This window comes from Ptiloglossa arizonensis, chromosome 4, assembly GCF_051014685.1.
Source record: "Ptiloglossa arizonensis isolate GNS036 chromosome 4, iyPtiAriz1_principal, whole genome shotgun sequence".
Lineage (NCBI taxonomy): Eukaryota > Metazoa > Arthropoda > Insecta > Hymenoptera > Colletidae > Ptiloglossa > Ptiloglossa arizonensis.
The window spans coordinates 9,815,679-9,959,857 of record NC_135051.1 but is presented as its reverse complement, the minus strand read 5'-3'; the positions used below and the strand labels follow the sequence as shown (position 1 = coordinate 9,959,857).

At 45.9% G+C, this 144,179-nt stretch overlaps 4 protein-coding genes and 1 long non-coding RNA gene across 21 annotated transcripts; 1 reads left to right on the top strand and 4 right to left on the bottom strand.

Moving 5' to 3' along the window:
• The first annotated feature begins 65,531 nt into the window (after positions 1 to 65,531).
• On the top strand, positions 65,532 to 71,598 carry LOC143145136 (retinol-binding protein pinta). 3 transcript variants are annotated; one of them, XM_076308189.1, is made up of 6 exons: positions 65,532 to 65,546; positions 65,679 to 65,940; positions 66,033 to 66,192; positions 66,525 to 66,630; positions 66,746 to 67,115; positions 71,227 to 71,598. In XM_076308189.1, the coding sequence occupies exons 2-6, from the start codon at positions 65,787 to 65,789 to the stop codon at positions 71,316 to 71,318; spliced, it is 882 nt and encodes a 293-aa protein (XP_076164304.1). In that variant the 5' UTR covers positions 65,532 to 65,546; positions 65,679 to 65,786; the 3' UTR covers positions 71,319 to 71,598. The 3 variants fall into 3 exon arrangements, with proteins under 3 accessions (XP_076164304.1, XP_076164303.1, XP_076164305.1); XM_076308188.1 differs by lacking the exon at positions 65,532 to 65,546 and having other exon boundaries at positions 65,579 to 65,940; XM_076308190.1 differs by lacking the exons at positions 65,532 to 65,546; positions 71,227 to 71,598 and adding an exon at positions 67,352 to 68,453 and having other exon boundaries at positions 65,581 to 65,940.
• On the bottom strand, positions 67,588 to 102,761 carry Snu (ABC-type transporter snustorr). Of its 2 annotated transcripts, none has more exons than XM_076308186.1 (15): positions 102,626 to 102,761; positions 98,393 to 98,637; positions 76,306 to 76,569; positions 74,850 to 75,164; positions 74,462 to 74,569; positions 72,702 to 72,795; positions 71,292 to 71,459; positions 70,928 to 71,065; positions 70,642 to 70,790; positions 70,363 to 70,570; positions 70,112 to 70,289; positions 69,834 to 70,020; positions 69,491 to 69,756; positions 69,272 to 69,358; positions 67,588 to 69,142 (listed from the first exon to the last, which is right to left on the bottom strand). In XM_076308186.1, exons 2-15 carry the CDS (start codon positions 98,467 to 98,469, stop codon positions 68,928 to 68,930), a joined length of 2,454 nt encoding a protein of 817 aa, XP_076164301.1. In that variant the 5' UTR covers positions 98,470 to 98,637; positions 102,626 to 102,761; the 3' UTR covers positions 67,588 to 68,927. The 2 variants fall into 2 exon arrangements, with proteins under 2 accessions (XP_076164301.1, XP_076164302.1); XM_076308187.1 differs by having other exon boundaries at positions 70,928 to 71,062.
• LOC143145781 (uncharacterized) lies at positions 91,779 to 94,072 on the bottom strand. Its single transcript, XR_012991767.1, has 2 exons — positions 93,613 to 94,072; positions 91,779 to 91,803 (listed from the first exon to the last, which is right to left on the bottom strand). It is a non-coding gene; the product is annotated as an uncharacterized LOC143145781 (long non-coding RNA).
• A 2,231-nt stretch (positions 102,762 to 104,992) lies between the features above and the next one.
• Positions 104,993 to 106,512, bottom strand: LOC143146045 (copper homeostasis protein cutC homolog). Its single transcript, XM_076310030.1, has 2 exons — positions 106,125 to 106,512; positions 104,993 to 106,002 (listed from the first exon to the last, which is right to left on the bottom strand). The coding sequence occupies exon 2, from the start codon at positions 106,000 to 106,002 to the stop codon at positions 105,286 to 105,288; it is 717 nt and encodes a 238-aa protein (XP_076166145.1). The 5' UTR covers positions 106,125 to 106,512; the 3' UTR covers positions 104,993 to 105,285.
• A 653-nt stretch (positions 106,513 to 107,165) lies between these two features.
• LOC143146044 (uncharacterized) lies at positions 107,166 to 137,945 on the bottom strand. Of its 14 annotated transcripts, none has more exons than XM_076310016.1 (20): positions 136,827 to 137,945; positions 128,863 to 129,057; positions 127,848 to 127,958; positions 126,519 to 126,608; positions 126,211 to 126,297; positions 125,356 to 125,454; positions 123,790 to 123,858; positions 122,796 to 122,891; positions 121,604 to 121,841; positions 120,622 to 120,693; positions 119,617 to 119,779; positions 118,706 to 118,815; positions 117,915 to 118,090; positions 117,239 to 117,455; positions 116,229 to 116,350; positions 115,936 to 116,112; positions 112,557 to 112,874; positions 112,044 to 112,301; positions 107,510 to 107,643; positions 107,166 to 107,354 (listed from the first exon to the last, which is right to left on the bottom strand). In XM_076310016.1, exons 1-20 carry the CDS (start codon positions 137,943 to 137,945, stop codon positions 107,171 to 107,173), a joined length of 4,035 nt encoding a protein of 1,344 aa, XP_076166131.1. In that variant the 3' UTR covers positions 107,166 to 107,170. The 14 variants fall into 14 exon arrangements, 13 of the variants coding, with proteins under 13 accessions (XP_076166131.1, XP_076166132.1, XP_076166138.1 ...); XM_076310017.1 differs by having other exon boundaries at positions 121,604 to 121,838; XR_012991830.1 differs by lacking the exons at positions 107,166 to 107,354; positions 107,510 to 107,643 and adding exons at positions 107,758 to 109,006; positions 110,697 to 110,842.
• Between the last annotated feature and the right edge of the window lie 6,234 nt (positions 137,946 to 144,179).

Below are 144,179 nucleotides of genomic sequence, written 5' to 3'. Positions count from 1 at the left end.
TTCTCCGAGTTTGAATGGATCGAGAAATTCGAAACGAAGCGAGGAGAATTTGGAAAGGTGTATCGTTTTCCGAAAAGAAATGGACAAAGTGGGGGAAGTGTCGATGCAATCGTAAAAGGTCGTTCCCACAGGAAAAGCATCGAAGACAAACCATCTATCCGCTAGCCGCGCCATAGCAGATTTTCCTTTCAGCGCTGTTTTTACGCGGCCGCTTTCGTAACAGTGAATATTTATAACCCGTGTACGACGTCGTTAATCGCTTCCTGATAAGTAAACCGAAACGTTATGCGGCCGGTTAACGTACCAGTTAGGGCGTTAAAAATAATTTACGATATTACGTCGCCGACCGCTACGGTACTATCGGTGGGCCTCTAATTACCCATCACCGACCCCCGGATTAATTCACGATCTTGCAAAATTCTTGCGCAGCGCGTTACATTGCATCGACACGGTCAATGTCATTAAACGGTCGAGTGCTTACAAATTGGGCTCAATTGTTGCATTTACATTTTCAACCGCAGGGAACGTATACACCGAGACGTTTAGGTGTAATTCGTCCTTGGCTCTCTTTGGATATACTTTGTAATTAAAGAGAACTCGTTTTTCGCTCTTTTCGGATCCTTTATAATTCGGTGCAAGTTGGAAATTCGGAACGCGGGAACTTGGAAAATTGAGTTCTTTTTCGATTTTCCGATATTTTAAGAGTACTTGGACGTTACGGACAAAAATAGAATGAAAGAGAGATTCGAAATTGGTGGCTCGACTCCCCCCTTCATTTCAGCGTCCACTTCCGCGAAAATGAAAACATCAGGCGCGTCCAATTTGTCCAGCCGATGGAGCGATACTCGGCGCACGTTACGCGGTGCGTAAACGCGGTAATTAGGCTGTTCTCAAGCACGGACTCGGCCGTAAACGGCATAGGCAATTTATCCGCGTACCTTTCTCCTTGTTCTCCCGTACGGTAGGCATCCGAGTACCTACGCTATCTCGATTCCTACGCTATTAGTTTCTACACGCTCGCCGTGGCTACTTTATAACCTGGATCGCGCCGGACAATCGGTCTGCCTTGGTCCAAATTTTTCACTGACAAATCAGGAAGCATTATTTTTCAACGCTACGTCCAGATTAGAAGCCTCGTGCAACTCGAGACGCCGAGCGTAACCAGAGGATCCGTCCGCTCGAGTCTCTAGCTCCGTGGTTAAGTATTTTTCAGATCCATTTTCTCGAAAACGAAGAAATTCTGGTTTCATCGGAGTCGTCTCTGTCCGAATAAGCGTCCGATCGAACGAATACGTAACACACGGTTGCTAATATTTCTCATAGGTTCGCTCGGCCAAATATAGGTGTTTCTCGAGACGGTCGAAGCGTTGTTTTACCCCGATGGTCCTCGGATGATTTGCAGCTCGCGATGTACCGTTCGTTGCCACTTAGGCCGCGTCGCGAAGGAGATGATCGCGAGCCGCCGCAAACGGCTGAATCCGCTCCTGCTGGCGATGATATCATTCGAGTGTCGAAATGGTAAGAGAGGACTCTCGCGTTACATCCCAGACATCGTAGAAAATTTCCTCCGCGTTTCTGTTCCGTTACCTCGGCTACACTAAAACGTCGAACGCTCGTGGACAATTTTCCTCTTTAAGAAATTCCTCCTCCGTGTTCTGGCACCGTAGCTTACAACATCGTTACAGATCGGATCATAGATCGGAGCACGCGCATAGAATCATCGACGATGCATCGACTTCTCGTCTCGCGATTTACGAGTAGGTCTCTCGTTGTATTTCCAGAGATCCAACGATCTTGGGCCTACGATCGAAAGAAATCGACCTTAACGGTTCGAGGTTAAGGTAGACTCGTGCGTACTCGATCGTTTGAAAATCCACCTTTTTACAAAACCATCGACTGCTAAGGCTCGCATTATGAAAGGAACTCGAGGTAGGAAGGTGTCGAGGTACTCGACTGGAATCGGTAGTGTCGGTTCGAGTTGAGAACCACTGTGAACGTGGCGAGGCACGCGACAAGGCAGAGCGCGTGTCCCACGCGCGCTCGCTTCGAGGAGCTCTCCTCAAATCAAATCACGTAACTCGCCACGATGTATATCTCTCCTCTCTCGCGGTGAAATCGTCGAATCGTTGAATCACGGACCGAGGAACGGAGGACGGTGTGTCTCGTGTCGAGTGCGATTGGCGAGTCGCAAAAATCCGCCATTAAAATCCGCGACCGAGCAGCTCCTCCCATCGAAGGAGCACTCGAGACAAGGCAGTTTCGAGAGATCGCCGGAGATCTTGGACCGATCGCTACCGCGGCCGTGCCCGCTCTTTTTTTGCCCCCCTCGATCGTCGCTAACTCGATTTTTCGACAATTCGAGCGGCGCGTGTTGCGCCACGAAAACATTCCATTGAAAATCGGTCTTAAAGTTACTACAAAAAATGAAAAGCTCCGATTTCGTACGAAAATCATCGATTTTCGCTCGCAGTTCGAGGGAATCTTCCAGAAACGTTTGAAAAATAAAACTATTACCTTGGCAGTTTCACCGTTCCAGAGCAGCGAACATTTTTCCCTGTACTCGCGATACGGAGTTAGGTCGGTTCGTAGCAGCGAGGGGACGATCGGAGACCGCGCGGAACACTTTCTAATTCGGTCCATTGTAGCGTCGACCGGGATTAATTACGTTTAAACGCGGGGGCCCCCCAATTTCTGGCTATCGGTAGATAAATTTCTATCGGTTGGGTCGGGGCGCCCCGTAATACCGAGGCCGTAGCCGGCGCCTCTAGCGAGGCTGGAACAGAGGGGAGGGGAGCCTTAATTCGCCGTACATTTCCCCTTATTTGGGCTTCCGTGCTCGATCCCGGTGCCGGGAGGGAGACCGGTGACTTGGGAGGGACCGAGACGGACCGAGAGGGACCGAGAGGGACCGAGAGGGACCGAGAGGGTCCGAGAGGGTCGGGCCTACGAGTTATATCGCGGGACGCTTGCTGAGTGACGAATGCGTATACCCGTCTTATTCACCTCCTACCGTATTCGGCGACAGGCTTGCGGATCGCTCAGGATTAAGCCTGTAATTCTAATCGCCGACGCTCCTCTCCATGGGAACCGTCTGTTTTCTCAATTACGCTACGGGACGGGACTCGTCTCGACTGGTCTTTGGAACCGCGGCTCTCTTCGCTTCGGAATCTCGACCTAGTTTTCCATCGAGTTTTCGCGGTTAGGATTCCGGCTCGGTTCCTTCGAACTTTGAAGTTGTTCCGTATACACGAATCCTCGTCCACTTTCCCCGATGAGAAAGATTTTAAACGACTCGTACTCGTCGACACCCGAGCTCGGATCCTCCTATTGTTCCTTTCCCCTTCCGCGCGTCCGGTTCCCCGTTGCCCTCCGCTCTCCGTTCTCTCCTCTCTCCTCTCTCCTCTCTCCTCTCTCCTCTCTCCTCTCTCCTCTCGCAGCAAATTTCCTCGCGCGCTCGCCACGGACTTACATCACATCACGCGACACATTGCGTCTCGTTACGCGGCATTTCCTTCGCGCGAATTCCTCCGGTCTCGGTAGTTTGCCCTTCCGGCGTCGCCCGGGCCCTCCTCGTACCGAAAGGGGCCACGGACCAGCTAACGATCGCCCGTTACCGAGGCTTTCAAACGTCGTTCTCGCGTCCTCGCGAGATCTCCGCGCGTGCCCCCGCGAGTAAACCCGGTCCCCGACGTCGAACCGAGTCCGATAATAACTCGATCTAACGCGGCCGCGCGTTACTCCCCTATTATGTTTTATGCAGATTCGTGCGCCGGTTTAACAGTTGCACCGTGCGACCTTAGAAAGGCGAGATCGGTTTATTGTTCGGTGTGGTGGTGCGCGCGCTCGTTCCTCGCACGTTATACAACGAAACGGAGTACTGGTCAGCGTTATGGTACGGCACGGCCTACGGGTACCACAATGAACACCCCGAGTCGTTCGGAGCGTTTCGCGATCGACAACAAAGCGGTGCAACATTCTCGCGTTAAGATTGATTTGTGAGCGCTCGCGGACCGGGATCTCCTATTCACGTATCAAGCATATTGTGACGGATATCGCCTGGAGAAAATTGCTCAATTCAGAGCGCCGCCGCTACCGCCAGCGATGTTCCCTGCGCACCGAGCGGATCGCGCTCGGCAGTGATGTAGCTACCGTAGGAAACGCCTCGGACACGTGGCTATTCACCATTTTCAATTCCTCGCTGTACTCCTCTCGAGTCGCTCGCTCCGACGCTCTAAATCTCGAGACGAGAGGAGACTTTTGCTCGTTCGGACCATTACCATCGTTCGGATACTCCTCTCCGGCTCTTTTCGAGCCAACCGTGTCCCCCGAACGCTTCGACACCGAGTCGGTGCTCAAATTTTTACAGCCGAGGACTTTTCTTCGGTTTTATTTACTTACTTCGAGCATCGACTATTTACCACTCGGGGAACAGATCTTGTTCTTCGAATGGGAAACTCTCATCCGAGATCGTTATCGACACCCTCCGGGGTCCCTTTGGCCGAAACGTGCCCAGAAAGTGGCTGTCCATCATTTTGAACTCTCGTTCGGACTTTTTTACGAATCTCGACGAATGACCGTTTTTATTTGCTTTCAATCACTCGCTCGTACCGACTTTTACTCGGATCTTGGTATTTATTGTATCCGAGATGGCGATCTCTCAAAGTCCCTCTAGCCAAAACATGACTCGCCATTTTGAATTCTCCACCGGGCTGCTCTCGAGTTACTCCGCTCTTCGCAGATCTTGATAACGAGTCTTTTTTTTCAAACGTGCGTTAACGTCTCGTCAACTCCTCGGTTATTAGCGACCGGTTAAGCCCATCTTCGCTCCTTCGATGAATTTAAGCGGGTCGTGAATCTCATAATTTTCGACTTTATCTTCTCCGGCGTAGGCCCTGTTTACCCCAAGTACCAACCTTTCGCGATAATTGTCAGCAACTCCGAGAGGAACGTGCCATTCTTTAAATCCAAGATGGTTATCGACACTCTCAAAGTCCCTTTAGCCGAAACGTGCTCGGAAACGTGGAACTTATTAAACGTGCTCCACATACATAATTTCCAGAGACCGAGGGACGCGGAGGGGGCGGTAGGGGGGTCGTTAGTAAAAACGCAATCTTCCGACGGCCGTCAAAACGTACATCTCACTTTCCCACACGATCGTTCGTAGAGCCGCAGTTTCGTGAAACAAGATCCGGAGTGTAAATCACGTCCGATCGTCTCCCCCTCGCGAGATCGCTTTCCCGTATGCTCGAAACTCGAGGAGGATTACGATTTCGATCGGTACGACGAGGACGAGGACGACCACGACGACGAGCACGACGACGATCACGACGACGCCGGCGTTGATCGTCTTGTCCTCCGAAAAAAGAGTGCTTGTTGTGGCCTGACGCGATAAGGAACCGAGGGAGACAGGGAGGGAGGGGTCAAGGTGGAGGAGGATATAATGGCCAGAACGAAATCGTATTAGGGCACGAGGGAACGTTCCACTCGGGTTTTTATCGAGCCGGATACACCTCGTTTCTGTCTGTTGGTTGCACCGATACACGGCCACGCGTGCGCGATGCCTCGCCGGAAAATTAGGCAGGCTCGATTTTTGGTGCGGCCACCCTGCGCGTCGGGGTGATTTACAGGCGCCTGGGTAAACTCGGAGGACCGTGGGGCAGGTTGCTCGAGAGGGACAATGTTTCACGAATCGATACTTTATTTGCTTTTTCTCGAAAAACTTGGAAAACTTGGGGAGAATTGTATCGGATTTATAGGGTGTCCCAGAAACATGTACCACGGGACTTTTTTTTCACTCGGTCGACCATCGTTTAGGACGATGAAGCTTTTCCGCGAAAAGAATAGAAACTTTCGAGAGAGAAAAATGTTGACACTCGTGCGATTGCGAGTGTCGCAAATTAAACTTTGATTACCCATACCTCTGAAATTCCCACGTATCTGTATCCAATGTTCTACTTACCCGAAGAGAGACCCACGCCCTACCGGTCTACCAGTCCTCGTTAAAATCGGAGGAGGACGGTTCGGGCCCTTGTGAATATTTCTTCTCCGAGAGTACAAACACGACGCTAAGTTATTACGTAAGAGACGAGCAAAGATCGACTCGACTCTACGCGTTGATAACGCACAGATGTCTCGAACGATTAAATCGTCCATAGAAGGGGAGTTTTTAAAAACGAATCCCAACTCGAGACGAGTCGCTCGTTTCGAAGCCTCGCGTTAAAAACGATCTCTGCTACGTTCGTTAAACTTTTTCCACGCCGCGTGGAATATCGATTAAAACTGCAATCGAGCATCGAGACGCGTTCGTTCCGTGGGCTTCCGAGAAAAATTTCGAAGCCGCAACGTTGGCAACGCAAGGTCGGCTTAATCGCGCGAGATCGAACAAGTAGTTTATCGTACGCGTTCATCTCTGGAGGCACCGTGACTTTGGTAATAACCCAGATACGGCTTACCAGCGCCATTTTCTAGCCCGTCGGCATTGTCGATTCAATATCCGCGTTCCAAGACGAACAACGTTCGAGATTATTCGGTACACCGTCCAAGAAATATTCGCGTAGCGTTTGCACGGTGGAAACGGGAAAACGATCCACCGTTGGACGAAAAAAATGGACGAGTTTGCGCTCGCGATTCCAGACGGAGAGACGACATCGCCGATAAAGGAAGTCCGAGGGCCATTAGCGGGCCACGATTAAACGGAACATGTAATGGTGTAATACGCACTACATTAACTCGTGGCGGTATTCCGCAAGAGGTGGTTCAGTCGGATTCCACTGTGGTCGGTCAACGTGGTTGAAGCGCCTCAATGAACCGAGAGTGAATTAAAACGTTCACTTGGTGTATGTACGATTGACCATGGAATTCGTCACCTCGAACGATCACCGTTTCGTAACGTCGTTCAGGGACATCTCGGTGTGCGTATTTTCGAACTCGCGCGACCAACCAGGTAAAAATACGTCGATTCGACGACCAGTGGGAATACAAGTGAAAATAAATGAAAAAGAAGAAGAAAGGGTACTTTTGGTTTTCGAAAGGCCGAGGTGACGCGCGAGACAAATTGGCAAATACGTTACTCGTTTTCCAACGATAGACGCGTTAAAAAGAGATCCGGGTAAAAAGTGCCACGGTGGTACTCCTCTGGGAATATTTCGAATAATTTATAAGCGTTGCTCGGTTACACGCGCGAATGGAATTTGTCGTCGCGAATGATTTCAATCCGAGTAGCGGCAGCGACGTTTCACGAAAGAGAGAAACGAAACGGTACCAATTAGACCGAGTGTATCGAGCATCGGCTCGGTACATCTTCGATTCGAGCGGTGTCCGTGGAAATCTCGCGTATCTCCGATGTCACCGACGCGATGCTAGAAATCGCGGTGAAATGATCGATCGATTTCAACTCCGCGAGCATGTTCCCCTGCGATCAGGAAGCCAGCCCTCCTTTCCACCGTGTGGCTACGAAACCCGCGTTCCCCTGCGGACACGCGTACTCGCAACCGTGGCTCCTCCAACATCTTGTCACCGATGCGTCGACGTCGAGTCGAGTCGAGTCGAGCCGAGCCGAACCGAGCCGAGTCACGCCACGCGCAATACATCATTCCGAAGAAATAAAATTCGGCACGCTTAGTTCTCTAAGCCCCATACGTTACGGCTTCGTTGTTCCGCCATTGATCCTCGCGTCGTTGCCGGGGCTCGAGAACGAGTCGAATAACGACGACCATTAATTTTCTCGACGTTATGTAGCGAGCATCCTCGTACGGTCAGCCTCGCGAATAGCGAGCGCGAGCGCGAGCGCGAGTGCCAGCACCGTACTGTCTCGAATTTTCGACTTTCTCGTCTCGGTGGACGATTAGAAGGGACGAGCGAGCGATTTCGTCGCGAGGTTTTCGTCGCGTGCGCCGCTCCGTTGGGGTTTCTTCCCCGAATGTAGAAACAATGCAAGATCGAGAAAGAAACCAGAGCCAAGATCGCGTTTGCGTCCTCGATCGACGAAAACCGAGGCTCTGGCGTCGCCGGGATCGAGAGGTTCGGATCGATGAAAAAATATTTAACCGGACTCGAGAGGAGGGGAATTCGAGAGGAAAACCGTCGCGGAGTCGTAAATCGCGGTTACACCCGGCGATCGCCCCGTAGCGCGAGGCAACGTTGAATTAAAAGCACCGCTCGTAAACAGGAAACGTCGATTCGAGCCGTCACCACGGAAAAGTATAATTACGACACGGAAGGGAATCGGCCGATAAAGCGATCCAACCTCAAGACATCGATCCGGCCACGGTTAATAGGCCTGCACGGTATCTAATTTCATAGCGTCCGGCGCGCGGAGCCGAGCGCGTGCTGCGAACCATCCACGTGCATGGGGTCGCTTAACGGTCCGAAACACGTAATCTCGACACGAATTTTCGACTTTCTTGCTCCGGTCCCGCGAGACGGTGGAAACGCTGCTTCTCTTTACGAGCCGCGTCGGAGAATCCTCTTCTCGCGTTGGCTCGCGTCGATCCACGCAAGAAAAGGGGGGGAGAGACAAAGAGGGTCAAGACGGCGTCCAACGGAGAGGAGAGACGATCTTAAGCAGCGTACTCGCGTCTAATGGTCGAACGTGTACGTATGTCTGGTCGTGTACGCACGTACAAGGGACACGGGTCGACCGCCAACGAGCGAAAGAGACGCGAGGATGCCTACCGCGATACTTTCGACAGAGAGGAACGGATACCCGGCTAAATGTTGGTCCGAGCGCGTGGGACGCTGGTTGCAGTTAGGCTCGTGCCTACTCCCTCTCCGGCGAGTTGCTCTCTCCTCGTTCCTCCCGCGGTTTCTTCTCCTTTCTCTCCCTTCCCACTGCCAACCGAGTCGTTCTGACTTTGAATACCGGTCGGTTCTGTCGCGCGGCTGTGTGTTGCGGTCGTCGAGTTAACCGCGCCACTCACACCATCGCGGACCTCTCTCTCTCTCTTTCTCTCTCTCTTTGTCGCGCGCGAGCGAACGAGCGAACGAGCGAACGAGCGCGCGCGCGCGAGTGGAGGCATACCGGCACACGGATAGAGGGGGAGAGAGAGCACGCGCGTACCCAGCCACCACGACAGGCCCCGAGGAGACTTCTTTTTCCTATGCGTGAGCGCGTATGGTATGCCGTATGTAGATAGATTCGGATGGTGCGTGGACCAGTCCCGGCGTGCGCGAGCTGTACGGGCGGACAATGCCGAAGAGAGGTTCGTGCCACACCTCTTTTCTTCCTTCTTTTCCATCGTCGGACCCTCGCCGCGCCCTTGCAGTAGATCTCTCCCTCGCCGTCTTCCTTTTCCATCTCTTCCTACTCGTTCCTCTTCTCGTGGCTCTTTCGCTCGGTGTATCGGTTCCTTCTCTTCTTCCTCCTGGTGCTCATTTCCCTTCCCTTCCCTTCCCTTCCCTTCGGCCGGTATTCGACGAGGTATCGGTACACCGCGCCTTCTCGCTCGTATTTCGTCGCGTCTTTACGCGGTGTTGGTTGGATTTACTTTGCGCATATTGGGCCCTCTCGCGGGCGCGTGGCCCCTTTTTGCGAATACGGGGGGCCGAGTTTCGTTTCGGCGATAAGTCCGAGGAGCTCTCGGATGGATCGCCGGGAATAAATAGGGTAGGGACCGGTCGATCGAAATTGGAGATCCCCTTTTCGGGGCACGGGTGACGCGTCGCGATGGGGCCCCCTCGTATCCCGCGTTGGGTATACGTTGTTGCGCGATAAGTAACGACCAAGTACTAATTGGAACCAGGGGGTCCGCTCGGGCAACGCCGATTAACCCTAGGTGGGCCCCTCGAGGGGGCCGGTCCCCGAGTTGCGTGCGACTCCTTGTTCGCAAACTTGTTCGGTGGCTTGGTTTTTCTCGGTCCGTAGACCTAACCCCTTTTCGTCGAAAGTTCCCTTTTCGTCGATAGTTTCCCCTCTCCGCCGAACTCCGACGAACCGCGGAATCCTCCGTATTTACATCCACCGTAGCGTTCCCCGTGCCTAGATCTCGAACGTCTCGGTAATCAATAACGACCGGCTCGGCGCAGGGACACCTCGACGAGCTGGATACGCGAAAATAAAAAGCGCGTAGCCGTGGAACGGGACGGGGGAGCCGTGATTAACACCGTGGTCGATCCACGGAACGGTCCCGACGAAGATCGATGAGGATCGGAAAGGTGGTCGGGCAGTGTATCACGGTAGCCGGCTCGTTATTCGAATTCTTGGGATTCCCGGTCGTCGTCTGGCGCGGCAGGCACGCAAAGTCGCTCTCGGTTCATCCTCGTCTCGACTCGCCGAACCGGATGGCACGATCACGGGGTCCAGGACCGCGTAATTAATTGATATAATAATCGTGACGGCCAGTCTTAATTTCATCGGGACTGCGCGCGTCCGTGCTTCACCACCGACGGCGTTCGTCCTGCGCTTCGGGATCTCTCCGCTCTCTTTCATCTTTCTTTCTCTCCCCCCACGGTGGCTCCTACCCTCCTGTCTCTGAGGCCCACCGTTTTCCTTTCGACGACCACGACGACGATCACGACCGCGACCACGACCACGACCGCGACCATGACCGCGACCACGACCACGACCACGACCACGACGAATCATCGACGTCCCCCGGCACGGTCTCACCAATAACTTCTCCTCAAGGTTGCCATCGTTGGACTACCATAATCCGCCTCGTAGATTATTATCGGGCGAGAGAAGAAACTTGCGACATACACCGGCGCGTCTCGCGCTTCGTTTCTCTCTCCGTCTCTCTCTCTCTCCGAGTTTCCGTTCCCTCTTCCGTGCTACCTTTTCTCTCCCTCTCTCGTTCTCTTCGGTACGATCCGAGGCACGGAATAATAAACTCTCCGACGGGGATCATTAAGAAGCGTCGGCTGGCTTATAGGTAACGTCGCGTATCCGCGTTTGATTCGCGTTTGCCGTGGAGAACGTATCGTTCCTTATCTTAATTGACCCGATTAGCATATTGTTGGGGACGGGAGAGGCTCGTTTTAGACGCTCGTTGCACGCAATTCTGTGTGCCCCTTTACCGGAGGCATCGCGTGCGTGGAAGCCGAAAGGGGGCTCCCGACGCTACTGGAATTTCGTTCCCGGAGTTCTCCCCGGTTAGCCCCCCTATCGGCGAGTCTGCGTTCGAGAGGGGGACTCGAGGCGGCTTTCGGACCTATTTCCCAACAACTTTTCCTTTTCCCGAGGCTTCGGGAAGGAGCCACGAGTCCCATTCTCGTACGCGTGAACCAAAATAAAGAAATTGGTGCGTACGAATTCAGCCGGGCTGGCGATTTCCAAATATCAATGGACCGTTCGTGTTCGAACTCGAGTCCATGGTTACCGCGGGTACCAACAGTCCTCTTTCTCCGAACGTTGAATGTCTCTGTCGTGCCACGGAGGCCCGGAGACTTTCACCGCGGCGCTCGGTTGTTCATTCATAAATTGATTATTAAAGGCTCAGCCGGGGCCGTTCCACCGCGAAAGATACGTAGCACGTACACGGTGGCACGAGCTACGCGATCCCTCTCGCTTTTTCGCCACAAGACGAAGAGAGGGGGAGGAGAGAGAGAGAGAGAGGGAGAGAGGGGTAATCGAGTTCTCTTCGCGGTCTTTTATACGCGCTTCCGCGACCGCTGGCCGCGGCTATTAATTTGTCGGCGGTAAAGTCCGCTTACCCGCCTCGAGGAAGCGGGACGGTTTTTGCATACTTACGGTTTTTCATCGCGAGACTCGCTCCCGTGTTTCTCAGCTTTTTCATCGGGGATCATTATCGCGATTATCGTTATCAACGCGGCGAGAAGCTGTTGGCGAGAATCCGTTCCGAGGAATAGAACTCACCCGAGGCTAAATTCACGCGTGTTCTCCTAGAGTTACACGCAACGCGGATTTACGGAACGCGTCGAGTTTTACGGGCGCCACGTTTCTGGTTAGAACGTTTCTTAAGATGTTGCGCCGCGTCTTAATTAAAGAATATATCCGGCTATTAGGCCCGTCCATTGAGAAACGTAGGCAAGATATCTACGGAGGATCGATCGTTCCCCCGTACGGGTTGACAATTCGTGCACGAGCACCGCCGTCGATGATAATTCCTCCGCTCGGCTCGACTCGGCTCGGTTTCACCCGTGAGCCGGTTTCTCGCGGAAAAACGCGAGCGTTTCCTTCCGAAGATCTCGGGAGGATTTCCGTCTAGAGGTATCGGGGAACCGTTGCACCACCGTTTACTCTAACCAGCCTGTTTTTCTCAACGTTTAGCCTCGGTAAGTATCGAAGATGCAAAGGTAGATTGTTCAGGATTGGTATCGACAGGACCCCCGACGTATCGAGAACGCGAACTCGTTGCCCGTATCCTCCTAGGTAACGATATATTTAGGCTCGAACGAAACGAAGGTTTCTCGTAGCCGATCCTCGAAAATGTTTACCATTCCGAATTCCTGGTGGTTCCCGGCAACGCTACGAGCGGAACGGAACGCACCGCGGCTCGTAAACTAACGGGGCGAAAAAGAAGCGCGTAAAACGGTGTCCGTCCGGTCCTGTCCGCGATCATACCGCTGCGGTATCGATATCCCCGTTCTTCCCGCGGGATTTACGATCCCTGGTGTTAGGGACGACGTCCTCGCGGATCCTCGAGAGTGTTTCGCGTACGCATCCCCGCGCGAGACACGCATACTGGCGTGGACGAGCTCCGATCGAACAGAGAGGACGCGGAGAGACGTGGAATCGGTGAGAGGCACGGCGGAACGAGAGGGCGAAAACGGAGAGTAAAAAAAAATCAACGGAAAGAGCCGCCACGGTGGGGAGGGGGGGGGGGGAGATAGGGGAGAGACAGGAGAGAGACCGGGAGACCCGACGGAGGAGAGACACACGGAGAACCGCGACACGGCCGAAGCCAATGGGCTGTAGATCGAGGGAAAAGGAAGAGGGCCAAGATGAAGCGGGAACAAGGAGGAAGGCGAGACGCGGAAAGAAGGAAAAAAAGGACGCACACGCGCTCCCGCGGATACACACGTGTCCTGGATCATGGATGCAAATATGGCATAGTATCCTGGGCCGTGCGTGGCTCGCGCCTGGATATATACCTACCTAGACAGTTAATACGGGTAGGTAAGTCAAGCGAGGTGGGTTGGAGCCGCACCCTGTTCCTCGAGCATCCACCGTGGTGGCTTCGAGCGCGTGTACGTGCACGCGCACGCGAGCACGCGAGCACGCGAGCGCGCGAACGCGCGGCCGTTCGTGTTCACGTTCCAGCGGTAAAGGACCCTCGTACGTGCACACCGTGCGAGCCTCTTCTCGGTGCAATACACTCGCTGCAGCAGAGTACTCGTTGCAACGCCTTGCACGGAAACCTACGAACCTGTATACGCACGCGCACACGCACGCGCGCGCTACCTGGCCGACGCTCTCGCATACTCTCCCGCACACCTTCGCTCGCACTCGCGCGAGGACCACGAGGACCGAGATGTGAGGTGAACGCCCCCCACAATATCTCAAATCTGCGCTCGAGTGTGCCGCTTGTCTCGCGAGTGTGGCCACACACGCGCGCGAGAGCCGCGCACACGTTCCCGGACAGAGAGGAGTGTGTTACCTGAAGTCTGGCTGGAGGCTCGAGCGAAACGTCCGTGTACCTTTACGTATGTATATACGTTACCGCGTGTGCGTCTGCGTGCGCGAGCGCGAGTATTCTCTCTCTCTGCTCACCGGTGTCTTATAGGTGGTAGAACGGGCCTGTCCAGTTTTCCCATGGGAACAATACCCCACGGGATATATAATAACAATGGTCACGGGCGTGGGAGACGGGTCGATCTTTATTTACCCGGTCGTTTTTCTTTTTTTATATTTTTTCCTGCGGCACGCCCCCCCCCCCCCCCTCCTCCCGTACGGTCCCCGTGTCTTTTCTCCTTCTCGTAGAACCGCGTGCAGTCGAAAGTCCAACAACGGTTCGTGTCCACTGGTTTCTCTCTCTCTCCCTCTTGGTCTGTGCTTGTGTTTCTTTGGTTTCTTTCTCTCTCTGTTTCTACGGGGGGTAAGGGGATCCCCAACCCTCGCGATTCGCGCCGAAATTACGACTCCTCGGGGCCCGCCGCTTCCCCGGATTCCTTCGTTCGTTCCTTTTCCTCCTTCCTCCACATCCCCCCTCCCTCCCTCCCGCCCCCAGTTCGTTGGTTCGTTTTTCTGCCGATTCAGTCGTAAACGGTGATATTCTCGAGGTCCCCGGCACGGACCACGGTGCACTTATTTACGATTGCCGCGATTCGATCGATAAACCAGTCGATGTAAATTGCCCGGAGAAGTTTAATCGGCTGCCAATGTAAATCCATCGGGGAACGATCGCGGCGGAGACGGCCGGAGATGGTGGTCACCGTCGCGGTTTTATCCGGGCGTCGATGGTTCCCTTCTGGAACCGCGTAGCTCGAAATTCGACTCCCCGGGGAACTCGGATCCGGTGCTCTTGGTGTTCGAATTTAATCGAGGTACTCGAAACTCGGCTCGGGGGGACCATTTCTGTTCGTTTTCTTTCGCGTTCGAGGACTCCCGGTGATGGAACTATCGCAACTGTAACAGCATTTTCTGCTTTTATGCGTTTTCAACGACCACGATCGATGGAATCGCGTCAACGCGACGCGATGGTATTTTCGGTAGGTTATCTGTCGCGATATTATGTATTTATGGAAGCAAGAGAATTTATACGGCTACTCGAACGATACATGAGTATTACTGCAAAGTTTTAAATTTATATTTTCGATGGAAATCGCGTAATTTTCAACGTTCCAACGGCCCCCCAATTCGTAGGAAAAATTCCTCGGGATTCCCCTGGTTTCGCGGCAATACGAGTATCGCTGTTGCAAAGAGCTACGAATTACGCGCAACCGTGACGTAACACTGATTGCAGTCCTGGGGACGAGTATCGTTTAAAGCAATCAAACCTGTACCACTTTACAGAAATCATTTTCTTGGAACTCCGTGCGACGGTCTGCATCTTACGTGCCACTTTTACAGTGACTTTGTCAACCGTTATTATTTACTTTGACTCTCGAGGTTCGAGAATCGAAGAAATATAGACAATTTGGAGTAGCAACACCTAGATAGGGAACAGAGGCCTAGAGCTACCATTCTACGTGCTACGTTTTAGCAACGCCTCTTATACCTAGAAATGGAACATCTACGTTCTATAGTCGTCGATCTGTAGTCAATATTGTTCACGGAGACAGAGATAGAAGCGAAGAAGGAACGAGATACCTCGATGGGCGCGTAAACACACAAACATCGATTAAACGGAACAACCTGCAAAGTCCAGCGTTCCCTTCGCGATCTTAGGTGGCCGTCGGTACTCCGGTATTATCGTCATTAAGCGTCATCGAGCAGGCACGGTTATTAAATTATATCATATCATTATTCAATATTACCGTGATCTTCTCGGTGAAGCCGATTTCGCACGGTCGCTCTTCGACGCCCCGAAAAAATTCACGTCGTGGCTTTCGTTTTTCTTTTTTCCATTTTTTCCCTTTTTTCCCGTATTAGACGCTCGGGCCCCGAAGAAAAGACGAAAAAATGAAACCGGTGGTGAGCTAGAGGGGCAAAGGAGTGACGGAGGAGGAGGGGAGGAGGCGGAGAAGGTGGCTTTAACGCCCGAATTCTCCTCTCGAAGGACGAACGAATCCTCGTTCCTCGAGTACTTCGTGGTGGGTGGTGCGTATACCAGCCGGAGGAGTTGTTCTCGAGTGGCTCCTATGTACCGTTGGAATCGGTCGTCGAAGAATTTCCCGCTTCGCGCAGCCTTTTACTACGGAGAAAAATCTTTGGATCAATGGAGTCACAGACGTGATCTCTCGTAGCTCAAAGAGCGGTAGCGATGGATACCGGAGAGTAGCTATCAAGTAAAGTTCCAAGTGTCGAACTCTCCCTGTCCAGGGTCTCTCGTACTCTAGACCGGTCTAGTTACTCCCGGTCGATTCCCCCTGGTAGTGGCTACCGGTGGTCGGATATTTCCAGCCCCTGATCGGGGTTAAGGGCACGGAGTTCCCGTTGATAGTTGTCCAGTGCTCCGGGAGCACGAAAGAACCATCACCGAGGCGGGAATAAACTCGTCGACTTAATTTCCATCTTAATTCCAGCGCGTTATCCGTTGCCCGATCGTTACGAGGAAAAGGAGAAGCCGATAAGACTAGCCGGCCGTGATCGGTTAATTCGCTACTCGGAGGGGGCCCCGACGAAGACGAGGAAACTCGCCGCGAATGGATTCGCGAGGGGTGGCTCGTCATCGTGCCCCCTCCCCTCTTCTTCCTCCTCCCTGGATGCCTTGACCTGCCTCCGAGCGAAGCCCACGAGTCCAAACAGATACGAACCGATCGGCGTGCAACGCGTGGACGGACAAGCCGTCATTGCTATTTTTAAGTCGCCGACCTTTCTATTCCTTCGTAGACGCAACGCAACCTGGTACCCTTCGTAGGACTCGCGAGCCGCTTTTGGACTCGTGGCCATTCGGTCTCACGGTGACTCGATTTTCGAGAAAAAATTATTCCACGAACTACGAGGAAACGATAAGATAGAAGAGGAGCAACGGATATCTACGCGGTTACGGGAAGAGATACCGTGTCGAAATATATCGACACGTTATTGTACAATTATCGTTCGAAGGTAACCTCGAAGATTCTACAACTTATCGAACATTGCGCGAGACGTTACCGTGGAATGAAAAAGAGGAGGAAGTGGCCGGTGTCTTCGGTGGTTTCCTGCGATTGCAACAGGTATCGTCGAGCCGAGTATCAAGGGATCAGGAACGCGGGGACCGCGAAGGGGTGAAATTAGGGATCGCGGGAAGATCAGAAAGCGCTCGGTGGAGAGGCAGCCTTTCGCGATATTTGCCCGAACGCGAGAACCGACTTCTTCATTTGCGCAGAGAAGAAGAGACATCCGCCGGTCTGTGTTTTGTCCCTGATACTTCTCCTGGCGAAGTGGTTGTTGCGGAGGCGCGTGGGCGACCGGAAACTCTCCCTCCTACATTCGCTTGCCCTACCTCTTCGAAGGGACTTTCAGAGGAACAGCCGTCGAATGAAAGAGGAGGAGGAGAAGGAGGAAGCGACGGTGGCGGCGGCGGTGGCGGTGGCGGCGACGGTGGCGGTGGCGGTGGCGGTGGCGGTGGCGGTGGCTGTGGCGACGGTGGCGAAGGTGGCGGCGATGGCGAAAGGAGGCATCGGAGTACCAAGAGCAAGAGAGGAAAATAGAAACCGAGGAAAAGGATAGAGGATAGATGTATGTATGCGTGTATGTTGCCGCGACACGCCAAGCGGAAAGAAATCCTAAAAAGTGTGGAGAACCTTCGAAAGTTTATTATTTCTTTTATCGATGGACTCGACTTTCTCGCGATATTAATTATCTCATCCGCTCAATGTATTCTTGCAACACGGTTAATTCGTGTTGCATCGACACCGTGTTAACGTATTTTTGCGACGCAAACGGTGCTCCTTTGAGATCGTGTTATAAGAGGAGGGTAGAGTCTACGTGTAAACGGTACGCGTAGATTTCCAATTAGCTATCTCCGGACGTCACGGCCGACCACGGTGGTTACCACCGGTATCGGATTCGTGGTCTTCGAACTCCACATAATGGCTGTAAAACTTCCTTTGACATCCATATACGGCGATTCGAAGTTGTCCAGCGTTCCGTCTCGAAGAATCTCGCGCCGAGGCGGGATCGAAGCGTGATTTTTATCGCCCTCGGTACCCTGTTTCCTCTATTGACTAATTATCCGAACCTCGATGCTCGAAGGAGTATGTTTCTAAACGGAGAGAACGAATCGAACCGTTTTCAGGTTCGATTCCCTTAACCTTCGATTCCCGCGTCACAAAAATAGCCTCGTTACCTAATCGAACGGTTTCGTCCTCCTCCTCGAGCACCGTTTTCGTCGCAAAAAGCGCATGAACGCGTTCGCGTCGACCCCGTGACGATGCAATCGGACGATTTGTTTACAAAAAACTGAACCACCGGGGCACGTGGTTTTAATTACGTCCCATCGAACGTCAGCGGTCCCGAGCCATTTTCTCGAGGCGGTCGAAAGCTGAAATGAAGTTAATTGACAGGTAAATTTATCACCAGGCGGGATCGATCGACCCTTTGGGGCCCTAGACCACTTTCACTCGAAATTTATTCCGATCTTAACTAATGGCGCTACGAACGTAATCGTTTTTTACCGTATCGACAATGCAACGAAAATGAGTACGAAACGTATCATTAATCGTGCGTCCCGTCGCGCAACAACGGCGAAAAACGTTCGATCACAATGACTCGAATCAACCCCTAGCGAGCTGCTCTCTCGATACGTCGGCTCGTTCGATACCGGGACGTAATAATTAGTCGTTGCGTAACGTCGAATTGGAAAGCTCGCGAACGATACCGGAGAAGCTAATTATCATTTATCATAACGTCGGAGGGAGTGGGAGGATTCTGTCTTCTCGAAGATGTAACACACTGGAATTTCACCCCTAACTATCGACGACCTAAATGCGCGGTATACTAATCGTAGGATCGTTCGGGCGAGATGGCTAGAAATGTGACGTTAATAACACCGATTCGGCGCTAAAGTGTAGAAATATACATACGCGTAAGTAGTTAATTGTACGGTCGATTATCTTTATTTAAACGGGTGTCTGGTACAAGAAGGTGTGTTACAAATTTCACCCTTCTTCCAGATTGTTCTTGTCGGTTCATCAACATACCCAGTGTCGCGTACATTATTTTCGATCTATCGTGCCACTTTTGGATTTATTCATTTTCCAGGATTACATAAAATATCGCTCTTGCAAATTAAAATCGTCAGCAGTCGATAGGGGATGGTTATCGCAGCTATATTTACACTACCCCCACGCGTACAAATTAATTTCCCGCCCACGTTTCTCGCACACATCCCCGATCATTTTTTAAAAATAATCTGCTACGCATCCCTTGTATAATACGAAAGTAGAATACTTTCTCTGGAATAAATCCTCGAAAGAATCCTTTCCTTCCTGGCTCCAGCCTATCGACGAACTATCCCCTCGGGGGTAAAATAATCTTCAACGCACTCCCCTCTTGATGCAAATATATATACACATATAGGTATATGATAAAAAAAAAAAGAAAACACAAATCGATCGATAAAATACTTTCGAATAGATTTTGGAAAAAGTCCTATCTCGCGAGGGTAGATCCCCCCGGCGCGTTCGGATATTTTCTTTCGTTCCCTGGAACACTTTGGAAAACACGATGCTCCAATTACGGACACCGGAACCAATTAACGCGATTTTCGTAGTATCTTAGACGCGCGGAGGAGAAGGAGGAGGAGGTTGCGTGTACGTCAAAGTACACCATCGTGTTCCATCGAAGGAAATCGAAATACCAAGGAATTGTTCTCCATCTTGAACTCTATCCAGCCGTGCCCCACCCCGCTTCAGCCCCTCCACCCGGTGGTAGGGTGTTGCGCCAGGTTTACCACTCCGCGAGCGTTATTCCGGACACCTGAATCGAGAGGATTTTCACAACACCGCCGCTGCCTGACGCGAGAGAGCTCCGGCTAGGTTGTCGCGTGGGCGACCGGAAACCGTACCTTCCTACCGTCTTTGGTCGTCACTCGACGACTCCGTAGCCAAAGGTGGGAGGGGTACGGAGGGGTACGGAGGGTTACGGAACGGAACGGAACGGAGAGGGGGTGGGACGGCGACAGGGGGGCAAACGGGGAGGAGAGAAAAGGCAGACCGACCGGCCGAGAACTGGCGCAGCGTTCTCCTTCGACGTTCTCCAGCCAGTACCCGCGGCCGAGGGCGGATCTGTCTCCTCGTCGCGTACTGCTACGAGCTTTTGCAAGGACAGGGGGATCCCTAGTTGCCCAGGAGGGCCCGCGAATCCCCGGAATCGAAGCTAAAAGAGACGAAGGAAACAAACGAAAGAAAAACATACGCAAACGAAATAAAAACGATTTACGAAATATTTGCCAGAAGATTTTCGTTAGAACAGCTCGCCGACAACGAAGGTACGGATCACACTACGACCCCCCGGGGCCAACGTAACCTTTGACACAGTTTCTCCTTCTAATGAGAAAAAGAATCGAATTGGTTCGTAAAGTACTTTCGAAGAAATTCTCGAGAGAGTCCTCCGACCCCCTCGAAAGTGGGAGAAGGGGGATGAGCTGGGAATAAACTTTAACGTACCCTCCTTCTAATAAAAAAAAAAGAATCAATTGAAATCAATTTACCAAGTACTTCTTTTCGAGAAAATTCTCGGAAAAGTCCCTTTCTTCTGTAGTGGCCTTTGTACCCCCTCGAGCTCCCGTCAGGGGTATCGCGAAACAATCCTCAACGATTGTAAGTATACCTCCCTTTAGAAAAAACAACTATCGTTTCGACGGATAAAGGTGATAGGGATTAAAGAAACATTTGTCGACGAGTCGACGGTTCAGTCGCTGTAAATGTACCGAAAAATTGGCGGCTGTACGCCCATTGGTTCGCGCGTGAAAGTTGTCGGGAGCTCTCGCCGCGAGTAAACAAGCGAGTTCACCGTGTTGAGGCGTTAGTTGTCAAATGTGATTTGGATAGTCCGGAGTCTCGACGAACGAGGTACCTCGGTTATCGATCAAATTCGTTCCCGTGCGTAACGATGAAAAGTTTCTTACACACTTGAAACAAAATTCTCTACTCGATAATCGGAATATTCTTCTTCGACTACCTTGCCTTACCAGATACAAAAAAAAAAGAAGAAACCACGCGTCAAGTAAGCTTCTTCGAGAAGTTACCCGGAAGTGAGTATCAGGAGTTCATCGTTGACTCGAGGCAAAATTCTCTACCTGTACCTTGCGTATCGATAATTCACGTTGTTTATACTCTTTTGCAACTACCGGAGAATAGTACTCGATGATCCAAAATTCACGAGAGATCTAGTCGTTCCGAGTGAAACCTTTCCAGTGGGTAGACAATTCTCTCTTCGTAATTTCTGATCTTTCGATCGATTCGGTGATACGCAAAAGCTTTTGGCAGTGTGGGCCGTTGCTTCATCGGGTTTTCAAAAAACGAGGAACTACGCGACGAGTAAGCTTCTCCGAGGGGTTGCTCGTGAGCCAGTATCAGGAGTTTATGAACCACATGGGGCAAAATTCTCTAGTTTTGCTTCGTGTATCGATAGCTGGCTGTCAAACGCTGTTTGTACTTTCTCTGTTGCCTTGTCTCGCTAGTTTCTTGAAAGAAACAAGAGATCAAAGGATTCGATTCTCTACTCCTGATTCGTCTATTGATAATTCTGGTTGCCCAACATTTACTGCGTCGAGTCGATCTGTCGATACGAAATATTTTCTCTAATCGTGACACCTTAGCTCGCCATTTTCTCTTAAAAAATACCCAAAAGAATCTTACAACGAGTAAGTCTCTCGAAGGGATTGCCCAGAAGTCGCGAAAAGCGTCAAGGACGTTGGGTACAGGCTATCGAAACGCATTCGAGAGATAGATAGACAGATGGATAGATAAAGAGATAGAGATAGAGAGATAGAGAGATAGATAGATAGAGATAGAGAGAGAGAGAGAAAATGCTATCTAGGCTCTTCGGATGATAGAAAGGCGATGACCTCGATCCTACGCCTGCCGCGTATAAAACGCCGTTCCCGTCTTGCACCTCGTTCCGCCTGTTTCTGCTTGCCTGTTCTGACTGGCCTGCCCACGCCTGCCCTTCTGTCAATTATATTTACTATTTCATTCATACGGCCGCCGCTTGGTCCACGAGCCGTGCCCATTCACGAGAACGGTCGCGCATGCCAGATCGCTCGCGCCCGATGGCTATCCGATAGGGCAAGCGCCTCCATATATGATTCGGATGGAAGTGCAACCGGGGGGCAAAAATGTAATTTGCCGTAATCTAGGATTATACACGGTTGCGTAACACCGACGCTCGGATATAGCGCGATACGAAGCGTGCACAGTGTCCCACGATGTATAGCTAATCGTCGTCCCCCACCCTTGGTACCCATTGGAAACAAAAACCTCGTTACACCCCAGTTATGGCGCCATTTCGCTTCAATGAGGAGCAAAGTTCGGGAAAGCGGAGGCGAAAGGTTTGGGCCGTTCAAGGCCACCAGCCCCACTCCTCCTGCACGATAGATTATGCTTAAAACTCTCTCGAACGTTTCGTCGATCTTACAAAGAGAGATTTCCAGCGAATTTTTAGGATAACCTTAACGGACACGGATCTAACCTTCGGAAGAAGAGCTCCCTTCAGAATTTTCTATCCGGACCTAACTTTGATCGGAGAGTGGGGGATAATTCTAATTCGGACCTAACCCAGAGCTCTCTCCAAAGAGTCAAGATACAATCCTAAGTTTGATCTAACTTTGATCGGAGAGCTCTCTCCAGAATTTAGCGAATAATCGAAGAAACGAGGATCGTATCGAATCACCCTGTCTGTATTTACCGTGTTGCGTAAGATCGAAGCGTTCGAAGATTCGTACCGAAAAGATCAGGATTCGCCCATTGATCACCGCGACTTCTCGTTCCGCCACGCATGCGCGTATACTCTCTAACCGCGAATACGTTTTGCGTTTTACGGAATCGTTGCTCAACGGAATTTTTTCGAAATACGTTTGCTCGAACCTGTATGCGTTTCGTTCTTTGCTTTCTCACCCAGCTCTTCTCTCGATACACACACGTTGAGCGTGAGAATTTTTTCCGCTTCCAAAGGGTTCGGCTCACTAATCGGGCGCTAATTCGTTTCATACGGTGTGGAAACAAACGGGAGGATCTCACTAATTCGAGCCGGTCGGCCGTAAAATGACGAACCGGCCACGGAAACTGTCCAGCCTCGCGTTTCGTTTAATAGGGAACACCAGCCTCTTCGATTCCTAATAATCTATATTCTTTTTATTCGCATGCCTCTCAGATCTACCGTTTTAAGGACACTGTCCTCGAATATGCGAGCGAAATTCCAAGTATCGACCAAATATCCAAGTACAAGGTTTTCCGTGCAGCGTGCTTCTAGTGACTAATTTTTCTCGGAAACTACTCATCCGATTGATTCGAAACTCAATGATTCGAACCGACATGTTCGAAATAATATCCTCTATCGTACTATGGAAATATATCTTTTTTAGTACAATCTTTTCTTTTAAAGAAACTTCAAAAATCGTAGGGTCTTGTTCGTATCGTTTACTCGTTACCTTTAAAAGTTTGCCGTTCCTAAACGAATCAATATTTTTTTAAATTCTTTCGCACAACGATAGCAACGTCAGTTTAGTTTTCAAAAATTTATGTTTGATTCGTGTCTGTCTATCAATACCAGAAAAATCCACCCCAGAGTGTAGCGTTGCACGAGAACGCTTATAGTTTCTATGTACGTAAATACTTTCTAATGAAATTCGGCAAACGTATTGTTCAAAGTATGTATTCTTCGATGTATCGACGAAAAATTGATGTTCTACGTTCGATATTGATGGAATTAATTCTCGAACATCGATGTTCTTTTCGACCCCAAAGGTGACGTTCTTCCTTAATAGGGAACACGATCGCAATGGTATTTAAATCGCAAATTGCACACGCGATCGATGAAAATTCATGCGAACCGATTTACCGTTACGGGTTAACGATTCGTTTTTCACGATCCAGCGGAGCATTAATTGCTGTCGATAGATTAGATTACACCTACTCGGATTCGAGCGCGAACGATCACCCTAGTTACGTCTGGTTATTTCTTTCTCTTTTTTTTTTTCGATAATAAACATCGTGTCGAACCAACGATATCGATCGAACTTTGCATCGAGATCAAGGATCGAACGACGGAAGATCGATATTTGAATCGTGCGCAAGATCGATGCGCGTCGAATACGAACGAATCGAGTTAATCCAAAGAGGCCAAAACACTTTTCGTATCCCGTCGGAAGAGACGAGGTCAACGAAGTTATTTTCCAATAGATGAATCACTCGACGAAAGCGCATGCATACGCAAACACGTGCACGATAACCCGAACAATTAAATTTCTACGTTGATTCCCGTATTCCTATCGAAGGGCCGAAGGTATCGCTTCACGTCCACGCCCACGCTCAATTTCTTTTCGACTATTCGCGCGGCTACGACTCCCTGATTCCGAAGCCGTTTCAGAAACTAACGATGTTTTCTGGTGTCGTATGCGTGCAAGACTCGCTAACGATCGTTAACGCTGTTGCTCGTGTTGTCGACGTTATCGCTTCGTAACTATCCCGGTAGATTCTCTCGCGTTTAAAGTACTTTTGGTTTCGCAATTCGAATACTTTTCTACGCTTCCATAAATATTACAATTCTTTCTCGTTATTTCACTGCTTTGTTATTGTATATTAAACAAAGTAGGGGATAGTATCGCTCTGCACCAGCTCGAAAGTATCTAACGAAAGCAAAATGCAATTTCTCTTTCTTAGTGAATACCGCTTTACGGACCAAGAGATGCTGTAGCCATCTAGTGGATGCACGCATGGACCAAAGTTGCCGCTGAACGTGTGCAATACGCTACACTTGCACGTCGCGACTCGAGGAAGGAGGTTGCGTACTTCCAGGGGCTGGTTCCTCTCGAGGCAATCAAGGAAAAGAAGGAATCACGAATGCAAGTAGTTATCTTCGGTACATAAAGCTTAAAGGTTTGAAATTCTCTGCGGGTTACAATAATTATAAACGATATCACCCGTACTGCATATCATTACCTTTAATAAAGTGCTTATATTAATATTGTAAACATCGAGATATTATAATTGGACACAGAAAACATTCTTTCCAGAGTTCCAGGGGATCTTTACCATTTCTGTGTCATATCCGAGGTTACCGGTCCAAACAGGAATACGACTTCAGCTCTCGAAACGTTTGAAATTATAAGCTCTAAGAATCGAACTTATCATGGTAAGGTAACGTTCCGATAAAAGTTGAGTTTTATTAAAATTACACGATGGCACCCATTGTAAAATATTATTTTCTCCCGAAACAAAACTCCGCTTGAAATTCTCGCTGAATATCAATTCGCGGAAATTCTTGGAAATGAAGTCATTGCCACGAAACCGCGGAATTAAGATATCTCCTTGAATATCGTGTTCTCCTGGTACCAAGCTCTGAAATCGACGAAAAATTTGAGCAAAAGTTAGAAATTCATTAAAAATTGCCGCACAATTTTATTCGCGGAAATTCTTGGAATCTGACGTCATTTTCAAGAATCCGTGGAATAAGAATACCTCCTCGCATATCATGTTCTCCTGAAGTTCAAGTGGAACTCGGTGACTTACAGTAGTAGGTCAGGCATTCAGTTCGTAGCAGTTGACAGGATAAGACGTGTCGAGGGATGCGCGACTATGGAAGTAAGTGAGCATTAGTTTTCTAATAATTAATAGTGTCTAATCGTTCCTAATACTCTCGTTACATCTCATCGGTGTTTCGTCTAATATTAGTAAACTTTTCATTGTAAATTTAACCAACACGAGTGAAACAATTAAATCGTCTTTGTGCTTTTTCCCTCGTTCGAAGTCCAAGTGGAATTCGGTGACTTACAGTAGTAGGTCAGGCATTCAGTTCGTAGCAGTTGACAGGATAAGACGTGTCGAGGGACACGCGAGTAGGAAAGTAAGTGAGCATTAGTTTTCCTACATTTAATAGTGTCTAATCGTTCCTAATACTTTCGTTACTTGCTATGGGTGTTTCGCCTAACATTAATACACTTTTAGTTATAAATTTATTAACGCGAGTGGAATAATTAAATGGTTTTAGTGATTATTCTTCTTTCGAAATTGAAACGGAATTCAGTGATTTACAGTAGAAGGTCGCCATTTAATACGTGACAGCCGACAGGATAAGACGTGTCGAGGGACGCGCGAGTACGAAAGTAAGTGAGAATTAGTTTTCCAACATTTAATGGTGTCTAATCGTTCCTAATACTCTCGTTACATCCGATCGGTGTTTTGTCTAATATTCGTACACTTTTAATTATAAATTTAATTCATGCGAGTGAAACAATTGATTCGTTTTCGTGCGTTTTCTCTTCATTACAGAGAGCGTATTTATATATATCAATTCGTATCTACCAATTAAATTGTAATATTCGGTAAGATATTTCTCTTTTACTTATTGCTTAATTATATTACGATAGTGTTTATTTCAATAAATAAACTCTTGGATTTTAAATTTACAAATTGTTTACCCGACGTATTCTCGATCCCCACGATTGAAGGCTCAACGATACCGCGAATCCCTCGTTCCTCGAAACGTTAATTTTGGCGAAAATACAGACCGTCTCTACTCGAGGTCACACAACAATCCAATGACTTACAGAGGTAGTTCGTCATTCAGTCCGTAACAGTCGACAGCTAAAGACGTATCGAGAGACCTGCGAGTATAGAAGTAAGTGGACACTTCTCGCTAACATTTAATCGTGTCTAAGTGTTCCTAATACTTTCGTTACATCCTATCGGTGTTTCGTCTAATATTCATGCACTTTTAATTATAAATTCAATCAATACGAGTGAAACAATTAAATCGTTCTTGTGCTTTTTCTAATCATTATAAAGTGCGAATCTATATAAATCAAATCGTATCTCGAATTAAATTGTAATTTTCGGTAAAATATTTCACTCATTGCTTAATTATGATACAACAATATTTATTTTGATAAATGTGTTTTACATGTATAGTTTCTTTTGTTGCAGATTACCAATTGTAGCGATGGTGTCCTACTACCGATGGACGCTGTGATATTTAAGGATCAGCTAGAGTGGAATTCATGGATTATTGGTAAAATTTGTCAAGTAGTAAGAATAACAGATTATATTCCTTTTTATTCATTGATATTTGATATCAATTGTCTGTCACTTGAGTGTCGTTTATCGCGAGCATATGTGATTTGCAAAAATCAAATAAAAATAGATTAATTCGAATCTAATATCGATAGTTGTATCTATTTGATAATTGGAATAACTCGTATATTACTGGATTTCGGTCGTGGTTTAATATTTTTCTTTTGTGCGTAATGTAATCGATGTTCCATAAAATTATCTCTACGGACCCATTGCAATTGCGTTTGCGTACGCGTTTCGGATGCGAGTTTTTCCACGCGTGGTCGCGTATCAACGTGTCTTTCGAACACGAGTACCAACCGATCGATTTTGATCTTTGCAACGAGTTTTCCAATATTTATGAAAATCGCGATATATATTTCTCGACGAGAATGAATATGTTCGCAACTCTAATAACGAAAACCCTCTATTGAATTATTAAAAATTGAACGCGTACATTGTAATAATTACAATTATTAACGTACATATATCATTAAGTACAAGCAGTATTTTCTTTACAAACACTCGGTAAACAATCCCTCCCTCCCTTCCTCGCATCTTTTCTTTCAGCAATTTTGTCGGCCGCGCGCAATGCGGCCAGTAGAGTCAGTATTTGTTTAAACGCGTAGATTTGTAAAGTTTTTCGGAGCAAAGTGGCTCCGGGTAGAGTCTCGTACAGACTTTAGGTACACGCGATGTAGACTCAGTGTTTCTCGCGTATCGTAAATTCTCTCGAGAGCACCGTGGCTCTCTTTGCTCTTTCAATCCCGTAAATAGAATCACTTTTGTTCGCCGGCTTTGATACTCGGTCGCGTTGCATATTTAGTTTATTTATTTTTTTTGTTTTTCTGTAATATCTAAAATTAATCGTCACCGGTATTAGAGTCAGTGCATCATTGACTCAGGAGGGGTCTCGTGCAGTCCTCCACGAGCAACCAACGTAAGTATCTATCACCACTGTTTTTAAATGCATACATATCAGCCCTTGTAGTTTATTATATCTGTTTTCTGATTTCTTTAGTTCCAGGGTCCAGAGACTTCTACGATGACATCTGGCTGGGACATCGGGCGGGGCTCCATCAGCGAACAACGTAAGTATCTATCTGTCGGTACTAAAAATGAAACTATTTTGAAACTTTAGAAACAGATCGTCACGTTTTGTGATTTTTTTTGTTACAGCCTCTCCACCTTGGGTCTTCTACGATGACATCCGGTTCTTGCCGAGGTATTCACCTGTTCTTATTCTACGATCGGTGAGTCGCATGCAATTTTTTATTCCTCCGGTCCCCAATCATGTCGTAGGACGAAAGGTCCGAATCGACACGGGTGACCGGTTGTATTTATATTTCTCGATTTTTGCGAGTACAGTGACCGCGAGTATATTAACCATATACTCGCGAGTAATGATATTTCTTGTTTTACTTGTACGTATATCTTAGTTCAGGTAATAGGGCCTTCTTGTATACCGCGTTTTTTATACCGCGATATAATTATTTAGCGAAGAAGTCGGATACCCTCCGACTTCGCAATTCTAACGCTTAGTATTACGCGAAAACGGTATTATCGAATATTTCGTTTAGTTTCTATATTGTTCGAGTCTCGCGTTGAAATACGATTCGAGTATTATCGTTTATTCGTAACTTTCATGTTACACTTCGTATACAAGAAGGCATTTCGCGATGGTTAGATTTCCGAGTCAAAGTAACAGATTTCTACATAATTTTCCAACTTTGACAAAATTTACTTCGACGACGAAATCGACCAAGGGTTATTCAAAATTTTCAATAATTAAATAATTTCTATTAGATTTTCTTGATCAATTTTTTCTTACGAATAATTCTCTTACAAGTAACTTCTTTTTCAAGTAGATTTTTTCATTTTTTTCTTGATTTTTCACAAATAAAAAGTCGAGTCATTTGAACAGAACGAAAGAATACTATCTCGTTAGATACTACATACATTAACCACACTAGATCAGGATTTTCAGCATAATTATTCCGTGTCCGTTGCCTGAACTCGTTCAAGTGCCCAAGTGCTACTTGCTCGAGCGAAGGCAACGGGCACGATGACTTCTTAGTCCGTAAGATTAATAATAATATATACGAGTGTCTGACAATGCGCTGGCGTATCGTGCACGACGTAATTTCCACATATGTATGTGTGGTTAGGCTGTGGAATTGCGTCGGTTCGCGAAAATATATCACAGAGACTACGAATCGAAGAATACTCTGTATTCTTGTAATACGACTACGTCGTATTATCAATAACGAGTAACTATCTATATTAACTTAACTTTTGCTATTACATTCACGTGACGATTGCTCTCCTTAAAGAACCACGCGATAAATTCTCATACTCGTTACGATTACATGTACGCAATGGTCGCCAGCCATTGTCAGACAATTTCAGGAACTTGGTATGTACCGTTAGAGTGTGTATTTGATAAGCTCGGGTGTCGGAGGCGTCCCGGGGACGCCTCCCTAGGTTAGGCTAATCGCACCCGGGCGTTACGAATGAGAACCGTGGAGTGATTGTGTTTGAGAGAATGAATTTTGCCATTTTTTAAATATAGGGCCAGGTAGGTCAGGTAACTTACCTTCTGGTATGTGTGCTATGAACGGTCAGGTAGGGCCAGGGCAGGTCGTCACATTCTCAATTCGGGTAGGCGCGTTTTCGCGTGACGTACCTGCACCTGTAGGACAATTCGAAGAATTGATAGCGAAGCTGGTGCAAACGAGGAATATCGTTTGCATCTAGCGTAGCTTTCTATTCTTCGGATTTCTCTGCTTTAATGGTTCGCGGACGCGGTCGCGTCGAATTAGGGCCTCGAAACGAACGAACGCTCGAAATTCCTGTTCACGCGTGCATTGCACGACCAACGATCTCCAGAATCGTTTGCACGGTCGCACGCGTGTTGTACGCGGTTTTCGCGAAACCGTAGGGTTTCAGATCGGGCAATGCCGCCCGAAGAAAGAAGAGGCTGTAAGTCGAAGAGGCCCTAGACAAATTGTCTCAAGAGTGGGCTGCAACGAATGGCTATCCATCTTCGGGTATATCTATCCGAGGATGGAAAGTCATTACTATTAATATTTTGTCACTGTACTCGCACGTAGTTGTGTAGTAGTTAGTTTCTTTGGCACGTGTACACTAGCGCGTACCACACGTGCCGTGGCACCTCGTCCCCCAATTATATTGGGCAATTCGCGGTTTGAGTTAGCGTTGCGAACAAGAAACCATCACGGTTTGAATTACCGTTGCGAATGAGAAAGAATCGCGTTCGCGATTAGATATACGGACGAGAAATCGTCACAATTTGAATTAGAGTTGCGAACGAGGAATGATCGCGATTTTAGTTAGCGTTGCGAATGAGAAACTATCGCTCTTCGAATTAGTGTCGCGAACAAATACCAATCGCGATTGAAATTAGCTGTACAAGTTATAATTATAGTTTGAATTAGCGTTGCGAACGAATATCGAGCGCGCTTGCTCTCCATTTTGCAAGATCTGAATGCAGATTGCATTTACTTCTAGAGCAGCGTTGCGTTCAATGAGTACTTACAAAGTACCGATCGCGATTCCTTTTAGTGTTGCGAACGACGAATATCGAACGCGGTTGCATTTCTATTTACAATTAGCGTTGCGATATCGATTGATCGCGTTGCATTGAATAAACAACGCGACGCGTCTTTTTTCAATTAGTGTTGCGACTCGCGTAACGCCCAAATATTGCCACTGGAATCACTGTTGGAATCACGAAACAGCTGAATCAGCTGTCCAACAGGTGATTCCTCGCAGTTAGGAATGACTGCACACGACTATTAAAGTTAGAGTTACGTATAATTTAACACACATAGGTGCACGGTATTCAATTAGCGTTGCGAATTATAAAGCGCCCTAACGTGGTTGCTTTCGGGAGTCTTTTCATTTTGCATTTTACTATATATATATTAGTGTTGCGATAACGAAGCACCTCGCGCGATTTTTATTGAGAATTTTTTTCATATTTTGATCAGTTAACTTCACGAATATGAAAGCAACCTATTTGGTTACTATCGGGAGTATCTTTTCTTCTTTTTCATTATTATATATTTAATAATGTAGTGTTGCGAAAAAAGAACGGTCCACTCACGGGTTTCTTTGCATATTTGAGAAGTGGACCATATTGCAAAGAAATTGCAATTGTCGCGTTGCAAGTCGAGCGTTTGTAACTGAAAATACTGCTGAAACGTAGAATCGTATCTGAAATGTAATTTTTACGAGTTATACATATTTATTACACATTTGACGTATTTGTATAATAATTCTGGTACGGTGCCAGTAAAACGATGATGATGATAAATTTAATAAATTATTGTAGCTTCTTCAATAGAGGGTATTCGATATTAGATTTGCTACGGGATATATTATTTTTGCAAGCGCAGTTGATTTACAGAAAAATTGGTATAATATAGTAGTGTATTTATTTTATAAATATTCGAAGTTCTTTGCATCGATCAAAGTTGACTCGCGATCGTTGCGTAATTTAATCCAAAATTAAAAGACTCGCATTGAAAAAGTACGCAAGCTGCAATTCGATAGTTTGTATTGATAATAAATTTTCAAGTAGAGTCTATACTATCGCGTCGTTATCGTTTACTTCTGGATGCAAAAATAATTTAGTTTGAATCCAGTAAAATATGATTATTCCAATGTCAATGACGTTAAAAATATTTTTAAATCGATACATTCTCGTTAAATAATAAATAAAATACAATTGAACGAATGAAAAAAGAATGTGTACATTGTTCGATCGTAAATAGTACGCGCAATGAAATTTGTAATAATTTTCCTTTATGTAATATTCGTGTTGTGCATCTCGTAAATTCAATTTTTATGTTACGAAGAAAAAATTACAGTTTTACTATTCCGGTGTCAGTGTTATCATGTTTGATATGAAATACCTACTTTGACTGTGCATAATTTTTTCTTCTGTCTACTAACAAATTTTATTTTCAGCTATTTTCTTTTTTTTATTTCTATGTCAACTAATCCATGAAATAAGTTTTGTTTTAGGGTATCTGTGTGTGCCTATTTTGAATTGGGACTATAGTTAAGCGCAAAGAAAAATGACAAATGCAAAGGAATCAAAAATGGCCAGAGGAAAAAATGGTAAAACTTATGACATTGTGTCTAATATCTTTCAATTTATGTTTCAGGACAATCTTCGTGGCACCGATCACCAAAACAAAAAGGAAACATATAATGCTTCCTTGTATTTTTCTAGATATTTCTGTTAGGTAGGATGTGAATGAAATTAGACGTCTGGTTAGGTAGGCTCTTAGGTATGACATTCTATTTAATGTCCACAGTTTATATTTCAGACGAATCTTCGTGACACCGATCATCGAAAAAAGAAGGAAACATTTAATGTTTTCTCGTACTTTTCTAGATATTTATATTAGGTAGGATACGAATGAAATTAGATGTTTAGTTAGGTAGGCTCCACTGGCAATTTAACATTAGCTTTTACATAGGGAGGATATTACTATTAAGTGCAATTACTAGTTCAGGTAGGAATAATTAGAATTTAATTAGGTAGGTTTGTGCTCCATTTTGCTTCGACATGTGCTCCATTTTGCATCGACTTGTGTTCCATTTTGCATAGACTTTTGTCATAGCCTTTTCAAGGCAGATTCTTCTGAAAATTCTAATGGTCGTTGGTTTTTCGAGCAACAATCTAAACACGATCGTTGCTTTGTTGAGTCGTATATTAGGAAAGTTGTAAATTAAATTCTGTGTAAATGAAGAGTGGATTGGTAGGGTTAGGGTAGGTCTCTATACACAGCAACCTCCACGTGGTGAGACCTGGGTAATCTATGTTATTTCGTATGTAATTACTAATTGCATCGCCGGTAGTAGGGTAATGCAATTATTAACTATCTACAAAAGAATATGAGCGAATAGCTGTGGTCTTCCTTGTAGACTTTACCAGAAACCCAGATTGATTCTAGTGTACATCAATATATCCACGCTAGACAATGTTTCATTCCGCCTGTTATTATTCCTTTGAAATAAGCGCAACGGCATTGAAGTCACCACTTGAATAGCGTGTTGCCAAATTCTAAAAGTTGCAAGTATTCAAGGTGGCGGTCAGTTCATAAAAAATTTAGGTGGTACATTGTTGGTCACAGGATCCGATAGGGCAATCATTTGCGCCTCGAAAGAGCCTGAAAACTTTAAAATGGGCAGCTTTCTTACGCAATTAGTGCTATTTTATGAAACCCCTGCATTTTCAGCCCTTCTTTTTCTGTTCAATTTCTATTTCTTTTTTTTTTTATTTTCTTTGCTACTATACACTTGTATTTACTTACTGATTTTAATTTGTACACGTTTTTCCTTGTTTATGCTTTGCGTAAATGTATTTAACCATTAAATAATTTTATGTCTGCTATGAATGTTTCTCTTACTCTTTAGCCAGGTGAACGAAGAACGAAGAACGAAGAACGAAGAACGAAGAGCGAAGAACGAAGAGAATTCCGACATTTAGTTTTAAGATTAGACTAAGTTAGTGTTAAGGCCACCATGTACGAATCTCTGTACTCTGCCAAGCAATTATGAAATTAGTAGCTTCTTCTTGCTCGCTTCCTCGTTTCTCAGCCCGGTCACCACTGCTTGTTGCATAAGCAAGTGACCGGCCGTGTAGGTGGTCCGAACGGTCTATCGCCGTCTCTTCCGGTGTGTCCGCTTCCAGAGAGGGCATGTTGCGAACACAGGAGCAGGCACTTTTGCCGGTCCCTGTGGAAGTCTCCAGGATAAGACCCTCCCTGTGTGAATCCCTCGTGAGTCAGGTCCTCGCTTAGCGGCTGGCTCCAGAGTTGGGAGCAACGGGGTACACCTCTAGGGGAGTGGATGGCGTCGATCGTTTCCTCTTGAATCGGGCCCACCGAGGGGATTCGAGAGAGACCTAGTAGGACCAACTATACGTTTCGCGTCGCGTCTTTCCCAATTTTGCCTCGTTTTATTCGGCAATGTAATTGCTTGGCAGAACTAAACGAGGGAGATCGATGGAATTACGATTCCATCTATCTCTCTCCGGGTCTCCGCTCGCAGCAACCTCCGCGTGGTGAGATCTGGTAATCGGTATTACTCGCGACGGACAATTATTGTTCGTCGCGGTTAGTACCGGGCTAATTGGCTGCGAATTTAGAATAATAATTGTTACGGTATAAGAACAAGTAGAGTACTTTAAAGAACAACATTTTTCTAATGAGTATAAAAGTGCGAATATGTTAATCGATCGAAGGAATGCGATTGTATCTCCGATGAATTAATGTATTGAAATAAAATCAATTCGATTGACGACGGAAATTTTATTTTTGTCCATTATTTGTTTCCATTTCCTTAACCGGATCCTATAACGCTGCTAAAACTACTTAAAACTATACGTCCTCGACTATCATGTTCTCCTGATACAAAAACCCAAAATCAGCGAAAAATCTAGCAAAAGTTCCGAAATTCGTTCGAAAATCGCGCAAAATTTCAATTCGCGGAGGTTCTTGAAATTTGACGTCATTTCTGATACCAAGAGTCTCACAATCGAACATTTTATAAAATTTATGCCCGAATTTCAGACTTTGGTACGGGGAGAACATTGTCGCCGAGGAGGTATTCATTTCGATTCTTCAAGTATTAATCAAATGTTAAATTGATATATCTAATATTCCTTTCCATGTTTTAAAACTTTAAGAAACATCTTTTTACTTCGAAGCTCGATCAAAATTAATCGCTTTAGGCAAATCAATCATTTTTAATGCATAAATAAAGTGCATATTGTAACATAAATGTTCGGAACATGCGTAAATGTTAATAACAGTCGCGTAGAGGAACAAAGAATCACTAAAATCATTCGTCTTTACAGATTTCAGAATAACATGATATTTATTTATCATGATAAATGACAACTGTCATAGGACCAGACTTTAAACCATTATTAATAATGACCTGGTATAAATAATGGTTTAAAATATCATTTCGTTGAAGTATTCTTCGTTCGCCATAGAATTTTTCATTGTTTCCAATGAGTTCCAACCAACACTGTCAAGGCTACATATATCGATTGATGATTTTTCGACCTAGAAAAGTGATTAATTGAATTTCGACGCTTTTAGGTAAAAAATACTACTTCTACGCGTATTCTGTAAATTATAAGAATTGAACAAATGTAAACTTAATGTATCTAATAAACAATTGTAACTGTCCATGCTTTAAAACTTTCCGAAACACGTTTTACTTTAAATCTCGATCGAAATCAATTTCTATAAGTTACTTAATCATTTGTAATGAATAAATAAGATGCACATTGTTCGATTAATATTAGGAACATGCATGAATGTTAGTAACAATCGCGGAAATGAACAACCATTCACCGAAATCGTTCGCATTCGCAGATTTCGCAATATCTTGATGTTTATTTACCATACGTATTAACAACCGTCGTAGGATCGTAGATTAAACCATTATTAACAATATCCTAGTATAAATAATGGCTTAAAATATCATTTCATTGAAATATTCTTTGTTCGCAAAGGAATTTTTCGTTGAGGTCCAACTGACATACTCAAGGCTATGATTTTTCTATCTAGAAAAGCGATGGATTGAATTTCACCGCTTTTAAGAAAAAAACGCAACTTTTACGCGTATTGTACAAATTATAAAAATTAAACAACGTTAAAGTAATGTATTTAATAAACAATTGTTACTTTCCATGCTTTGAAACATTAAGAAACACGTTTATACTTCGTAGCCCGATCAAAACTAATTCCTGTAAGCGAATCGATCATTTTTAATGCATAAATAAGATGCACATTCTTCGATTAATATTGGGAACATGCATAAATGTTAGTAACAATCGCGGAAATGAACAAACATTCACCGAAACCGTTCGCCTTCGCAGATTTCGTAATTTATTAATGTTTATTTATTATATTTATTAACAAACGTCGTGGGACCGTAGATTAAACAATTATTAACAATGTTCTATTATAAATAATGGCTTGAAAGTCATTACTTTCTGGAAATATTTGTTAGATGGTGCAAAGACAATCGAAGTAACCGTGCGATAAAATAAATGAATATTCCTCTACATATCGAAATTATAGTTTGTGTGTATGCAAATATATTCTGAACGTGCAATTACAAATTCCTGTAACGTGGTAACTGCATGGTTTGCCATCTATTGTAGAACGGGTTAAACTATACTTAAAAGGTGAAAACACCTGGCGGAGAAACGCTCAAGTTTGTCGAAGAATTATTCTGACCTGCAACAATAGATGGCTCCGCAAGCATTATCTACCGACATTACAGATAATTATCTGCTTTCCAATAATATTCCCTACCGTGCGATAAAATAAATAAATATTTCTTTACATTTCGAAATTATAATTTCTATGTATGAAAATATATTCTGAATGCGCGATTCCAAATATTTGTGACGTGATAATTACATTGGTTACCATCTATGGTAGAACGGGTTTAACTACATTTAAGATGTGAAAACACCTAGCGGAGAAACGCTCAAGTTTGTCGAAGAATTGTTCTGACCTTCATAAATAGATGGCGCCATAAGCATAATGGTAACGCAAGAAACTTGAACGTTTCTTCGCTAAAGGATATCAAACCTTAAGTGTAGTTTAACCCGTTCTACAATAGATGGTAACCCATGTAATTATCACGTTACAAATGTTTGGAATCGCGCATTCAGAATATATTTTCATACATACAAAGTATAATTTCGAAATGTAAAGAAAAATTAATTATTTTATCGCACGGTGGGGAATATTATTCGAAAGCAGATACTTTTCTGTAATGTCGGTAAATAATGTTTGAGGAGCCATCTATTGTTGAAGGTCAGAATAATTCTTCGACAAACTTCAGCGTTTCTCCGCCAGGTGTTTTCACCCCTTAAGTGTAGTTTAACCCGTTGTACAATAGATGGCAATCCATGTAATAACCACGTTACAGGAATTTGTAATTGAACGTTCAGAATATATTTGCATACATACAAACTATAATTTGGATATGTAGAGAATTATTCATTTATTTTATCGCACGGTGACTTCGATTGTCTTTGCAACATCTAACGAATTTTTCAACAAATTGAGAGATTTTTAGCCATTATTTATATCGGAACATTGTTAATAATTGTTTTATCTACGGTCCAAAGACGGTTCTTAAAAATTATGATAAATAAAAGTCAAGATATTGCAAAATCTGCGAAGGCAAACGGTTTCGGTGAATGTTCGTTCATTACTGCGATTGTTATTAACATTTACGCATGTTCCCAATATTAATCGAACAATGTGCATTCTATTTATAAATTACAAACGAATAAGTAACTTATAGAAATTGATTTTAATCGAGATTCGAAGTAAAAACGTTTTTCGTAAAGTTTTAAAGCATAAAAGGTAATAATTGGCTATTTGGTACATTAATTTAATATTTGTTTAGTTATTGTAATTTACACAATATGCGTGGAAGTTGTTCTTTTTCCTGAAAAGTAGACGAAACATAACTAATCACTTTTCTTCGTTCGCGATGGAAAGTTTTAATTGTGGGGCAACCGACATTGTCAAAGCTACACATATTGATTATCGATTCACAAGTGTTCATAACGATGATTTTTCTATGTAGAAAAGTGATTAATTGAATTTCGGTACTTTTAAGTAAAAAATACAACTTCTACAAGAATTATGTAAATTATAAGAATTAAAAAAATATTAAATGAATGTAACAAATAGACAATTATTACACTCCCTGCTTTAAAACTTTACGAAACAAGTTTTTACTTCGAATCTCGATCAAAATCCATTTCTTTAACTTACTTAATCCATTGTAATGCATAATGAGATGCACATTGTTCGATTAATATTTTGGAACAAGCATAAATGTTAATAACAATCGCGTGGATGAACAAAGAATCACAGAAATCGTTCATCTTTCCATATTTCGCAATATCTTGATGTTTATTTATCATGATTATTAAGAACTGTCGTAGGACCATAGTTTAAACAATTATTAACAATGTCCTACTACAAATAATGGCATAAATTATCATTTCGTTGATATATTCTTTGTTCGGGAAGGAATTTTTCTTCGAGATCCAACTGACATTATCAAGGTTACACGTATCGATTATCGATTTAGAAATATTCTTCACGACGATTTTTCTATCTAGAAACGTGATTTATTGAATTTCCACTCTTTTAAGTAAAAAGAACAACTTCTACGCGCATTGTGTAAATTATAATAATTCGACAAATGTTAAACTAATGTATCTAATAGACGAGTAATACTTTCCATAATTTAAAGCCTTAAGAAACATGTTTTTACTTCGAAAATCGATCAAAATTAATTTCTGAAAGCTAAATAATAATTCATAATGCATAAACGAGGTGCACATTGTAACATTAATATTCGGCACATGCTTAAATGTTAATAACAATCGCGTGGATGAACAAAGGATCACAAAAATCGTTCATCTTCCCATATTTCGCAATATCTCGATGTTTATTTATCATATTTATTATCAACCGTCGTAGGACCGTAGATTAAACAATTATTAACAATGTCCTAGTATAAATAATGGCTTAAAATATCATTTCGTTGAAATATTCTTTGTTCGCGAAGGAATTGTTCTTATTGAGATCAAACCGACATTGTCAAGGCTGGAAATGTTTATCGATTCACAAACGTCCATCACGATGATTTTTCTATCTAGAAAAGCGATTAATTGAATTTCGACGCTTTTACATCAAGAATACAGCTTCCACGCGTAATCCGAAAATTATAAGAACGAAACAAATGTTAAATTAATGTATCTAATAAACAATTGTTACTTTCCATGCTTTAAAACTTTCCGAAACACGTTTTACTATAAATCTCGATCAAAATCAATTTCTGTAAGTTAATTAATCATTTTTAATGCATGAATAAGATGCATATTGTTCAATTAATATTGAGAACATGAATAAATGTTAGTAACAATCGCGGAAATGTACAAACATTCACCGAAACCGTTCGCTTTCGAAGATTTCGCAATATCTCGATGTTTATTTATCAAATTTTTATCAACCGTCGTAGGACTGCAGATTAAACAATTATTAACAATGTCCTAGTATAAATAATGGCTTAAAATATCATTTCGTTGAAATATTCTTTGTTTGCGAAGGAATTTTTCGCTGAGATCCAACTGACATTTTCAAAGCTACAGGTATCGATTATCGATTCACAAGTCTTCATCGCGATAATTTTTCTATCTAAAAAAGCGATTATTGGAATTTCGGCACTTTTATGTAAAAAACACAACTTCTACGTGTATTGTGTAAATTATAAGAATTGAATAAATGTTAAATTAATGTACGAAATAAACAATTATTACTTTTCATGCTTTAAAACTTTACGATATACTTTTTGCTTCGAATCTCGATCAAGATCAATTTCTATAAGTTAGTTAATCATTTGTAATGAATAAATAAGATGCAAATTATTCAATTGATATTGGGAACATGCATAAATGTTAGTAACAATCGCGGAAATGAACAAACATTCACCGAAACCGTTCGCCTTCGAAGATTTCGATTAGATCGAACAAAGACAATGGAAGAAACGGTAAGTCACCTTGGAGAGGGTATATAAGGAGCCCCCGGTTGTTTAAAATTTCATTGTTCCTGGAGCCTCCGAGGTGGACGGATCTCTTCGTTTTAGGTTTATGGAAGGGGGATCCCCCACCTTGGTAACCGGTACTGGCCGCCGGGAGGCGGTGGTCAGTACTGGCGACCACTCTCTCAATCCTTTCTTTTTTTTTTTTTAATTGTTTCTTTGTCTAATTCATTTCATTTGTACTCTGATTTTAATTTCTACTTGTTTTGACATGTTTATTTTTTTCCACTAACCAAATTCATTTCTATTTTCTATTATGCCATGACTTTAGGTTTCTCTTAGGTTTCTCTTAGATACATTCTCTTAGATGTATCGGAAAACGAAGAACGAAGAACGAAGAGGATTGATGTATTGCATCCTCCGCAGGACTGTTAATTCTAAGTATAGACTAAGTTAGTTTTAAGGCCACCATGTACCAATATCTGTGATCTGCCGAGCAATTATCCAATCTTTAGCTTATTTTTGCTCGCTTGCTCGTATCTCAGTCCGGCCACCTCTGCTTGTTGCATAAGCAAGTGACCGGCCGTGGAGGTGGACCGAACGCTCGATCGCCGTCTCTTCTGGTGCGTCCGCTTTGAGAGAGAATATGCTGTGAACACAGGGGCAGGTGTTCGCACCGGTCCCTGCGGAAGCCCCAGTGCCACAAGACCCTCTCTTCGTCATCCTTCGCGAGACAGGTCCACGCTCTGCGTGGCTCCTGGCTGCGGAGTTGGGAGAAACGGGGCACTCCAAGGAGTGGACGGCGTCGCGCATTTCCTTGAGAATCGGGCCCACTGAGGGGAAACGGGACCGAGTTAGTAGGACCAACTCCACGGTTCGCGTCGCGTATTCCCCAATTTTGCCTCAATTTTCCATAATGTAATTGCTCGGCAGAATTAAACGAGGAGATCAAAGGAACATTGATTCCTTCTATCTCTGCAGTTAGAATAAGTTAGTTTTATGGCTGTGATCTGCCAAGCAATTATCCAATCTTTAGCTTAATTTTGCTCGGTTCCTCGTTCCTCGATCCGGTCACCACTGCTTCTTGTACAAGCAAGTGGCCGGCCGTGTAAGTAGTCCGAACGGTCTATCGCCGTCTCTTCCGGTGTGTCCGCTTCCAGAGGGGACATGTTGCGAGCACAGGAGCAGGCATTTTTGCCGGTCCCTGCGAAAGCCTCCAAAATAAGACCCTCTCGTCGTAAAGATGGAGAAACGGGGCACTCCTCTAGGGGAGTGGTAGGCGTCGCTCGTTTTCTCGGGAATCGGAACCACCGAGGGGCAACGGGATAGACCTAGTAGGACCAACTGCACGGTTCGTGTCGCGTCTTTCCCAATTTTGCCTAATTTTTCCAAAATGTAATTGCTTGGCAGAACTAAACGAGGAGATCGAAGGAACATTGATTCCTTCCATCTCTTTGGTTTAGTATCTTCGTTTGTATCGCGTGTCGAGGGAGATCGATGGAACTTTGATTCCATCTATCTCTCTCCGGGTCTCCGCTCGCAGCAACCTCCACGTGGTGAGACCTGGTAATCGGTATTACTCGCTGCGAGTAATATCGAGCTAATTGGCTGCGAATTTAGAATGGTTATTTAAGATAAGAAGAAGTTGAATACCTTGAAAAGTAACATTTTTATAGTGCGTATGAATGCTTGAGTATGTTAATTAAACGAAAGAATGAGATTGTATCACCGATGTATTGATATCTTTCAATAAAGTTATTTTTAGTAACAACAAAAGCTTCTTTTTGGTCATTATTTGCCTTCGATTCCTTAATCGGATCCTATCAACTTGCTAAATTACCAAAGTACAAAATCGTCGAAAATTTTGGCCAAAGTTAAGAAATTTATTCGAAAATCACGCAAAATCTCAATTCGCAAAAACTTTTGGAATTTGACGTCATTTCCAAAAATCACCGGAATAAGAATACCTTCTCGAGTATCATGTCCTCCCGTTACAAAAGCCAAAAATTGACGAAAAATTTTAGCAGAAGTTTAGAAATTCGTTCCAAAATCCCGCAAAATCTCAATTCGCGGAAATTCTTGGAATTTTACGACATTTCCAAAAAACCCCGAATAAGAATACAGTCTCGAGTATCATGTTCTCCTGTTAGCAAAGCCCAAAATCGACGACAGATCTAGCAAAATTTCGGAAATTCATTTGAAAATCCCGTAGAATCTCAATTTGCAGAAATTCTTAGAATTTGACGTCATTTCTAGGAATCCGCGAAATCGTGGTACTTCCTCGCATATCGTATACTCCTGACAACAAGAGTCCCAACATTGAACATTTTCTACAATTTATGTCTGAATTTCATCCTTTGGTATGAGGAGAACACTGCCGCCGAGGAAGTATGCATTTCGATTTTTCAAGTACTAATCAAATGTTACATCGATATATCTAATAGACAATTATTACTTTCCATATTTTAAAACTTTAAGAAACATCTCTTTACTTTGAAGTTCGATCAAAATCAATTGCTATAGGCGAATCAATCATTTTTAATGCATAAATACGACGCACATTGTTCGATTAATATTGGGAGTACATATAAATGTTACTAACAATCGCGGAAATGGATAAACATTCACCGAAACCGTTCGCCTTCGCAAATTTAGCAATATCTTGACGTTTATTTATCATAATTATTAACAAGCGTCGTGGGACCTTAGATTAAACAATTATTACCATTGTTTTAGTATAAATAATGGCTTGAAAGTAATCACTTTCTGGAAATATTTGTTAGATCGAACAAAGACAATCGAAGTAACCGTGCGATAAAATAAATGAATATTTCTCTACATATCGAAATATAGTTTGTATGTAGTGACACACATATGTCACACGGCAATGAAATGGGTTGCCATCTACTAGAGAATAGGTAAACTACACTTAAGGTGTGAAAACACCTGGCGGAGAAACGCTCAAGTTTGTCGAGGAATTGTTCCGAATTTTATCAATAGATAGCGCAACGAGCATAAATTTACCGACATTAAAGATAAGTAATTCCATTTGTATGATATTCCCTACCGTGCGGTAAAATAAATAAATATTTCTCTACGTATAGAAATTATTGTTTGTATGCATGCAAATATGTTCTGAACGCGCAATTCCAAACATTTTATAAGATGATAATTACATGGGTTGCCATCTATTGGACAAATTGCTAAACTACATTTAAGGTGTGAAAACACCTGGCGGAGAAACGCTCAAGTTTGTCAAAGAATTGTTCAAATTTCCACTAATAGATAGCGCCACGAGCACAAATTTACCGACATTAAAGATAAGTAATTCCTTTTGTATGATATTCCCTACCGTGCGATAAAATAAATAAATATTTCTCTACATATCGAATTATTGTTTGTATGCATGCAAATATATTCGGAACGCGCAATTCCAAACATTTGTAACGTGGTAATTATATGGGTTGCCGTCCCTTGGAGAACATACTTGTTAATTTTCGCGATTGTTACTAACATTTATGCATGTTCCCAATATTAATCGAACAATTTGTATCTTATTTATGCATTATAAATGATTATACTTATAGAAATTAATTTTCATCGAGATTCAAAGTAAGAACTCCTTTAGTAAAGTTTCAAAGCATGAAAAGTAATAATTATCTATTTAGTGCAATAGTTTAACATTTATTTAATTCTCATAATTTACACAATGCGCGTAGAAGTTGTATTTTTTACTGAAACGTGCTGAATTTCGATTAATCGCTTTTCTATATAGAAAAATCATCGTGATAAACACTTGTGAGTCGATAATCGATATGTGTAGCCTTGATTTCGAGGTATCAAAGATTTTTTTAAATGTATAAAGGAAGGCTAGAATGCAGAGAAATTTCATTACGCTGATTTCGTTTAACTTTAAATTTATTCGAAAGATGATACATACGAATCTTTGTACAGAAATATTTATTTATTTTATTGCACCGTAGGGAATACCATACAAATGGAATTACTTATCTGTAATGTCGGTAAATTATGCTCGTGGCGCTCTCTATTGGTGGAAATAAGAACAATTCCTCAACAAACTTGAGCGTTTCTCCGCCAGGTGTTTTCACACCTTAAGTGTAGTTTACCTATTCTCCAGTAGATGGCAACTCACTTCATCGCCGTGTGACATATGTGTGTCACTTAGCGTTCGGAATATAAATGCATAAATACAAACTATTTTTCCGATATGTAGAGAAATATTCATTTATTTTATCGCACGGTTACTTCGATTGTCTTTGTTCGATCTAACAAATATTTCCAGAAAGTAATAACTTTCAAGCCATTATTAATAAAGGAACATTGTTAATAATTGTTTAATCTACGGTCCCACGACGTTTGTTAATAAATATGATAAATAAACATTAATAAATTACGAAATCTGCGAAGGCGAACGGTTTCGGTGAATGTTTGTCCATTTCCGCGATTGTTACTAACATTTACGCTGATTCCCAATATTAATCGAACAATGTGCATTCTATTTATAAATTTCAAACGAATAAGTAACTTATAGAAATTGATTTTAATCGAGATTCGAAGTAAAAACGTTTTTCGTAAAGTTTTAAAGCATAAAAGGTAATAATTGGCTATTTGGTACATTAATTTAATATTTGTTTAGTTATTGTAATTTACACAATATGCGTAGAAGTTGTTCTTTTTCCTGAAAAGTAGACGAAACATAACTAATCACTTTTCTTCGTTCGCGATGGAAAGTTTTAATTGTGGGGCAACCGACATTGTCAAAGCTACACATATTGATTATCGATTCACAAGTGTTCATAACGATGATTTTTCTATGTAGAAAAGTGAGTAATTGAATTTCGGTACTTTTAAGTAAAAAATACAACTTCTACAAGAATTATGTAAATTATAAGAATTAAAAAAATATTAAATGAATGTAACAAATAGACAATTATTACACTCCCTGCTTTAAAACTTTACGAAACAAGTTTTTACTTCGAATCTCGATCAAAATCCATTTCTTTAAGTTACTTAATCCATTGTAATGCATAATGAGATGCACATTGTTCGATTAATATTTTGGAACAAGCATAAATATTAATAACAATCGCGTGGATGAACAAAGAATCACAGAAATCGTTCATCTTTCCATATTTCGCAATATCTTGATGTTTATTTATCATGATTATTAACAACTGTCGTAGGACCATAGTTTAAACAATTATTAACAATGTCCTACTACAAGTAATGGCTTAAATTATCATTTCGTTGATATATTCTTTGTTCGGGAAGGAATTTTTCTTCGAGATCCAACTGACATTATCAAGGTTACACGTATCGATTATCGATTTAGAAATATTCTTCACGACGATTTTTCTATCTAGAAACGTGATTTATTGAATTTCCACTCTTTTAAGTAAAAAGAACAACTTCTACGCGTATTGTGTAAATTATAATAATTCGACAAATGTTAAACTAATGTATCTAATAGACGAGTAATACTTTCCATAATTTAAAGCCTTAAGAAACATGTTTTTACTTCGAAAATCGATCAAAATTAATTTCTGAAAGCTAAATAATAATTCATAATGCATAAACGAGGTGCACATTGTAACATTAATATTCGGCACATGCTTAAATGTTAATAACAATCGCGTGGATGAACAAAGGATCACAAAAATCGTTCATCTTCCCATATTTCGCAATATCTCGATGTTTATTTATCATATTTATTATCAACCGTCGTAGGACCGTAGATTAAACAATTATTAACAATGTCCTAGTATAAATAATGGCTTAAAATATCATTTCGTTGAAATATTCTTTGTTCGCGAAGGAATTGTTCTTATTGAGATCAAACCGACATTGTCAAGGCTGGAAATGTTTATCGATTCACAAACGTCCATCACGATGATTTTTCTATCTAGAAAAGCGATTAATTGAATTTCGACGCTTTTACATCAAGAATACAGCTTCCACGCGTAATCCGAAAATTATAAGAACGAAACAAATGTTAAATTAATGTATCTAATAAACAATTGTTACTTTCCATGCTTTAAAACTTTCCGAAACACGTTTTACTATAAATCTCGATCAAAATCAATTTCTGTAAGTTAATTAATCATTTTTAATGCATGAATAAGATGCACATTGTTCAATTAATATTGAGAACATGAATAAATGTTAGTAACAATCGCGGAAATGTACAAACATTCACCGAAACCGTTCGCTTTCGAAGATTTCGCAATATCTCGATGTTTATTTATCAAATTTTTATCAACCGTCGTAGGACTGTAGATTAAACAATTATTAACAATGTCCTAGTATAAATAATGGCTTAAAATATCATTTCGTTGAAATATTCTTTGTTTGCGAAGGAATTTTTCGCAGAGATCCAACTGACATTTTCAAAGCTACAGGTATCGATTATCGATTCACAAGTCTTCATCGCGATAATTTTTCCATCTAAAAAAGCGATTATTGGAATTTCGACACTTTTATGTAAAAAACACAACTTCTACGTGTATTGTGTAAATTATAAGAATTAAACAAATGTTAACTTAATGCATTTAATGAACAATTGTTACTTTCCATGCTTAAAAACTTTACGAAACACGTTTTAACATCGAGTCTCGATCAAAATCAATTTCTATAAGACTCTTAATTAATTGCAATACATAAATAAGATGCACATTGTTCGATCGATATTGGGAACATGTATAAATGTTAGTAACAATCGCGGAAATGAACAAACATTCACCGAAACCGTTCGCCTTCGAAGATTTCGGTTAGATCGAACAAAGACAATGGAAGAAACGGTAAGTCACCTTGGGGAGGGTATATAAGGAGCCCCCGGTTGTTTAAAATTTCATTGTTCCTGGAGCCTCCGAGGTGGACGGATCTCTTCGTTTTAGGTTTATGGAAGGGGGACCCCCCACCCTGGTAACCGGTACTGGCCGCCGGTAGGCGGTGGTCAGTACTGGCGACCATTCTCTCAATCCTTTCTTTGGTTTTTAATTGTTTCTTTCTCTAATTTATTTTATTTGTTCTCTGATTTTACTTTGTACTTGTTGTTCCATGTTTATTTTTTTGTCATTCTTGCCTTTATTTCCTTTGTTACTGAATGGCTGTATTTAATCACTAACCAACTTCATTTCTATTTTCTATCATTTTTCTATCATGCCTTGACTTTAGGTTTCTCTTAGGTAGGCACACCGGAGAACGAAGAACGAAGAACGAAGAACGAAGAACGAAGAACGAAGAACGAAGAACGAAGAACGAAGAACGAAGAACGAAGAACGAAGAACGAAGAACGAAGAGGACACTATCGTTGCAACCGCCGTGGGATCTTTTGTTAAGCTTGGAATAAGTTAATTTTAAGGCCACCGTGTACAAATATCTGTTATCTGTCAAGCAATTATCCAATCTTTAGCTTATTTTTGCTCGCTTCCTCGTTCCTCAGCCCGGTCATCACTGCTTGTTGCATAAGCAAGTGACCGGCCGTGTAGGTGGTCCGAACGGTCGATCGCCGTCTCTTCTGGTGCGTCCGCTTCCAGAGAGAACATGCTGCGAACACAGGGGCAGGTGTTCGCATCGGTCCCTGTGGAAGCCCTGTGCCATAAGACCCTCTCTTCGTCATCCTTCGTAAGTTAGGTCCACGCTTTGCGTGGTTCCTGACGCGGAGTTGGGAGAAACGGGGCACTCTATATGAGTGGACGGCGTCGTGCATTTCCTCTTTAATCGGGCCCACTGAGGGGAAACGGGACCGATCTAGTAGGACCAACTGCACGGTTCGTGTCGCGTCTTTTCCAATTTTGCCTAATTTTTCCATAATGTAATTGCTTGGCAGAACTAAACGAGGAGATCGAAGGAACATTGATTCCTTCCATCTCTTTGGTTTAGTATCTTCGTTTGTATCGCGTGTCGAGGGAGATCGATGGAACTTTGATTCCATCTATCTCTCTCCGGGTCTCCGCTCGCAGCAACCTCCACGTGGTGAGACCTGGTAATCGGTATTACTCGCGACGAACAATAATTATTCGTCGTGGGTAGTACCGGGCTAATCGGCTGCGAGTTTAGAATAGTAATTTTTACGATACAGTAGAGTACTTTACGGTACAGTACTTTCCACAAGTAGAGTACTTTAAAGAACAACATTTTTGTAATGAGTATGAAAGTGCGAATGTGTTAATGGATCGAAGAAAAGCGATTGTATTTCCGATGAATCGATGTATTGAAATAAAATCAATTTCACTGACAACAGAAACTTTATTTTTGTCCATTATTTGTTTCCATTTCTTTAACCCAATCCTATCCAACTGCTAAAACTACTTAAAACTATATGTCCTCGACTATCATGTTCTCCTGATATAAAGAAAATCGGGATCCATGATTCAGAAATTCGTTCGAAAGTACAACAAAATTTCGGTACGCGGAAATTCCTGGAATTTGACGTCAATTCTAAGAATCCGCGAAATCGTGCCACTTCCTCGCATATCCTATACTGACACCAAAAGTCCCAAAATCAAACATTTTCTAAAATTTATGCCTGAATTTCAACCTTTGGTATCAGGAAAATACCAAAAATTTCGATTCTTCAAGTATTAATCAAATGTTAAATTGATATATCTCATAGACAATTATTACTTTCCATGTTTTAAAACTTTAAGAAACATCTCTTTACTTTGAAGTACGATCAAAATCAATTGCTATAGGCGAATCAATCATTTTTAATGCATAAATACGACGCACATTGTTCGATTAATATTGGGAATCAGCGTAAATGTTAGTAACAATCGCGGAAATGGACAAACATTCACCGAAACCGTTCGCCTTCGCAGATTTCGTAATTTATTAATGTTTATTTATCATATTTATTAACAAACGTCGTGGGACCGTAGATTAAACAATTATTAACAATGTTCCTTTATTAATAATGGCTTGAAAGTTATTACTTTCTGGAAATATTTGTTAGATCGAACAAAGACAATCGAAGTAACCGTGCGATAAAATAAATGAATATTTCTCTACATATCGGAAAAATAGTTTGTATTTATGCATTTATATTCCGAACGCTAAGTGACACACATATGTCACACGGCGATGAAGTGAGTTGCCATCTACTGGAGAATAGGTAAACTACACTTAAGGTGTGAAAACACCTGGCGGAGAAACGCTCAAGTTTGTTGAGGAATTGTTCTTATTTCCACCAATAGAGAGCGCCACGAGCATAATTTACCGACATTACAGATAAGTAATTCCATTTGTATGGTATTCCCTACGGTGCAATAAAATAAATAAATATTTCTGTACAAAGATTCGTATGTATCATCTTTCGAATAAATTTAAAGTTAAACGAAATCAGCGTAATGAAATTTCTCTGCATTCTAGCCTTCCTTTATACATTTAAAAAAATCTTTGATACCTCGAAATCAAGGCTACACATATCGATTATCGACTCACAAGTGTTTATCACGATGATTTTTCTATATAGAAAAGCGATTAATCGAAATTCAGCACGTTTCAGTAAAAAATACAACTTCTACGCGCATTGTGTAAATTATGAGAATTAAATAAATGTTAAACTATTGCACTAAATAGATAATTATTACTTTTCATGCTTTGAAACTTTACTAAAGGAGTTCTTACTTTGAATCTCGATGAAAATTAATTTCTATAAGTATAATCATTTATAATGCATAAATAAGATACAAATTGTTCGATTAATATTGGGAACATGCATAAATGTTAGTAACAATCGCGAAAATTAACAAGTATGTTCTCCAAGGGACGGCAACCCATATAATTACCACGTTACAAATGTTTGGAATTGCGCGTTCCGAATATATTTGCATGCATACAAACAATAATTCGATATGTAGAGAAATATTTATTTATTTTATCGCACGGTAGGGAATATCATACAAAAGGAATTACTTATCTTTAATGTCGGTAAATTTGTGCTCGTGGCGCTATCTATTAGTGGAAATTTGAACAATTCTTTGACAAACTTGAGCGTTTCTCCGCCAGGTGTTTTCACACCTTAAATGTAGTTTAGCAATTTGTCCAATAGATGGCAACCCATGTAATTATCATCTTATAAAATGTTTGGAATTGCGCGTTCAGAACATATTTGCATGCATACAAACAATAATTTCTATACGTAGAGAAATATTTATTTATTTTACCGCACGGTAGGGAATATCATACAAATGGAATTACTTATCTTTAATGTCGGTAAATTTATGCTCGTTGCGCTATCTATTGATAAAATTCGGAACAATTCCTCGACAAACTTGAGCGTTTCTCCGCCAGGTGTTTTCACACCTTAAGTGTAGTTTACCTATTCTCTAGTAGATGGCAACCCATTTCATTGCCGTGTGACATATGTGTGTCACTACATACAAACTATATTTCGATATGTAGAGAAATATTCATTTATTTTATCGCACGGTTACTTCGATTGTCTTTGTTCGATCTAACAAATATTTCCAGAAAGTGATTACTTTCAAGCCATTATTTATACTAAAACAATGGTAATAATTGTTTAATCTAAGGTCCCACGACGCTTGTTAATAATTATGATAAATAAACGTCAAGATATTGCTAAATTTGCGAAGGCGAACGGTTTCGGTGAATGTTTATCCATTTCCGCGATTGTTAGTAACATTTATATGTACTCCCAATATTAATCGAACAATGTGCGTCGTATTTATGCATTAAAAATGATTGATTCGCCTATAGCAATTGATTTTGATCGAACTTCAAAGTAAAGAGATGTTTCTTAAAGTTTTAAAATATGGAAAGTAATAATTGTCTATTAGATATATCGATGTAACATTTGATTAGTACTTGAAAAATCGAAATGCATACTTCCTCGGCGGCAGTGTTCTCCTCATACCAAAGGATGAAATTCAGACATAAATTGTAGAAAATGTTCAATGTTGGGACTCTTGTTGTCAGGAGTATACGATATGCGAGGAAGTACCACGATTTCGCGGATTCCTAGAAATGACGTCAAATTCTAAGAATTTCTGCAAATTGAGATTCTACGGGATTTTCAAATGAATTTCCGAAATTTTGCTAGATCTGTCGTCGATTTTGGGCTTTGCTAACAGGAGAACATGATACTCGAGACTGTATTCTTATTCGGGGTTTTTTGGAAATGTCGTAAAATTCCAAGAATTTCCGCGAATTGAGATTTTGCGGGATTTTGGAACGAATTTCTAAACTTCTGCTAAAATTTTTCGTCAATTTTTGGCTTTTGTAACGGGAGGACATGATACTCGAGAAGGTATTCTTATTCCGGTGATTTTTGGAAATGACGTCAAATTCCAAAAGTTTTTGCGAATTGAGATTTTGCGTGATTTTCGAATAAATTTCTTAACTTTGGCCAAAATTTTCGACGATTTTGTACTTTGGTAATTTAGCAAGTTGATAGGATCCGATTAAGGAATCGAAGGCAAATAATGACCAAAAAGAAGCTTTTGTTGTTACTAAAAATAACTTTATTGAAAGATATCAATACATCGGTGATACAATCTCATTCTTTCGTTTAATTAACATACTCAAGCATTCATACGCACTATAAAAATGTTACTTTTCAAGGTATTCAACTTCTTCTTATCTTAAATAACCATTCTAAATTCGCAGCCAATTAGCTCGATATTACTCGCAGCGAGTAATACCGATTACCAGGTCTCACCACGTGGAGGTTGCTGCGAGCGGAGACCCGGAGAGAGATAGATGGAATCAAAGTTCCATCGATCTCCCTCGACACGCGATACAAACGAAGATACTAAACCAAAGAGATGGAAGGAATCAATGTTCCTTCGATCTCCTCGTTTAGTTCTGCCAAGCAATTACATTTTGGAAAAATTAGGCAAAATTGGGAAAGACGCGACACGAACCGTGCAGTTGGTCCTACTAGGTCTATCCCGTTGCCCCTCGGTGGTTCCGATTCCCGAGAAAACGAGCGACGCCTACCACTCCCCTAGAGGAGTGCCCCGTTTCTCCATCTTTACGACGAGAGGGTCTTATTTTGGAGGCTTTCGCAGGGACCGGCAAAAATGCCTGCTCCTGTGCTCGCAACATGTCCCCTCTGGAAGCGGACACACCGGAAGAGACGGCGATAGACCGTTCGGACTACTTACACGGCCGGCCACTTGCTTGTACAAGAAGCAGTGGTGACCGGATCGAGGAACGAGGAACCGAGCAAAATTAAGCTAAAGATTGGATAATTGCTTGGCAGATCACAGCCATAAAACTAACTTATTCTAACTGCAGAGATAGAAGGAATCAATGTTCCTTTGATCTCCTCGTTTAATTCTGCCGAGCAATTACATTATGGAAAATTGAGGCAAAATTGGGGAATACGCGACGCGAACCGTGGAGTTGGTCCTACTAACTCGGTCCCGTTTCCCCTCAGTGGGCCCGATTCTCAAGGAAATGCGCGACGCCGTCCACTCCTTGGAGTGCCCCGTTTCTCCCAACTCCGCAGCCAGGAGCCACGCAGAGCGTGGACCTGTCTCGCGAAGGATGACGAAGAGAGGGTCTTGTGGCACTGGGGCTTCCGCAGGGACCGGTGCGAACACCTGCCCCTGTGTTCACAGCATATTCTCTCTCAAAGCGGACGCACCAGAAGAGACGGCGATCGAGCGTTCGGTCCACCTCCACGGCCGGTCACTTGCTTATGCAACAAGCAGAGGTGGCCGGACTGAGATACGAGCAAGCGAGCAAAAATAAGCTAAAGATTGGATAATTGCTCGGCAGATCACAGATATTGGTACATGGTGGCCTTAAAACTAACTTAGTCTATACTTAGAATTAACAGTCCTGCGGAGGATGCAATACATCAATCCTCTTCGTTCTTCGTTCTTCGTTTTCCGATACATCTAAGAGAATGTATCTAAGAGAAACCTAAGAGAAACCTAAAGTCATGGCATAATAGAAAATAGAAATGAATTTGGTTAGTGGAAAAAAATAAACATGTCAAAACAAGTAGAAATTAAAATCAGAGTACAAATGAAATGAATTAGACAAAGAAACAATTAAAAAAAAAAAAAGAAAGGATTGAGAGAGTGGTCGCCAGTACTGACCACCGCCTCCCGGCGGCCAGTACCGGTTACCAAGGTGGGGGATCCCCCTTCCATAAACCTAAAACGAAGAGATCCGTCCACCTCGGAGGCTCCAGGAACAATGAAATTTTAAACAACCGGGGGCTCCTTATATACCCTCTCCAAGGTGACTTACCGTTTCTTCCATTGTCTTTGTTCGATCTAATCGAAATCTTCGAAGGCGAACGGTTTCGGTGAATGTTTGTTCATTTCCGCGATTGTTACTAACATTTATGCATGTTCCCAATATCAATTGAATAATTTGCATCTTATTTATTCATTACAAATGATTAACTAACTTATAGAAATTGATCTTGATCGAGATTCGAAGTAAAAAGTATATCGTAAAGTTTTAAAGCATGAAAAGTAATAATTGTTTATTTCGTACATTAATTTAACATTTATTCAATTCTTATAATTTACACAATACACGTAGAAGTTGTGTTTTTTACATAAAAGTGCCGAAATTCCAATAATCGCTTTTTTAGATAGAAAAATTATCGCGATGAAGACTTGTGAATCGATAATCGATACCTGTAGCTTTGAAAATGTCAGTTGGATCTCAGCGAAAAATTCCTTCGCAAACAAAGAATATTTCAACGAAATGATATTTTAAGCCATTATTTATACTAGGACATTGTTAATAATTGTTTAATCTGCAGTCCTACGACGGTTGATAAAAATTTGATAAATAAACATCGAGATATTGCGAAATCTTCGAAAGCGAACGGTTTCGGTGAATGTTTGTACATTTCCGCGATTGTTACTAACATTTATTCATGTTCTCAATATTAATTGAACAATATGCATCTTATTCATGCATTAAAAATGATTAATTAACTTACAGAAATTGATTTTGATCGAGATTTATAGTAAAACGTGTTTCGGAAAGTTTTAAAGCATGGAAAGTAACAATTGTTTATTAGATACATTAATTTAACATTTGTTTCGTTCTTATAATTTTCGGATTACGCGTGGAAGCTGTATTCTTGATGTAAAAGCGTCGAAATTCAATTAATCGCTTTTCTAGATAGAAAAATCATCGTGATGGACGTTTGTGAATCGATAAACATTTCCAGCCTTGACAATGTCGGTTTGATCTCAATAAGAACAATTCCTTCGCGAACAAAGAATATTTCAACGAAATGATATTTTAAGCCATTATTTATACTAGGACATTGTTAATAATTGTTTAATCTACGGTCCTACGACGGTTGATAATAAATATGATAAATAAACATCGAGATATTGCGAAATATGGGAAGATGAACGATTTTTGTGATCCTTTGTTCATCCACGCGATTGTTATTAACATTTAAGCATGTGCCGAATATTAATGTTACAATGTGCACCTCGTTTATGCATTATGAATTATTATTTAGCTTTCAGAAATTAATTTTGATCGATTTTCGAAGTAAAAACATGTTTCTTAAGGCTTTAAATTATGGAAAGTATTACTCGTCTATTAGATACATTAGTTTAACATTTGTCGAATTATTATAATTTACACAATGCGCGTAGAAGTTGTTCTTTTTACTTAAAAGAGTGGAAATTCAATAAATCACGTTTCTAGATAGAAAAATCGTCGTGAAGAATATTTCTAAATCGATAATCGATACGTGTAACCTTGATAATGTCAGTTGGATCTCGAAGAAAAATTCCTTCCCGAACAAAGAATATATCAACGAAATGATAATTTATGCCATTATTTGTAGTAGGACATTGTTAATAATTGTTTAAACTATGGTCCTACGACAGTTCTTAATAATCATGATAAATAAACATCAAGATATTGCGAAATATGGAAAGATGAACGATTTCTGTGATTCTTTGTTCATCCACGCGATTGTTATTAACATTTATGCTTGTTCCAAAATATTAATCGAACAATGTGCATCTCATTATGCATTACAATGGATTAAGTAAGTTAAAGAAATGGATTTTGATCGAGATTCGAAGTAAAAACTTGTTTCGTAAAGTTTTAAAGCAGGGAGTGTAATAATTGTCTATTTGTTACATTCATTTAATATTTTTTTAATTCTTATAATTTACATAATTCTTGTAGAAGTTGTATTTTTTACTTAAAAGTACCGAAATTCAATTAATCACTTTTCTACATAGAAAAATCATCGTTATGAACACTTGTGAATCGATAATCAATATGTGTAGCTTTGACAATGTCGGTTGCCCCACAATTAAAACTTTCCATCGCGAACGAAGAAAAGTGATTAGTTATGTTTCGTCTACTTTTCAGGAAAAAGAACAACTTCCACGCATATTGTGTAAATTACAATAACTAAACAAATATTAAATTAATGTACCAAATAGCCAATTATTACCTTTTATGCTTTAAAACTTTACGAAAAACGTTTTTACTTCGAATCTCGATTAAAATCAATTTCTATAAGTTACTTATTCGTTTGTAATTTATAAATAGAATGCACATTGTTCGATTAATATTGGGAACCAGCGTAAATGTTAGTAACAATCGCGCAAATGGACAAACATTCACCGAAACCGTTCGCCTTCGCAGATTTCGTAATTTATTAATGTTTATTTATCATATTTATTAACAAACGTCGTGGGACCGTAGGTTAAACAATTATTTACAATGTTCCTTTATTAATAATGGCTTGAAAGTCATTACTTTCTGGAAATATTTGTTAGATCGAACAAAGACAATCGAAGTAACCATGCGATAAAATAAATGAATATTTCTCTACATTTTGAAAAAATAGTTTGTATATATGCATTTATATTCCGAACGCTAAGTGACACACATATGTCACACGGCGATGAAGTGAGTTGCCATCTACTGGAGAATAGGTAAACTACACTTAAGGTATGAAAACACCTGGCGGAGAAACGCTCAAGTTTGTTAAGGAATTGTTCTTATTTCCACCAATAGAGAGCGCCACGAGCATAATTTATCGACATTACAGATAAGTAATTCCATTTGTATGGTATTCCCTACGGTGCAATAAAATAAATAAATATTTCTGTACAAAGTTTCGTATGTATCATCTTTCGAATAAATGTAAAGTTAAACGAAATCAGCGTAATGAAATTTCTCTGCATTCTAGCCTTCCTTTATACATTTAAAAAAATCTTTGATACCTCGAAATCAAGGCTACACATATCGATTATCGACTCACAAGTGTTTATCACGATGATTTTTCTATATAGAAAAGCGATTAATCGAAATTCAGCACGTTTCAGTAAAAAATACAACTTCTACGCGTATTGTGTAAATTATGAGAATTAAATAAATGTTAAACTATTGCACTAAATAGATAATTATTACTTTTCATGCTTTGAAACTTTACTAAAGGAGTTCTTACTTTGAATCTCGATGAAAATTAATTTCTATAAGTATAATCATTTATAATGCATAAATAAGATACAAATTGTTCGATTAATATTGGGAACATGCATAAATGTTAGTAACAATCGCGAAAATTAACAAGTATGTTCTCCAAGGGACGGCAACCCATATAATTACCACGTTACAAATGTTTGGAATTGCGCGTTCAGAACATATTTGCATGCATACAAACAATAATTTCTTTATGTAGAGAAATATTTATTTATTTTACCGCACGGTAGGGAATATCATACAAATGGAATTACTTATCTTTAATGTCGGTAAATTTATGCTCGTTGCGCTATCTATTGATAAAATTCAGAACAATTCCTCGACAAACTTGAGCGTTTCTCCGCCAGGTGTTTTCACACCTTAAGTGTAGTTTACCTATTCTCTAGTAGATGGCAACCCATTTCATTGCCGTGTGACATATGTGTGGCACTGAGCGTTCGGAATATATATGCATATATACAAACTATATTTCGATATGTAGAGAAATATTCATTTATTTTATCGCACGGTTACTTCGATTGTGTTTGTTCGATCTAACAAATAATTCCAGAAAGTGATTACTTTCAAGCCATTATTTATACTAAAACAATGGTAATAATTGTTTAATCTAAGGTCCCACGACGCTTGTTAATAATTATGATAAATAAACGTCAAGATATTGCTAAATTTGCGAAGGCGAACGGTTTCGGTGAATGTTTGTCCATTTCCGCGATTGTTAGTAACATTTATATGTACTCCCAATATTAATCGAACAATGTGCGTCGTATTTATGCATTAAAAATGATTGATTCGCCTATAGCAATTGATTTTGATCGAACTTCAAAGTAAAGAAATGTTTCTTAAAGTTTTAAAATATGGAAAGTAATAATTGTCTATTAGATATATCGATGTAACATTTGATTAGTACTTGAAAAATCGAAATGCATACTTCCTCGGCGGCAGTGTTCTCCTCATACCAAAGGATGAAATTCAGACATAAATTGTAGAAAATGTTCAATGTTGGGACTCTTGTTGTCAGGAGTATACGATATGCGAGGAAGTACCACGATTTCGCGGATTCCTAGAAATGACGTCAAATTCTAAGAATTTCTGCAAATTGAGATTCTACGGGATTTTCAAATGAATTTCCGAAATTTTGCTAGATCTGTCGTCGATTTTGGGCTTTGCTAACAGGAGAACATGATACTCGAGACTGTATTCTTATTCGGGGTTTTTTGGAAATGTCGTAAAATTCCAAGAATTTCCGCGAATTGAGATTTTGCGGGATTTTGGAACGAATTTCTAAACTTCTGCTAAAATTTTTCGTCAATTTTTGGCTTTTGTAACGGGAGGACATGATACTCGAGAAGGTATTCTTATTCCGGTGATTTTTGGAAATGACGTCAAATTCCAAAAGTTTTTGCGAATTGAGATTTTGCGTGATTTTCGAATAAATTTCTTAACTTTGGCCAAAATTTTCGACGATTTTGTACTTTGGTAATTTAGCAAGTTGATAGGATCCGATTAAGGAATCGAAGGCAAATAATGACCAAAAAGAAGCTTTTGTTGTTACTAAAAATAACTTTATTGAAAGATATCAATACATCGGTGATACAATCTCATTCTTTCGTTTAATTAACATACTCAAGCATTCATACGCACTATAAAAATGTTACTTTTCAAGGTATTCAACTTCTTCTTATCTTAAATAACCATTCTAAATTCGCAGCCAATTAGCTCGATATTACTCGCAGCGAGTAATACCGATTACCAGGTCTCACCACGTGGAGGTTGCTGCGAGCGGAGACCCGGAGAGAGATAGATGGAATCAAAGTTCCATCGATCTCCCTCGACACGCGATACAAACGAAGATACTAAACCAAAGAGATGGAAGGAATCAATGTTCCTTCGATCTCCTCGTTTAGTTCTGCCAAGCAATTACATTTTGGAAAAATTAGGCAAAATTGGGAAAGACGCGACACGAACCGTGCAGTTGGTCCTACTAGGTCTATCCCGTTGCCCCTCGGTGGTTCCGATTCCCGAGAAAACGAGCGACGCCTACCACTCCCCTAGAGGAGTGCCCCGTTTCTCCATCTTTACGACGAGAGGGTCTTATTTTGGAGGCTTTCGCAGGGACCGGCAAAAATGCCTGCTCCTGTGCTCGCAACATGTCCCCTCTGGAAGCGGACACACCGGAAGAGACGGCGATAGACCGTTCGGACTACTTACACGGCCGGCCACTTGCTTGTACAAGAAGCAGTGGTGACCGGATCGAGGAACGAGGAACCGAGCAAAATTAAGCTAAAGATTGGATAATTGCTTGGCAGATCACAGCCATAAAACTAACTTATTCTAACTGCAGAGATAGAAGGAATCAATGTTCCTTTGATCTCCTCGTTTAATTCTGCCGAGCAATTACATTATGGAAAATTGAGGCAAAATTGGGGAATACGCGACGCGAACCGTGGAGTTGGTCCTACTAACTCGGTCCCGTTTCCCCTCAGTGGGCCCGATTCTCAAGGAAATGCGCGACGCCGTCCACTCCTTGGAGTGCCCCGTTTCTCCCAACTCCGCAGCCAGGAGCCACGCAGAGCGTGGACCTGTCTCGCGAAGGATGACGAAGAGAGGGTCTTGTGGCACTGGGGCTTCCGCAGGGACCGGTGCGAACACCTGCCCCTGTGTTCACAGCATATTCTCTCTCAAAGCGGACGCACCAGAAGAGACGGCGATCGAGCGTTCGGTCCACCTCCACGGCCGGTCACTTGCTTATGCAACAAGCAGAGGTGGCCGGACTGAGATACGAGCAAGCGAGCAAAAATAAGCTAAAGATTGGATAATTGCTCGGCAGATCACAGATATTGGTACATGGTGGCCTTAAAACTAACTTAGTCTATACTTAGAATTAACAGTCCTGCGGAGGATGCAATACATCAATCCTCTTCGTTCTTCGTTCTTCGTTCTTCGTTTTCCGATATATCTAAGAGAAACCTAAGAGAAACCTAAAGTCATGGCATAATAGAAAATAGAAATGAATTTGGTTAGTGGAAAAAAATAAACATGTCAAAACAAGTAGAAATTAAAATCAGAGTACAAATGAAATGAATTAGACAAAGAAACAATTAAAAAAAAAAAGAAAGGATTGAGAGAGTGGTCGCCAGTACTGGCCACCGCCTCCCGGCGGCCAGTACCGGTTACCAAGGTGGGGGATCCCCCTTCCATAAACCTAAAACGAAGAGATCCGTCCACCTCGGAGGCTCCAGGAACAATGAAATTTTAAACAACCGGGGGCTCCTTATATACCCTCTCCAAGGTGACTTACCGTTTCTTCCATTGTCTTTGTTCGATCTAATCGAAATCTTCGAAGGCGAACGGTTTCGGTGAATGTTTGTTCATTTCCGCGATTGTTACTAACATTTATGCATGTTCCCAATATCAATTGAATAATTTGCATCTTATTTATTCATTACAAATGATTAACTAACTTATAGAAATTGATCTTGATCGAGATTCGAAGTAAAAAGTATATCGTAAAGTTTTAAAGCATGAAAAGTAATAATTGTTTATTTCGTACATTAATTTAACATTTATTCAATTCTTATAATTTACACAAAACGTATAAAAGTTGCATTTTTTACTTGAAAGCGCCGAAATTCAATTAATCGCTTTTTTAGATAGATGAATCTTCGTGATAAACACTTGTGAATCGATAATCGATACGTGTAGCCTTGACAATTTCGGTTGGACCTCAATGACAACATTTCCATTGCGAACAAAGAATATTTCAACGAAATGATATTTTAAGCCATTATTTATACTAGGACATTGTTAACAATCGTTTAATCTACGGTTCTACGACAGTTCTTAATAATTATGATAAATAAACGTCAAGATATTGTAAAATCTGCGAAGGCAAACGGTTTCGGTGAATGTGCGTTCATTTCCGCGATTGTTATTAACATTTACGCATGTTCCCAATATTAATCGAACAATGTGCATTCTATTTATGAATTACAAACGAATAAGTAACTTCTAAAAATTGATTTTAATCGAGATTCGAAGTAAAAACGTGTTTCGTAAAGTTTTAAAGCATAAAAGGTAATAATTGGCTATTTGGTACATTAATTTAATATTTGTTTAGTTATTGTAATTTACACAATATGCGTAGAAGTTGTTCTTTTTCCTAAAAAGTAGACGAAGCATAATTAATCACTTTTCTTCGTTCGCGATGGAAAGTTTTAATTGTAGTGCAACCGACATTGTCAAGGCTACACATATTGATTATCGCGAAGATTTTTCTATTTAGAAAAGCAATTAATTGAATTTCGCCGCTTTTGAGTAAAAAATGCCACTTTTACGAGTAATGTGTAAATTATAAGAATTAAACAAATGTTAAATGAATGTATTTAATAAACAATTGTTACTTTCCATGCTTTGAAACATTAAGAAACACGTTTATACCTCGAAGCTCGATCAAAATTAATTGCTGTAGGCGAATCGATCATTTTTAATGCATAAATAAGATGTACATTGTTCGATCAATATTGGAAACATGCATAAATGTTAGTAACAATCGTGGAAATGAACAAACATTCACCGAAATTGTTCGCTTTCACAGATTTCGTCATATCTTGATGTTTATTTATCATAATTATTAACAACCATCGTAGGACCATTGTTTAAACAATTATTAACAATGTCCTAGTATAAATATTAACTTAAACGCCATTAATTTCTTGAAATATCCTTTTAAATCGTACAAATAAAATCGAAGTAACGGTAAGTCACCTTCTCGAGGGTATAAATAGAACCTCCGGCTGCCGAAAATTTCATTCGCCCGGGATGCTCCGCGGCGGACGGAGCTACTCCTCTGGGGGACCTCGACCCCCATGGTCAGGGTGGCCCACCGCGGAGAAGGGCGGAAAAGCCGCGGACCCCCGATGGGGTTCCGGGGGAGCGGCGGTGGAAATTCTTGGAAATGACGTCATTTCTGAGAATTTTCCAAATTTCTTGGAAATGACGTCATTTCTGAGAATTTTCCAAATTTCTTGGAAATTAACGTCATTTCCACGAATTTCCTCGAGGCTCAAATTTTGAACGAGTTTCTGTATTTTGGCTAAAATTTTTCGCTGATTTCGGGACTTTGGTATCAGGAGAACATGATGTGCGAGGAGGTATTCCTATCGTGCCACTTCTTGGAAATGACGTCGTTTCCAAGAATTTCCCTGAGGCGCGAACTTTAAACGAATTTCTGTACTTTGGCTGAAATTTTTCGCCGATTTCGGGACTTTGGTATCAGGAGAACATGATGTGCGAGGAGGTATTCCTATCGTGCCACTTCTTGGAAATGACGTCATTTCTGAGAATTTCCCCGAGGCGCGAACTTTAAACGAATTTCTGTACTTTGGCTGAAATTTTTCGCCGATTTCGGGACTTTGGTATCAGGAGAACATGATGTGCGAGGAGGTATTCCTATCGTGCCACTTCTTGAAAATGACGTCATTTCTGAGAATTTCCCAAATTTCTTGGAAATGACGTCATTTCTTTGAATTTTCGGAATTTCTGGAAAATGACGTCATTTCTGAGAATTTTCGGAAAAATTTTAGCCAAAGTTAGAAATTCTTGGAGTAGGGGAGTGGAAATAAAGTGGGGAAAAAAAAAAATGCTAGTTATGTTTTACTTAATGAATTTATTGAAATGTATTGGAGTTACATAGATCTCCATTTACACGCACTTCCTTCGCGGAGGTCGGCGTCGGGCCACTCTCGACCGGAGGTTCCACGTGCACCAGAGAAGGAGCTCCGCCCGCCTCGGAGGCTCCCGGGCGAATGAAATTTTAGGCAGGCAGCGGTTCTATTTATACCCTCCAGAAGGTGACTTACCGTTACTTCGATTTTATTTGTTCGATTTAAGCGAATATTTCAGGAAATTGATGGCTTTTAAACCATTATTTATACTAGGACATTGTTGATAATTGTTTAAACAATGATCCTACGATTATTGTTAAGAGTTATGATAAATAAATATCAAAATATTGCAAAATCTGTGGGGACCGACAATTTCAATCATTTTTTATTCTGAAGCGAATTGTGTTATTAATATTCCGGTGTATTTCGAATGTGAATGTTTTTTTATGTATCTCACTAATGCATTACAAATTAATAATTAACTTCAGAAATTAATTTCGATACAGTCAGGAAGTGAAGGATCGTTACTAACATGTTTCTTATATACATAAAGTTTCCATACATGGAAATAAATATTTGTTTAATGTATATATTTATTTAATTCTTAGCAATTTACTCGATATCCGTAAAAGTCCAGACTGGAATACAACCTCAGCTCTCTTGGTATTTGAAATAATAAGTTTTACAAATTAGATTTATAATTGTAATATAAGACGTTTCGATAAAAGCAAAGTTTCATTAAAAATACACGATGTCAGAATCATTTGCATTCCTCTATTACCTATACTCGATTACCTTTAATACTCCTTGCTGGTATTGAAATGTCGCGCATTAGTAAAAGTGTGCTATTATTTCTGGGAAATTTTGCGAAATTTGTTCACTCACAGAAGATATCATATTTTCCAAGAATTTCCGTGAATTAGTTTTGGAATATTGTTGAATTCCGGACTAATAGGTATTCAAATTATGCAACACATCGGACACAGAATCGAGAAGACTATCGATTACTATAAATGCGAATTTACTATCGATTATTTTTATAAATGGTCTGTATGTAGGCAAAATATATACGAAAATAAAATACACGTCTTAAATGACGGGAATTCAGGTTTCCCAACCTGTTATACCTTGTATCAATTTATACAAGATTCGGAGAATTTCCAACAACGGCTTGCAAAATTGTTTAATCAAATGATTTTGTTGCACGTATAATAAGAGTAGCGCCATCTGTGGCTACTAGGCCAAGTTTGTCGGGCCATAATGTCAGTCTATGTCACTAAACGACAGCACCATGCATATTCTAACAGGTTTAAATAGTATTGTTACATAAACAAACATATAATCATTTTACTTTAGAAACTCAGGTTGAATCGATCGATGTATTTATACTAGTCATTTGTTATTGACATATGTAAAAGGTGTATTTATGTCAATCAACAATATATAGTCCGAATTTTTAAAATGTTTATAAAATACAGCATTGTTGGTGATGTGATTTAAAAGTAAAGTATTAATAAGAGAGATAGTGATTCGATACACTAATCGATTCATTCTTAGCGTTTCAAGTACTCCAATTACATGTTTATTAATGTTGCAAAGCGATTAAAACTGATAAACAGCGAATAAAGTACTTGAGTCGGCATCTGGCGACGCATATCAGAATCATTCCTCAACAAACTTGGCCTAACAGCCGCAGATGGCGCCCTTCTATAATACGTGCAACAAAATAATTTTTATGGACGATTTTGCAAGCCTTTGTTGGAAACACTATGAATAATTAATAAACTGTGCTTTTGGGCTGTTGGATTTATATTTCAGATATATTCTTAACGCTCCAAATTCTCCAATTACATGTCTATTCATGCTAAAAAACGATTTAATGCTGCAAAAAAGCGAATATAGTCCTTTACCTGTCATCTATCGAACCAATTACGAATCACTCCACGACAAACTTGGCCGAGCAGCCATAGATGGCGCCACAAACGAAGGAAACGCAACAACCGAAAATGCAGGGGGTTCGTAAAATGGCTATAATTTCGTTAAAAATCGGCCGATTTCAATGTTTCTGGGCACATTCGAAGCGCAAATAATAGCCCTATCGGATACTGTTACTAACAATTTAACAACATAATTTTTCACGGGCTAAACGTCACCTCGAATACTTGCAACTTTTATTACTTGACAGCACCCTGTTCAAGTGGCGACTTCGCTACTCTAGTGTAGTCAACCATAAAATGGGCCATAGTGCAAAGAAAGCGGAAGATTCAAGCTCTAATTTGACTTCCGCAACAATAGTCTGCGTTCAGTATTAACAAAGTTGTGGCTGTCTGAATTCTAGGTTGCTACGGTGCCCGAGTAACGAACGAAACGCAAGGGCTGAAAAAGCAGGGGGTTGGTAAAATGGTTGTGATTTCGTTAAAAATCGTTCTATGTTAATATTTCTCTTATTGTTCGCAGCGCAAATGATTGCTCTACTTGCCAACGTGACGAACAATTTACCAGCTTAATTTTTTATGAGCTAAACGCCACCTCAAATACTATCAACTTTTAGAATTTGTCAAGTCCCTCTACAAGTGGCAAAGGGTAAGTGTATGGTGTAAGCTTGCGAAATTAATATCTGCCTCCCTTTCCGCCATGTTTGAGACATTCGAGCAACCTGCTTGATTATTCTATGTATCTGTTACCAGCGACTGATATCGGGAGTATAGAAATTATGTTTTGTTGTCTCACTCATTGCTGATCTTTCTCACCCAATGTCCTACTGTCCGTCTCTCTCTCTCTCTCTCTCTCCCTCTTTCTGTCTCGTACGTAGAGTACCTCCACTAATATTCTATGTTCCTGCTACGAGCGGACGTTTTCAGGAGAACCGAAAGAAGAGTTAGTAGCTCTATATTATATCGAAACAGACAGATTGTGTAAGGACGGAAAGAATTGTTACCTCCGAGAATTGATGATAACTAAAGAGGTAAAAAATCGTTTTAAATTTGTTCTTGAATGTTGTCAGATGTATTTGCTGAACAATGCAAGTTCATATTATCCAACAATGAAGGCGAAATATCGAAGAGAATATCGATAACGTTACATCGTCAGCGATACAACTATTTCGGTACATGCTTTAGTATTACACTGTTTTAAGTGGTCGTATTATTATAATTAAAGTTAAGCATTAATAAAACCGAAAGTTAGTCCGTGACGTGCTGCCCGATTAAGGTGTATCGTTGAGAATGATAAGGTCTCGAGGATGGAGATACCGATCTGTTCGTTTAGAAACTTGACCGTTTGGGCGCAGATGGCAGTGCCGGCTGAATATAAGTAGCACCTTTTTATCTGTTGAGATAATGAGCATCGGACCTGTTCTGTCTGTCATAGAAAGCTTTCAAGTTAAAGTTAACGAACATTCTGTTTGAGTAGATGTAAAATAAGTGCGTACAGACCGTAGAACTGGTGTATATATTTGATGGTGGTCCGTAGGAGAAAGATCTGAAACTATCTTACTACAAACTCTACTCTTACGTTCTTCTAGATCATCCTAATATTATAATTAAACTGTGAACGTTAACAAAACCTAACATCAATCCGTAATACACTTCCTTGTAGACTCGTTATTGAAGGTGGTTCCTACTCTAGGATATTTTGTTCGAACGCTGTTACTAAGAGTTTGGCAGAAAATTTAAATGACTTTTCGAACGTTTACTAAAAAGTCTTTGTAGATTTTGGAACTTTACCACTATTGTTACAACAAGTACATAATTTGTGAAAATATGTTGTGTGTTGTACATGTGCGCGCATATAATCTTAATTGATAATGTATTCGTTAGAGAGGTAGTGGAGGTAGTATAGGTAGTGGAGAAAAGTCGAGAAAGGATGGAGAATGGTTTCTTCCATCGAGCGGTTGAAAAGATGTTTGCCAGACGCGTAGTCGAGGTTCAAAGTTCACCGCACGAGAAATTCATGGCTACGAATCTCGCCCATCTTCCCAGAGATGTCTCTGACGTATGTTCGGTACGCGCGCCGTAGATCTTTTAGATTCTTACTGACGTTCGATGTTGGTGGATCGCGAAGTAGTAGCAGCAGCAGCAGCAGCAGCAGCAGCAGCTTGTTTAGAGTATTTTTTTTTAATTAGGTTGTTTCCAGATTGTTCGACCATTGATAAAAATGTAAAGCGGGACGCGGAAATCGAGTCGATCCGTAATATATTTGTTTGTGGATGACGAGTGACGATAAGCGAGAGTTCCATCGACAATGTCGACATTAGAGGAATACGTCTGCCTGCTCTCGGCGGAAGAGAAGGCCTACGTAGCGGCGAATTTGAACGAAACCGACGATATTAGAGCTATTAAAATCGCCGAGCTTCGCGATTACGTTACGGGAAACGATGATCTATGCGCGCCAATTGGTACTTACGAGTTCGAACGAGACCCGAGAGGGATAATTTACTCTACTTGTATTTCTTGCTAAACAATTATGAATGTGTCTTTGTTTTCGCAGACGATTTCTCCATGTTACGTTTCCTGCGCGCGAGTAAGTTCAACGTCGGTAAAGCAAAGTGCAAGCTGTACAACTATTACAAGCAAAGGACGAACATGCCGGAATGGTACAGCAACAGGGATCCTTGTCTGCCGCAGTTGCAGGAACTCTTTGAAATTGGGTAACGATTCTATCTCTCTCTCTCTCTCGTTTCCGTGTGTTGGAAAAACGCACACGCTGTCCAGCCGATACGCCAACCGAATAATTATTGCATTGATCATTGGCTATGGTCCGCGGTCACGTTTTCGACTTGGCTATTTTCTCGCAGGCACAAGATCACGTTGACGCTGATAACGTATCGGTGACAGATAAGCCGCCGGACTGTTTGCAAATAAACGAATATCGATGCAACGTCAGTTTCAACGTGACAAGTATCCTGACTGACTCTCGTATGCCAATACCGCGATACGTATTGTCGCTACTCCAATGTACCGGTAGAATATTTCTTTTTAGGATACTCTTGCCTCTGAAGAAGTTGGACAACGAGGGAAGAATGGTCGTGATAATACGCGCCGCCGCGCACACACCTTCCAGACATACAATGTCGGACATGCTGAAGGTGAGTATTCGATCGAACGATTCGCCAACCCTGACGCGTGAATTACAATTACGAATCGACGAAACTCGATATCGTAATATACTCGAAACGCTAAAACTTGCACCTTTTGCGTCAGGCCGCACTGATGACCTTGGACTTGGCATTGAAGGAGCACGAAATGGTGACCGTTCACGGTATCACGGCGATCTTGGACATCGGAGGCATGACGTACGAGCACGTGATTCAATTGTCGCCGAGCGTGATCAAGAGTTTGGTTCACGCGTGGCAAGGCTGTTATCCCGTCCGGATTCACTCGTTGAACTTCATCAACGCGCAGAGATTCGTGAACGTTGTGCTGAACATCTTCAGAAGCTTCATGAACTCGAAACTGAAGAATCGGGTGCACGTTTACGCGCGCGGTAAACTGAAATTGGAGGAAACTCTGCCGATCGACATTCTACCCGAAGAGTATGGCGGCACCGATGGAACCGTGAAAGAACTGAGCGGTACGTTATCTTTGCAAACTACCTCGATCCTCTGTAATCCCTTTCGACTCGAAGATCCCATACCTGTGAATTTATTTTGTGAAAAGTTTCATTTCGCGTTTCGAATAATCTTCGGTCGCGTACCAGGTATTCTTTAAGAGAGAAAAACAACAGGGTTTAGAGAGGATTAATAAGATACGAATAGTTGCACGTGGGTGGAGACGATTATTCATTCTACGGGTTTAATTGGCTTACAGAGTATTGGAAGCGCATCGTGGAGAATAACAAAGAATGGTTCACCGAGGAGGAAAAGTACAAGTTGACATTGATTAAGTAACTAGATTGATTCTAATTCGCGATAACGAGCATCGGCGTACGGAGACGTTTGAAAAGTTACGGCGAATCTTACGCAATGGACAGCCAACTGTTTTGTATATTTTTGTATTAGCTTTTATAGAGAAAAATATAAGGAAAATGAAAGTAGTCACTGTGCTCCTGTCTCGTTGTCTCTCGTGTATATTCTTTCGAGATATATTATCCTTTACAGAATCTTTTTTATTAAGACGTCGAGAGATAAAATTCAACTAGAAAACATAAAGTAAAAATATCGTACAATTTCGAACCTTTCTTCGGGCACAAGTAATGCGGAAACATCGATAGTGTATAAAACATAACGGCTATGATTGTTTATATACTACAATATGGTACATGTCCGTGTCCTAGAATCGTATTGCACACTACACGCGTGATAATATTTCAATCGTATCCTCGCTTCTTTCACCAAATTTCCCACACTCCCCGACGTTACGATATTTTTCTAATTTAATGGAATTCATTTCCACGTTCGGTACACATTCTCTCTCTCTCTCTCTCTCTCTCTCTCTCTCTCTCTCTCTCTCTCTCTCTCTCTCTCTCTCTCTCTCTGTTTTGCCAATGCGAGCGAAACAAAGAAAAATCGTACAGCGCGCGTCGTTTACCCATCGTCTTGTTTTTGCGATCGTTACAATTTAAATACAACGTACACTTAAGTCATGGGCAAGTAAGACCGTCCTACGGCTAATCAACTACTCGTTAACTTAACAACTTACTACTCGCGATCCCATTTACATTCGGGACGAATTTGCCGGGGCACATTGTACCGGATACAAAGTACAAACGTCTCGTCTGTCGCGGTTTCCGTATCGTTAAATAGAAAATATACACGAGACTCTCGAAGGAGGTGCCTCGAGGTGCTCCAGCGGTCGGTAACGAATGGATTCCCTGCTTACCAGCGGACGACGGTCGGTAACTAATAGTATCCCTGTTTAGAGAAATTCCTTATCCACGGAACGAGAGCTCGGTGATAAACGAGACGACGACGAGTACTTTTCCCGGAGAATGGTGCGTGTACGGGGTGAAACGTGTCCCCGAGGATACTCGTTATTTCGTTATCTCGTTAAATTACAGACTTTCGACTAAAAAGAAGAAAAAAAAAAAGAAAAGGTAAGAAAACAATGAAAGAGAAGAGAAGAAAAGAAGAAGATCTCTTCTAAGGATCGGATGTATCCGGCACAATCATTCACGCGTTTCTCATTCGCACACACACAACGGTCACATTAAGCGCACAAAGGAGCATCACATGTCTGGAGGTCTACGCACGGAAGGCGTTAACGAGATCCTCTCGAGGAAGTCGTCGAAGCGATTCCACCTCCTCGCTTCGAGTTCTCCGTCCCGATGGCCGATCGTGATCGAATTCGAGCCGAGGCAACCTGTGTTTCTATCCTTTCCTTCTTACATTCGCGCGGCGGCTACAACCGATTTGCAACGAAGCAACGGCCACCCGACTCGATTTCTCTATCCCCGTTTGAACTTGAGCACCAGTATACTTATCGTGAGGAACACGACTATCCAGACGATGGTCGAGATGAAGCCGTTGTAAACGTCCAATTCCGAGATACTCCAACCCCGGGTGAGCATCGAACGCAGCGACGTCGTGGCCATCGTCAATGGAAGACCTTGGGATATATACCGCAGAACCGTCGGCATACCTTCCACCGGCCAGATCACGCCTACCGACAGAAACGAGAAATTAATTTCAAACTTGAATGTTCCGCGCTCCTCCCCTTGTTAACGGAGTTTCGCGCAATTCCATCAGGGATAACGATTATTCCTTCCATACGTGTACTTTGTATACCTACCGCTCAATAGAAGCGTGGGATAAAAACTGCCCAGAGCCAGCTGGATTGCATTCCTCTCGAGTTCGCAGATCGCCGAAATCACGAATCCTACAAGTACCGAGTAACGTGTGTCACGATTTACAAGCTATCGAAAGGGACAAAGGAGCCCGACAAGGCTACGCTAGGGCAAACTAAGATTAGTTCGCATCGACCCTTCTTTCTTCTTTAAAGATCGCTTACCGAAGCACATGCCGCAGAGTCCTTGGAGAATCGTCAGCACGATCACCCAGCCGATGTCTCCCTTGCACTCGACACCGAACACAAGGATCATGAAGATCAGCACCAGCGCGGTTTGACCGCACATCACCACGAACTGGGTGATCACGTGAGAGAAGAGGATCTCCCCCGGCGTGACACCTGCGACCCAGCTTCTGTCCAAGAGACCCTCCATCCTCTCGATGATTAGAACGGACGAGGTGAGGGCCACCGCCAAGAAGAAGACAATGCTGAAAGAATCCAAATAGTTCCGTACCGCGTTCTGTAGCCATGATGCGCGACCGACTAACCAAACTGTTCCACTCACGTCAAGATCACTCCTGGTGCCACAAAGTCGGTGAAACTGGGCTCGTTGGTGCCGTAGATCGGATCCTTGAACTGTATCGGAACGTCGGCCAGTTTGGTGTTTTGGTCGCAGGCTGACAAAAGATCTTTGGCAAAGTCTCTGTACGAATACTGAAGGTTTCTAGCTAGCATGAGACCAATCTGCTGATCTGTAAGGACGAACGAGGCGTAAGATCGTGCACGAGTAAGATCTCGGACGAAATGGGTAAATTTATCGAGAGGTGACAAATTTAGACTCACTGGACATATCCAACCAGACTCTGATCTCGCTCTGATCTAAAGTTTCGTCGTCAGCCTCTCTCCCTAGTGCCATTCTCGCGACGAGGGCGTCCGTGAAGTTCTCCGTGAAGTAGAGCGTTCCCCAGACATCCCCTTTCCGCACAGCGTCCATCGCCGTGTCAAGATCTTGGTAATACTCCTGGAAAACGGTAAGAATTTTTAGAAATCGTTCCCCGGCGAAGCTGGACCTAACCACGGTTCAATCAGCTTACTTTGATCATCGTTTCGTTGTCCAGAAATTTCAGGTATCGACAACTCAGATGCGAGAAGTCGCAATCCTTCGACACGGGACAGGAGAAGTTTTCGTAGGCCATCTCGTGGTTCACTATCGCCAGTTTCAGTCCCGTTGGATCCCTACCGATCGCCAGACAGAAGAGGATCACTTGCATCACTGGTAGCGCGAAGATGAAGAGCATCACTCTGCGCGCGGTAGACGAGTTTCCGTTATCTTTTGGTTATTGCTTTCTTTCCTCTCGACCAACAATACTTACCCAACGTTCCTCCACATACGCAGAAAGTTCTTCTGCAGAAGCGCCCTCATTTTTCCCGTACTGGTTATCTTGTAACAGTCCGAGAAGCTTCCGCAATTGTTGCACTCCAGTGTCGAGCTCTTCGCTCCTGGAATCGGCTTTCCGTTCATCTGTGATGTAACAAGGTGCACGCGATACAGGGGCCAGTAATCTTTCGGGACCAGAGGTCCTCGCGCTTGCGGAATAAGCGCGAAAACTATTCAACCGAACTACTCGCGAATTTATTCGTGAGTATCTCGTCACTTACGTCACAGTGGTTTCCAACTCCGTTCGTCGTGTCGTGAATGAGAACCTCTTTACTCTGGTGGAAGTTTAGCCCCACAACGCCAGATTCCTCGGTTACGTACACGGGTTCGTTCTTCTTGCCCCAGTTCAAGGAAGCCTGCTTCATACGTTTTAAGTTATGCCTCGTTCAGGGTGTTTCGAAACCCCTTAGAGGCTATGTACAGACTATCCGAGTTAAACTAAGGAACTCAAGAGCGAAACTAGGTTTCAGTAGGTTGGAAACCGGAATTACGTTTACTCTGGTTTCTTCTCTTTTTACAGACACTTGTACAGCCCGAAATATGTCTTTCAACGTGGATAGGAAACAGAAGTTATCGGTCTCTTACCAGACTGATGTTATGCGAGATGTTTAATTCTGTGGGTGGTTGAGCGTGCTGGCCCTGTTTCCTCGACAATTTTAAGAAAACATCTTCGAGGGATGGACAGTTGTATATCGCCAGGAGAGCTCTGGGAGATTCCTCGGCCAACAAGCGTCCGCTCCTCATCAAACCGATCTGTAGACGGAAAATGTACGCTTTCACCGCTGTCTACGAATCCTCGTTAAAATTCCTTAACGCGAGAGGATGCGTTTAACCAGTGAGGATGCACGGAAGCTATTTCGATACATTGTTCCGTGAAAATTGACAAAGAAATAATAAAAATTATTAGAAAAAGTTTGCCAGTTACTTTTTTCCCCAAGGGTGAATTTTCGTAGACGGAGAGATACTTGGCGCTAAAAAGCAGCATCGATGAATCTCGTCGATGAAATTAATCGCGTGTTTCGCGACCCTCGCCTATCACCGAGCGGCGTCCGCTGTTCCATAGATGATCGTTTTTTCTCCCTATCCGGGAACCTTGAAAACACGATCTAAAACATTTTCCTTCTCCTCCTCGAAGCGAGGTGTACGCGTACGTTTCTTTCTTTTTCCCCGCCGTATCGAAAAAAAACCATCGACTCTTTATTATTCCCGCAAAAAAGCGAATTACGTCTCGTAGATGGACGTAGACATTTTTCTACGAACCGTGCGATTTTTTCTATCGCCGGAGACCTGGATTCTCTCGAAACGAGACCAGGAGGTCGCGTTCTCGTGGAAACGTCTCGTTTCCGATAACGAGACAAGCCGCGTGCAAGCTACGACGGTAAAATTGTCCGCTTGGACGATATCAGGAGCGTAAGAACCGCAATCAACGCACGCCGGGAAACAAATAGGCTCGTGATTCGCCTGCTACGTAATTTCGAAGTGAATCGGTCGAAACGAACGAGTAACAGATTACGAGCCCGAATCGTCCGAGTCATCGTGGCGACGCTCGAGGTCGTCCGTCGACTCTCCAACCTTTTCCATTCAACGTGCAACATTGCGAAATCTTTCGGGACGAAGAGTACTAACAAAGATGTTGCAACAGATGGAAAAATAATCCAGTCGGTTCCATTTCTGGTCGATCGGTTCCGTACAAATAACTAATTTGTGCGGCGATTTCTTCGACTTTTGCAAAACTTCTCGCGTTCGAAACATATATATGTATATCGGCGAGTATTCTCGAAAGGGTGATCATGGTCGGTGAAATAGTGTGTACGATCGAAATGAATTATTTTCGGCACGCCATATTTGCGAATTCTGGCCCACGTTGCATTAGACGTCCCGTTTTGCATTCGACGACGCTTTCGGTTGCACTCGCGATTTGTATTCTCACGTATGCACCGATATTGCGCGCCGAATATTCGTACTCGCGTCGGATTTACGTAACGATTACCCTACCGTGTGCGCCTGTCGGGCCTCTTCGATATAGTGCGTGGTTATGATGACGGTTTTGTTGCCGTCTTTGGTGATTTGGACCAAGTGGTTCCAGATGCTGTAACATAAAAAGGCAACACTGAATCGCGTCGAAAAAAGAATATCGAACATCGAAATACTCGTTGGCTTCGATCATCGGTCAGCCTCGAGACTACAATAATTCGAATAAATAGACCGTGTATAATTTTACGCGATCGTTGTTACCTCGATATTTAAATTACTTCCTTCGAGGAATATTTTTCTCTTTTATCGAGGGACGAGGAGAATCGATGGAAGTTTTCCGAGAAAAATCGGGAAACGATTTTCGATACAACCATAAATTTCCCACACGGCCGTTCTTGGACGCTGATACTTTAATTTAGCGAAACTAGCGCGAAACACGAGCGGCTCGTAAATACCGGCGATCGCGAGAAGCCGTATGCACGCGCGCAATGACCCAAGGAAGCGGCTCTATTCGCTTCGGAGCGAGCATAATCGCGTTGCGAACTTTCTCGCGACTAATTAGGCCTCCTCTTGGTCGTCGTTTGACTTTCCAGTAAAAATACCAGACGAAACGGTTTCGACGATTCTCTCGACACCGACGACGTTCTTCGTTGCGAAACAAAAGAGATTTCAAGTTCTTCTCGGTGCGACACTGATCTTTACGAAAAATCTAATCGAATGTTGGTATCTCCTCTACTTTAAACGTAATTAAGAAAGACGCGATGTACACATCCTGTAAACCCTAATTCGAGCAGAGATTTTTCCAATCGGAATCGATGTTATTAAGCCCATTATACGGCTCGATGTATCGCTTGCGAAATTTTTATCGAGCCACGTCACACACTGACCGAAGTAGGTTAAGACAACCGCCAAGACGACGTTTTCCAACGTTCCACCTTGGCCGATGATAACACAACCACCACCACTCTTTCTCTCTCTCTCTCTCTCTCTCTCTCTCTCCCCTCTCTCGTGTCGCGACTAATTCGAAAGCGAGTCCATTGTAAATTACACGCATCCTCGCTGGGAGCGACGATCATCGATGGCGATAGTGAAAAGGAAATTTATCGGGCGTCGTAAACGACCGGGAGCCCGATAAGTGGAAATGTAAATCGCGGACATTCCTAGCCGAGAGCTGGATATACGATAAAACGCTGAACCGAGTCGTGCTTTTCAACATTCCTCTCTCCGTGTAATTGAAAAGCGGTCGCGCGCGCAGCCCCGTAATTTCATAATACGAATTTCATTCGCGCGAACGCCCCGAAGAGATAGTTAGAAGCCGATGAAACCGATTTTACAGCAATTTCGAAACCTCTTATTCGCCCGTCGTGCTTATGGCTCCTTAAATAAACCGCGTGTTTTACTTCCAACAATGTAAGACTCTCGAACGGAACGTTTCTCGTTTACCGACTGGTATACGCTCGATTTCGCGCGGTGGTAACGATCCCTTCTTAATAATTTCTAATAAATTATCTTTGTAACGCGAGCCAAGTATCATTTTTGCAAACGGACCTTCGAACAACGACCAAAGTTACCTCGAAGATGCACCGTGGAAGTCTAAAACAATTCTCGTTAAAATACGCGGTAGCCCGATGTACGAATGGAGGAAGTTTGATTGTCCAGGTGAAAGTCCGAACCAAATCGGAAACTGGTTCTACGGGAGGAATGTTTGGTATAGGTGGACCTTCCGATTGTGACGTCTCGAGATTTTTTCGCACGTTTGGATCGTCTTCGTTGGAACTTACCTTTGTCGTAGCAAGGGGTCTACACCCACGGTTGGCTCGTCGAGGATCAGTAGTTCGGGATCGTGCATCAGGGCGACTGCGAAGGACACGCGTCGCTGTTGACCACCGCTGCAACCAACGAAACGAGAATTCTGTCAGAGAACTGGTCGAGATTTCGCCACAATTTTCACTGTGGATTTTCAATTTCGAAACCGAGTCGTAAACTCCAAAGTGTCGCGATAACGCGAAAGGAAAGGACGGACGAAATTAAAAGTCAAGTGCCCTCAATGGGATGGAATGCTCTTTTAACTCCGGGGCATCGGAACATTTTATTCGAATACCTAACAAGGTTCTATTCGAACGGAACAAGGTATTGGGTTAACCTAGGAATGGATCTTTTCGGTTGTACCTGAGATTCTTCACCAATCGATTCTGCGACGGCAGGTCCAGGAACTGCAAGAGAAATCGCAGCCGGTCAGCGATCTCTGCGGTGCCCATACCGAATATCCAGCCGAAGTACATCATCGTCTCGCGAATCGTAAACTCCCCGTAGAGGGCTATCTCCTGCGGCATGTAGCCGACCCTTTTACCCGGAACACCGGACCCCTTTGTGCCTGGTTTGCCACCGAGAACCCAGATCTCGCCCGAGTTTAATCGCCTCCGACCCACGATGCAGGAGAGCAAAGTCGTTTTGCCGCATCCACTCGCGCCGAGCAGTCCGTATCTGGTCGAAACAGAAATTTCGAGAGTGTAAATTCCAACGTGAGACGAAATGAATATAGTTTTCTCCAAATATATTCTCAAGGATCTCGAATTATTTTAAATACTATCGCTTCTGGAGATGGCTGCGCTTGCGTTCCTCTATTTGCCTAGGAAAACGTTCATTTCTCAGGCGACTGTCCGCGCGCGTGATCGCGTTCCTTTTCAACATAAACGATTCATACTCGATAACAACGACCCGTGTGATTATCTAACAAAAACAATGGAATTAGTTATATCCCGGAAACGTGGAACTCGAGTAAAAACTTTGAATATTTCTCTACCTCGATCGAGCAAAATAATTCCTCTCGGTTTATCGTGCATCGTAACGTGGAACGGTTTCTTTTTTTTTTTCAAACAGGAAGGGTAAGGATGATTTACGAGAGATCGTCACGTTCCACCAATCCTGTTCATTATAGCTTTCTAAGAAAGCCGCGTTTCGTTACCCTTTGCTCGATCTGTCGATCTCACGGATTACCAAGAACCACCTTCGATTTCAAATTACACTTTGGAAATTTATCCTTCTTTGTTCGTTATGCGAGAAATTTGGCAATTACGGAAACTAGAATAGATACAGTTGTGTTCCCTTTGAACAGCCGTGCGAGATTTCATCACGAGCGTCACAAGTGTAGCAATTAACGCAATCAAGGATTACTTGTTTCCGACCTTCTAGTAGGTGTCCCGGGCGTTCCGATCGATAAACGATAAATAATTCAAATCGACGGCACAATTTGTTTCAAGATCGTTTCATCGTTTTTGAAAAAGAAGAAAATGTCAAAGAAACATTCGTCTGAGAACAAAATCCTTTTTATTTAAGAAAAGATCTATTCGAGAACTCGAAATACAAACGAATGCATTAACATACGCGTATTAAAACTCTTGAAAAGTATCTATAAAAATATTTCTCCTAGATAGTTTCTCCATCGCAACTATTCAAATTGAAAATATAACGTTCGAAATAATAAAGAAAAAAAAATATATAATTTTCCATCGATATCTTTCCAATGGATAATCGTATAATTTTTAAGGGGCCAGTGGTCCCAAACTTTGATCGCGCAGATATTTTACGTTTATTAAATTGTTTCACGGTTTGGGGAATTACTCACATGGATCCTTTCGCCACGGTCATGCAGAGATTCTGGATAACGTGGTTCGGGTTCTTGCTACTCCCGTAAGTCTTGAAGGCGTGCCTGACGCTAACCGCTTGCTGCCGACTCCACGCGGGGTTGTTCAACCCCGGGGTCGCCAGAACCGTGCTCGGCGTCATCGTCATGTCCAACGTGCTGTCCGAGTTGTTCTGCATCATTCCCAGAACGTTCGCGTTCGCGTTTGCGTTCGCGTTCGCCAGACCGCCACCTGTAGTCCCGTCACTGGAACAGGAAAGGAAAACTCGCCGTAATCGCGCGTATTCGGTACATACGTGTTCATTGTTTTTCCCGTAAGCCAACGAAAACGCAACGGAGACGCGTAGTTGCGTGCAAGTATGCGCGAATTAAATATCGAACCCCTCGACTTCCGAGTCGACGGTAGAAATCGACTTTGGAGTCACCGTGACTCCGAGTGACGTTGATCCGATAATTCGAATCGATCGATTGTTAATTTACAGTGGAGTCACGATCGATTCTATCCAAATGGTGATCGCAGCTTGATTACAAACCACGGTGATCGAGTTTCGGACAAGTTGCAGGGAAGTCAGATACTGCACGCAGCATGAATATTGTACTCTGGATAGCTTATGTCAGCGCACCGAACACGGTACAGTTTTATAATCATTTGCAATTCTGCAAATCATTAAGTTTCTTACTTTCTTGTGTAGTAGTACCGCGTCGAGCGCAATTTTCTTTGATATTATAGTTAGATTACGTGTACGCGAGCAGTTGGCACTTTTCTTCCTGTTTGTACGTTTAAGGACCATTGTTATTTTTCCAGGGTTTCGATAAACCCTATTTTATGTTTAAAAAGAAAAATGGTCCACAGTTGCGGTCCGAATTAAACGTTAAAATCGCATCAAGTGCCGATGCAGTATTAAAATTACGAGTACTCGGTGCACAGCTACCGATCCTTACGGGAAAAGAAAGGTAAACCTCGTCCATACGGTCGAAATTGCAACCGATTCCTAATTCCTGACCGGGTAAATTCGAATCGTAAACGCGTCGCGATTAATTTTCAGAGTGAGTTGCAACCGGAGTTATAAAAAACTATGATGGCTGGACGAGTGGCAAAATCAGGGTTAATCCACGACCGAGTCGAGGTCGAGTGACGCCACGTTGACCGAGGTCGTAAAGGAGTCACGACAGGGTCACGAGGGGGTCACGAGGGAGTCACGAGGGGGTCACGATCGATGAAGTCGCGATAAATGTTAAGGAAGATCGAAAAGAAAAAAGTAGCTGCGGCAGACTCGTTGGAGTGGTCGATGCGCCGTATAAGAAAATCGTAGCGTTGAATTTATTTCCTGTTACGCGTGCAACGAATGAGAAATGTATGGCGGTCGCGTGACGGAACTTTTACGCGCGCCGAATCACGGCAATTCCGTTCACCTCGTATGCTGTCCGGCGATTTCGAGAACAGCGCCAGCGAGATCGTGACGGCGCGACTCGGTCCTAAACACGAAACCTTGGTTACCTTACGTGCGTCGCGATGGGGCCCCGGATCGTACGGTTTAGAAAGAGGGGGCCCGCGCGGTGTTACGTAAGAAAGTGGCTTTCTTTTCGCTCACGCTCGCCCGCCGGTTCATTGGGCAACCTATCGACGTATCCGTAAGGCGGTACGCGGGGATCACGCGCCGTTTACCAGTCGTTCTCCCAGACACTGGGAGTCGTATTCCAAGGCCGTTCGAACGTATCTTCTCGATTCTCAATTTTCACCAATCCGGGGAACTATATTCTTTAACCTTTCAATTTTACGAGTCAACGGTGAACGAATTTTATCCGGAATTGTACAATTATTCACTCAAATACACCGCGCACTTCGATTGGACGGGGGAATTTTATTAAACCGTTACTCCTGGAATCCACTCGGATGCGTTACTTTTGCAAAGATTGTCAAGGTTTTGTACCCTGAGAACGCGAAACAAGGAAAAGAATCGGTTCGTTGAAATATCATCTCGAGCAGCGAATGCAAACGAATATGCAATCTCGGGTACGATAAACGAATAACTGTAGGAATACGCACTCAGGAAGTGCATCTGTTCCCAAGATTGCCAAGTAAAAGTTACGAGGCTCGAAGAGCTGGTGCAACGCGTAGAATATCCGTTTTCAATGCCGCGCGATTGTTTTCCTATCCAACTGGTTCCAAAGTGTTCTCCAGCGAGGGTTGCTCGGATCAGCTGCGAGGATTGCGAAACTCTGTGCCTGCATCGTTGCGTAACGCGGTCCCGTGTCGAGTCGAAAACCGATACGAATCGCCTCTGGCAAAGGTCGGGGATCTCGAGGCGATTCGGTCGATCGATGAAACCGAGCTGCAGCTTTCTCAACGTTTCGATCGTGAATCGAGCCACCGTCGATTCTATCGCGGTTGAGCCCGCTGGTAGCGAGCATGCGAACGAGGAAAAGTCAACAAACCGACCGTTTCGTAACGCTTCTCGACGAGCGGATATCCAAGCGCGGAAGAAAGCTACGAGACTGCGAAGACGTTTCTGCGAGTTTCAGTGGAATCTCCCTACGTCGAGATACACCAGGAAGTGGCATCGATTATGAGTATTATCGGTACGATTACAAACGAGATACGGGGCATCGGTGCGCAACAGGTGTATCGAAACTTTGGAGCATCTTCGAAAGAATCTTCGAAACATGCGATCTTTATAAGAGGCGGTGTACGTTTAAAAGAGAATAAAGTAATAATCATAGCGATTGTCGATCTGTACTTGAACGACTATACCTTCTCTAAGATTCCTCGATCCCTTCTCCATCTCTTCTGTACAGTCTCCAAAAGAGAAAGAGACGTATACAGGATAAATTAATCTGGTTAATTACTTTCGACAACCGAGAGGACGGAACGATCGAACGAGTTTAACAGGTTTAAAAGTTCACTCTGTCGTATGGTTTATTAACTATAAACACGTTCGTGTTATAGGTTCAACTTTCAAGTTTGAAACTTCGAGTTTGAAGCGGAGAACGCGTTTGGTCGACGATAATTTTTTAAAGATAAACGGCATTAACCATCGGTCTGCGTATCCCCAATGTACGAATCAAATTGTTCGACGCGGAATATTAAATATTTTTCGCGACAATTCTATTTTGTTTACCAACTAAACGGTGTTTATCACGGTTTGCGTATTTCCACGATTTCGTCATCGATAATAGTTCTCTTCGCGCACCCTTTCGTCATCGTTGCGGAGCTGCGCGTTGCAATTATCGAACACGCGTTGCGGTTCATTTTCTTCATTATCCAAATTATTCTTCGCGATTGTGGCTATCGTCGGTGTTTTGTAACCCAAAGATGGTCTTTGGGTAGTATCTCGATGGGTATTCCAGCTACAATGTTAATCTATACAGAGAGACGAGGAACAAGATTTGAAAAATGAATTGCAAAAAGAAAAAGAGACAATCAATGACTTTTGACTTCTTGACGAAATTCTAGCCCCGAAGAAATCCTAGAGTTTGATCAAAGTTTATTTCTATTGTTCGCACGAGTGGAATGACTACTATTCGGTAGTCGGCCGCGTAAGTAGATAATGACCGTAGTAGTCGGACAGCGTCAGTCTGAACTAATTTACGGTTAGATTACTTAATCTGCCGCCGTTTCGAGGCAACACGCGTCACTGTCGCGCCTCCTCTCTGTTCTCCCTATCTACGAATAGATATAATAAACTCTGACAAGCGCGACTGACGAATTTCAATTACGAGCGAATTGCACGCTACTAGGATTTCGTGAAAACGACGTACACCGAAACTTTCTAAAACCCGAGAGCTTAATCGTGCCGGTAAATAGTGGCCCGAATAATAGCTCTAAAATAATTCACTCGATCGAAGTTGCACAGGTAGAACAAGTTTGGCGGCGGAAATAAAACGATACGAAATTGTGAAACAGATTCGAACCAATCGATTCTACGCAGAAGTAGAGGGTGAAAAATTTGTAATAATTACTCCGGATAAAGGTATATTTTAGCGGTAAGCAGCAGAGGTCTCGCACATTTTCTCGCAGCTCGGGGCATCTGTATCGATTATCCGAAGCGGTCGTCGCGACGACAGATTCGTGAACGTCGATGTAACGCGCGTAACGACGCTTAGTATTCAAAAATCGACCCGCGAGGATGTTCCAGGCGTCCGAGTAACTCCGTCGGGATTGTGCAACTCGGCATTCCAGAGGACGACGTATCGCGAGGACGCGTGTGGAAAGACCTGGCCACGCCAGGCTGCGTTTTCTGGGCCATGGTCAACACACCAATTCCCGATTCTGCGCTCCTCCATTTTCCCAATCGGTGTTTTCTCGAAAAGAGCGCAACTTTCTCGGTGGACGACGGTCCACCGAGTGCAATCGTCGCTCGTGTGCAATCCTCGAAGAGGTCGGGGAACGAGACCGTTGTAAACGTCGACGATCATTGTAAAAGCACAGACTCGACCGTGTACAAAATACACACAGAATCTTCGAACGTGTCTAGGTGTTGCGCGATCGAAAGAAAAACTCGTCCGACGCGTTCGAGCACTCGGTTGCACTTTATTTTCCGTTCGCAAGCATAAAATCGAGGGTAAGTTGCGACATCCGAGAAAGCAACTTTTTCTACAACATTTTCGTACCGTAGCTTCGTGAAGAAACACGAACCATTAATTGCCGCTTATTTAATGTCGAGCGTGTTTCCTAATCGTCGTTGTTACACGAGCGCCTCTAATAGCATTACCGCACACCCGGTCGTTTCATAATTGCATTCGAAGTCGCGCATCGTCATGCAACGGTCGCTGCAACGATACCATCTAACCAGTTAGACGGCGTTAATAACGAAAACAAAGGCGGGACGATCCGTTGCTCGTTGCTCGTGCACGCGTTTTTCTCTCCCACCGGTACACCTCGTTCTCATTGGCTTTCCACGTTTTCCAGGCAGGGATGCTAATTAATCTTCGAACGAGGATCCGTTTTGCGAAATTCAACGCCCGATGACTAAGCCGAGCGCGGTTTCTGGAAAGGAACACGTTCTTGTTTACCAAGAACAACACTCGAACGGAGGATGATGCATCGCTCGAAATCGTGATATTAACCGGTCTTAGCTCCGATAAATAATAATTAAAATTAGCAACAACCGCTACCGCCGTCACGCTACTGTCTCTCACGGGGGCGTAATTCCATCTCAACGGGGATTACTTTGGTAATCGAGCGACTTTGGTGAACTTTCAGCTTCGTAATCGAAGCTATGGATGCAACTGGATGCAACTGGATGCATCTGGATGCTCGATAAAATACGTTTCGTAGGTCGTCTCGAAAGAAAAGAATACAGACGATAACGGAATATTTTGCAGAAATTGCCGATGCAGACGGCGTTGATCTCGTTTCGTTCATCTTTCTTATGCAACGCGGTAGAAAGCGGACAACGTCCGAAACAAATCACCGTCGGGCTCGATCGATGCTCGCTCAATCGATGCGTTAAATCGCGTCAGGATGGAAAAAAAACCAAGAAGAACCGACGAGTTGCACTTGGGCACCGTGACCGAATGCACCGTCGAAAGCAGCGGTTTAGGTGGACACTGCTGACGGCGGTGCTTTCGTTTGTTCAGTTGCTTCAATTAAATCGTTCTTTTCGAGTAAGAGTCGCGTTCGCAAAGACCGTGAAACAGAGATTCGTTTTCCAGTAATTTCTTGCGCGATTCGGAACAAAAGAGCTCAGAGGAGCGCAGAGGAGCGCAGCTGAGTTATCCAAGTGTCTCGCGATACGAGGATCATCCGTAAACACGTACGACGGTGTGTTTGTGGGTACGCGAGTTGACTTTCGATTAATCGAACGACGATTTTGATCGCGCGAGACAACATTCGCGCACGAACGTCCCATATATCGATTGACCTTGGAGCGACTATTGCTAACTCGATCGTTAAGGCTCGTCCGATTATCTCCAGCGATGGGGTTCCATCGAGGTTGTAGGTTCGAACGACGAGGGTGGAGAAACGAGCAGAGAAGTCACACCGGTGTTTGATAAGGTTGAGCCTTGACCTTGGCTCGATTTCGATTCACCGCGTACAATCGACCAGGGAGCGAGCATGGTTTTCGAGCGTGACTTACATTACGAACATCGGACCAGGCGACACGACCTTCGTTCGCTTCTTTCATCTTTTCGCAACAGTGATATTCCCTCCTCTGGGTCTCTCTGGGTTCTTTTTATTATATAATATTTCCGTGCCGCGGCACAATTTACCGTTGCTCGAAAATGGGAAAACAAGTCGGTAGAGACGATAATGCGCGGAAGGCCTCGTCGAAAGTATTTCGAGGCAGTATTCTCCGATCGGCAATCGTTAAAATTTACCCATTTCAGGTGGGAAACCTTTTCATCGATGTTTCCAGAACAGTGGAACTTTCCCCCGATTAAAAATGACTACGAACGTCAAACGGTGCACACGTGGATTGTCTCTTCTTCCAGTTATACAACAATATTTTTCAGTCAACCTTCCGCACGCGTAAACATGTTTTTACCCGAGTTTTTCTAATCACGGGGATCAAAGTACAACGACGCTGATCTCTTCGGGGGAAAAAACCGGCGCGAGCAAAAAAGCGTCGTCGTGAACCACGTGGCGCGAAACTTTGACTTCCCAGACGAGTTCCTTCTTTCTCGATCGAGGTGTACTTTGACCCTGACCACCATCGGAGATGCGACCTTCGACCGACTCGATGAAAAGCAAGAAAACCAGAATCGTTGTTCGACTTGCGTCACCGTGGGACGACTTTGCCTCTTCTGGTTGACGCGCGGCACTCGAGTCCCGCGTTCTCCAACAGTTGAAAATAGTTGCTCGGTTAAGAGAAACAGAAGCGAATGACGCGCAAAGAATCGTGTCGAACTACACGTCGGTGGAAGCCCAAGTAAATTAACTTCGAACGGAGCACGAATTTTTTGCGAGAGTTTGCCATTGAGAATCTCGAGGACAAAAAGATCGGAAAGAACGGTTTCTTTCGGAGGACCGAATCCAATTTTTGTCAAGTATCGAGGAATTTGAATCGATTCTAAAGAAATTTTACACGTCTTACGTATCAATACAACGTTTCAAGTGTAAAGCATGTGTAACGACTCGTTCGAAAAAATACTCGGTGGAATAGTTGGACGCTTCGCGATCGTAATCTGCGATGCTAATACGCTTGTACGTTCAGTTGTCGCTCGATACCACTAATTGTTCGAGCGAATTTGAATAATGTCGTGTATTAGCAGTAATTCTTTGCCTAGACGTACGGTTTCGCTCGAGATGCCGACGCGTGTTGAATTAGCGCTTTTTCTTCGGCGTTTGTCCGACGCGCAAGCAGGAAACGAATTACCGGAGCATTTGAATATTCCAGTTGTCGCAAAACATTGGAATATATAGTATTTCAGAAGAGATATTCTTTAAAAGACATTTTCGTAGCAAAATGATTAACGTGGACGGAAAAACGGTTCGTTTTCGATACCGGACACAAACGAAGCATAAATCAGAGGAGAAAAACGGTAGCGTTTTATCGTCGCAACGTTCGATTAATGGTCGCGATTAATAAATCGCGGTTCGCGCCACGGCAACAGATCGAATATAAACGCGCGCCGCTGCCGATCGAAGGAGCTCGATTATGGGAACAGTTGTACTTTAGAACGTGACGATCGCCGACACTTGTCGAGCGCTCGGTAGATCGTGAATCAGGCTCGTGCCTCGCGGGAAGTCAACAATTACCTCGTGGGTAATCCGATCGATCGTTTATCGTTCGTATTTCACCGACAATATTCAAACGAGGCAACTCCCTCTGTCGGCGATACTGATCTCGTAGCGAGATCGCTTCGAGAGCTCGACGTTCCTCGATGAAAAATTTCTTCATCGATAACGAAACGATTTCATTATTCTTTGTTCCTATTTTCTACGCTACAGGGATTTTTATCCGTGAATAAATCGAAGGGACCGGACCGATCGTCGAACATTTGGAACTCTGCTTGGCTATGGTTCGTCGACCCCTCGGTTACGCGAGGCGACGACGTGGTAGCCACGGACGTCACGAAACGCGTAAAAACTGACGGTCCTGTCATCGAGAAAATCGAGTGAAAGCATTCCGTGGTTCCGGGGCAAGTAAAAGTGAATAATGTTGCAGGAATCGAGGAATCGAGGAATCGGTTCTCACGTGGCCACACTTGACGGAAAACAAGCAACGACGAAGACACCCTATACAATTTCACCTCGTTTATTGCCAACCTCCTGTCTTTGAATTTTTAAACGGACGAATTTTAAGGAAGAAATTCAAATTAGTTTGCATCGAATAAACGGGAATCTACGTTGTACAATGCGAAAGTTGAGTTCGACGGGCAAAACTCGTTGGGTTGCACTTAAGGGGTTGATCGATCGAAGGGCAAAATGTCGGGGCTCGCGATGATTCGTTATCGGTAACGCGATCGTACCTGGTGCATGGTTCGTGGTCATGGGGGAATGCAGGCAGCGGCGTGACTGCATAACCGTTTCGCGATGACGTTCCGACTTACTTCTCCAACCGGCTGACACACTTATTAAAACCGCTAGATTAAGCATTTCTTTTCGCGGCCTCGCAATCCACAGCTGATTGTGACTGGCACTCTCGTTAAGGAAAGTCGACTCGCGCGGATTTACGCTTTTACCGATCATTTGTGTTGCGCATAATGCTCCAGCTTTCGTTCGGCACTCGTTTGCCCGCGAGCAGACTCCTCTCTCCAATCCGTGTCCTTTTCGATTTTACCGAGTAAAAGAAAGGACTAGAAAATTGTAAGAAATTAATAATCTTCTTGCTCCTCGAGTAACGGACCGTGCGATAAAAATAGCGAACCCGGTGTTAAACGTTCGTTCGTTCTTCGAAAATCGTTGACAAGGGAGAGCCACCGAACTCGCTTCTTTGCGGCGAGAGCAACATTTTATAAATTTCTAACGAAGCGATTGTACTGGCCCAGAAAACTCTTTACGCACGAAGCTCCGAAGATTATCGGGTTACGCTTTTTCCTAGGCGAAACGAGGGAACTTTCGTTCCTCGGGAGAATGAGATACAATTTAATTCGTCGCGGATAGCGCCGCGGATCGATAAGCAGCAGTAAACCGCGAGAGAGATTTTTCATTTCAATTTACAGAAGCTCTGTTAAACCGGACGGTACGGTTTCACGTGCCGGTTTTTCGACGTGATTAACGCTTCCGATCGAAAATTTCTAAGGCTCGAGTCGCTTTGCATCGACGTTTAACGACATTGCTCGAACACGGTCGGCGAGCAACGGTTATCGACGCGTCGTTAAAATTCTCGGTGTGCCTCGAACGGTGACTTCAACGCCCGCAAGGGACCGAGGAACAATAATCTTCGATCGAATGCAAGACTTGTGCGAGTTTTACTCGCGTAAACTCATTAGCGACCACGTTATCCGAATATGCTATTATACTTTCGAAAACACGTTCTCCCGTTTCCTCGAGGTGGTTTATCGTCTTTATTATACGAGTCCGAGCTGTTCTTTTCGTTGGTATTTTCGTCCGATAGAATATTCGTGCGCAGTTTTAACGAGTTTTGTATAAAAATTCATCGTCTATGGAATGTTTCTTCTCAGAATTCTCTTTTTCTCTCAGAATCGATCCGTGAGTCTCGATATTAACGCAATGCTGCGGCCTCGTTGGTGACGATTACGGTCAAGTTCGCGAATGCAACACTGCCACCGTGCTGTCGCGATTATGACGCTTCGTTTCTGCGTCAGCTTAAGGAGTTGCGTATCGAAATCGATTTAAAACTATGCACTCGCGGGAACACGTGTCTATTAAAATAACGTTTCTCGTAAGATTATTATTTGGGAACATCTCGGTCACGTAGTTTCGAAGGAAACCCGATCGGACTTTCGTTTTCGTTGTCGTTCGATGCTGGAGCACACCTTGCGCGACAGAGACGCGCAAGATGGCAATAAAGAAACGAATTTTTCGATTCGCCGATCGTTTCGTTTCTGGTTACACAATTCACCGATTCCTCGTAAAATTATACGATCGCGCAAGCCGCATAGTTTTCATCGCGCGCGAGCCTCCGTAGGATTACGTTTAGGATAACGCGAAATTACACAACGAACTCGAGTGCGAGTATGTGCGTGCGTGCGCGCGCGCGCGATGAGAACGCGTGCCGAAAAGTAACGAGGTCGGCCTTCCAATTGCCGTTTCAGTATTTTCAACGGGCTGTCATTGACTTTTACCATCGTACGCGCCGATCGCGTTGACCGCTGACTGGCTGGCTGCGTTTTACTTTCTAGAACCGTTACGGATCGCGATTAATCGTTACATCGATCGCGCGAAATTCGTTCTTCCCGTAATCCGCCGGCGCTGGATTCGACTGGTAAAAAATTCGCGCCTTTCGTTTTCAACCGGGAGGGCCGAATTCGGTGAAACTCCTTCTACGGTAACCCATGGTACACGGTACGCGGACTTCGGTTCACGGTGCTCACCGAAAGTTGTTCGTTCCGAGATACATTGTTATTTTTCTTTTCTTTTCTTTTTCGAAAGTTGGTAATTAAACCGAGAATATTACACGTTGCAATAGGCAGACAAATCGAGATTGACCGAACACGTCTCTAGGAGCTGAGAACATCTTCCGTGGAGGAAGAATAAAACGATTCTGGATATCGTAACTAAGTTTAACGCGACGGGGGCTTCAAGGTTGGATTTCAAGTAATTAAGCAGCGAAATAGATTCGATTGTGACGTAATTGAACCGAAACCAGTCCGACGATCTTTGTCGGTAAGCTGCGCATAATTGGAACACTCGGGTGTTTGGATAGACCCCTGACTCGCACGGAACTCGACGATCTCGCGAGTTCTACTCTCGAGGAAGAGTCTCACGGGATGCTGGACAATTGTTTAACCGGCTGCCACGCGATCGCTCGCATTTTCCTTTGTGACGTCGAGAAAGTTATATTTCTCCAGGGTCTTTCACATCGTGCCAATCTAACGTCGTGTTCGCGATTTCTTGGCGAGACTGAAACGATAATTAACCTTTCCCAGATTTTATCCGGCAGCGGGAACGGGATCTGCGTTCTCGCACCCTACGAGGATTTACGAGATCGCGTGCGCGTTGGCCGTCAACTCGGCGAAAAGAAGAGGAACTAATTGTTAGCGCACGTTTTACAATGGTTTCTCTCTGTATCGGAGCGTATTGTGCTCGCGGAGAGAGTGCAACGTCAGTTTACGAAGGATCAACTCCTCGATCGTAATTACGATCAATTAAGAAACACGCCCGTCTCGTAGAACCGTGTCGAACGTTTATGGAATTTTTATCGAAATTCGTCGTCCGGCGCGTAATAATTGGTTGCAAAAACGATAGACGTTAAAGAGGCGACAGAGGAAGCCGCAACCGGTTGAAAATAACGTCCGCAAAATTTGTTAAGAAAATAAATGTGTATCTCTGACACGACTATTTCTATATTCCCGAAATTGTTCCATCGCGTCGAGATCGTACATTCCGTATAATAAAAGATCGACTTCGATTCGTTTGGATGAGTTAAATTTGAAATCGAGGATCTCTAGAAATTCTCGTGGCAACCAGGGGGAACGTTATTTTATGCCTTTTGGCTCTGAGAAATTCGTTGTCGATCGTTTTCACTGCAATTACGTGGAAAACAAGAGTTCGTTTCCGCTGGTCGTTGCGACGAGGCGGTCGCGCGCGATGAGAAGTCACCGAAGCGATCGAGATGCGATTTCGCGATCGATCGCGTCGATTAATTATTTCCATGGCGACACACCGTGGCATGGATTAAAATGTTGACTCCTGTACGCCGTGACTCGGCCGTTTTCTTCGTCGAGCGGAATAGAAAGCGAAGCGCAGGAGTTTTGCGGCATTTTGACAATCCTGGAACCGAACCACGGTGAAATCGAAAGCGTTCTCTTCCTTCCTGAATACTCGAGTTATCTGGCCTCGAGAATTATTCAAATCGAGGAAAAAATTCCACCGCGAACACTCCCCGTTTCCAACCAAGCAAACGTTTCCCTTCTCTCGTACGTTTCGCGTAAAAAAGGGTCTACCGTAGTTATTAGCAATTTCGAGCCTCTCGACTATCGTTGGCAATTAGTATTCGGTCCTTTTCGACGTGGTTATTTATTTCTGTCCGTTTCACTATCGTCGTCGTTGAGTTGGTTCGAGTGGCGGTGCCCGCAACAACTTTCGTCGAGCCGCGAGATCCATCCATCGATCGGATTCTGTTCCCGTTGTGCAACGATCGCGCACGCGCGCACGCGCGCACGCGCGCGCGAAATACGCGGACGGGGATCGATCGCGCTTCGAGATTAAGATCGCGATTTTGCCATCATCGCTTTCGAATTTCCTGCGGCGAGTCCGGCTTTGGTAACATCGCGCCGGGTTTCTCACTTTTCAACGGAAGCGAAGGGGGCACCGGAGCGTTCGACTAATGGTCACCTTACGCGATCGAACTCGTTCTTTTTTCGCCGAACGATCGTCGAGTCAAATCGCGGGAATTCTCGCCTGCTCGACGCGAGAAAACTCGCGAGTTTTCTCCGTCTCTGGAAACGCGCGACGATTGCCACAGAGGAGTCGCGGCGGGCTCCCAAAGAGGCGGTGAAAAACTCGCAGAGTCTGTGAATCTCTCCGCGCCGAAATATGGATCTCTCGAGGGCCCGGTTTCCCCCCGCAAAACCACCGAACCCGATACGTATCGCGTACCTTCTTCAGCTTCCTCAAGACCTCGTGGAATCTCGTTGATCCAGAAATTGGAGTTCCTGCGGTTGCTCTCTAATCCTCTAGGTGTAATCCTGGCAGGGAATGGACGTCATCGAGAATTGACGATCGACCGGTTGGAGCATCGGTCCTCGCGGTCAGAGTGGCATCCCTGTTTATCCCCGTTCGATTCGGGAGATTCGAAGTAACGGTCACAGTGAGAGAATATCAGCGCACACGAAACACAAGATACCCGGATCGAGAGGCACACAAAACCCCGTGATTCCTTATCACAACGGACTCGAAGAGAGCTGATCGACTCCTCGCGAGAGGACGTGTCGAAGAGGAGACTCGTGGCTCGCTGGCGGATTTCGTGTCTTGTCCACCGCGACTTTCGAGTCCTGACGCGAGACTGAAGCGTTCGGAGGCGAGCAAAATCGAGCCCGCGAGTCGACTCCGAGGCTGGCAACGTCTTTCTCTCTCTCTCTCTCGCTCTCTCTAACTCCCTCCCTCTCTCTCTCTCTCTCTCTCTCTCGCTCTTCGTAGCCGTGTGCCACCTCTCTTCCCAACCGAGACGGTCTGTCTTCGTTCGACGTACCGGCCTTTCTTTCTTCGGTCGCGAGTCCACCTTCCCTCCACCTGTCGTCCTTCCAACGTCGGTTTTTCATTCGCGACCGCGAGCGCGAACGCTGAATCGCCGCTCTTTTCAACCTTCTCGCCCCTTTCTTCGCCGGCACGCTCGATTTTAGCTCTCGACGTACCGCGCGAACTTTCAGCCACCTAGACACCCCGATTCCATCGGGTTTCTTCACTCCAGTGAAGAACCGTGGTAACTCGCGCAACGAGGGTACCACTACCAAAGCGGGTACCACTTGTTCACTTTGACCGTGAATCGGTCAATTTTTTCTCAACGCTGAACGTCATAGAAACGATTTTTTCACGGTATCTCTAGGTTAACCCTTCCCTTCGATTTTCTTTCGTATTCGACGATTTTGCGATCTTACCACCGCTTGGATCTCGTCCAGTGTTTGCGCTCTCCGTTTCTCGCCCGCTTAATCGAGAGACATTAACGAGAACGACCTCGCGAAAACAAAAAGATTCGATCGCCCACCATGATTCTACGGGATAAGTCGCGATCGTTTCCGGTACTCGGTCGAGTAACACGCGTTACTATTCTATTGTCGTCGTCGATAATAAAACGCGATCGACGGGTCCTCCAAAGGTGGATGGATCGCTCGCGCTATCGAAGATCGCCAAAATTACAAGCGTAATGGCTTACGCGCGCGAGAATTTTCATCGAACTCTGCGGAAGATGGCTTCGAACGGAAGGTCTCGAACTTTGGAGCGCGATAAATCGTCGACAAGGACCGATAACGTGTTTGATTTCTTATTTTTTTTTTTTATAAAACGGAGGACGGGCATTGAGAGAAATTTTTTATGCAAACCGCCTCCTCGTTCGGAAGCCAACGGTGATACGGAAACGTCCGGCCGCGTAACGAACGAAGACACGCCGTAACGACTCTCGATTATTATAATTGCAAAATCCCCGCGCGGTCGTCTCTACCGCGTACTCCGACACGTTTCCCGATTAACATGCAAATATTTCGCTTGGCTCCGGAACGCGATCGTGCGAACTTCAAAGTCACGAAGTTACGTAATCTTAACGATCCTCGACGGTTGACAATTAAACACGGATCTTGTTTTTCGTACACGCGTTTGCGAACTTTGTCACCGTCAAGGATTGAAATTCTATCGTTCGAAGTAATCGGTAAGAGGACACAAAAGAGCTGTATTCGAATTTCTGGCACTCTGACGTACCTTTCCAAAGTTTTACCATACTGTTTTTAACCTATATGACGTAAATTATGAACTTTGAACCACTTTATCGCCGAATAGTAATGCCGGTGTAGGTTTAAAGTTAGTAGTGTTGGTACGACGATCGTTCGTTTGATAATTTATTTTTACAATCTTGTCAATCGTTGGCTATTGTACTCGTTGGATAAGTGTACAGAGAATTTCTCTATTTCTTTAAATTATTATTGAACGATTTTACACTCTTTGGAGACCAAATACGCAAGAGAGATTTACGAGAAGCGATTACTTCAGGAAGCTGAAACATTGGAACGATTGGAAGGAAAGGAAAGTGCTTTTTAAGATCGCGAAGTTCCAGAGACAACGATATTTCCCCGTGACAAAAAGGAAACTTGGAGCGCAGAGTATCGAATCCGCGATACACAATGAGTAAACGAATTTTTGTCAAGAGTCCCGTGTAAATAGCGCGATCGAATTGTTTTTGTTGTGACGCGCTCCTCGCGATTCGTTAATTCGCAAAGCACACGCACGCGTGACCTCAGGTGCAGGTTTGTGCCAACGCGATGTTTGCTCGCTCGAGGTTCGGATGTCACGAGCGCGTAAAAATCGAGCATCGGACGTCGATGAAAACGACTCTCGAAGAGTCATGGAAGGCTCCGAATTGCGAACGCGTCTTCCAGGGAGTGTTCCAGGTGAAAGAAAGTTTCGTCGAGCAAAGAATTTCTGCACCTCGACGACTCGTGTTAACATACTATGTAAATTCCAGGATCTCGTAGAAGATCTCGGTTTCAAAACAGTCTCGGCCACTTTAGAAACTCCATTTCGAACACGCTCGGGGATTCGCGACTAGGCACAGAATTTTTCTTTTCTTTTTTTCGCAACGAGGAACCTTTGTTTGTTTTTCGCCGAGTTATCGAATCGTTAGCATCGTTCGTGCCTCTTTTCGTACCCGCTGATCGCCTCGAAGGTAAAATAAACCCAACGCTTCCGGTTGATTTTGCATCCTGTCCTTTGAAAGCGTTCAACGAACAATTATTTACAGCGATGCATATTTTTTATCCGTATGGACGATGTATCGTATCTGACTGTGAAATTACCAAGGTCAGGGACAGATTATGGAAAATTTAAACGGTCGAGCGAAAACCGTACAATTGTTTTAGAAGTAACGTGCGAAAATAATTTCGAAGGAAAAAATCTGAAATCTTCTCGGTGGTTGTAGGGTCGGTAGTCGATAACCGACGTTCGCGAAAGTCTCTAGGTTACGTTTATTTCGTCGAAATAATTTTTGTTCGGAGGAACGAAACGCGTTGCGATCGTTTTTCAGAGTAAATGGCGATACGAAATTAGCTTTCCTCTAGACGAAAACGGTCGACCGTTGGCTAGACGATAATCGAGGAACGATTGTCGGTGTCGATCAACAAACAGTTTCGTTTCAGGTCGAGAAACAGCGACCATAACAGTGGTCAAGACGGTCCGCGCACTTTCCCCGGCAATTGCGTAACCCTGGCTACGGTCCCTGACGTAATGGAAGTCCGATTAAATAACAGGAAATTATGCATCTTTTTCTCTCGAAAATTGCCGCACGTGATTCTACGAATTATCGATAGCACATCGAGAGGGTCGCTCCGTGTCCGGATTCTTGCAACTGTTCGCTCGTTTCTTGCGCGAACGTTTGCATAATTGATCCACGTCAGAGGATTCCGCGAAAAAAGGTTCAGGTGTCGCGTAACCGTGGCGTGAGTTACGATCCATGGCGAAAATAATTTCGGTACAAAAATAGCTCGACCCGTTTGGAAAATTTCTCTTTTTCGCGACGAAAGAGACGAGGAGAGTTAGAAAATGTACAATATTGCACGTCGAGTCCGCGAAAACGAAAGGAGAACGCTCGAGATTTTGTAAAACTACCTATCGTTTCCGGTCACGTTCACCTACCGCGGGCCAAGAGAATTTACGGAAACCCGTACTATTATTATTATTATTATTATTATTGTTATTAATGACGAGAGAACCCTTTAATACAATCGAAGCAAGTGAATATTCGTAATATAGAAATAATGTGTATACACGTACGGTAATATGCGATGACAGTTTAAATACTCGGGTTGCAGAAAGTAGCATCGTTGCAAGAATTCTACGATCGAATTAATATTACGTGAATGTTAAGGTCGGTCGTTCTTTGTTCTCGCGTCCATTCGAGCGTTCTCGGACCGTTTTATTTATGGAATTCGCACAACCGAAACGTAGTTTTCCTCGGTCGACGCTGTTCGCTAAACTTGTTCGACGTATTTTTAGATCGCAAAGCGACCGAACGAAACAAATAACGGGAGCGTTGATCGTTTCGCCTGGTTCTTCAAGGAGCCTTCGACGAAGGGAACGAAGAAAAATCGAAGCTCCGGTGATGTAATCTTCGCGAAGGATTCGAGCTAGCTTTGCTACTTCGAAAAAGTGAAAGCGATTCGCCGTTTTTCGATCCTGAGGCCATCCGACGCGCGAACGGGTTGCTTTTCTCTCGATTCGACTTCATCGAAAGCGTCGATAAAAATTCTTCCCGATCGAACGAATGCATTCGGAGCACACTTTTCGAGGTGAACGTTCAAACACGACTTTTCACAAATTTTCTTACTCGCGCGAGCGACGAAATCGTGCTTATTCGAACACTCGGTAGTATCTGCCCGGTAATTTCGCATCGTCACTTTCGAGACATCCTGTACGTTCGATCGCACGCGTATCCGTGTAGGTACGTATGCACGTACGTAAAGGGTGCTCGTAAAATAAACGGCCAAGCAACTCGAACGATAAAAATATGTGCAAACATAGGTAGGTCTGCAAATGCCTCGTTTCCGTATTGCCGATGTCGCGATTGCATTCGTGGAACGATTTGAATAGACTGTCAAGCGTGTCAAAATCACACGATACGATGGCGGAACGCGAAAAGAAGGATCGTTGGCCAGCGAATAATAAATCTTCTCCGGGTTGCGAGTATTTCGAAATTTGGCCACCTATTCCAGGGTGGAAGGAAAACAGAGATCGGTAGCTTCTAGGGTAGATACTCGTTAATAGTCGATATCGGGTCCGTTTAGCGAGTACCATCTACCCCGAAAGTTCGTAACTTCTCTCGAGGCTGTACGCGTCCGTAATCGCTGACTGGGTAGTTCGATCTCCCACACCAGTGATCGTTCGACGTCGCGACGCAAACTGGTCGAACGACTCGCGGTTCGTTCAGTATGCGTGGCCCGTCCAACGTGGACAAATCTTATTCTTATTGTCAGCGGGTTAACCCGAGATGGAGGGGAAGGTCTCCGCAAGGTCTCACGGAGGTAGTGTCAGCCACCTTCGCGGACTTGTTCGGGTAAAAGCGAAAGTCTCGTTCGGTGCACGTGCACCGGACGATTGTCACCGAACCGAGCGTTCCCGAGGAGGTCGATTTTCTTCGTCGTCGCGACCTCTATTCCCATTTCTCGTCCCGCGACGTCCACTCTTTCCTATCGCAGTAACGGTCTCGAACCGATATCGAAGCCGCGAGGCCCTAACCTTTTCGAATACCAACCTTTACGAACAGGCGCGCATTTCTCTGCAAACTTTTCGCATCTTCTTCCGAGTGAAAGTTCGTTAACGAAATATCGACTGTATTTCGTCGACGATACAAAATTAGGATGATCGAACTTGGTCGCGAGTTCTCTTCGAGCGGCTCCTTTGAGTTCGACCACTTCCTGTTAAAAATTACCCGTGCCTCGAATATTGATAACGAACGGTTCCTATTTTCGCGCATTAAACGAGGCATTGTGCCTTTGTCTTCGCGCTCGATCGACGAGTCCTCGCGTGTCTCTCTCGAGAAGAACGCGATGGAAAATACATTTTTGTGTACACGTATCCTCGAACCGACTGCGATTCGTTAGCGAAAAATGGAAAAAAGGCGAACCAAGTTCGTCGTAAACACGCGTGAATGTTTCCTTCTTGTCCGGAGCACGTGACACCACTCGATCTCCGAATCGCGCGAGTCGGGCGCAACCTAACCCACCGTTAAGCGTTAAAATCGAACGGTCGTGGTAAATTGACCGAGTAAAGCAAACTTGGGAACAACCGCCTAGATTTTACGACTCTTGAGAACTTTCGAACGGGGGAGGGCCCGCGGATCGGCTGCCATCGTTTACAAATACGTAATACCGTACGAACTACGAACGCTCCACCTATCCGAGACTCCATTTTGTTTCTCTCGATGAGTTCTACCGGCGTGTACCAATAATTCTGATCTACACCGTGTACTCGTTACACGCGTGTGCGTGTATTTCCACATCTTGCGTAATAAAGATGTTGAATAAAACATGAAAAAAATATTGCCTAGTCAGCCTTGATGTTGGCCGGCTGCGACCAATAGGAAATCCAACCGAGACGAAGATCCGTGGAGAAGGATGATCGATCGTTCGATCGTTCGATCGTTCGATTTAACCCTGAAAAGGGGGGGGGCCAGGGTAAGAAGGACGCGTTTGAACGCGAGAAACCATCGTGGGGAGTATCGAACCGGGTCGCTAAATGCGGCCAGAAGGTACGGTATAGACGTGAAAGCGGTCAGTCCGGCTGCTGTGTTACGTAAATCCCAGGAAGAGCGTTGAAACAACGTCGGGCCGTCTGTTGGTCGATACGAGCGATAATCGCTCCGGGAACCAGGGGGTTTTCCCTTCGAGAGCCTCTTCGATTCGTAGACCTTGTGCCACTTACAAGGAACCGTCGTCACGGGACGCGACAACATCAATCAGACGAGCGTTGCCAACATTTTCAACCGAACTCGTTTCGATCCGTGCTACGAAATCCTAGCGCGAAGAGAATCGAGCTTATCACCAAAGCGAGTCACCGTCAGAGATCCTAACGTCTCTGCGAACAATGCCCTATTCCCCCGCGTGACCGTAGCTACTCGGAAGGTCACCTTGGACCCTACCGACCGAATATCGAGAACCATTTTCGTACCTCGAACGAACGAACCGATGTTCCTTCGGACGACGAAGCTGCGAATCTTCTAGAAAGTGAATAAATTAAGCAACCCCCGGATACTACATCGGATCGTAACGGTTCCGAACCCGATACCCGCGGAAACTCTGCATTTTTAAGAGACGACGATGACAAATTAATTTTATCAAATTTCTCGAAGCTTGCGTAACACGTGTATCGTTTAGGAAACGTGTTTTCGCGGAGCGATAAATATTCATTCTATCTTTTATCGCTCGTCGTGTTTTTTCTTCTTTTTTTTTTTTTTGTACTCTTCGAAGATTACTTCGCGACCGATGATAAAACGGAACGGAACGGAACGGAACGAACACAGAAAAAGAACAACACCGACGTTAAAGGATGTAAAAAAAATAATGAGACGCGAAAAAAACGTATACGAGGACTGTCTTCGTGTCAAAAGCGATCGCAACGTTCCGGTGGACGTTAACAGTTTCTATTTAGCGTATCGAGTTCGTTATTTAAATACTGGAAAGTCACGTTCCGGGGAAACACGCGTTATCGCGCGTTGTTAATTTTCTTTAATTTCCCGGCGTGAAACAGTTTTTACGGTACCGTATATTAATTTGTGTTTATGCAAACTGCGCAATCCGTATGTTTCCTTTCAGGATATTGCCGCGCTTCGAGGAAATGCTCGTCATCGCATTGTTAATTTTTCCGTTTAGCGTAAAACAGATCTTACAGTATCGTGTATGAAATTTTATTTATGTAATGCTCGCAAAGATACTCGCTCGCATCGTCGCGCAATCTGTGTGTTCCTTCGCGATGATTGTCAGTCCATGCGCGTTGTTATGCTAACCAGACACGAGTCGACAATTATGCTAATTTCCTCGAGTTGATCGCGTAACTAGAATATGGCGACGCTTCTTGGACTCTTCGCCAGGTGGCTGCGAACAATACCGGGTTCTCGCTAATCGCTCGTCGGCACTCAGTGTTTCGACGAGAAAAATGAAAATTGTATTCGCTGTTTCGATTCGAGGAAGTTTTACCAGTAACTAAGAACGAGTATAGATACTTATCGACGATTTGTTGCGATATTCCGCGAGATCGGTTGCTTCGAACGATTTAAAGAGAATCGGACGAGCGAGTCAGAACGAGCCATCCGAACAACCTTCTTTTTCAGTTTCGCGCGTTCGTAAATGCTCGTTTCGACCGCCACGGAAACGACAATGGTGGTGCCATCTCTCGAGGAGTCTCCGCACCTCCGTTCGTTTGTTCCGGGGTCGGTACGCAAGGAAACGGGAGTAAATTTTTAACCCCGAAGACGTTACCCCTCGGTAATTTGAAATTTGTGTAAAAAGTGCGCCAACCCTCTGGATAGTGGAGCTACTTGCAAACGTGACGAATAGTCGAAAAACGCAACTTGACAAAATATCGTAAAACGATCGAACGTTATTTTCGATCGATTTTACCGTGTATTTATCCCAGAGATCGACCGTTGCGGCAAAATGTATAAACTTTCAAGTATGGTCTTACGACGAGGGATTTAGAGCGACACGCTGCGAATTTTCTCTCTCAAAGTTAAAGGAGCCTGCTCCGAAATTGCACCGTGAAACGTTTCGTAAATCTATTCGCGCAACGATGATCGTCCAAGATAAAATGGAAACGCGGGTTACGTACGAAGAGAGGATAGCGCATCGAGCGCGGTGTCGTCGCGAGCTATTCCTAAAATCGTTCGAGGGGACGTCGGTGTCGTTGTACACGCGACTCCGTGTGTCTTTGGATGCGTTCGATCTACGTTTGCCCTTTCACTGTGAAGCGATCAAACGACCGAGCCACGGACGAGTCTCTACGTCGCGTCGTTGGCCACTTTCACGCGCGATTGCGAACGTTCGAAGCCCCGTACCAGCCTGCCCCGGGGCTCTTGCAAAATTTCTTTCGCGGCGTGCATTCGCCGACTTTGCCAATTTTCCACGAGTTTTTCGACCGGGACGGAAATTCAACAACCGCGATTGTGACTTCGATTCAATTGGAAGGCACACCCGTGCCCGTGGATACGCAAAGCACGACCAAGAATCGGTGGATCCCGAGAACCGTCCGATTACCAAGGACTCGTCGTTGTCGTTTCCTCGGGGAAGGATAGATGCAACGAGTTCAATTTCGGAGTAAGAGAAGCCACGGTAAAGGAGAAGGAATAGCGACGGCGACGAGCCAACTGAAAACCGGAATGCAATTTACCATAAAACGACCGTATGTATTCAAGAGGAATTGGTGGGTTTCGTGCATCGGTCACGTTCCTGCAACAGGTTACAAAACCGTCCGCGTGTATACGTACGTCGCGAAACGCGCGTGTCTCTTTATGACGCTAAAACCACAATCGCCGGAGTAACGGCAAACTCGGTGTACACCTCTTATTTACAGAGTATTTCTCAAGTTATTTCCCCCTGACTCTCGAAACATCGCGCGGAGATCCCGCCTACCTGGAAAGATTCGCTCGTGTGGCTTCAAAGACCGCGGGAAGCACGAAACTATCGGCTCTGACGCACGCAACGAAAATATATAATCACATTTTGGAATTCCATCGCGACGTGCATCGCACGATTTCGTTGAATCGGGACGGTGTTCGCGATTCGGGGGCAATGTTTCGTTACTCACGCAGCGAGTCCGTCGCTCCAGCTGAACATCTTCTTGATCTTCTCCCTCTGCTTGGCCGGATCGCTCTTGCTGTCCATCTCGTACCGCGATTCCCACGATTTGGTTCCACTCGAACGGACCGAAGGGTTTCGGGGATAATGCGCCTCTCGTTGAGATATCACGGAGCCTCAACGACGACGCATCTTGTCCTTTCGGTCTCTCCGTTGAGAATGCGTCACAGTGTTCCTCGTACGCGATCGCAACCGCTGCGAAAACGAACAGGATTTTCAGTTTCACCATTTAAATAATAATAAGTAATCGTTTCGGTAGGCAAAGTTTACCCAGCACCCCCGGGGCGTAACTCTCATCGAGTAGCCATCGATTTTGAGCAAAGGTAGGAGCATCGGGAATTAATTCGAGACCAGTTCGAGAAACCAGTTAAACGAGCCACCGAGGGAACATAGTTTCGAATCGATGCCGAATTCGAGTTTAATTTTAATTTTTTACCGCTCGTTCCCCTAACGCCACATCGATGGAAATTTAACAATCGCGGAAGTAAGGAAACGAAGTCTCGATCGGAACCTGTTCTCCGAGCGAGCGACCAAATTGACGATATTCTTCGCAACGTTGACGCAACGCGACGCAGGTACGTGCTTACGTACGTATTTCTTTTTTTTTTAGACATTACTTCTAGGACTTTCGTGCAACGTAACGACGCGTCAGGATTTACAATGCAAATGTTCGTTCGAAGGTGCAAACGATCGTCACCGATCGACGCGGCGGGAAGAAGGTTTCTTCTCGACGGTTAGACGACGGACGATCTTAACCGAGATCGGTATCGGGAGTCGATTCGATATTTTCCGTAAATCGAATTTTTTGTCGCGGTAACTTGGGACCGTTGGCGACAATGGCGGAAAGTGAAACTGTTTTACGGGAGCTGGTGTCTCGGCGCGAGAGCACCGCGCACGACGCACGTGTGCGCGTTTGAGGTCATTACGAAGAAAGCGTGGTGTATAACAATCCGTCGGCCGCTGGAATAGAAAATAGCCCGGCCAACGAATAACATACATTTTCCTTGGCACGCTATAGCGGCCGTTGATGCGTCTTCGTTCTCCACGGTGAATAATGTGCCACGGAACCTATTGTACACGCGTGCGTATCGATCGAGGATTCGAATTTCTATTTCGTAGGACTCGCGGCCAGTTCTTCAGCTCGCGGCACGAAGATTCGCGACGACCGATATTCCAAGGATTCCTAGAAATCGGAATGTCCGTCGAGGAAAGAATTTCGTCACGGTGGTCGGTGATCAAGATCACCGTCGTTCGAGCGCGGCGGAACCACGGGGCAAAAATCAACCACCTCGCGTATTCGACCACGCAACAGCATCCCGCTCGCGAGCAAAACGGCCCGATCCTCGTGACCCGATTCCATCGATTTCTACAATTTTCTATTCGGATTCGTCCAACTCGATTAAAGCGGAAGAAACTCGCGTTCCTCGTTCGAGCGTTAAAAATCCGTATCGGTTTTGGTGAAAGTGTCGAGAAAAAGACTCTCCTTTTCTTCGCTAGATTCGAGCCGTGTCTCCGCTCGTGTCTCGGCTCCGAGTTATCATCGGCGGAGACAGTCCGTCGACATTTCCATCGACGAAAAGAAGCGCGACCAAAAATGGTAAAAGCGCGAGTACGAACGGTTCTTGCCACGATGAAAGGAGACCACTCGCGAGGTAAGGATCCATCCCACCTGTCCCCCTCCGATTTTAACCTGCTTTTGCAGGACGATGGAAGACGGCTCCCCGTCGCGATCCGCGTACCGCGAAACGTTTTACCGTCCTCGTCTCGCGTTATCCTTTTTCTCGCGCGAGCAACGACACCCGAGAGACCCAAACGCGGAAGGGGACCGACCGATCCTCCGATCCGATTGGAAATCCTCGTGGTCGGAGGAGTTTGTTGTCGATTGCGCGGCACTCGGTGGTATTAGCGACTCGTTGACCGGTGTTTCCGCTTGTCCTCGTAATCGAGGTCCGCTCGCGTTCCCCCCGGTCGGAGAGCAGCCTGCGTCACTGACCGCGTAAGAAAGTGGAGCTTTCGTGGCGGGCCGACCGGAAGCGGCGCGAAAATGCTTTCAGGAAGCAGAGGTCGACGGTCACTCGCTCCTCACCGTTTAATATTCCAGCCTGGATTCGCGCGGCCCTAATTAATCGACGCGTGTCCGGATCGTTCGCGAAATTGCGCGCGCGGTTCGGAGAAAGAGAGCTCGGTCGAACGAACGACCGTATCCGTGAACCGAGGTCGTAAAAGGTCGACCTCTCGATCTCGGAGCGATTAGGGTTCACCGTCTCCGGGTTTACCGGGTTCCGATCGAGCGAGCGGCAACGTTTCGTATCGAGAAATCGCTACCGTTACTCTGTTAGGAAGGCGGTAGGTTTTTCGCCGGGTTCTCCTCGATTCGCCTTGGTTTCTAGCTGTACCATTGTACCGTGTAACTGTACCGAACGGTACGGTTCTCCCGCGAACGATAAATAACTAGCGGCGGCGTCGACACGGACGGTATTACCCCTGTCGAGCGATCGCGGTGTTCCCCCTACCCTTTCGACGAGTTTCGATCGCGACAGCGATCCTGGACCAGAAACATCAATATTTGGTAAATCTCGCGTCGATCGAGCGGGTACCGAGGGTTCAACGGAGATGTCACCGTACGAATTTATGCAATTTCCACGGGCATGCAATTTGTTATGTGAAAGTGTTGCGCGGTGCATCGCCACGAGGAGCTTTAATTGCTATTCAGCCAGCCCGTTCGACAAATTCTCTTCCGTTCGCGTTACGTAAAGAGGTAAAAGTAGTCGGTCGTGCGACGAGATTTTGCTTCTCTTTCGACAGAGGCGATCGCCGATCGACTACGGCGGGGTACGCACCAAAAAGAACCGAAAGTACCGTTAGTCGCGGACCGATGCGATCCCTGGAATCCCCGAGGGCTTTCTCGCCTCGGTCGCTCGCGCCACGTCCCACCGGGACCCACCGTGACCCTACGGGACCCGGTATCGAAGGGACAAAGGTCCCGCGCGCGCGTTCGAACCTCGATTCGAGGGATCGAAAGTGCAGCCGCGAGATTAAATGCCTACGGCGAGCTGGGAAAATATGTTTGTAGGTCGCTCGAAACTCGCCGGTGACGCGAGAGCATCGTAAATCACGCGAGCCCCATCCGACGGATGACTTTCACGGTTCCGAGGAGAGCCGTCTTTTTAGGCCAGGGGACCGCCAAGTGGTTCTGGCCAATTTCGCTTTTCGCGCGACACCGGAGGAAACGGGCCCCGAGACCCCGGACTCGACTCGCGCCCGTTGCCGAACCATCGATAAGAAAAAGTGTGCACGCGATCGATAACGAGTCACCGAAATTCTCTCGAGGTTCTCGAGGTTCTCGAGGCTCTCGACACTTTCCAATTCGGTTCCCATCGGTCGGTATCAAAGACCTACGCCCGATACACGGATCGAGGTTATCGTCCCCGCGCCTAATATTCGTCGCTAGATGCTTCCTAAGAGGAATTTACCTCGAAGTAGGTCGATCGAACGAGTCCGTCGAGTATCGTGATCCTCGTACGAGAGGTTCCCAGCGTTCGTACTTTCGACACGACGGATTCGAACTCGACGAACGCGCTCCGTGACGCGCGTGAAAATTGAAACGTCGCGCGTGTCTCTTTCGATATCTGACATCCGTAGTTCCCCGTTGCTTCCTGAACTTAGTCGCCTGCTCGATTTCGTAAGAGTTGGACGCATTCGCGCATCGCAACGTGTGCGAAATCTGTTATGCGGACGTGTTGCGCGACACCGGCGCGTTAAGAAACCTAGCGGTCATCGATATTCGACTCGATCCAGGAACGACTCCGAACGAAAGCGTTCGACGACATCTGTCGCTCGGTTCCGCGCCGAAACTTACCGCGCAATTCCACGACGCGACGTTATTTTCAACCACCGTTCGCGCGATTCCCCGCACGCGAGTGGAGAGGAAACACCAAAGGAATCAACACTTTGAGAAGTCGCGCGCAATTTTCGAACAAAGGGTCCCCCGAAGGTCCTGATTCGTGGCTGCGCACAACACGGCTCGACGTCGTACGATGTCGCACATGCGAACGCGGAACGATCGGGATGCTGGGTACACTGTCACACGTGAAAACACGCGAAATCGATTCTCGTGGCGCGAGTCTCGACGCTTCGAGGGTGCGGATCGTAGAAGAATAGGGAAATGTCGTTTGAGGTTTACCGTGTGCGCGTCGTCGTGCACGGAGATGGAAGGACGAAGCCGGAGTGCACGGATCGTGACGCCCGAGCCGTTTGAACGTCTTTCTCGCACTGAGCTACGAGGCCGGTTGAGCAATAACGCGCAGCCCCGCGCGACCACGCACCGACACACTCTACCTCAGCGGTTCTCCGTTCGGAGCCTCGACCGGTACCCGAGGCGGGGAGAGGAGACTCCGCTCGGCCGATTTATCCATTCGTTGGCTCGATAACTCGACGGCTCGCAGCGCGTGAAACTTTTTACGCGTCGAGACACCGATTTACCAACGTAGTTTTCAGCCCTCGAGCTCGAATATTTCTCATCGAACGTCTAGTTAACCTTTACCGAGACTCGACTCCGATCCTCGATTCGAATTCGTACGAGCCTGTACCGGTCTCGACGAGTTCGAAACGACCGAGGAATGCAATTATCGAACATCGATTCCCACTCGAACGTTCCGTTCCGTTCCGTTCCGTTCCGTTGTGGAAAGGGGTCACGGAACTCGATTGAAAACCGCTGCGCTGGGCCGACCCACCTTGCAGGAGTATGCAACACAAAATACGTACTCTCCGTCGGTCAGCGTTGTCACGGGCGCCGACGTGGTTGGCAGCCTTGGTAGGAGCACTACGACATCCTCGATCCTTGCCAGATTCCGTCGTGTTTTATTCCTTTATCCTTTCTACGCGCGAGCGGTTCGCTCGACCGAGTTTCCTCGATGGTCGAATCGCAACGATGCTTGCGTTCGACTTTCGAGCACCGGGAACGAGCCTCGACCAATCGAAGGGAGATGAAAATTTCGAAAAATTCCCTCTACGCGCGTACCAGTGTGCGGCTCTCGATCGGAGGAGATCGCGCGCGCGCGCGCGTGCGAGCACGCACTTTTCCTCGCGGCACGGCGCGTTGCAAATCGAAAGTGCAATCCCGTCACCTTCCGCGCGTTAGGGCCCGTTCTGCCCGGAGATTGCGCAAGCGTGCGCGACTCGAAATCGGTCGCGAACCTCGTGCGCGGTTCGCGTGCTCGTTTCGGCCTTAAAGGCTGAATCGGTCGGAGCGATCGCGATCGGAAGGTATTCGACGATACTCGAGATTCTATTACCGATGAAAAAGGGCCTTCGGTACGCTCGCGGGATAATTTCATCGGTTCTGAATCATCGAGCGATTGTTCTCTATTCTCCGCGGCGGCACGGAATAGGCAATCTCGTCTCATGTATAATTTCTAGCACGTAACACGGATTCCATCTACGTACACGTACCGTGAAGCCATTACGATTTGAACGCGAACGATAATGGTATCTGTCGGTCTCATTGGCATAAACGCAGAAGGTTGCATTTGCATTCCCCGCGTATTTATGGCGATATTGCGACTGCTCGAATCAGGAAATCGTATCGCGAACAAATATTTTCGATACGTCGAGCGGCTCTTCTTACCAGTTATTTGCCAATTTCTCCGCCGTTATTTAACTTTGTACGACTATTGGAAGTTTCTAATGCCGTTAATTAATTTTCTCTTGGTCCCATTTTCGGATTTCCCTGGTATCTCGATCTCGAGAAATCTTCGTTAGCCGCGACCATTACCCTCGGCTAATAATGACTCGGGAGATTCGGAGTTCCGTTGGTTACGGAGCGATCGCAGTTAGGGGAAAGCCTCGGACAACAGTTATTGCACGCGTGTCGACCGACGATCAACACTCGATCGCGCTCTATATGTTAATCGCGATCTATAAAAACCGCCCGCGAACCGAGCAACGTTTTATCACTTTTTTCCGTTTTTTTTTCGAGAGTAACGTAATTATAGATTTCACAGCTTGCGATAAAAATAATGACAGTGTTGCGTAAAACGATAAATCGAAAGGTGAGTCATTGTTTGGTTGCGTGGCCCTTACTCGTGTGTATTAAAATTGTTTCCGACTCGCGCGAAATCGAGGACGGTAACGATACGCAACGGGTACGATTTCCCGTTCGCGAAACAAGATTCGTCGGGAGATCTCCTCGCAAAGTCGGTAATGGTCGCTACCTCGTTATCGGCGCCAGGGAACGCTCATTCGTGCACCCTGTTTACATTACTTTCTTCACAATTTTCTATTAAAATTGTCCAACGAGAATGCGTCCGATCGACGTGCCAGGAGAGCAAAAAAATTGTTGAAAAATCGTCGACGGTTTGCGTCGAACGACGTTTCCTCCCCTGCCTCTGCCGTCACCTCGACGAATTCACCCGCAGGTGCAACAATTACTTGCTTCTTGATCGATCGAACGACTCGGTGGATCTAGATTATTCGCAATATTCTGCAAAACACGATAATGACGTTTGTAAATTGACGACGTATTGCAAGAATCAGGGACAGGGTATTACTTAACTTTTTTATTTTCTTCCTCGTCTTCCTTACTCGGAAGCGCTGTTGACAATTCGATTACATCGACGAGTCTAATCGATCCGGAAAATAATTTAGAAATCAACCTTGCAGTGTTTAACGAATAGCGGCTACCTCGGATGCGAATTAACGTCGTCCTCCTTTTTAATCTCGTTCACTTTCTTCCAGCGAAAAACACACGTACACGGGTATCGATCGTAGAAAATGTATTTCGGATAATCGATATCGATATGGAAATGTTACGAGACGCGTTACGAAATGTTACGTGTCCCGCCATTACGATCGGTTCGCGACTAGTTCGACCAATTCACGGACCAATTCGCAGTCGGTCACCGTCGCACCAATCTCCTTGCTGGATCCAATTTTGACCGCGTTGCCTCCGCCGGAGACCATCTTCTTAGCGGACGCGTGGAACTCCTTCGCTCTGGATACCCTCTTTACCTTTACAATATTGTCCTTGGTTATTCCAGAACCTGGCACGACGATAATTCTTCCTTGAGCTCTCTGAACCAAACTCCTGATCAACTCTAATCCTTCTTCGGCAGTGTCTCTCTGACCCGAAGTTAGGATTCTCTCGAATCCGAGTTCTATCAAGGTCTCCAGGGACTGCAAGGGGTCGTCGATCTCGTCGAAAGCTCGATGGAAGGTGACTGGCAGAGGGCTGGCCGCGGATAGTACGTCTCTGCAGAATTCTACGTTGATCCGGTTGCTAGATGTCAACGCTCCAAAGACGAAACCATCCGCACCGTGATCCTTGAGGATCCTCAGATCGTGCAGCATCACGTCCATGTCCTCTCTCGCGTAGACAAAGTCACCGGATCGCGATCGAAGCATGACGTAGAGGGGAATGGGCGAGAAACTTTTGATTTTCTTCACGAGACCGGGGCTGGGTGTTAAACCGCCCTCGGTGAGAGCCGAGCAGACTTCGAGCCTCGTTGCACCACCCTCGATCGCGTTCCTCGCCGATTCCAGACGATCGACGCAGATTTCCATCTGAAACATCGATCGGGATACACAGGAGTGAGTAGAAAGGTACTATCGTCGCTATAATTGTACAAAAGTATAGTGTGATCGTCGCAAAGGATTTTTTCCCAAGTTTCGAGGCGAGTACTTACCGTTTACTCGTCGATAATGGAAAAATTCTCAAAGGCGTTGCCAATTTCGCGGCGAGGCGCAGCGGGACGAATGTCACTAGCAATTTGTTACTAGGAATGTTGGATAAGACGACGACCAGTGGCTCGTTGTATTTAAAACGGTGACGAACTCGGCTACCGAGACGACTCGATGACGAAATTGGAACGAATTTTCAAATTTCGTCGCGCGACGATATTCGCGAGTCACCGATAACGATAAATAGAAGGAAAAAACGACGAATACCTATCGTGCACGAGTGCACGTGGTCTGCGCAGCCACGCGTAGATGCGACGATCCCGCCATCTTCGGATACTCACCGAGTTAATCGCCAGAGCTACGAAAGATAACGAGCAATTCATATCCGACACAGAAACGTACGTACGTCGTCGTACCAATGAAATTCACATGACAAAAAGTAAACATGTACCTTGATTATTGTTGCATCAGGTTCGTCCGTACAACAGGGATCAATAATCACTGCACACAGGGGATTTATAAAGCGCATTGAAATTCTGTATTATACAACACATATAATAAAATAATACCAAGAGTTATACAAGTAAAAAATAATAATAATAATAATAATAATAATAGTAATAATAATAATTATAACAAATATTTAAGCGAAATTTATAATAGGGCATTGGCAATAGGGTCTAGAGGTAAAAAATAAAATACTTAAGAATGAGAGGACAGCAAGGAGCAGGACGAAAAAACCGAGGTCCTTGGGGTCGCGAGAGACTGTTCTTTTTTTTTGTTTCTCGTTTACCGATGTCGTACACGCGATCCCGTTTAGCAATCGAGACGATGTTCGGAACGATTCGCAATTTTTTGTCCAATCGATCGATTCGCAATTTGGCCCGGGAACGATATCGTCTTTGGAGAACTAGTAAAGTAATTTTCCGTGGGTCTATTCCTCGGGATCCCCGACCGATTTCCATTCTCGCTCGTTACGAATTTACATGCCGGCTGGGGCGCGGTGTTTGTTTCTCTCGTCTCCTAATCGCGACGCGGGTACCGCGCGGAATCAGAGATCGCCGTTCGAGACCGCGATCGCCGACGGACTCGTCGGGTTGCTCGTGCTCGTTGTCCACTTGTTCTTGTGCGGATCCACGCCGAAACCCTCGTCGTAGTTGCCCCTCGTGATGAACAGCTGCTTGAAGTGCGGGATGCAGTAGAGTTTACCGTTATTTAAGGTGAACGTGTCCATCCTGTACGGGGAGTGAGAGAAAAAGCGTCAACGTTTTTATTTGCCGATCATAGGTAGCGATTGATTGATTGATTGATCGATCGATCGATCGATCGATGTGGGTTTCTTTTGTGTGTGTGTGTGTTTCTTTTTGTTTTGTTTTTTTAATAACGTTACCTCAGCACGCAATTGCACTGCAGACACCGGAAGCACTGTTTGTGAAAGATTTTGTTATTCGTCTCGACCTTTTCGAGGGGATACACTTTCTTTTCGCAGCTCTCGCACACGTCCGTGCAGCTCGCCTGAATCTCCTGTTTCGTCGTTTTCGGGTTTGGAAGAAATCAAAATAAATGGTAAACAGAAAGTCGTTGGATGAAAACAGTGAAGGGCTGATGAGGAGCAAATGAGTATGCGGAGGTGACGCGTCAGAGCGAAGGAAGCCTCGGAGGCATTTTATTTTCTCTACCGAATTTGTTTAAACGAAACACACATTTAGCCTCGAGGGATCGTACTTTCGGAAAGGGATACGCAGGGTGGATCACTCGAACGGCTGTATCCGGAAGTATCTAGAAGAAAACCTTTATCGAGATTAATTTCCTTCGAGATTTTCAGGTCGTCGATAGGTTTTTTTTTTCATACGGAACGAATCGCTCGAAGAAAATTGTTTCGAAGCACTCTTTTTCCACATCCACGAGCAACCGAGATATAATTTTGTAACCCCGTTTAAACGATCCTACCCTGAATGGCGCCATTTACGTTTAAACATTCGGTGTTTCCAAGTGTGACACGTAATTCACAATCGCTTTGTTCTTTTTTTTCTTTTTCGTCAGGATGTGCCCTTTTATTTATCGTTTGCAATACGATCGTAATAAATCGTTACACGTGAAAGGTAAAAGGTAAAGAACAAGAGTATCATAAGTCGCTAAAAATTATACAATCCAAGACGCAAACGAAAGTCTACGGTAAAATCATTTCGACAGAGTAGGCCGCGGATCTAAGCGATCGGTCTTATAAATTAATTGCTCGCAGATATATAAATACTTTTCTCGCCAATTAACAACAAACAATCGCGGGTTTTGTTCGCATCGTGTCGATAACAATGTTTCCCTTAAAATTATTGCACTGAATTCCATCGATCGAGGAGAAACTACCCTTCGTCGACGTTTTCTCGATAAAATAGAAAAGAAAAATGTTGGATAAAGTCGCGTAGAGAATATAAATACACACACACACACACACATATGTACGTGTAAGTATATAATCGACAGTTTACGATCTCGTCCTCTCTACGTAATACTAAAGATTTTGATTTAAAAAGAAAAAGAATCACTAATGCCTCTAAATCTTGCACCTCTCCGAGCTCTTCGTCGACTAAGAAAAGATCTCTGGACGTATACCCTGAAACTCTACTTCGAATCGTTCCATCGCCCCTATTCTCTTTCTCCCTCTTTCTCTCTCTCTCTCTCTCTCTTATTCTCTCTGTCTCTCGTTCTCTCGATGCGATTCCTTCGACGTTCGTGGACCAACTTCGAAGCGACTCTCTGTGTGTGTACGCGATCGAAGGTAAATTTCAGGGGATGCTTCCGTCTCGTCCCGACGCGGTGCACTCCTCTAAGTGGTTCCAGGGAGCGGGGGGTGTTGGGGGTAGGGGAGGTCGATATACACGTCGTTCTTCTATACCAATGATAAATATATATTTATATATATTTATATGTATATTCGTATGTATACGTATATGTATGCGTACTGTGCGTTCGCGTTGGCAATAACGAAGGAATTCGATACCAGTCCTCGCTTCGGGGATTCGAGGGTGAGGGTTGGAGGGCTCGCGAGGCCACTGCGGAGGACCCTAAACGCTAAGGACTATAGCGAGGCTCCCTCGTATCGTCCGTCCATCGAACATTATATAAAAATTATAAAAAGCCTATTATTCGGTACGTGTGCTCTCGAGGCCGGGTTCTTTTTAATCTCCGTAGGGAAGGAACGATGATTTTCCCGAACTGCTCTCAATTCACTGGCTGGATCGTACGACAAGGAGCTCGAAAACTGACACTGGATTCCCTGGACCCCCGTCGACTCACTGGAAACTCTCGTTTTTTCAACGAACTTTTTCACCGGTGCTGGTCGTACACGACTATAACGGTTCCCGAGGGAGTTCCTCGTCCGGCCTCGGTTTACACTCGGCTAGCCAGGACCGTTCTTTTCAGCTCGGAACGGTAGCGCCGCGCGTGTTCGAAAATTCTTCCGTTTACCGATCGTGTTAAATAGTTGGTCGCGTCTTTTCCTAATATAAATATTCTCTTTGGTAGAAAAGGGATGTGATTTTCCAGGCGATTGTTCGAGGTGCACCGGTGAAAACGATCGCGATCGAGTTCCACGCGCCAGGGGTCGAGACACGTCTCTTTCCGTTCAACCGTTTCTGTTTCGCTCCTCCTCTTCTACCGGCAGACGCGCGTAAAAAGTCTTACGTCTACCAAGCGATAAAAAAGACTCGAAACTCTGTAAAAAAGCGCCCGAAAAAGCTCGTAGGTCCTAAGTACTTTTAGACTCTGGAGAGAGACACTCGAGTCCACGATGAAATCGCTCTTTTTTATTCGTCAGGGGGTCAGGGGGTCAGGGGGAGAGTGGAGGCTCGAGGCTCACCGGGTCGAAGAGGTTTTTATTTCTCTCGGTAAAAGAGCTCGTACCCGGACAGCCTCGAGGTTCACGATCGTTTCTCTTTTAAACTCCGCCTGCGGTTTTCGCTCGGCGCTCGCGAAAAAAAAAAGAGAAAAAAGAACGAGCGAGAGACGATGTTCGTAGCGACTCGAATCAATTTTGGCACCTAATTACGCGAAATCGGTTTTTGGCACGCTCGATCGGGACGAGCAGCGCGTCTCGCAAATCGCCGTGAATTTTCGTCGCTAGGAGCTTCGCCCGGTTCCGTTCTCGTGAACTCCCCGGTATACAATACGCGTCGAAAAACTATTCGTAAACGTTTCGCGTGTAAAAAGACCGATTCGAAAAATCGCGTAGCGAGCCCGGAGTAGGCGTCGAGCGCTCCGTGTGTAAAATTTAGGCACCGATTTCGATCAGATCGCGAGATACTTAATTATTACAGGGGGTGTGTGGGAGGGAGAGTTTCAATTCCATCGCTTTTCTTTAACCTGCTCGACAACGCGCGTCTAAACTAAATCTACGCACAGTTTCGATACGAGAAGCGCTCGACGCGTTCGAGGCTCGCTCGTCGCCTGTCGCGAGTACAATACAATATACAGTCTACGCTAGATTTGCTAAAAGAACGCTCTCGTCTGGAAAAGACTTCTAAAAAAGAGAAGAAGAAGGAAAAAAAAACCGTAAAAACCGCACAACGAAGGACACCGACCGTGTCGTTCCTCTGAAGCGCAAGATTCCAACCGAATTCGTATCCTCGTTGCGTGCGTCGTTCATCTGACTCTTCGCTCCGTTTTGATTGGGCCCTTTTAATCGCGTCCTTGGGCCTCGGATCCTCGACATCCCGCGCGTCCTTTACTGTTCGCGTTCAACAGAGAATATGGATCACTGGATCGTTGTCGCCAAGTCGTGCGGAAAAGCCGGCCAACACTTTTGCAGGCGTCACATCAATCTCAAGACCAAAATGCGAGGCAATCGGAACAACACAGGTCGCGGGTATCAATTCACGCAAACTAGTCATGCTGTGTGTAATTCGAGTGAGTGCGGAATTACCATCGTTTCGGCCTAGATACGTTTCTTATCGCAGAGCCGAGGTCCAGTTTGCGTTATCCTCTATCGGGGATTGTTTCGCGATGGTACGATTTAGTTTTCTACACAGCTACTGGAGATCAACGAAACCGAATCGACGAAATTCGAGCCTACGGGCTCGAAGAATCTTTCTTTCGATGTCGGAGAAAACGTTGGAACATCTTTTCCTCGTTTATTCGGAGGCTGGTCGTGCGATTCTTCGAGCCCGGAGCCGCCCTCGAAACTCGTCAATTTGCGTGCACACAACAAGTACAACGATCGATACAAAGTTACTCAAAATCGAAACAAAATAATACCGAGTGATCAAATACAAGTGGCAAGGTTACGGTGCAAACGTCGCGCAACAGTCGTGAGAACACGTTCCTGTTATCGCTGGTTAACACCCTGAGAAAAATCGTGCTTAAAAAAAAAAAAAAGTAAAAAACATATTAACACACACCCACCCACGCACGCATACACGCACGCACGCACCCACTTTGCACCCACGCGCACACGTACACGCTTATAAGAAAAAACAACATTTACAAATCTCAGAAGCGGAGAGGATACGACATCGAGTTCACAGCACACCATGCGAAAAAAAAGAGCCACGCTTCGCAAACAAAATACGAGGGGTAACGCGCGTTAAAGGAAAATCTTTAAGGAGAATTCGATTGTCGCGAAATCTCTACCGATCGAACTGAATCGGGAACGCTTGGACGAAAGTTGGACGGTCGGAGGAAGATCGGCCGCTCAAGGCCACTCGAACGGTTACCCCCACCGGGTCTCTTCTCGGTGCGAGGATTCGGAGTGGGGGGGTCGGTGGCCTTGAGTCCCCGGTTGATTTTCCTTCGACCGTGACGCGATCAGGCTACCGCTTTACCGAGAAAAAAAGGAAATAATTACGAAAGCTCCGTTTCGATTTCGATCGACGAGTTGCTCGAAGGAGGATGAATGGAGGTGGACGAAGTCTCTATGAAAGAGTACTCACCACAAATCGATTGACCTTGACCTTCGGTGTGCGGGGAGATTCGGTCGGTTGCGAGCCGAGGGACTCGAAGCGGGCTCTGAGACTGCTCGCGGACTCTATGCTGAGCTGGTCGCCGGTATTCTGAGCGATTTCCATCTCGGCAATGTTCTGGTTGCTCGGCGCAGACTTTCCGTCCGTCTCCTCCCAGTGCTCGAACTTTGCGCAGAGAGTCTTTGCGCGCGCCGCGTTCTGCGCCTGCTTCAGGAACTCGTCCTCCACCTGAAAACGCTCCGCGTTAGTCGTAATCGTGGAAACTCTGCCGGTCGCGATCTACCCCGCTGATCTTTTCGAAGCGGAGAATCTGGTCGAACCGTCGACGTTGCGTTCGCACGGACGAAAGCTACACCTCTCCTCGATCGTTTCTCACGCGTGTTCGAGAATCTCGAGGCACCGTGACCTTGGCAGAACGTTAATAAACGGTACTACCATTTCTCGCGAACAATGGAAACAGCGCGGCGATCGACGTAAACGAACCTTATCCGAAGCTCGCACGTAGTTGGGATTCCTTTCCTCGTTGCGGTCCTCCGCTTCCTCTTCCTCCTCCCCTTCCTCTTCCTCGTCCTCTTCGGAATCGGAGGCCGTCGATTTGGTGAATTTGTCCTCCGGCGGCGGCGTGAAGCGTTTCAGTGGCTTCGGACCGTTCGGGAGCTCCTTCTTGGTCGCGTTCTCCTCCATTTGCCTGAAGATCGAGAGCATCTTCCTGGCAGTGTCCGTGTGCACCACCTCGTTCACCCTGTCTTCGGCTCTGACCACGTCCGGGTCGCGGTAGATTTCACGTTCCGGGGAGTCCATCTGTCGAAACGAATCGTAGACGAGCCTCGAGTCGTACATAACCAGAGTTTTTCGACCGCTGCGAATCCTCGCTCTTAACGATTTTAATTGCGATCGCTTTCCAAGTAACACGATGCGTGCAGGAATGTTTGCATGCGTTCGAAAGGGTTCTCGAGGGACGAGTGAGACCGAGAAGGAAAAATCGGGTACGCGGAGAAATAACGCACCGGGGGTCGAAAGAGACCCGAGAAAGGCACAGGGGCGTTCGTAGTTACGGGGGGAAATCCGGGCGAGGCAGGAACTCGGGAGAATAAAGGTGTTCCTTTCCACGAATCGTTGCCTCGGCTGAGTCAGCTCTCGAGCGGTTTTAATGCGCGTCCACCGTCTACGGTGGATTTCTACCTGGACGGAGGGGTAAAGCCGAAGAGGGCCGATGACGGTGCACAACGCGCACAATTTGTGGAACGCGGTTTTACGACGTTGCCTGCACACCGTGGGACACGTCACCGTCGATGGAATCCGTTTGGACGATCGTTGCGAGAAAATGAGAACCCCCACCCGGCGTGTTTCACTTCGAAACGATCGGAGATTTATAGATTCGAGAGAAAGCTAATTAGTTCGAGTCGCTGGCGCGAATCTTTGTTAACGACGGTTTCCCCGCTTTTTATTTAGAAAGAGAGAAACAACGAGAAAGATTTATTCCGCTTCTCGTTCTCACACGCTCGAGATAAAGAGGACAATAGCGGCGACGCGCTACCGTTTCTTCCCTCTCTTTCGAAACGAAGTTACATTAAAAGTCATGAAACGCGATCGGACCGTGTTCGTTCACCGCGTTCACCGGAGGAGGAGGAACAGGAGGTGGAGGAGAAAGGAGGGGAAGGTGGAGGAGGCGGAGGAGAAGGAGGAGAAGGAGGAGGAGGAGGAGGAGGAGGAGGAGGAGGAGGAGGAGTCGTTCACAGCCGCTCGGCTGCGAAAATATTCGGGAGAGACCCTCTTTCCACGGATCCCTCGGCCTCCGTGTGTAAAAGTCGAGGATACGCGTCGAAGCAAAAAAAAAAGAAAGTTTTTTCTCGGCTCCCGATCGATAGCTTTCTTCGAAAGGAAAGCGCGTCCAGTGTGTATCGACTGTACGACGTACACTGGGATTCGTGAAAGCGGGCAATTTTGTACACGGCGTCGATTCCGTACACTTTTTCGATGTTCACTGGCTAGCACGACTTCGAAGCGACTAGGTACACCGGGTTTCTACAACGAATTTCGTTGAAACGCTCGACCGACAAATTCTTCTACTCGAGAACACGACGAGTGAATTGGTCGCTGAACGAATCTTTCGCGATATTTTAACGTCCTTTCTCCATCTCCGTTTCGGGAATAAATCGGTTACTCACTTGCGTTATTGTCGTTGGCCTTGGATCGCGAGACACGGTGAAAAATCGAGCGTAAAACGTAATAATCGAAGAGAAGAGACGAAAGTACGCGTAACCGTCACGAGGGAGCCTTTTGTTCCGTGGCTCCGGCAAAGTCCGAACTGGCAGCGTGTCGGCGGTTGCTATGCCGTTCACACGAGGAGGACGCACGGCTCTTACTGTTCCCCCTCGTGAGTTACTGGGAGGGCCACGGTGGTGTGCTCGGTCGCGCCGCACCGCGCCGCGCCGCGCCGCTCTGTGCCGCGCCGTGCCGCGCCGTGCCGCGCCGTGCCGCGCCGAGCCGCGCCGAGCGGCCTGCTCTCTTCACGAATGGAAGGATGTAGGAATACTAACGGTAAAAGTATGGCTGCTGACCACTCGAGGGGGTTCAAGGACAGCCGTGGAATCAAGTGGCACTGTGCGCCTCGCCGAGAGAACCGTCGAGCTTTCACGAGCTTACACGAACCACCACGGGGCCCGATGCGTCGTCCCTCTTCTTACCGAATCGATTATTAATTAGCACCCAGTTGCGCGATCGTGCGCTGCGCGGGGACCGTTCCTTTCGATAAAGTTTCTTTCTGGGTGTTTGGAGAGGGGCTACGAGAGGTTTGCGTTCGACATTAACGCGAACTCGAGACGAGCAGGTGTTAAATCGCTTCGACCCGGATGAACGAATCTTCTTGGATAATTTAGAAATAAGCGAGCTTTACACCGTTTAGAGTCGAGAGAAGTTGAATACTCTTCTCGACACGAATCTTCAATTACGGCGATGGTTAAAGCTATTATTTGTATCGCGGATGGTCAACGTCTCTCGCCAACAGATGTTAAATCGCTCCGACCTGGATGAACGAGGATCTTTGGATAAATTTTCGAGTTCGAAGAACTTGGGCGCTTCGAATCAAATGTTTCTCGAGCATCGAATAATTTAGAAATCTAAGAACCGGTCTCCCCCGTCGATGTTTACGTATCTTCGCGTACCATTTAGAATCCGGAGAAGTCGGGGAATCGGAGCTGTACAACTCGGGCTAACCACGGTAGCCAAAGTGCCATCTCCTACCAACGAAGGAAGCGAAATAAACGCGTTGGTCGAGCAACGGGCCGCCAGTTGCGCAGCTATGGTTCGTACCGAGTCTCTCCAGTGAGAGAAGTTTTAATTACGAGGTTGACGAAATCGATACCGTCGATCGGGGCACTCGAATCGAGTCACGTTGGTGCACCGGCGGAAATCGCTGGGAGATTCGGGCGATAATCGGCCCGATTCGGTTTAATCTTCTTGATTCCGACGAGTGGTTCGAGCTTATAATAGCGCTGATGAAACTCGTGGGAGGTACTTTGTTGGATAACTATCGCGTCGAGGCAATTTGATATGGGTCACGCAGCGATTCGTGCGGTGGAAGTTAAATTAAAACTCGCGACGAGCGATATTGTTGATGGTAAACATAATCTGCGTCCACGCCGACTCGTCGCGGTACTATCGAGAAATTTACGAAACGTCTCGATGGTTATTTTGTTAAACAGCACTCCATGCAACAAACGAAAGGTAGGGTTATTGAATCTCTACGCGAGACCGTTAGAGTTACGATAGGCGTTTAGAGAAATTCGAAAAAGAATTCTTATTGTTAGTGGGATCGTTGAGACGGACTCGGGGACACTCTGCACTCGAAAAAGGGGCGAACCTTGACTTGACCGTCGCGCGGAGGGGTAATACGGAACTTCTTCCGCTCTTTTTCCGGTTCCTTGTAGGACTCGAAGAATTTGAATTTGTTCGAAATGTCCGAGGTCTCGGCGAGAACATCTTCGGTCGTGTCCGTGCTGCGTACCACGTCGTCGGAAACTTGGCGTCCCATGAATGCCTTGTTCGTACAGGTTCCAAAGGATTAAATGAACGCAGAATCGAGCGAGCTTTGAAAACCGAGCGGAAAAGTATTCTGCGCCTCTTAAAACCGAAGAAGAAAGATTTTCAACTTACGTCTCTTGCGCGTCGCGGCGTCTCCGCGGGTGTCTTCGGGTTCACGGGGGTCACGGGTCGTCCAGTCTTTGCCGCCGAGGCGTCCAGTTCCAGGAACAGCGATCGAGATTTCCTGCTAATTCCTGCGCAGCGAGGAATCGATTGTTAATACATTTCTCGATATCGAAGAGGTGATCGATCGGTAAGGCCACCTTGGAAATTCCGAGAGCGCTCGGCAAGAGATCCATTATCGACATTTACCAACGTTCGAGAGATACTTGATCGGTAACGAAAGCTTGTAAATTCCGAGAGCGCTCGAAGAACGTAACAGAACGTAGAGGGAATTAATCTTGGCGCAACAAACTCATCGGAAGGTGTATCTCGGCTGGCAAAGGACACTGTTCGCGGCAAATAGGAGATCGTACGTAAATCCCTTTGTTACGAGCTGCGTTTCCTATTCCAAGAACTCGAGGAGCATACGTTAAGCGATACACATTTCACCGATCGATCAATCTCGAACACTTGGCACCGAATTAACCGTCCCGAGTATCAAACACGGAATGAATAACGACGACAGCGAAAGATCCCCTTTACGCGAGCTACAATGTCTATCTTCGTAACTCTCGCGATACTCTCTCTTCGCTGTAGCGAGCTGCGACTCGAGAAAAGATCTCTGCGGTTTGGACGACGGCCTCGTGGAGTTTCTCTCGGATTGGTCGACGATTTCGTCCAAAGTTGTTCCTTTTCTAAACGGACTGCGCAAGTCGAGAACCCCTACCGGAAAGTTTGCTGAAAAGGTTTCTATTGTTCGCCAGGGCGATGTCTCGTCGAGGTTTCTTCTTTCGATCGCTCTGTAAACGTGCGTAAATGCGTCGTGCTCGTCGCGATCGGGCCACTCCCTCGCGGATCTCTCGGCAGTTGTGGATCGTAGTAAATTGCACCAACGTCGAGTAATCGCGCCACGAGTCCAATCCCGCGGACGGCTAATCGGTCCTAACGGTTTCTAAATATACCACGCTCGGCGAACGCACCTGCCGCGATCACTTCCTCGTCAGCCTTCTCCGGTTTCGGTTTACTGTCCGTCTCGTCGTCGGAGGCGGCAATGGGCTCGCCCCTTTCGAATCGCTCTTTGATGGAACGAGCGTGGGTGGCGGAGTGCTGGATCTCCTCGGCCGCGTTGATCTTCGTCACGCGCTCGCTTCCGGCCACCGCCTGCTGGTACATCTCCTTCATTTTACCCTGTTTGCCCTGCGACAGAAATCGATCTCCGGTGAGCGAAAACCACTTCGACCTCGGTAAATGTTCGTTCGAAATTAGAGCTCTCGAACCGGCAAAGTATCGTACCTTCGGAGACGATTCGCGAGGTAAAGGAACGGTTACGGGTTCGGTTCGACTCTCGGTTATCGTTAAAAAAGGGGATCGTTGTTCGACGCGAACGATTCGCGTCGTTCCACAAATCGTTTCACCGCGCACGCGTTGCACGACGTGACGCGCGTTCTTGGGAGAATGCGTGCGCCACATTTTCTTCGGCTGGAACTTTTTCCGCGTCTACGTCTAATGGGCACGATGTCATTACCCCGGACTACTTCGCGAGCGATTTAGTCGTTCCTCGAATTAACCGGAACCGGCGATCTTTTCCTCGCGTGAACGTTATCGAGGTCTGGGCCGGATCCGTGACGGTTCAACGAGCCCGAGAACGAACGTTACCATGAACAACCGCGAACGAATCCCAGCGATCTCCTCTTTCCTCGCCTCGCGTTGAACCTCGCGTCTACCCTGCTGGCTGGTCGACTCCCAACGATTCTTGATGTCGTCCATTTTGGTGAAGCTTATCGGGCGCTCGCGGGTCGTACGTTTCGCCTTCACGATCTCGCTCTGCACCTCTGCAACGCACAAAACACGAGGATGGAACTGGCTTCGATTCGAGAAACTTTGCGCGAGTAGCTCTTCCTCGAGACACGCGACACTGGCGTACTTTCGACGACAAGTTTCTCCTCTTTGCTACGATGAAAAAAGGACATTTCACGAAGCGAATCGTTCCGGGGAAAATTATCGACCAATGGGAATTAAGTACAGTTTGGGGAAATGTTCAAAGGACTTTCGATTTTCGTACCTCGTGCTCGAGGTGACAAACTTTTCTACGCGTAAAACGAGGTCCAAGACGACCTCGAAAACTCTTCTCCAATCGGTCGAACATCTCCGCACTCGCGACGCTCTCGTATTCTTCGTTCGTCGAGCACCAGAGGAGAAAATTGCGCGTGGAAGTAAATTCGATGATTGTTCCGCAGCTTTCGAGTCCCGGTTTGCGCCGTTGGTCCAACTTTTTTCAATACTCCCGTTCCATCGAGAGGAGCGGTTGCAAAAAGAGCTACTTCTCTCAAGGAAGTACTCCAGCCGTTGGCGGAACAAAAGGAAGATAGAAAAGGGGAAACGGGAGAATGCTCGAAACATCAACGGCGCTGGATTCCGATTTGAATTAAATGTTTCTCCGCCCTCACCTTCCGTCTCCTCCGTCTCCTCGTCCTCCTCGGTTTCGCTCGACTCCTCGTAAGGGATTCCATTTAGCGACTCGTCCGCTACTCCGATATCCATGCCTTTGGCCTGGAATCTGGACAAAAGGATGCGCAAAGTAGTCGTAAACGTTCCAACGAATTTCTGAACGAACGCGTTCGCGCACGCGTCAAAGAAAACCGCTGATCGGTCGAACACGGTCCGTCGTAATCGCGAGACCGATTTTAACGTTGGCGAATTCATTTTTCACTCCACTGTTCTATATTAGCGAGCCTTGGCTTGCACATTTTCGAGTGACACGGCAACTTCTGGCGGCAGCATTTGATCGCGTTACTCTGCCGTCGTCCAGCTTTAATGCGTTTCGTTTGCCTCGGTGTCCAGCTTGGAATGCAATTTACGGTACAAGAACCGAGGGGGATCGAGCGCGCCGCGAGGAACACTATCCGGTGCAAAAGTTTCCTCCGGTGGAAATTAAAAACTGGTCCAACGATCGATCTTTTTTTTTCGGGCGCCGATACGCAGTCCACCGATGGACAACGCACGAAAAGCTTTTGAATTTTTCTCGATGAAATCGTTCCCAAATCTTCTTACGTTAACGCGTACGGAAAAATTCTTTCGCACCGATACCGATTAATTTCGAATTGCCTCGTTACCGATACTCGGAATTACCCCTGATCGAAACGAGCCAACGTCGATAATTTGCGAGCGTCCCTTCGAGGATCGACGTTACCGAGAAAATCGTCGGCCTGTGAACAGAGTCCTCGTTGTGTCCATCTCGTGGAAACGAATCTGTGTCACGGCTGAGAACCATCTCCTCGACCGAGGAGAGAGTGAGGCCAGAACCGTTTCGATCGCGATCACGGGCGACGCGGAATCGTTGAAACGCGAATTTACTCACTTGGCGAGTTTGCTGAGGATGCTCGGTGACCTCTTCACCGCGATCTGCGACGGCGACCTTTCGATCTCGTTCGCTTCCGTGCCAGCCTTCTCGAACACTTGGAACCGGGACTTCACGTTCAGGCTCGACAATTCTTCGAGACCCAGGTCCGGTTTGTCGGAGGCTGGAACGAAGAGCGGTGAACGTTTTCGTCGGACACGGTCGACACTTTTACGCGTTAAATGGCTGTGCACGAGTCTACGGTGCGGTACACGGTATTGCGCGCGACCGACGTCACGTCCCGAGAGGAGAGAGGAACGTGGCTACGATCGGATACCGAACCAGAGTTTTAAAGTTTCTCGAAGACTTCTTACGAGTCGTGCACAGTACATTTAACGGTAGCCAATTTTGCTACCAGTCCCGAATCTGCTTTCGTGGATCGGGGACCACGAGGTTTTAACAGGGTTAGTCGTTTGGTAGGGTTACGGACGATTTCGCGTCCGCATTTATCGAAAAACGGTTCTTCTCGCCGAGAAGATTGCCCGCCGAGACGATTTTCCACGCGATCGACCAAACTGGTCTCGACAGTTTTAAATTGGACGATCAACGAGGAAGGATTTGTATCGCGCAACGTTCGTAGACGCTTCCTGCGCTCGAGGCGGTAAACGTTGACCGCTCAAGGTCGCTTCCCCCACTATGGGCCCTTGCTTGGAGATCGCGCAGGGCCCTGGGCAAGTGAACTCGGCTACGGGAAAACTGCGGACGCGAAATCGTCGATCGCGTATTAATGGTTATCCATGCAGCTACGATTCTCTCCAGCTCTTACGATCGTTCGACCAGAGAAAAACGAACAAACGACCGTGCCGAAACCAGAGAAATCGAAACGAACCGAGATTTCAACGCGCGGCGCTGAAAATCGAAATTATGGTATTAGGTGCACTCTGCAAACGGTTAGATCAGCGGTTAGATGTCACTCCCGGGCGACTATTTTCGCCAGGTTTTCCACACTTTTCCGTCAGACTTTACCTCTGACCACGTCGGGCGGCAGCTCTTTCGGCTCGTTCTCCCTAATGATCAGCTCCGGTTTTCGAGGTCGCACTACGGAGTTCACAAGACATCTCTTTGTCGCATTAACGATCTCTCTGCTGATTCGCGTGTAATTATAGGGGAGAGGGGCGCGGTAATTTCAGCGACTACAACAAAGAGGGGTGCACGGAACGTACGAACGTTTATTTCGCCCGTTCGTCCGACACGGCGATCGGATTTCCTTCGACGAGGGGAACTTTCTCCTATTGCCGCGGCGCTCGCTCTCCTCGGAAACGAATTCTCGACTGCTGAATAATAACGGAGGATCGATTAACGCGTTAACGCCCCGAACCGATTGCGCGATAAAAGAACAATCTAGCCTACAATTTTAAAAGAAATTCGCTCCGCTGCGAATAATCATCCAACGGTACGTCACAGATCGCGTAAAAACAAGCGAAATCGTTGCGTTAATTACGTTTACGTCGCGAATCGTCTCTGGTTCCTCCGCGTTAACTTCGAGTCGACTGTTCCGAGATTACGCGAGCGAGCGAGCGAGCGAGATACTTGCCAGTCGATTTTTTGGCAACACGATTTGCGTGGCCATTTAAATTCAACTACCAGAGTTACCACGGAGTATTTAAATCCATTCGAGCAGCAGGGTTTCCAGGAAGCGTTTAAACACGGACCGGTTAAAAAAGGAAATCCTTGCTCGATTAAGACGCGTTCGCGAAATCTCCAAGGGTTGTTTACACGTTCGAGCGGCTGATTCAAAGCGGAGGATGAATCCCCGCGGTGGTAAGGAAAACGGAGCAGAGTAGAGGCGAGCGCGTTTCGGTGAAATCGCGGATCCGCGTTTCGAATCGCGAACTCCTGGGCGGCGCGTATCAAAGCGAGCAGAAAGATTCGCAGATTAGACCCGGAGGCTGGCGCTATTTTAAGGCGAGTTCCGCCTACGTAGTCGCGGACCGTGTGATCGACTTACCAGGCTGGTCGGACTCTTCAACCGGTTTCGGTTGGAAGAGCTCCTTGAAGTGTGGCTTACAGTAAAGCGTGCTCTCGTGGCTCTCGTAATTGTCGACGTTAAGCTGCTTGCTACACTGGACGCACCGGAAGCAATTCTTGTGCCAGACCAGACCCTCGGCCTTTGTCTGTTCCATTTGGAAGACGACCTTGCCGCAACTGCGACAGTTTGGATTCGTGTCGCCATTCTGACCCACCTGCTGTCAAATTCGATTATTCTTTCACCGCTGTTTTCGTCGTCGTTCGTATTTACCTATTTACCTACGCGAGACCAATGGCTGGGTCACTTCAGTCCCCTTTGTAAATATTAGGCGTTTACAATTGGCAAAGTTGTCGCTCCACTTTTTATCGTCTAGATACAGTATTTACGAGGAAAAGTGAGACGAGTCACTCTCGACCCAGCCACCGTATACTGCGAAGGTTAAAGAAAATTATAGTCTCCATGCGTGACGGTAGCTCGTGACCTTCGAGTGCCAACAACAAAGTACTGTTCGTCCGCGAGGCGAGGTTGACGAGTGTTTGTATCCTCACTCCAGTCTACGGTCTACTAGCTCCCCACGGCCAGTAGCGACAATGTATACGATGGTGGGGAAACTGGTAGACTGGAGTGGGGTTGCAAACACTCGTTAGTCTTCTTCTCGCGAACGGACAGTAGATAGAAGGTGATATTTTACATCGGTTTTATTTACATAAAAGGATTTGTCGCGCGATCGTCCACTATGGAGACTTACACGAAAGCTCGAGAAAAATTACTCGAAAAGCATCCTGCGGGCGCCGGCCTCTAACGAAGAGGGTCCTCGACTCTCCCGTTTCAATTTTAACGAGCTTTTACAAGACGACGGGTGACCTGCATCTTGCACGATCTTCCCACGAATAAAATCGCGAAAAAGAAACTCGCGCGCAAATCACTTCGCTTCGCCGCTGCAACTTCTACAACGCGTAGCGATCACCCAGCCAGTCGTTAGAAACGTCTCGTAAAAGCTCGTTAAAATCAAACTCGGATTCTTCCCTCGCAACTCCTTCAGCCACGGCGAAATCTCGTCTCGAATTTTTCCAGTATTTCGATCGTTGTCACCAGGGCGAACGCCCTTCCACTCTCTCCGCGGCTGAAGGGTTAAGTACGCCGATCTCAAAGTATCTCGAGGAGTGCTTACGGCGTTGAGCTGCTGTTGCACTTTGCCCGCGTCGATCGAGCGCACGTGCAGCACCGTCTTCTTGCTCAGAGCGTCGAATTTATTGAAGCTCGACTTCTGTAAACACAAACAGTGGAGGCGTCAAACGAAAAGCGGCCGAGAAAATTCGGCCGGTTTGGTCGTCGTGACGGGGGAGAAAACACGGATGGATTCGCGGTGTTTCCGATCTAGTCTCGGATTTTTTTAGCGTGAGCGTAAAAGCGTGACCCCCCTTTGCATCGAAAATGAACAAGGAAGATACGCGTTACTTGTTCGCGGTGTAGAATCTACGATGCGCGGAATTTCACGACGGCGCCCACGTTGAACACGGGTCCGGTGTGGATTATGATTCCTTGTGCGAGAATTGGGTCCTCAAAGGGTTACCGAACGGAGAAAGGAAATTGTGTGACCGAAAACAGCTTTCCAAACGGTCGTTCGCATACTCGTCGAATTGGAGCGAAAGCTCTGCTCGTTCGGGGCCGGAAACTTCTTACGAAAATTGGAGACGGTCTCTTCGAACAACTAGGGACCGGAGAGCAACCAGGATCCTTCTCCTTTGAAAATAAACGAGCAGAATTTTCACCCCAAGGAAAGTTACACTTTGTAAGTTACAGGACACGTAATCAATTCGGAGTAAGAACACTTTTAATCGATAAGTCGTTGATCCATTAACCTTGTTTGGAAGTGATCTATCGATTTGTACTATCGTTTCTTTATATTTGGATATCTCAGGTCAGACACGTGTCCAGTGACTTACGAACGATGCAAAGACGAGAATGCAATTGCCAGACGGTTATCGAAAAGAAGTAGGATGCGATAAAAGGTGCAAGGCGTAAAGCGACGAAAGAGAGAGAGAGAGAGGGAGAGAAAGAGAAAGAGTGAGAAAGAGAGAGAAAAAGAGAAACTCAGCAAAGAGAGAAAAAAAGCTCCGTAAAAACCGAACGTATCGGTGTGGTTATCTCTTCCGGGGGCTTACCTCGAACCTCGGCCGATCCGTGTCCTTACCCTCGCTCGTTAAGTTTGCCAAACTACAGTAGGAAGCCCTCTGTCCCGAGGAGGTTGGTTTCGTAATTTTCGGTTAAGGTTTCATGCACGGCCGGGGAGGGCACACCGAACAAAAAAGAAAGAAACAGCACGGGCTGTGGGTTAGTGTCGCGGGTAAATGTATTCCGTAAGCGTATGCACCTTCATTCTCGAGTTCGAGGATGCAGCGGTTGGTTAACCGTCTCTTCTTCGCGAATTTAGACGAAAACGGTCTCTAAATTTCGAGCTTGGAAATTAAGAACCTCTCGTATCCAAATACGTACGATTATTTGACCCAACGAACGTAGAAAAAGAACCGCAACGGAGGATCTCTCCTCCTATGGGAACAGATGCGTGTTCGTACAGTTTGTATGTTGGTTGATTCGGATATGGGAGGTTCTACGAGACTTGGAAACGAACCGAGCGGGTAAAATGTGTGGTTCTTCTTCGTTGGAAGACGCCTCCGTTTTGCATAATTTTCAAAGGCTCGCGATCCGAGCAGAAGCTCCGCCAAATAGGTCGCGACGGTTAATTCGAAGGAATTTCGAGATGGAACGAAACGATGGTCGTTAATAAAGAAATCGCGAGGCGCAGATGGGATCGCGTCAGTCAGGGGTATTATACCGTAAAGGCTCTGGCACTTGCACTTGCCAATCGTGCGCGATACGAATCTCGCCAACCGCTGCATCACCAGAGAGAAGAAAAGAAGACGAAGGAGTAGAACGAGAGGGGAGAACATTCGGAGACGGTTGGAATTGTTTCCCGCCGTTTCATTTTTTGGCCACGATCCAGAGCGTCACGGTGCTTTTTCCGCCCGCACTCGAATACGCTCGATCGATAGGTCGCTCTCATCGAATCGAAGTAGCCCTCGATAAATGAGCAACCGTTCGGCCGAGGATCGAACGAACGAACGAATCGATCGCCGTGAAATCTGGACTTCGGGAGGGCCCGAAATTTCTCCAGACTCGTAACGAACGCGTTATCCCAAGTCGATTCGCAGCGATCGTCGTCGAGGAATTATGTCACTCGACGCGAAATCCGTAACCGGATAACCGATAAACAACGGACACGCGGCGAAAAAACTCGCAAGACCTCGATTCTCGGTCGTCGCCGGCCACAAAGTGGGGCAAATGAGCAGTAGGTTATTATCAAAGCCGGCCCTCCCTTAAATGGAGAGACAGCATTCGTGGCGTGACGGCGACCGACTCAAGAGCAAAACGCGCCTCTCGAACGAGCGTACTCGAGCGGATCGATCACGTGCACGATCGGGATTCCCTTCGGAATCGATCCCTCGCCACCGAATTCTCTCCTTGGACGAACGTTGTTTCGAAATCGACTCTGGTTTATCCCGTTTGCGCGAAGGAAACACCGAGTAACGAAGAACCGACGAAAAATACGACGACGAAAGAATTACCTGTACACCGAGTGTAAGTTTGCTCGAACCGCTCGCTCGTAAGATAAAAGAGGGGAATTCTAGCCGTCTCCGATGTTACCCAACAGGTTCACGAAAGGTACTTACGAGGGCCTTGACCGACACCCCGGCGAAGACGAGTGCGTCTTTGGTGAACTTCGAGTAACTCTTCTCGCATACTCGCAGATCACCCAGCGACCTTGCTTTCTACGATCGTCGGGAGCGTCAACGGGAACTCAGATTAGCGGTAAGTTGCGGACAGTTTCGCGGAGTGGCGAGCTTTGTGAAATTTCCATTCCCGCCGTTACATATTTCCCTCCTCTGAAATTTGTCGCGAACTCGAGGTAACTCGAAGCGTTCCACGCGTACCGATAACCAGAGTTTCTTTTCGATCCCCGGGCGAAGCCACAAAGCTCGTACTCGTTACGCGATTAGTATGCTGTTACGATAATTGGGATAAATTATTCGTCCGTTCGCCGGTTAATCCTCCTCGCCAAAAACACAACGCGAAGCGAACAACGGAAGCTCGAAGTGGAGCTCATGCATTAATAACTGTTAATAGGGCTGTACTTTCCGTCGAACACGGGAGATCGGATGCTGAGCGAACATGCTTCGAACGAAATCGAATTACCGATCGAGACGATTCAACGAGCCGGCCGTTCGAATCGAAAGGAGCTCGACGCGGTTTGGGGCTTCTCTCGAAAGATACGAGCGATTCTTTCCGTTCCCCCCACCGGGGCTTTCGAGATGCGAGAATCGATTCTTCTTTGGGCTCGTTGACCCTCGACCGGGGAGGTAGCTTTTCGAATTAGCGACACTCGCTCGCAGAACTCTCCTCGTCCCGTTAGACGGCCGCGAGCCGAGGAGACGAGCGACGCTAATCGACCGGGCCGATCGCGCAAAATGAACGATCGAGGAACGGGATGTGTGCGAAAACTGAACGAAATGACGTGATATACAAACCTCCTCGGTCTCCATCGTGTGATTGGATTTCCCATACGCCGTCTGATCGCCGTCGCTCATGCTCGAGATGTCGCCAAAGCTACGACACTGTTAGTGACAACAAAATACAACTGACAAAAGTGTATCGAACAGCCATCGAAGCGGTTTTTTCTCAACAAGCGTCTCTCGAAAGAAAATCGTCGTCAAGTGAAAAAAATACACGCGACGCGAATCCGTATCGGGTGTACGTTAAATGCACCGAAGACGAGTCGAAGCGCGACTATTTCGATTCCTTTCTTTCCTTTCTTTTCTTTTTCGTGTTTACTTACCAACTGCTTGATCGACACGCCGGTGGCAATTTTTTCCTTCATCGATCGATCCTGCTCGTGGCGAGTCGCCTCCGATACATATGTCTGTGTCTGCATGCACAAAATACAACGCACAAAGCTAGTCACATGCGAATGGGAACGTACGATGGTGTCGCAAATCTACTCGTTGGGTTCTTCGATCGAACTGCGATCTACTGTTCGACGATGGCTGAATCTCGATCGTGTCGATCGGGGATCGATTACACAGGATCGTCTTCGTCTCGTTAATTCGGGATAATTTACACGTGTTGGTAGTTGGTCGAAATCTTCGATCGGAGCAACTTGCTCGAAAGCGAACTATTTACCAGGATTTATCGGATAATATTCATTTCGCTCGTTCCGACCAACTGGCAAGCGTATAATTTATACAGGATTATTTATTTTCGTCCACGAACGAACTTATCGCAGGAAGCGCGAGGAAGTGAAAATTACCGGTGACCTTGGAACGCTCTTGACGTTTCCAGTTAGCAATTATCCTTTTGCGAGAAAACTTCCATCGTGGAAGCGCGATTACTTCGACTGGAAAGGTTCGTTACGAATTCACAATATTTCGAAGGAAACGCACGCTTCGAGGATAGTTTCGTTCACAGATCGAACGTGATAAATAAAGATTGCATCGGTACATGCGAGATAATTGCGAAACAAATGTAACGAGGGATGGTTAGTAAGTTCTCTAAGGCTAACGAAAAGGTCTGCGCGAAGCGATATCGAAAAAAATTCGTAAGTAGAGGAATTGAAAATTCGAAAGTGATGGACAATTTGTACATCCGGTGATTTAAATTACACCGAGGCTCGAAAATCTCGGGCACCTCTCGATCTTTGGACTCGGGGGTGTAACGATACGGATACAAATATCCTAGGTAATGGGAAGAACGAGAAAAGTTTTCAGCGAAAGGTGTACGAGCGCGTTGCCAAATTTTCGAGTCACGGTGTACACGGCTCGGTAAAGTTCGACCGCGCTTTCTCGGCCGGACGATTAAACGAACAACGTAAGAATAGAAAATGCAAACGAATTCCTCGCACGCGACTCGAATTCCTCGCACGGACACGCGAAACACTCGCGGCGGATCGCGCGTCGGTTCCGCGCGGAGAAACCGCGCGCGGTTAACGAACGACCACGCGAATCGAATTCGATCACGGACAATTTACTCCGTCGCGTACAAGTCGTTTCGTTACGGAATTGCAGCCACTTTGCGCGCATCCTCGCGTGGAAATTTGCGTTCGCGGCGCGTACGAGCGACGCTCGGTCTCGGTCGTCCTCGTTCAAAGTCCCGATTCGCTAAAACTTACCAGAGACTTGACGTTCACGTTCGACAGATCGTCCTCGTTCGAGAAATCGAGCGTTTCCGGATGCATTTGCCGGGAACCGGTGTGCATGCTCGGCTCTCGCAAGTTAGAGTTCTGACAAAACAGAGAAACACGCGCACACTGTACATGCAACCGATCACGTTACATTCAACGGTTGTTAGAAGGGGGACAAACAGGGTATACGAAACGTTCGCTTATCCGAGCACGCGTTTTCCTTTCGGGCATTCCGTCGCGTTCATCGACCGATTCTACGATCGGAGACCTCTGGACGAATTTTCAAAGAAGTAACTTTTCCTCGAGAACGAAGAAGAGATCTCTGGGAAGGAGAATACCCCTGGGGCAACAACTCGCGAAACGCTCGGATACATTTTTCTCCGCGACATCGGTCCGTCGATGTTTCTTCGACGAAAAGAATTTTCCATCGCGGAGGAAACGGATCGTTCTCGACGAGAGAGGTTCCCAGGCGCGTCGAAATGCCCAAAAGTACCCAGACGATTCTCCTTCCCGAGGAAAGCTAAGTTTCGATTTCCTCTTTTGTACGCGCGGTCGATTCCCTGCCTACTGTGAAACGGACGAAAAAAGAACGATCCAACGAGTGGAGAAAAAATCGCTGGATATCCCGATTGGAGTGAAAAGTCCGTGAAAAGTATCGCGAGGAATCGACGCGGCATGCAAACAAGGAATTAAAGACGGACTTCCGGTTTTCGTCGGTCCCTGCGAGTACTAATTAACACGATATAACGGTTCATGCACACCGTATTTATACCCACGCTGCGTCTCCTGTTCTCGTCCAGGATTCTCGATCTCGATTCGATCGTCCGTTGGTGCTCGGGGTCCGCTGGTACCGTCACTTTTCCGCTCTTTCTCTCTCTTTCTGCTCGCAAGGAACAACGCGAGCTCCCCTCCCTGACCCCAACCCCGTGTATCCTCGCGAGGAACGACGCGAACCCAACCCTGGAGAAAATTAACGAACGCGGCACGGCCCCCGTCCACTTACCACGGAGATGTTCTCCTTCTCCAGCTCGCTTTTCTTGCTCTTCTTGGTTTTCTTTGTCCGCGGAGTAAGGTTCGGCGAGGCATCGTTACCGGCGACGCCCTCGATCTTCTTCTTCTTCGTCTTGGTACCGGCCTTTGCGTTCGACGAGGTCACCACGGACGTCGTCGTTGTGATCGTCTCCTCGCGGCTTTCACTCTACGTTCAAAACAACGAGAAACATGTATTTCTGCTCGCTTGCCGCGGAACCCGGGTCTTCGAGTCGAGGCACAATTAATTGGCCGCTCGAAATCACTGGCTACCCCCTACCCATTGGCCACACGTGCCCTCGCTGGCCGACTAACCCCTAGGATAGAAAAAAGTTTCAGTTTCTTTGGTCCTTTCGGAAGGATGCCAACTTAACGCGTCTAATACGTACAATAACGAAGAAGGACTCTAAAACAAATAAAATACACCGATGTGTTTAAACATTGCATCGAAGGACTCGACTGGATCGATAAAGTAGAGATTCTTCGTTTGTGTTTTATCTCGAGAAGAAACGAAAAGTCGAGGTTATCGGTACCGCGGAATCTTTACGTCGTTAGTTTCGTATCGAGTCGAAGTAGACAGGATGTTCTTTCGAAGAACAGAGGAATACGTCGCAATCGTTAATTTCGTCTGAAATTATTGTAAATAGCTCGAGGCTCGAACAATTTTCTTAACGACGTCCCTTGGATTTCCTCGGCCAACATCCGGAGGGAGGAGCTCGTTCTCGAAAGTTGCGAAAAGATCGAAGGTGGAATCGCTAATACCAGCGATTCGCGCGACACGTTCGGCCTGGAACGGTGGATCCGACCTCCTTCGATGTGTTTTTCTCTCGTTGAAAACACGGCGTCGATTATACGCAAAATGGTACTCGTCGATCGTTTTGTTGCAAAACGCGAACGACGATAAGCGGATCTCCATCGAGTGGCGATCCTTTTTTTCAACGAGATGTCCGCTAAACGAAGGCTGACGAGCGGCCTACTGCTTTGCATATCGAAGAGGTGACACTGTAGCGTCCGTGTAATTGCACAGAGAGTTTCTATCGTAAATCGAAAAACTCGACCGCTCTTCCTCGGTGCTTCGAAAGTGGATCTCGCGATCTCGTCGTTAAAACGAGGCCGAAATAAATTGTTATCCCCGAGACGCTGACATTATCGAACGGTTGCTCGTCGACTCGTTTTCGAATTAAGTCGTTCGGAGGGCCTTGACTCCTCCGAGGCATTTCCACGTACCATTGTTGTCACGAGAGAAGATTTACCGCGCGATAGTTGTGAAAAGTGTTCCTTCGAACACCAAGGCGGAACTAACTATTTTTCAACGGTTACGCTAAACGATATTTATCGTTCCTGGCAATCTAAATATTCGAAGATTTCAAAACAGGGCTCTAAGAATAATCCCAGAGCTCGTGTGCTAAAAATAGCGATTCAAGTATCCGAAGATTCCAAAACAAAGATCCAAGATACTCCGATTTGAAAATAAATAAAAACACTCGAAAGCCGAAGACGATCCTCGACCGAACCGATCTACTTGGCGTCTGTAATAATGTTTAATGGAAACGCTATTAAGTGCTATCTACGGGCGCAAAGTTATCGACTTTATGGAACAGATCGGTCGGTTGTAAGTACGATGTAGAAAAGAAATGTGTAATTACGGTCCGGATGGTCCGTGTTCGTTAACAGGATGCTTTCCTTCGGAATCCTTCTTGGCAGTCTCCTCGATGGATACGATACGCGAGGTGCGCGCGTGCGTGCAGCAAAGCGATCAATGGGCTACGCGTCGAGAAAGAGAGCGAGTGTCCTTTCAATTCCTCCTCCGCGCGTTAATAAGGTATTAATGAACGGACGGATATGAATCGCAGAGTCGGCCGATCGGCGCGCTGAACGAGCGAATCGCGAGCTGGACTACGCCAACCCACCTCGGTTTGTTGGACAACGAAGCGTTCGCGAGTCACCGTCCTGTCGAACGACGTCTACTGCGGCTAGAGATAAACAAACGAAACCTTCGGGAGCTTCCCAAATGCGACGGTGTTTTTCTCACGGTGATTTTTATCGCGGTTGTTATGCCTAATGAATTTCCGTCGCGACTATCGTTCACGAACGTCGACCCGCGGACAAGGGGATCCTTCGACCAATTGCGCGAACCCGAGCGAACAGAGGAACTTTATTTCACTTTACGAGGACGGTGTACAGTAATCTTAACGTTCTCGCTTTAATTGACACGATCGCGGGGATAGCAATTACCGTTCTGCTAAATATTCATAGACGGAGTCGAGCGTATCGTTCTCCCCGCGGGTCGTATTTATACGTCGGTCAACGACGATGGAATTACACGGAGCGGCGATGAATTTTCACGCGAACCTAACTTACGTTTTCTTTTTTTTTTTTGCAATTCACAGATTCCTGAATTCTCAATTCTGCGGTTCAAACGTATACTCGAAGAGAGCTGCTCTTTAAACGTTCAACCGTATTCGCTCGCGTGCGCGATAAAAAAGAAAGGTTCGAATCTTTTACAGACCGAGTAACTTTTAAACTTCTCGTTTTTCTATTCGAATATTATCTTTCGTAGAACGTAATTTCCCTCTGGGAAATATACTTTTCCCATTACCTTGGAAGGTAATAAAAGTTTGTCCGAGAAAAAACTGGATCTCCGCTCCGGTCGGTGATAAGGAATCTCGGTAAACGTAGAGCTCGACCGTTCTTGGTCTGGCGGTCGCGTGTTACGAAAAGTTTGAGAAACACTGGTGCATGCGCGCGTACGCACGGAGATGCTGGTTAGGTCTGGTTTCGGTCACCGATCGGAGATCAACGCTACGTACGACTCGTCTTCCGCGAGCGAATCTTAATTACGCCAGCGGCGAAAGTTCGAAGGAGCGATGTAGCGGTGGAATTCCTTTTGGTCTGGTTGCCTCGGTGCTTAATGAAGAGATCCCCGAGCAAATTAGTTACGAGGATCGCCGCCGTCGCGGCGTTCACCACCAGGTACCAGGGACGACTTTATCGCGATCGTATTATTAGACGATAAAAGGAGAGGAGAGGAGAGTGGAGGAGAGGCCCGGTGATCGGCACAATGCTTCGTTACACGGCGTCGCTTCTTCGCGAGCGAGCGCGAGAGACACGTAATTACGGGCCACGTAACTCGAGGAACCCGATTCGAACCGACGATTACGCTGCATTCTTCCCGAAAGGCAGTAGCCGAGGAGAGCCTTTCGAAAGTCACGCAGCCACGTTTCCCGTCCCGTGTACAGGACACGATCGTAATATCTCCCGATGCGTACGCGGTGCTCGCGTGCACGGGAACGATCCAAGAGGATCGTTGTTCGTCGCGCGCGGATTCGACGAAGAATAAGATGGTCACGGTGAACGGGAGCAGCCCGGGAACTTTCGTAACGCGTTAGACCAGACTTTCTAATTCAACGGGCGACGCTACCGATTCACTTTCACAATTTCGGAGACGGATCTCGCGAGACGCTCGAGGCTTGCGGGAGAGTCTCCGGGTATGGGAAACCGATGGAAACACGGTACCCCCTCGCCCGATAAGTCCGGGACCCTAGGGTTCTTGCACTCGCTCCAATCACCCTGGTTGCACCTAACCCCGACCGATCTAGAATCAACCTAGCTGGACGCAACCTCGTTGTACCTAACCCATCGGAAACCCGCTCTGGGAACGCGCGGAGAAATGTTCGAAACGTTTGAAAAATGTTACGTTTCGTCTCACGTCGGAATTTGACACCGTCGGAGGACAAGAGGGTTACCGGGAACCACTCGGCGGTACCTCGAGTACCCAGCTGTATTCGTTCCGCAAACTATGCGGGCGATAGTTTGTCGCGTTGACCGAAACGACGTCGATAACGCACTCCCAAAAGAACAAAAGAACAAAAGAACACGGGTCGCAGGATTCCCGTACCGTGGAAAATTGTCGGTTCCATGGGGCGAGCCACGTCGATCCTAAGGTCCCACTTTCCCGATCGTTTCGCGCACCATGGATTTCGGCTACACACGGACCCAGGATCGTACTCATGGATCACCGCGGACACTGTGCGCGAAAATCGAGGAAGACTCGGCGACGAACACGAAGAACGGCCACCCACTCGGGACGACAGCGCGCGTCTACCTTGGCAACGAGGTCGACGGAAGAACGACGAAGACCGGCCGTCGAGGAACGAGAGCGAGAGAGCGAATAAGGGAGCACCGATTGGAAGGGGAATCGTGTTCCTCGAGCGCCCTGGGACCGGCTCTCCCTTGCCACTCGCTCGGACGGATCGCTCGATACCGATCGGAAGAACAACGCGTGTGCGCGCGCGGAAAAGGAAAATATCCAGGGACCTTCCGACTAACCGGTAGCTAAAACGGCAGGATGGATCGTTCAACGGCGATCAAAGTTCCACGAAGTGAGAAAGAGAGAGAGCGAGAGAGACGCCGATCGACAGAGCGTAAAATAAATATTCAACGTCAGAGAACGCAACGAGACAGTGGAAAAGGAAGATTCCTCGCGATGTGTCTCCTACCTGGCCGATGATCATCCTCGACGAGCGGGCAAACAGAGCGATCGAGAGTGGTTCGGGGAACCGGCGTATCCACGACTCCGGAGATGTCTGCGCGTCCGGAGAGGCCAGGTTCAGGAAACTCCGGTGCTCTCCAAAGCGTGGACAAGCGGGAGGAAATCGTGGGGATACGGTGGATTTCCGCGATTGGCCGTTTCCACCGGACACAGGGAGACGGTTGGCCGCGTACGTGTGGCCAGGTGAAACACGAGGGGAGCCAGACGGTGCTCAACCGGCAGAACGAAACCTACCAGCCCGATCTACCGGCAAGCGGAGCTCGGGATTGGCCGCTCGCCGGCTCTCGACGAAACATCGACCTCGATATCGACGCCGGACCGTGCTACGAACCTAACGCGCCCGGGATTCTTTTCTTTACGAAAATCGAGTCACCGGCTTCGATCCAACGACCCTTCGGGGCTTGGAAAATCTTACCCCAAAGGTTCTCCGGCGAGGAAAACTCCTTTGACCCGAGTTACCCGGACCAGGCGTTCTTAAACTCCCCTTAGGGTTCAAAGATCGCCAATGGCCACCTCGACCAGTGGGTTTAACTCGGAACACTCTACGCTCCACTCTCCAGTAGTTGCAAGGATTTATTCACGAGTACCGAGGACTCGATGCCTATAAACCCGTTGATCCGAAGATCACGACCGATAATAATACCTCCACCATCACCACCACCACCACCGGGTGGTTTCGACTCGGAATAACTATACCCCTCGTTCAATTCGAATCACAGACTCCACTTTCCAGGAGTTGCGAGCGTGTTCGGTCTTGCGTCATCTCTGCCGTTGGAATTCGATCCTCGAAAGACTCTTGGTTTAAAACAGTTTCTTGGAAAGATACGTTCCTCGCAGGAATTCGAAGCTGTTCGAACTTTCTTTCCTTTTCTTTCCTTCTCCGGAAGTAGTGTCCATCGAGGAAAGCAACGCGCGCGAAACAGACGATGTTTCCTCGTTGGCCGATAAGGCAATCAATGAGACCGTCGATACATCATCCCGGCGATAACGCGCGAGCCGAAGCGCACCGAGCGTTGCTCGAAACGCGAGCGTCGGAGCCGAGACGTCGAGGTTCGCCCGTTTCTGGCACGACCTCGATCTTGGTTAAGCCTGTTTCAACGCGGAATAGGTTACTTGTACGCGATTATGGGCGGTGGTCGTTGAACCGGCTCTTTGATAACTCGATTTCGTACCGTCGGCTTGATAAACGAGCCGAACGCTTCCGCTACGCGAATTATTCGTTTCTACTTGTTGGTCGTTGTTCGTCGAACACGGACTGGAATTGTTTTACCAGCGTATCGACCGATAACGAGACTCGTTACCGATAACGTTACGCGTTTATGTTTCTTGCCGACAATGTCGCGATGCATCCGTGCAGGCTGGCACGCATCGTGCGTAATCGGTAACCCGATGCCTTGTTTACGCTAGCGTAAACAATCTCGCGCTACCGAGAACCTTATGCCGTAATCGCACCGGCCCGTTTATTATTCGCGTACGAAGGTTGGTCAATATCGTCCGTATTGGCATCGTGTTGTTCGCTTTCTCGTTCGCTTATCGCGAACGTATACTCGGCGAGCGACAGCGGCGATAACCTTTATCTCGAGTTCGCCTTGGCGCGAGCGGGAACTTTGTTCTATATTTTTTTATATTCTTGTATTAGTTTTACACGCTTTTTATCGTCCCTCTAAATATTCTTGGTTAATTATTTCCACAACCTTTTTATCGTTCTTTAGACCTTTTTATCGGTCGATGAAACGCAGAAAGTAAAAGACTTGACCTTTTATCCACGGTACATCGTCGATGTCTCGTCTGGTATGCGATTAAGCGCAGAGTTAATAACGTCGACAGTTTTTACGCCCGTAAAGTCGTAGGGTCGTGTGTCGCGTAAGTCGTTGAGTCGTCCACCTATACCGTGTCCTTCGTACGTTGCTTCGGTGTTGTTTCTTGGACGTTAAGCCCACCGCCGGTTGGATAACGAAACCAAGCGACGTCGTCGCGATTTCTACGAATTCGTAATCGGCTCGAGCTTTCGAAATCTGCTTCGAGCCGATATTCCGTATTGCCGTATCGCGACCTCACCTATCGGCTTTTTTCTTCTTTCGGATACCGTTTACCGGCTCCGAAGCGTCAATTTCGTTCGTAACCGTGAACCAGATTCGTTTCGCGTTCGTCCGCGCGTGCCCGCTCGCGTGCCGTATTCTTACGGGTGTCAATGAAGAGAAACAACGGAGACCGAAAGTGGTTACGCGTGGCTGCGCGATGTCAACGAGCCAATTAGGCCTTTGTTGTTTAATTAAACGCGCCGACGTTCTCCGACGGGACCATTCAATCCTGTGACGAGTATTGTTCGCACCTACCGCTTCGAATGTTCTTTGAAATCGTATAACTCGCGACGAGGAGAACTTTGATACGATCGAGTCGAGTAGCCCACCCTGTACGCGTTACGCTCTCGAGCGACGTGAAAAACGAACGAGGACGAAACTCGTACGAAAGATCGAAATACACCGGTCGATGAAAAATCGCGAGCCTGCTCGATTACAATGTTGCCGGGAATTAATGAGATTAATTATTACCGGCGCGAAATATGCGTGGGAGCACGCCCAACGGTGTAATTAGTCTTGCAGCGAACCGCCAGGAAAAGCGGAGCCGGAATGGCTCGTTTGCAAGAATTACTCAACACTCGGCTGGAACGCGAACGAACGCCTGCCTCTTTGTTACTCGGGTACCATCGATTCGGAACGAAAGTACCTCCTCGGGAGCACCGAAGTCAGCCAATTACGTACATACTTTGAAACCGCTATTCCGATTCGCTATTTTAAAATATTCCTGTCGAAGCCTCTCCTCCGTTTAAATGTCCAAAGCGTGTTACATTTTTGTTCGTACGACAACGCGATTCGAATTTTTGGCGTCTTGGTACACGAGAGAACTCTCGTCGATAAAATTTTCCAAATGTAAAAATCCTGTACCTTCGTTGCTAAAAGGTTCTTCTTCTGACCCCTCTAGTTTCCACTTTCGATATCTTATAAATTACAGAACCAGGAGAGACATTTCTTAATCTCGAAAAACCTTAAATGCATTATCGTTAACACTCTTCCCCCTCCTCCCTTTGCCCCCAAAAAAGAAAAACAAAAACAACATCAACAACAAGAACAACAACAACAACAACAACAACAATAAGAACAGCAAGAACAGCAAGAACAACAATAACAACAAGAACAAGAACACGTAATTGGCCGTACAAGCGCAAGCATCGGTTTAGTAGAGTTCGCGAGTCGAAGAAGGGTATCGGAGGCGGCGTCAACGTCTCAAGCATCGTCCGTCGTACCTTGCTCGCTTCCGAATCCGCGCGTTGAACCGGGGACTCGGTGACGGAGTAGATCAGTCGCGAAAGGATTGAACGCACTTACGTCACACATGTTGGAGGAGTCGCTGGCCTCGTCGTCCGGGGTAGCGAGGGGTGCGCGAGGGGGTGAGTCGATGTTCTCCGGGTGATCGTCGAGCATCGGTTCCGAGTCGTTTCCGGACTCGAGGCACTTGGTCTCCGAGAAAATGGTCACGCTACTCTCGGATATTACCACTTCGGTTTTCTCGATGAACGTGGCCTCGGACACCGAGAGTTCACTGGACGATTCCGCTATCGCGTTCTGCTCGTCCGCGTTATCGTTCGCTTCCTCTTTCATTTCCTCCTCCTTGATGTCGACTTCCTCGTCCTCGACGAGTTCCAGACTCCTTGATCGGAGATCCGTCTTCCCCGAGTCCTCCGGGAGGTGTTCGCCGCCTTCCTCGCTCAACACGCGACGTTCCGTGTCTATGAACTCCTGGGTGCTGGCTGCGTCGGTCGACGCCTCGGATTGGCTCAACGTACCGTCGTCGAAGCTCCTGGACCGAGCGATCGGGGACCCACGAGCCCCCTCTTCGAGTTCCTCGGTGGATTTCGCGGGAGCGGACCACTCGTCGAATTCTTCGGGGATGGACCAGTCCTCGTTGTCGGCGGGAACCTTCTCGTCCAACGAGCTGGACAGTTTCTCCCCCGAGGACACCTTGGACTCCTCCTCGACCGGTAGTTCGTTCCCATCGTCCTCGACGTCCTGTTCCTTCCCGGTCTCGGGCATCACGGTTTCGGAGGAGTCGTCGGGCTTGTTGTCATCGGCCAAGGACTCCTCGAGACCTACTTCTCTGGCGTCTTCGGAGTTGGGGTTACGCCGGCAAAGGGTCTGGTCGAATTTGTAGCAAAGCTGGCTAGCCTGGTGACCCTCCGAAAACGTTACCTGCTCGGTCCAAGTGCCGGAAACGTCGATCAGCCGCGAATCGTCCTCCTTCGCTATTCCTGGCAGCTCCACCGGCTCGGTCCTTGGGTCTTCCTCCGGATCCTCGTCCGGTTTCGCCGGATCGAGCCACTCTTGAAAATTCTCGGGAGTCTTCTTGTTCTTGAAAGATTTCTCGTCCAAGAATACTTTGGAGTCCACCTCGATTGGAAGTTCGTTTCCATCGCGTTCGGCGTCTTGTTCCTTACCAGTCTCGGCCATCACGGTTTCGGAGGGTTCACCAGGGTTGTCGTCATCGGGCAAAGAACCCTCGAGGAGCTCTCGAGAGTCCCTCGCGTCGAGGTTACGCTGACAGAGGGTCTGCTCGAACTTGTAGAAACGTTGTCCAGCATGTTGCCCATCTGGGAGCGTCGCCTGCTCGGTCCAGGTGTTCGCGACGTCTATCAGCTGAGTATCCTCCGCCGAGGTGGCGTCGATCCGCTCGACATCCGCGAGCTTGGTTCCGGTATCCTCTTCCGATTCCTCTTGGAGAACCTTCTCGCCTACGAACGATTCGGCATCGTCGGCGGACCGTTCGATCTCGTCCGTCCTTGTTTCCTGAACGACAATCGTGCTGGCAACTTCCGGCTGTTCGTCGAATACCTGCTCGTGCTCCTTCTCCTCCTCTTCCTGCCCCTCCTCGCCCCGGAAACCCGTCGCGATCGGTTCTGGCTTCGCGCTCTCCTCGTAGGAGGAACCCGAGATCTTGGTATCGGGTGACACGTGACCGTTTTGATAACTGTACGGCTCCTCGATCAAGGCACAGTGCTCGCTCTCCGCCTCGATGAACTCGGTGTTCACGTCGACGGTGTCTTGTCGCCTGTCCAGCACGATTCTTTTCACCGTTTCCGGCTCGTTCGTCGATTCCTGGCGCTCGTCCGCCTCGACGAGCGTCTCCTCCTCGGTGCTGGAGCAGATTCTCAGCGCCAGCTCGCTCTCGATCAGCTCCTGGAGGCTCTTGTCGTCGCTGCCTAGCTCGTTACGCGTGTTGTTAGTCAGGATTAGGTCGTCTTCGTCGTCGTTGGTGTCGCACAACGTGATTAATTGGTTGTTACTCGCGGTTAGGTTATCCAAATCTAGCAAACCGTTGTTAGACTGCACACCGCACACCTCGCTCTTCTTGCTACTTACGACGTTGATCGATTTCTTCGTCGCCACCTCCGCCATTATGGCGCGCCTCGTTCCTCGGACAGTCGCACCGTGGACACCTGGAACCAGACCGAACGCATTGGTAACCATTCGTCGATCGCGAGCGGTCTATTTACTACAACATGGAAGGAAAAGGGTATTTCATTTTTAGGAGAGTTACGAGCAACCTCTTTTTCTTCGGAACGACCGTTCCCGATCATTGGGAGAGAATCTACGCGAGGGAGGATCTACGCGACCAGTAGGGAGGTTTATAGGTGCGCGAAGATAAAACTCTCAGCGAGTAGTCCCATAAAATAGACGGTGGGGGACGTGTCATTGCGGGTTCGACGTTCGATGACTCGGAGTTAACCTCGGGTTAACAACCCCTTTCTCGAAACGGTCGTCAAACTGTCGGAGGGTATTCGACCACGAAAGAATCGAAATCGAAGCTTCCTTCTCTTCGAGCGCACTCGCTCTCGATAGTCAACGATGAGATTTACACGTTAACGCGGTGCAGTTCCATTTAAAATTTACTTTTACCGATGGGTTAAGTAGATCGATCTTGTTCGAGACGAGGGCAAGTCGGTTCGAAGAAGATTTCCGCATATTTGGGGGCGTTTCGCTCGCGCAAAACATCCGCGGTCCGATTACGAAAGTGCGCGCGCGGAGATACTTTCTCGAAGCCGGCGGTTCTATTCTCGGATCGGTAGGGGCAACACGTTTCGTGAACAACGAGATCCGTTGTTCCTCCGCGAGGGTCACCGAGCGTAATTCGCAGCGGAATACCGCGAGCCGCGTTAATTCCTCCGGCGCGTCGAAATTAAGGAAAGATTCGGACGTGTGGAACTCAGGAAGCGGTGCAGGCCAGTTGCTTGGCAAGCCGAACCCTCCTATTATTAGCCATTCCGTGCGTCCGCGTATTTATGCCGCCGCGACGGGACGTATTTCGAAAATGAAACTTGAAACTGCTCAAGGATACCCCGACTACCGTATTTCGAACGAGTGCAGTCGGAACTATTCGATCGTCCTCTAAGATCAACGTGGACCCTAGACGAAGAGTCGATCCAGATGGTATTTTTTTCGAGAACAATAGCCAAACCGTGGAATTTCAGGGTTCGAGCTCGTTGACCAGCTTCGCGAAGATCAACGATGTCTCGAGCATCACCTGTATCGCGAGCGATGAAGCGTGTTCCGCGTTCACGATGCGCAACCGAGCGAGCGAGCAAGCAAGCGAGCAGACTCGGGGCATTCGGGTCCCTTAACGGGGGTCAACTCGAACCCCGAACGCGTCGTTAAGGATTTGCGATCAGATACCCGGTTACTTACTTTCCGCAAGGTCGGGTTTGTCTCTTTTCGAGGAAGTAGAAGCACCAGGGGCCTCTAAATGCCCGTAAATTACTGGGTGCAAATTAGCCAATGGCGTTGCACGAGCGCGCAGAAGCCAAGGGCTCTTAGACGTCTCTTTAATGGCTACAGTTATGATTCCGTTACTCGAGTGTGTCGCGCGGACGTTTTTAGCGGATCATGCGGCAAGACGACGCGGAACTATATATTCGCCTAAAGTGGTCGTTAAGAAATACCTAACTGTCTCGTCAGCGTCGATATATTGTAGCGTTACGGGCGTCGTCGTTACGCGAGTTATCGCGCGACGCTAGCAGCGAACGTGTTCCGATCGCCCGTTGCGCTTGTCCTCGTCCGTTCGTAATCGTCGCCGAAAAAAACCGAGCGATTCGTAACTTCCGCCGGCTCGAGGATAATTTTAAATTATTCGAGCTTCGAGCGCCGCGTCTCGAGGAATCGAAATGCAAACGGAACTGGAAACCGAGCTCTTATCGGGGATCGTTTCGTTCGTAGGTTCGCGGGGTCCCGATCGGGGCACTCGGGATTCGTTTGACGCTCGGTTCGACGGAGATATCGCTGGTGGGGAAAGTATCGGTAAACCTCGGTTACAGGGACACTGTACCAGTCGTGCGAACGATCTCGGCCCGTGACAGTCGGCCCGCTGTACTGCCCGTTTTTCCGAGTCGATCATCGCGATCACGGTCCCCGTCTCGCGTCGAAAATTCGATTTCCTCCGATTTGTCAGCGAACCGAATCGATCGCGACAACGATTCGACGAATTCCAGCGCGTACCGTGGTCCGTCCGCCACGGTTTATAAACAGAAAGAGAACGCTCCGGCCAGTTCGATTCCGCCATAAACTAACGCGCCGCAGTAAAATTAGAAAGTGCTCGAAGCGGATCGAGGCGCATGCGCTGGTGCTCGCGCTGGTGCTCGCGCTCGCGCTCGCCCTCGCGTCGACACGAGCGCATGCGCGCCCTCAGTTTTTCCCATGTTCGACAAGTACTGCGTGATATTTAAAATCGCGCGGAGGAGATTTTCAGGGCTGTCGTCGTGTTCGTGGTACTTGAAAGTCTTTCGCGCGCTTAATTTAATTCTTGGTTTCCCTTCTCTGGTTGGTTGGTTGGTTGGTTGGTCGGTCGGTTCGTTCGATGGTGGTATCGTTGGTCGCGTCTCTTTCCGTCCCGGTTCCGCGCTCCGGTCTCTCTCCCTCCTGTTTCTCCTTCTTTACCTCGTCCCTCTCTTTGGCCGGCGTTTCTCCGAGGTCGTTCTTCGGGTTCACGACCGGGACTATAGGAGCCGAGATCCCGCCTCTCTTTCTCCCGGATCGCGGCTACTCTCTCGTTTCAACCTCTCTCTATTTTTAGAATGACACACTACCGGCGATTCAACGACGCGCAAGAGGGCCTATCCTCTCTGCGCCGCGGCCGGGAAATCCTCTGCCCAAAAGCGGTGTCGAACGAAAGCGACAGCTTCGATCGTTTTTCCTCCCGTGAGTTCCCATCGATCGATTTTCGAAAAGACGAGAGTCGTCGGCTCGGCTCGGCTCGGCTCGGCTCGGCGATCGAGATCGCGACGACGACATTTGCGGCAGAGAACGCGTCCACGAACGAAAGCGCAAGGTTCGCTCGGCAAATTGCCGTATCATGTACTGTTTGCGCAATCATTCCGGATGCTGGAGCTAGCCGCGGGTGAACGTACGCGAGGGTGTCTACGCTTTTGTCTCGTTTCTGCGCCCACGAGAAATGTTGCAACCGTATTATAATTGCGCAGAGCGACGAGTGCGCCAATTTGCACGGGCTGCGATCGCGAACGATCCGACGTTCGATCCCACGATCTTCGCGACATTGATTTCCCTTTCGTATTCGCGAGAACCTTGGAAACGTTTCGAGTCCGGTACCGTGTTTCTTCGAAACGTATTCGACGTCGAAGCTACCTGCCATTTGTTTACGTTCGAAGCGACGAGACGTACGCGCGACGCAACGGTCGGTTCGTCGAAACGCTACCGGTACCAGGGTCGACCTTCGTCCTTATAAGACGATCGTCCTTATAAACTTCGTCCGCGAAACGAAAGATTTCGTCGTACGGAATGTTTCGCGAAGGTGTTTCGATCGATGAAAACGAGCGAATTCCGGAAAGGAAAGAGAACGGTAACGAACGGTACGGGGGCAATTAATTTGCCCGCGTTAATCGACGAATTTATGTAACCCGCGAATCGATGCGGCGAGTGAAAGGGATCGATTACCGGCGTCGTCGAATCACCCGTGCGTCGCGTCGTGGATTTACAACCGCACGCGGACCGCACCTGAGTACCACGAGGACGTAATCGATAATGGAAACTTTACTTCCTCGATTCGCGTCCACGCCCGTCCGAACGACGGGCCTTCCTTTCTGCCCTCAACCAAGGAACCCGACTCGAAATAGAATCTCCTTCTGCACGACACGCTTCGTATCGAGAACCGCGTAAATCCGTTTACGGGGATCGTTCGTCGAAACCTGGCCGCGATTCCGCCGAAATTCTCGATCAACCATCGGTGGTTTTCTACAGAGACGAGAGATCGGAGAAAGAAATCGAAGATGTCGATGCGGAAGATCCTGGTCGATCGATTCTGCCTTTCACCGTGCGATATCGAGCGCGACGGGAAATAGGTTTATTTTTAAATAAAATCCATATCGATTTCGCTCGTGGTCCCCTCCGGGGACGGACCCGGACGATCGTGGACAAAGTAGCGACGGATTCGTTTTCATTTGACATCCGCGAAAAGGTAAATCGATCGTGAAATGAACATTTTCGTGCGCGTACCGAGCGATGCGCGCGGACGGTCTATTAATAGATATTTCTGAGAGATCTTGTTAATCTTCTTGTATGATTTACAGTGGAAGAGCCGGTATTCGTCCAAGTTTGTAGACCCAGGAACCCGCGTAACCCGGACTCGAGACGCGTAATACTCGACGTAGAACAACGTTCGGGCGCGTTCGCACTGCTTTTCCTCGGCGAAGTAACTGGCCGGCAAAAAGTGTAACGAGTCTCGATTACCGGGGAACCAGTACCGCGTAACTATGCCTGGATCGTCCTTACGTACGCGCGGTTAAAAGATCCGATCGAATGTCCGGAGCTCGGTCCTTGAGCTTCTTACAGCGAATACCTACATGCTTTTTGCTCGAGATAAAGTTTGTAAAAATTCGTCGACGCCTGTTTCCCCGCGAGTCGAACGATACACCTGGTTCCCACGTAATCCCCGGATAGGGTCACCGAATGACAAATTGCTCCTAAAGTGGCTCCTTCGGAAAACTCGGGAATATTCCGAGAAGCTCCGAGGCGCTCTGTTCGAAAACGGAGGAACCAGTTTCGTTGGGAAATTCCCTGGAACTATTATTCCGTGTCTATCCTACGAACTGTGTTCTTCTTTATGGATAAATTCCGCGTACGAGAGTCGAGGTACTCGATGCTTTTCGATACTTGGGAATCTTCTCGACGTTTCAATTTTGAAATCTCGTCCGCTCGCTCGACGAGCAAGGAAAATCGAAAGAGATTTTGAAAGAAATTTCGGTGTAAAAAAGGTGGACGATCGAATCGTTCGTTTGTCCAAGTATTCGTCGAACGTTTCGATTCGGGAATCCGTCGAGGCGAAATGAAAGTCGGAAGACGAAGGACAGACGAAAAGCAAGATTTATCCGGAAATGGCGGGATCGCGGTGGAGCGGTGCACGACGCACGCGAGCAAAGGAATCTTCCGCGTGCGTGGACGCGGGTGCGTGCAGAAGCGGGCTCGCGCGAGCGCGCTGCGTTTTCACTGCAACCCGAGTGCATAAGGCGCGGCCCCGAGTCTCTCGCCGGTGTCCCCTTACAGATTTCTATGCAACTATAATTAGGTAACCGACACCGGTCTCCGTAGGAATCCCTGTTAGCCGTGAAGCTATGCCGGCGCGGAAAGTGGCGCGAATATTTTCGGCGCGAGGAAAGCCGAAATTAAACGCGCTGCCGCACT

Excerpts from the sequence above, each read along its gene's own strand:
- LOC143146045 (XM_076310030.1), bottom strand. The coding sequence starts at position 106,002 with ATGGAAATCTGCGTCGATCGTCTGGAATCGGCGAGGAACGCGATCGAG.
- Snu (XM_076308186.1), bottom strand. The coding sequence starts at position 98,469 with ATGGACAGCAAGAGCGATCCGGCCAAGCAGAGGGAGAAGATCAAGAAG. Across the intron at positions 75,165-76,305 it reads ACCGTGGCGAAAGGATCCAT|ATACGGACTGCTCGGCGCGA; the intron begins GTGAGTAATTCC and ends TGTTTCGACCAG. Across the intron at positions 69,757-69,833 it reads GCACCAGGAGTGATCTTGAC|CATTGTCTTCTTCTTGGCGG; the intron begins GTGAGTGGAACA and ends GGATTCTTTCAG.
- LOC143145136 (XM_076308189.1), top strand. The coding sequence starts at position 65,787 with ATGTCGACATTAGAGGAATACGTCTGCCTGCTCTCGGCGGAAGAGAAG. Across the intron at positions 65,941-66,032 it reads TGATCTATGCGCGCCAATTG|ACGATTTCTCCATGTTACGT; the intron begins GTACTTACGAGT and ends TTGTTTTCGCAG. Across the intron at positions 66,631-66,745 it reads CAATGTCGGACATGCTGAAG|GCCGCACTGATGACCTTGGA; the intron begins GTGAGTATTCGA and ends CTTTTGCGTCAG.
- LOC143146044 (XM_076310016.1), bottom strand. The coding sequence starts at position 137,945 with ATGGCCGAGACTGGTAAGGAACAAGACGCCGAACGCGATGGAAACGAA. Across the intron at positions 127,959-128,862 it reads AGAAGGAGAACATCTCCGTG|AACTCTAACTTGCGAGAGCC; the intron begins GTAAGTGGACGG and ends CTGTTTTGTCAG. Across the intron at positions 116,113-116,228 it reads CGCCGCGACGCGCAAGAGAC|GCATTCATGGGACGCCAAGT; the intron begins GTAAGTTGAAAA and ends TGTACGAACAAG.